Source organism: Rhopalosiphum padi, chromosome 2, assembly GCF_020882245.1.
Source record: "Rhopalosiphum padi isolate XX-2018 chromosome 2, ASM2088224v1, whole genome shotgun sequence".
Lineage (NCBI taxonomy): Eukaryota > Metazoa > Arthropoda > Insecta > Hemiptera > Aphididae > Rhopalosiphum > Rhopalosiphum padi.
In genome coordinates this window covers 89,719,383-89,863,561 of record NC_083598.1, presented here as the reverse complement: position 1 = coordinate 89,863,561, position 144,179 = coordinate 89,719,383, and the positions used below count along the sequence as shown (strand labels likewise).

The 144,179-nt window shown below is 30.7% G+C and overlaps 2 protein-coding genes and 1 long non-coding RNA gene across 4 annotated transcripts; 1 reads left to right on the top strand and 2 right to left on the bottom strand.

Moving 5' to 3' along the window:
- Positions 1-62,822: 62,822 nt before the first annotated feature.
- On the top strand, positions 62,823-120,956 carry LOC132922340 (RNA-binding protein Musashi homolog 2). Of its 2 annotated transcripts, XM_060985814.1 has the most exons (5): positions 62,823-63,624; positions 96,813-96,913; positions 97,067-97,302; positions 118,027-118,579; positions 118,700-120,956. In XM_060985814.1, the coding sequence occupies exons 3-5, from the start codon at positions 97,274-97,276 to the stop codon at positions 119,522-119,524; spliced, it is 1,407 nt and encodes a 468-aa protein (XP_060841797.1). In that variant the 5' UTR covers positions 62,823-63,624; positions 96,813-96,913; positions 97,067-97,273; the 3' UTR covers positions 119,525-120,956. The 2 variants fall into 2 exon arrangements, with proteins under 2 accessions (XP_060841797.1, XP_060841798.1); XM_060985815.1 differs by lacking the exon at positions 97,067-97,302 and having other exon boundaries at positions 62,825-63,624.
- LOC132922342 (uncharacterized) lies at positions 116,719-118,030 on the bottom strand. The gene is made up of 2 exons (XR_009661007.1): positions 117,745-118,030; positions 116,719-117,628 (listed from the first exon to the last, which is right to left on the bottom strand). It is a non-coding gene; the product is annotated as an uncharacterized LOC132922342 (long non-coding RNA).
- Positions 120,957-122,601: 1,645 nt separating the features above from the next.
- Positions 122,602-133,492, bottom strand: LOC132922341 (uncharacterized). The gene is made up of 3 exons (XM_060985816.1): positions 133,255-133,492; positions 132,542-132,736; positions 122,602-123,164 (listed from the first exon to the last, which is right to left on the bottom strand). Exons 1-3 carry the CDS (start codon positions 133,268-133,270, stop codon positions 123,055-123,057), a joined length of 321 nt encoding a protein of 106 aa, XP_060841799.1. The 5' UTR covers positions 133,271-133,492; the 3' UTR covers positions 122,602-123,054.
- Between the last annotated feature and the right edge of the window lie 10,687 nt (positions 133,493-144,179).

Sequence of the window (144,179 nt, the reverse complement as noted above, 5' to 3'; positions counted from 1 at the left end):
TTAACATCGAACTAACATATAAATCGGTTAGTAATGTGTGGCGACTGACGTATATAGAAGATGTGTACGGTTTAAATTTATCACTGAGAGAAGCCGACCTCCCCCCTCCCATCACTATATACAAGCTCAATAATTGATTTTTAAACTACCATACGATATTTGCGATAAGTGTTTTAGTGGTTTAAATTATAGGCACTTAATTTTGGGAGTTAATCATGACATTCGAGTAACTATAATCCTTCTATGCATAACCCTTTCCTAACCAAATTTGAGCTTATGATGTCGATTATAAGATATTTAAAATTATGTATAAATACTATAAATTTCCACGGCTAAATTAAAAAAGATTACTGTCTATAGTATAGTATATTATTATGTTATGTTGTAGAACATGACATCATGTCATACGTAATACCTTATGGTACTTAAATTTATATTTAAAATCATAAAATTCTCACATTTTATCATTAGTAATAATTAATAAACACGTGTCGACAATAACGTGTGGTGCATACTAAAAATAAAAATTACTTGTTTAATATAATATGCATATAGGTGAATTAATATGATAATTTTATCAATACATAAGAAAATTTAATTTAATTAAAACGTCGGAAAGCTTATTACAAATGTACAAACCTAACAAATACTAACATTGGATAATATTATATCATTATAATATTCAAATGAAACTGAATAATTTTCTAAAGGACAATAAATTAAATTATACTAAGACAGCAGTTCAGAATCTGAATTTAAATAATTTATTTTACAGAAAGAAAATCTAACTATAAGTATATATTTAATGCGTAGGGGCCATGAAATGTAATTATGAAAATATTGCATCATATTATTTATAAATAATGCCTACTCAAAAACATCCATAATCAACACTGAAATCTTAAAAGATTTAATTATGAATGTTTACCTACTAAAAATTTGTTTTTATTTCGTATGATTTATGCCGCCTACATCTCAATGAATTCTAACTTTCCATTTTTATTATTTTTAAAACAATCAAAAAAAAAAAATATATTTTATATATTATATTTTTTTTCATTTTTTTTTGGAAGGGGGGGCGTGAACTTTTAAATTTGCAAGCTTAAATAATAGTATAATATTATACATTTTTTAAACACACTTTGAGCATTAAACTCATTTAAAATATATTTATCAAAATGATTTAGTTGTTTTATAAACGAAAGCAATAATTTTATCATTGATATAGTGAAATATATTATATACCTATACTGCAGGAGATTACAAGTTGAAAGTGACCTAATAAATACTCGCAAGCTTACACGTTTCTATTATCAGACACGTTACTAAAATATAATGTACTATTGTCACAATAATAAATATGGTGTGTTTGTCTTATTTATAGAAAAAAATTCAAGTCACTGTTATACTTACAAAACAAAAAAAAAAACAAAATAAAATAAAATCGCCGCTTGGAAAAATAGTGTGTTACATAGGTTTACTGACTTGTAAAACGTCATAAATCAAATTTATCGTCGGTGTGTCTGGGACGGCCAAGTAGAAGAAATGACCAGAACTATAATAGCTCCGACGACTATTGCTCGTATATAAAGCCTATTATATTTAGTACACCGAGTGCGGGCCCGAACACGGTGGCAAACGATTTTTACACTAAATTTCAGATCTCGGCGTTACCTACATAATATTATTATATTTCCGAACACTCTCGAATCCGTTGAATTATTATGGTTGCGGTGAAAAAACTGACCGGCGATTATTGCCGTGTATATACCTACGCGGACGCGTGACAAAACGGTTTTTGTTCGTTTGTGTTTTTATTTATTTATTATTATTATTTTATTTTTTTTTTATCACAACGCTGCAGCGTCCGGCGTGAGACAAATATCATTATGAAATATACGCGCGCGTAAGGGCGCGAGGGAGGTGGAGAGTATGATGGCATGATGCGTCTAAAAACCTGGTCGTATTCGGGTCCTAAATTTGTGCTTTTCCCTCTATCTCCGTGTGTCTCGCGGCAGGAGGATCATTAATAATTAAAAAAATAAATAAAAATTAGACCCTTGTCTGTCCGTCCTCCGAAAAACTATATAATGATATCATCGTAAACATTGTTTTTTATTATTTCGTTTTTTTCGCGTTGTACTATTTTTTTTTTTTTTTTTTTACGAAATTCGTTACACGCAAAAAAGTTGCGGCGGACGGCGTTCAAAACCCAACCAGTGCGAATATATTTGGCTCGACCGCCAACAACTGCACCGCGCAGCCGGCGAATAACGTATGGACACGTATATGCGTAAAATGCAGTGGTCACAGTTTTTGAAACGCTATGCATCCGTCAGATAACGTGTGTGACCACTGTGACATGAATATGCGCAAAACGCAGAGGTCGTCATTGAGGTACATGTTTTGAAATTCTATATCAGTGCGCGTACGTACAGCTAGCCGCAGTTGTATATGACCGCGAAACGCGAATAGTCGAAAATTCCCGAACGATATAGTTAAAACCATGTGCATTATATGATATTATGCGACGTAATGTTATAACTGCAGCGATTTACGACTTTTTGGCATACCTATGAAATTGTAACGAATAATTTCAATGCAACACTATAATACAGCTGCAGCAAACGACACAAACAATAATATTATCATTATTATTAAGAAACATACGTTATAAATTGTATAATGGTATTATTGTGGTTTATCGGTATAGATAAATAATAATGTATACCTAAATCGACTGAAACCAAAGAAAATATTTTAGATGTATAGCTGCAGTTAGCGTATGAAATACTGAACAATAACTTATCCATTTTTTTTTTTTAAGTATGAACATTAGTGCTCTAAGCAAACATTAAATTTAATAAGTTATATTAAATAATACATTATATATAATTTTTAATTTAGGAAATTATTAATTTGACATCTGAAAATGGTGCAATTGATTCTTATTAATTTCTAAACACCCAAATTATTATTAAAGATATACTAAAATAAATATATAATTACCATATATAAATATAATGTAACAAGTAATGACATTACCGATTAAAAAACAAAATGACACAAAAATGAATTATTGTGTTAAATCCTACGGAAACCCATTCAAATCCTTCCGGTCCCTCTATATTTCTTATTAAACCGTTTTTATTCTTATTCGAATATACATGTATATATACATATATATATATATTGCATTGAATTAAGGACATACAAGTTTTACAGTTCAATTGATATTTATTTTGATCATTAAATTATTTGAGGAAGAAACGAAAGTTAAAGATCAGCACACAGTAATGTTCCAGACTGAAAGTTAAAAACGGTATTGCAACTATTGACTATTAGGTTAGCTTTCAGTACGAGGCAGCTGATTTTTCTCAGGCCTTCCGCGCAATTTATCTAGAATTATATTATCGGTAAAACTTTTACAATATACCGTATTGTATTCGTATATAATATAGTTTTTGTACAAATAAGCAAAAGAAAACATATACTTTGTATACCTTTTCAGTATTTCCAAACCTTTTCCTTTATGATTTCACTATAACCTATAATAAATTATAATTTAATTAGAACTTATTTTTATACTTGTACATTATACACGGAGTTTGATAAGTTACTATTTAATTAAATTACTCATTAGCCATAACACTACGACAAAAAATAATTGAATTATTTTTTCATTTCAAATATAAATTCATGTAATAAAATTACGTTTAATTTTTTTTTTTTTTAAATGCAATACTTAACAGGCAGATTACTTTTTTCAACCTTTTATAATATTAATAATTTATTTTTTTTTGGCTATAGTGAATTTAAATATTATGTTTAATATATTTTAACCACGACTATATCTATGTTTAACTCTCTGTGTGCTATATTAGGTTGCTTTTAGCGACAATTTCATCCAAATATATTGTAAATTTAAGTACTCGTTTTCAACGTATTATATAAGTATAGAAAAGCAGATATATGATAAAATAATCTTTAATTTATAAATATCTAAATTTAGCAAAAACAAGACATTAAGACAAATGTTTGATTAAAAACTATTTTCAATTATCATAATCATACATTTTTATATTTATGTTAAAACTTTTGCAATTTTGAAAAAAAAATATATTTTTATTGAGAAAATAAGAAATTAAACTATTTGTATGACCTAAAATGTACATCGGCATTTAATTTGAATATCATACAATAAAATTATTATATAGGGCAGCGGTTTTCAACCGGTGTGCCGTGAGCGCTCTTGAAGTATGCCGCGAAAAATCTGTTTATAGTTTTATTAGTATGTATTTATATGTTTATATATAAAATATGCTTCACATATTATATGGATGGGGTGCCGCGAAAATTTTGTAGGAAATTAAGTGTGTCGCATGGTTAAAAAAGGTTAAAAACTACTGATATAGGATTACTCCCCCTTTTTCTTAAATAATTCAATAAATTAAAATCTGATTATTATTGGAATTTTTAAATATACCTACTTAAAGACCTCATTTTAAAACTGTCGAACATTTTTTGTACTTCTTAAAGAATGTTTTGCGAAGATACAAACTTCTATATTTCAAATAAGAGCATACGTCTTTTTCTACGAATAATTTTTTCTAAAAATTCTGTCATATTATCTATAATTTGAACAAGTATAGTTATTTAATTTAGTACCTATACTAAGATTAATAGATCCACGATAATGAGTTCGAAAAATGTGGAGGCTTTCATAATTTATAAAAATAGTCCATATATGATATATAATAAATACTAAACTCAATATCTATTTTATATTTTTGTAAAACATTTTTAAGGACTATTATATAAATATTTAATTAACCAAGGAACTACTCATTCCAATTTTGAATTAGATTCAAATTCAAAATTAATATTTGAATAAATTGACAATTAGAGAAAAAATGAAGATGATCACGTTATAGTGAACTACCCTGTATTTACTCGTACGTTAAAAAAAATTAAATTGGAATATTCTCTAAAAAGTTTTAATTTAAGTACTCCAGTCATAAAATGTTTGTGAAAAAAATAATTTGTGATATTAACAGCAGCGCAACGTTAGTAATTTCATCTACGACGCCCATATAATAATATAATATGTAACACAATTATTATATTATGTATACGACTGAAAATTCTAACAATATTTATTATTTTTACACAATTGAATGGTGTCTATTAAGATGACTAAAAGCCTGGAGCAATGTAGCTATAGTAACTCAAAACCTATTATTACTATCACGTTACGTGCTATAAAAGTAATTGTATTACTGTAATGATAAGTAATGTACGCACCCAACACTGTGTAATACATAAAATATTTATTGGTACCTTTATACCATAAAAGTAATGATTTTTTAATGCTAATTATAAAAATTACAAAATGTTTAGCTACGTCAAAAGATCATTTTTTTTTCTAATGTACCCACCTATTTCAAGCTACCGTTTTACAAAATATGACAAAATATAATTTCGTGAACAAGTAGGTGTATTAAATATTATTACTCGCGTATTACACACATCGTAATGGACTCAATTCGACACATATTATGTCGAACAATAACGATATTAAATGCGTAAACATACGATGTTTCAAATACTTTATGATTGTCGTGTGCGCATATTTTTAAATTTCAAACTTAAATTCGCATTAAATTAATATGCCCGTGAATTCTCACGACGATGGCTATAAAACGTATAATAATGCTTCCATCACTATACGAAGTATTGTACCATAACACTTTTATCCGTTGATATGTTTAGTTTTAAGTTGAAAGTTGTATGCGTTTCGTACACTGCACTGAAAGGGTGTATTAAGTTCACTTATAACACAACTCGAAGAGAAAACTGAACTTTCATCGGGCAATAATTTGTCGTGTTGAATCAGTGAATAGTTTCAACTATTTTAGATATAACGTAAATGTTAGTCAACAATTAGAACTTAAATGTAATATATACACAAGAATTTTGTAGGGATGGCGTTAGAATCGCTATATTGATTATTTCGCGCTTTTCGCAGCAACGTAAACTTTTATAATTAAGTTTTCACTAAAGAAATCTTTAATTTAAATTTAAAGGAATATTATTGAAAAGCACGATAAAAATTAATTAACATAAATAAATTTTCGTTTGTCTACCGTTGGGTACGTTTCAGGTTTGAACTAAACTTATATTTCTTACATGGCAAACAATTTTATAGTTTCTCGAGGGAAAAATGCGTAGAATAAATAACAGTAAATTTTCGGCAGAACAATAATCGCATGCGTGGCGTGAAGAAACCGTAAAAAGTTATCGAAAGCTGATTGAAGTTGGAAATAAACATATTCGTAAACGGAAATCGTTTTGGTCTTTTGCCAGGAAATTCTTCGATGAATTCAAAATTTGGCACGTGAGAACATCAATTGATTAAAAAATACTTGGGGACATTTTTTATTTTTTTTCTCATTTTATAGTCTTAAACGTATAGAATACCAAAAGAAACGTGCGACAACTTTTCACATTTTTACAAGAGTTATGTCAATTGAAAAACAATAAATTGTTTACGTGTTTGTTCAACATCCAAGCCTTAATTTATTCGGTCGTAATAAATTCGGTCAAAAATTATTACTTATATACATTTGAATGTCTTTTGTTGTGTCAAAAAATCGGTTTTATTACTAAAATCCATTTGCTAGAAATAAGTATATTTTATCAGGACTGTTAGAGATATACCATATGATGGTACTTAACAAAAAATCATTTTTTCTGTTTCACCCTGCAAGTTTTCACACTACGTATACCAGAAAAGATCTATTATTATAAGTGATTTACTAGAGCGTTAATTTTTGAGTCATCGAAAATGTATCCTGACAACATTTCCTTTTTAAAATAACTTTTCGTGCTCTTAAATGTAGATTTTTTTATTGTCTTTTGCACTTTTCTCATACCGACATTTTTTCTTCTTTATTTTTTCGATGTTTATTCAAATTGAAATAAATATAAGTCTTTCTTAAGTACAAAAGTGTAGTAAAAAAACGCGAAATAATATACATTCAAAAACGGAATTATGATTCATGTGATGTTTACCGTATTATTTAAACTGCGCTGTACATTATTATTATAACATGTTTATTTGTAAATATCAAAAACAATAATCAAACACTTAGAATAATATGATACTTATTGAAAAAATTAACCAAAAGCTGTTGCATGCGTGTACTATAAGATTTGTGGTTGATGTAGCGGAACAAGTTCTATTAGAAAAGTGAATGTGTTGTACGTGCAGAGGGAAGTTATAGAAAGTATATAATGTGAATTGCGGATAGTGAGGGCAAGTAGGTCGAAACGCAAATAATATGAATGTAATTTCAAATAGACACGAATGTACATTATACGAGTAATGAAATATGAAATTATAAACGTACGAGAAGTATTTTATTATAAATCAGAAATCCAATTGAAATACGACTGTAAGACACATTCAACGGTCTGTGCACGTTATACATTTTAACCAGCTATATATAATAATATCATAATGTGTATATTACTATATAAATTGACATTTGACGAGTTATGAATAGCGTTGTAAGAAAACAAGTTTTTTACACGGTTATCGGTATTCTTGCTCAGCGGCAGGTAGGTATATTATAATAATGTATAATATTATACGTAGGTTTACTCGATAAAGTATAATATCATGTAATACTACTATAATATATACTGTGCAGCGTATTCCGGTGTTCGTGATTACGGACATTATTGTCGCGGTTTCACGCGTGCTTTTTAAGTATATGTTTTTCCAAAACTGCAGAATACCATCGTCGTTTCTGACCTTTTCTATAATGTTTACTTACAACAATAAACGTTATTAAAAAAAAAACACTCTCAAAATCAAATTCACGTCCGACAACGACTAGTACTGCATATACTGCGTATAATATGGTGTTGCGGTGATAATATATAATAATAATAATAATAATAATATATTATCGTATGCGATAGATTTACATCCACTTCAGCTGCAGCAGCTTCGCCGAACAATACGGCGTGTGATCTCTCGCGTCTTTTACTATACACTTTTTTACGCCCCCATCGAGTTTCCTCTCAGAGGACCACCGCGACACAATAATAATAATAATAATAATATATCTCCGACAATTTAATAACGGCCTCGCGCAGGCGGAGAGGGACTATATATATGTGTGTGTGTGTGTATATGTGCCATTATCGTGGTACGTACAAAAATAATATATCGCATGACACCGTTCCCATTGTTCTTTTCGATCGTAAAAATCTCGAGTCTTTTTATTATTGTTATGGATGGAGTATATATTCTTACACCGCGTATAATTCGATCCGATATAATATTGACGGTCGCGTACAGGAACTGTTTGGCGAAAGATTTCCAGTTCCCGTGTGATTTTTATTCATTAATATACAACAACAGACGTGTGGTTCCCGGGCCGGAAGTTCTAGATAATAATTTTGTTATACACAAAAGTGTAACGCTGTGATGTTGCCGCCAATATATGGACAGGTCGATTCGAATTTCTTGGTAAGCGGTTTTGTAAAAGAATAATTAATATTTTATCAAATTCTTCGTCGTCAACATTTTCAGAATTTTACGCAATTGAAATATTCCATGTTTTTTATACTTAAATATATTTTAATATCATAGTATAACACTTATTCGAATTTCTCGGTAAAACGTTTTTATGTTTACAAATTAACTCGTAGATTTTTTGGAAAACAAAAACGTTTTAAATGTTGATGTACAAACTTTCAACCGTCACGAACTCATAAATAATAATTATTATTTATGATAAGGTACAATTTATTTAACACGATAATTAAAATTTATTATTACTCTTAAAATACTGATATTTTTATATTTTTCGAGACTTCCTTGTATAAATGATATAAATAAATAATGATAATATTGTATATCAACGACGACTTAAGAAGTGCAGTAATGCACCAAAAAATTATGAGCCTTTTATTATATTATTATTGTCTATTTTTGAAATATAGAATTTTGGAGGTAAATCCACCGTAAATATTATATACTGACACTTAAATCGTACAATGTATAAAATAGATTATCGCTTTTAAATGGTGTTTAAACCCGTTTTAATTGAAGATGTTTCCCGGCGACGTCTAAAAAGAATAATGTATATATACATAGAATATATATATATATATATATATATATGCTCCCATACGTTTGGAAAACCTATTATCGCCCTGGTCGTTAAATGTTTTTATCTTTGTCGACTGAATTCGGGAGAATTACCTTCCGGTTTTACGGTATCAGACAACCCGAAAATCATTCGGTACGGAATAATTTACGACAGTAGTAATTTATCGTATTAACACCGCGAACGTGATTTCCTCGTAAATATTTACAATAATATTACAGTCATTACTGGTATTTATGAAATAAAAATGAACGCTACAATGGCTGCAGTATACCTTGTATAATTATAATTTAAGGATAGCTAACGGTCCATTAATTTTCAAAATATGCTTTTGAATTGCATTGAATAAATTATTAATTAATCCTTATAATTATACGTATATTTGTTATTTATTGTTTAAATTCGTTGTCCGCGTTTTAACCACGAGCTAAGAAAAACAGCCACTTATTTAAGTTTTAAAGTCAACGAGACTTCACTATTTACGCTCCCGAATAATTTCATATTTGTGGTTTATAATAACGGTATGTGGACAAGCGGTGCCATCGATGTGTGGAATTGTGGGACACTGCGCGTGTGACCCAGCTGCAGGTAATATCACTGTGGTCTACACAGTTAGTAGTACAGTACACTTTATTACGATGATAATAATATACAATGTATTGTCGAGTGTAAGTAGTTTAAGTTTACACACCGTCGTAATACGTTCCACGTACAATGTATATACCTTCTACCTTATATAGTTGTTTAAATCTCCTGTAATAAACCTCTATTAGGCCTGGACATGGACGGGTTTAAACGGGAAAATTTAAAATGTAAGAACAAAAATTAATTGAGTTAATGTCTTGATTGAATCGATGACTAACTTTTAATTTAATTTTTCTCATATTTTTAATGAACACGAACTTATTATTTTGTAAGCTTATTAATTATTTTATATGTTGCGATAGGAAAATATGATTAAAAGAGTTGAAATCCAATAATTTTTTGTTGTTATAATAACTATAAAAATACTAATTATATTTAAATTTAAACTTTAGCGAGTACAAAATATATTATATTTGATGTAATTTCGTGTAAATATATTGATCAAAGGTTTATATTTCATTTATGTCTACTTAGTAAAGTTATTCATAATAATATATATGTCAATCAATATATTATTTCAGCATAGTATATATTATTTTGTGTTATCGAATGTATTCATATTATGCAGACTCTAATCAATAGTAATATGAACTTATAATTATTATTATTGTTTTAAATAACCACTATGTGGAACGCAAAAAAAAAAATAATAAATTAAAATTTGTTATTTTAACATTGATTGTTAATTAATATTTTTATTTCTTTATTCTCATATCCCATACGAAATGTATATATGTTTTAATATAATTTATATTTTAAACAGTAGGTAAACAATAATTAATAAATAATAAAACAAACCTTAAATAGAACTATAGGAGTTATTTTCAGAGTAAGTCATTATACTTACTGTAAGTGAGTACATCCAATGCACATTTTTTTCGATAAAAATAAAATCGCGTAATGTAGGGGCGCAGGGTTATTAAAAGCGCTGAGGCAAAAAAAAAGTTATTTAATTTCCTGAAAAAAAATTAACTTACGAATTTCTCGTTAATATGGAAAACCTTACATAACATTTAGAGAAAATAAACAATTTATAATGAAGTTGATTCAATTTTATGGTTATGGGCTAATTCATATTTTAAATTAATTTTCCCAGTTCAGCCTGTATACATGCAATATAATACTCTTAAATGATTAGTTACAATATAATATAACGTTTAGCAGTAATAAAAATATAACCTTTGAGAATTTGTTCTCGTGCAGCACACGCCACTGCAGAATTAAGTCGACCTCAATGTTTCGGTCTTATCGCGTTTAGTTATCATTCTAATGTCCGGTTTCGTCGAGAAACGTTCAATGTGAGGTTTCGCACATGACGGCGAGCTTACAATATTATAAGTATTCGTTATCCGCGTTATAATACGCCGACGAAGCCAGGAATGGTTTATTGTATAAGTATACCGGCACGACCGTGATGAAACGATTAAATCGTTATCGAGTGAAATTGTTATTATTATTGTTATTATTGTTAGGTATGCGTTCTAATATTATTGTTATTACTTATTATTATTATATTTTAGCGTTTTATATAGATCGCTTCACTACCCCGTAAAGTACGAAACGCGTGACTTTTAAGTTTTATTATGTACATTTAGTAGGTATTAGTAATGTTATAGGTACCTCCTATAAACTGCGGCTCGTACTCAGGCAGCCGTTTGGAAGGATAATTATTCAGGGCTAAGAAATTGTAACATTCGCATATTCTTAACGCGAACCTTAAAACAATCTAAATAAGATATGAATATATTATACATGCTACCGAAAAGTCAGATATTAAATAAGTGTTTTGCACACTTAAGGTTTTTATTGTTATTTTGTTAATTTAGATTTTCAAGTGCTAGACACTTTAATACAAATTGCAATAATATTTAAAAAAAATAAACAATTTTATTATGGTTGGATTAGAATATTTAAAATTACTCGATGTCCGTTAATTATATTTAAAATTTTGTTTCATTAAAATTTACATTGCTGAATACTGAGCAATTATACTTGCGAGGCTGTTAAAAACGCACATTTTTAGCATTTTTATACGAAAAATCACCTGAACAATGATTTTATGAACCAATCCACCATACTGCAATATGTAGTGTACCATTATTATTGGATCATCGTTGTATGCAACATGCGTTGAAATTATTATTATAATACACGTACATAACATATAAGCACGAGGTTTATGCGATTATTCAGCCAACTTGACGACTTACGTTGACTAAATTATCATTATATTGTCGTCTTCGTGTGAATGATTAATGTGTTATCACACAAGTGACCAAGTTAGGTGTACTTCATCGTCCAAAACCGAACAACTCACATCATTCCTATAGAAATCCACGTGACTTTAACGTCGTCGAGAGGTAAAAACTCAGCGGTACTTCTCTTGTACAGCTGAAAAGTTACTAGCTATTTTTAATTGCTTTTTCTATAAATTATCAAATGTTCTTCTTTGACTCTTTTTTGTTTTACCTCTGGGAGAAGGACACTTTCAACTTTGGATCGTACAGCAGTATAACATTTTCATTTCGCATAAACATAATTTTAATAAATTTTAATTCGACTAAATTGCATTGATTAAATAATACCTAACAGTAATTCAATATACGCAGTAAGCAATAATAAGTATTATAGAGATTTTTTTTAAAAATATTATGTTTTACCCTATGCGGACGGTGGCGGTTACTATATCTTTCTTCGGCGGTCGTACGACGTTTCGGCCAATTTATATTGATCGGCCCACGCGCGTGTTTTCGCTCTAGTTCAAAGCGTTAAAAAAAGTTAAAAAAACCGTCGTCGCCGCCGCCGCCGCGCGTTGGCAACCGAAGGGCACGCGACGATTTTATTTTCGTACTCGGTCTCGGGCTCGAACAAACGGACCGCCAATTTTCAACGTATATAAATCTCCGTATACGTTCGGAAAACCAAGCCAAACCAATCTTACGTTTTATTGAATTACTGCAGCGCCCGATGACGACTGTATAGTATAGAAAAAAATGAAAAATCCGACGCATTCGCTTATTGTTTCTGATTAATTATCGACGTATAGTATGGTGGAGTGGTTCATATGATCATTATTCAGGTGATTTCGTATAAAAATGCTAAAAATGTGCTTTTTTAACAGCTTCGCAAATATAATTGCTCAGTATTCAGCAATGTAAATTTCAAATATAATTAACGGACATCGAGTAATTTCAAATGTTCTAATCAAACCATAATAAAATTGTTTATTTTGTACTATGTTCAATTTTTGCCTCTAAAACTCGTGATGCAGATCGCGTGTACAAAATAGCGTATCATGTATTATGATAACTCATATTATTATTATTATATCACTGGAGTTGATTGAAATGAGCATAATATATATTACCCATCAGTTGCCTTCAAGATTACCTTTTTTCATTCCAATTTTCCCACAAACTATACCTATAGAACAAAATGACCTAGTTACCCTCATCCTAAAATGCCCTGGTTGACCTCAACGTTATATTATATTGTACCTAAACAAGATTAAGGCACCATGCTTGGAATAAAATAACGAAAACAAATATTATGTAAATAAATGAAAATATAAATAATGCATAGGTAGGTATAATAAAAGAATAAATACAATATTCATAATAGTAAGCGGCACAAGACATAATTTTAATCAATTTATGATACATAGATATTAGGTAACCAAGACTTCAAACTGTTTTTTGTAACGCAGTTATAACGGGAAAATATCAACAACAAAAAAATTAACGAAATCAATAAACGAAAAAATGTAAAAACTATTTAACGAAATATAACGACAAATATATTAATTTAAAATTAATAATAATAAACAATAAACGTATATAGAATGGCATTGACGTATCCAGGGCGGGGGGACACAGAGCATATTTAATGTTGTTTATTTTTTTTTTACGCAATGACATATATTATCATCATTTCAACGAAAATTTCAATATATAGTTAATTTTTTTGACCTTTTATGTATAATCAGTTCAAGTCAACTAACTTTTGTTAACAAAAAAGAAATTATGTTTTCGGAAATATTTTAATGTTTTTTTTTTTATTAAATATTAAATATACTTATTATTATATTTCTGTAATTCAACTAATTATAATGTTGATATTCAATTTCGTCGGTGTTTAAAATATTTTGTTTTATTTTTAACATTAAATTTAAAACAAAATATTAAAAATAATTTTTTTTTTTATTCTTGGTACAGCTTATAACTACTAAGCTTACAAAAATATTAAATATTAATGCTACATATACGAATGAATACAGTTGTTTTTCTGTACTGAGTTTTAAATTATATTTAAAAATATAATAACATTTTATAACGTTTAAAATCACTTTAAATACTAAAAAACGTAAAAACCATTAAAACCTTAAAATTTATAAATTCTAAGCTCATCAGCCCTATAGGTAACAATATAAATATCAGTCTTGTCAATTATTATGCGTAGGTATATACAAATAGAAGATACGTCTAATTTATGTATCGATAACGCGGATTCGCAACGACAAACAACCGTAGTTGGCCCAATAATACTTACAGAATAAACAGGTACGTGTATTACTACTATAGGTACTCGTACGCGCGTATATCCGTGTCGGATAAATCTTGTCGTCCTTAATTATTCGTTTGAGGTGACATATCGTGCTACGTATGATCGCGTAATTTGTATTTATCACGTCCCAAATCAAAAATTATTATTACCAAAACAATTCATTTCTCGCAGACATTGCCCCCTCCCCCCCCCCGTCGTCATACGCGTGAGTGTATTACCGTAAGTATCGTATATCATATACAGTGAGTACAGTACCAAATGATGATTGTCGTTTATCAGAATATTATTACGTGTGGTTCGTTCGAGAAAGCAAAGCGGCTGCGCGGACCTACCACTTATTTTGTTACGATGTATTATTATTATTATTATTATTATCGCAGTGGGTCTCGAGTAAAATAAAAATAAATGCATCCGAATGTGAAATATAATGCTTTTATACCGTCACACGGTCGCTATGGTCAAGTCGCGTGTTTGAAAGTACCACGTCTATACAGTATACATTATATAGGCGGAAATTGGAAGTAGTGAACTATTTTTTCTGAGGCGCGTTACTCCATCACTGTCATAACACGAATTTAAATTCCAAAACTATTCAATATTATATGTACTTTGATTTGTTCGATTTTGTACACCCTCGCAGACATGCGAGAGCACAGCCCGAGATGGCGAGATAACGCGGCTTTTTTTTTTTTTTTTTTTTGAAAAAGCGATTACACGTGTAGCTTACTGCTTTGATCCGGTGATAGAATTTGTTGGCAAGAGCGCACTTCAATTTAAAAAATAGTGCACATTCTTCGGACCGATATATTTTCCACAAGTACCTACATCTTATAACCAATAAGATGATTCTATATAAAATAAATAAGATTTATTCTAAATTTAAAACATTTTTTTCTTCACACGGGCCAACAAAATACATAGTGGGTATTCCATGTGTCACGTTTTGCACGGCTCGAGTTTCAAAATACAATTGTAAATTATGATTTCTTGTGGAAACAAATTTTTCCCGTGATATTCTCTTCTATAGCCAAAGTCTACACAACTGATTTTTTTTTCTGACTAAAAACAGAAAAAGTAACTTATTTCGGAGTGGTGCCCCAGTTTTGCGTACACAAATTCAAAAGTTCCAATGGTTGTTTAAGTGGTAGAGAACTTTTTGTTTTTACAACGTATAGCGATGATCGGCATCGTCACCGTACACCGAAAGTTGTGGCTATTCCAATTTCCAACCGCACTGCGGGCTGTTTCGTACATTCACTGTTCGTCTCCTATCGTCTGCGAACTATAATACAAAGTATAACATAATAATACCATAAATATATTACCTATATTAAAATAATAATATATCGTATAGCCGTTCGCGTTTCGACAATCAATACGCTCCTCTACATATAATATACATAAATACTGTCATTAAAAATAACGCGTATAGAGCCCGAAATTAATGAATTCACTACGGACGGGTAGGTCATTATAATTATACACGCGCGTATTATAGTATTATAAGGAGGTACCTGATATGCACACGGTGTACATACACCTACCACGTACATAAAGTGTATATTATAACGCGCACACTATAGGTTATAATAATAATCGCTCAAATCCGTTTAATAATAATACATTGTTTATTATGTTATCATAAAAGAAAATCCCTTAGTAATTAATTAGTCATCTAATTTGATATTTTAAACACAAAACGTCTTTGTAATATTATACTCATTACTTAGCGTAGACATTTTAAATATTTCAGTGACTCGGATGCAGCGTAGACGTTTGTTCATTTTCCCCGCGTATTTTAGTCTTGCGTTTAACTTGCATCACTCCGAGTCATTACTATCTATATAATATAATATGGCTACACATGCCTATGGTGACCAGATTTAAAAATTAGCTCCTTCTCAGTCGTAATTACCCAATGCGTATACTATTCTACCCGTTTTACCCATATTTCCATAGTACATTTCCTTCTATAAAAATTGTTTTTTTTTTTTTCATCTGATCACTCTATTTATTTTATTATTATTATCAATTATAAAAACCAATTATTTGAAATTATAATGTCAACTCATTTAATTTGTCAATGTGTGTCTTTATGATAAAAATACTTTGATATTGAAGAATTTAAAGTAAACTTAAACTAAAGTATAAATTATTTTTTAAAGTTAAAAATACCAAGTGTAAAATTTAAATATATACGATTTAGTATATCTTAAATCGTGCTACTAACCAATAAGAATGCTTTAGATCGAACCATAAAATATAAATTAATAATCAAATTATAAAAACAGTAAAAACACATAAACACGCATTAGCCAAAATAATTTTTAAAAAAAGAGTACAATATCATGTACTTAACACTATTGTTAAGGACATTAGGACCCATGTCAAAAAAGAGTACTGTCCTACGAAAAATAGTACGTCTGGTCACCATACACATACCAGATGACTGCTTAGGGGCATTATCGCTGTCGTGTGGACAATAAGTTTTGAATATTGATTATGTATTAGATCGTCATCGTACATAAATATTTGTTTCCGGTTCCCGAGCTATTGTTTCAATGTTTGCAATAGTTATCTATAGTCTTGACTTTACGTATCCGGTTAAATCCTGCGTTTGATCTTATACACACGGACCCCTTTTTGACCGACTACGCCCATCGTATTATGTAAATACTCAGTGACCAAAGTATTAGTTGTTATGGAAGACCTCGAAAATGTGTATAGAGAGACATACGATTGGAAAATAATTAGCTTTACTAAATAAATTAAATACGCTTATAAAATAATAATAATTAAAGATAAAAAATCAAAAAAAAACTATAACTAGATAGTGTAGCTGATATAAAAGGGATTGATTTAGATTTCGAAAACGTCCAATAAAAATATAAAAGAAAAATACTAGTGGTTACACGGTATAAATTGTACACGAAAAATAAATCTGAGGATGAGCGATATAATGCGAGATACCACGGGGTATAAACATAATATAAACATATTCGATATTATATTTTTACATATGCGCATTATAACAGATTTTCAATAATAATATTCTTATATTCTCATGAGTTTATACACGATTTTCTAATGGTTGTCGGTAAACCTTTTATAATATAATACAGTATATGTATGTACAGTGAATGAATAGGACAAGGCGCGGGCGCAGTTTCTAAAGAACACAATATTTATGAAGGTTGTAGGTAGGCATGTATAGAATATTATGATTGAGTAATAGTTGTCAAGATAATGATGTAGAAAAAATAGATACACGCGCACACACTCGCGATGCACATAATATAATCCTTTACACGTAAGAATATATGGTAAAAAAAAAAAAAAGGAAAAAAAGGTTTTGGACTCTCGAGTGCGAAAAAAAGTTAAAAGTAATTTTACCGAACAAGCGTTATATAATAGTAGAGCTATTATGAAGACTATATACTATACAGAGATAATGGTATGCACAGATTCGCGATGAATTATAAATATTTATATTACCTGTACGGATAGTGTGCGTATAGAGTACAGTGTCGGCGTGATAAACGAGGGAACCCCGAGTTTTAACAGCCGCCCGTGTGAACTTGTGGCAACGAATATACGTCTTAGATATATATATATGTATGTATGTATGACGCAGGTATATGTATATACGTATCGTAACGCTTACACGAATATAAGAGAAATTTTCATTAAAAATAGAAGCAACGCTGCATATATATTATTATGTTGTGTATGAACGCGCGCATGTATGGCCGAAGAAATTATCTCGCGGAGGAGAAGATTAAATGTTGCGAACAAATGTTTTTAAGTTGTATTGTTCGGTGTTTTACGGGTGAAATTAAACAAGTGCCAAGTGGAATTATTCAGACGTGAGATAAAATGCAAATAATAAAAGCGTATACCTATGTACACAATAAATGGGTCAGTGATTGCGTGTCAACAATGTATATCGTTATTGTTTAATATTGTAAACGGCTGGCTATACGCCTCCTATAGGTACGTACGCATCGCCGCAAATTAAAACTGTATCGGCCGCGTGAAAAATGTTACGGAAAAACGGTGCGGCATAATAACGTGAAACAGCGAGCACTCGAAAGATGTAAATAAATCGTACAATACAATGGTATAGGCATACTGTAGCATAAATATTAAATGATAATAATAATTGTAAAACAACGAAACGCGCCGAGTAAGACGGTTAATTTCGTATGGGAATTATTGACAGACAAAACTGCGTGTCCGACGGCCATAATATTATTATTGTCAAAGTTGTCACCGTTGACAGCGTACACATAGCTAGGTGTAATACAGGTAATACTATAGTATTACGCGGTATACGGTTATGCGAGATTCGCCACAATAATATTATTATGATTAATAATCGCGAAACTATGACGAATATTCCCGTTCCCGGGACGGTTTAATTCCGAATTGGTTTCCGGTTAGAATTATTGCTATTTAAACATTTTAAATCTTTTTTTATAAACTATTTGATAACGGTCAAAACTATTGCGACCAAAGACAATTAATTAAAAAAATCAAAACATAATAAATTTATAAACCGATTTTATCGAAACCTTACTTACGTTTAAACCATCAAATATATTTAAAACTATTATCGATATTATTATATTTTATTTATTGTATGATTATTTATTTTTGTTCGTGAAAACTGTATGCGTTTCATCAATGGTATATACTCGAAAATAGGCCCCGAAGTCTATTGTTGTGTACAATTCCCAGTGGAACCCATTCGGACTTCTGTCGCATAAAATACCGGAAACAATTAGAGAGGATGTAGATCTTTTAAGCGCGAATACGTAGCCGCTGAAATGTTGTGGCTAAAACGAGCCAAAAGTTTTCGTGTAAACGTTATTAGATCAATGACAACGATATCATAATCACATTATATAGGATTGAACTTCGAATAGTCTCTCGATCCAATTACTCTAATACACGCGCATTGCGCTTATATTATTATATACGAGTACTATATTATTATTATTGTCGAATGCCAGTGGAAGTACTGGTTTATTCTACGTCATTGAAAAATAAAAAATATTAATTGTTGCTTATGTAACTATGTTTAAAATAATAATTTAATAGTTCAAAACAACAAACATAATTTACTGGTATTTACCAATATTATTATTATTATTATATTGAGTAATATTAGTATAATATTACTTACAGTGAGTGGTATTTACGAACGGCCTCTGAAATGTCCATCAATTGTTATTGGTTTAAGATAAAACGACTATTTTATATCGATAGTCTTGGAAAATGGCCGCTTTAAAAGAATCTGCCGTGCCACGTGTTCAATAGTCTTGGATATTCGTTATTTAATCCTTTTAGGATATTAAAGTTACCTGACTTCTCCCCGTTGTTTTACCATCATATACGCGCCGTCCTCGTTTCCGTTTTTCAGCCTCCGGGTATACGTTTATCAATTAATCAAACATAATATTATCTTATATCATAAAATACAAGGCCTGTAACAATATTATAGAAATTGCAAGACTCTGCCCACCGCAGTAATCACTATAATAAATAACAATATTATAATTTCAAAAACACTAGGACGGCGCACGAATGATATAGGTACTTATAATGTCAGTCGCTGCCGCAGTATAGCTCGTTCGGTGAGTGTATTGATATCCGAACTCGGACAAGGGTGACCGAATTCGCACAAATATCGCATGACTATATACGCGGTTTTAGCTATATTACATTATATCCGGGTTACATGTTGTGCTTTTTAGATCAGTTTCCCCCGGGACGTCATCACTCGCTTAAATTATATATACCTTTCGTTCTCTTGCACCCACGCTCAGTCCCTACTCCTTAATGCATCGTTCAAAAATGACAGTCGAATTTACTCCGGACTACTATTACTCGGTTCGGTATAATTATTATATAGACAGAAAAGTTTTTCACGTTTATACGTATACGCGTATAATATAGCCGCGAGGAAAAGTGAAAAGTTGGATGCGCTATGCCGATGTTCGTGTCATCTGAATCAGCAGTATACCTATTGAATGTTATGAGTTTATGACGACAACAACAATAGTCACGCTATTTCAATAATAAATTTTAATTTGCTGAGAAGTAATTTATTGAAATAATGGAAATGATTAAACAGTTTTGTACGCCCAAATTAGGACATTCTACTATTTCTACTATAAATTATAATACAATAATATATTAATTCGTATCCATATAACGTGTACGTCAGCTCTCACTGTTGTCGCAACTTGCAAATCTCGAAATTCTAAAACAAAATATTTTGTAAAAACAAAAAAAAAATACGTTTAAACTGGACCGTTATTCGTAATATTATAATGATTATAAATACATAAAGCGAACAATAATTAAGTTAATTCTATAATCAAATTTCTTCTCTTGTTTTCGATGTAAAATTAAATATCAAATTACAGATTATCAATTATTATAATAAATAATTCATTCCTTACATAAATCAAAAATCAATAAATCATCAGATTAAAGTTCAATTAATCTGATTAGGTCTGAAAAACGTTTTCCTGAGTTTGTAATGTCTGTTTTACCATACAATCGACCCAAAGATGTGGTCATACTACTCATACTACATAGCTTTAAAACCATTTTCAAATATAGTTTAGTTCGATATTTATTTCGGGATTTTTTATGGCTTAAATTAAAAACATGTTCAGTTTTAACCAAAAAAATGAAGTCAAATAAAATTACATTATGTTTTTGACACAATAATAACGTACATGTTTACAATTTTAGACTTAGAGCATTTAATAATAAGAATAAATGTGGTAAAACAAAAGTAAATAATAAATATTATTATATTATGATATATTATTACGTTACTCTGCCACGTATCGTACTGTGTATCAAACTGCACTATAAAATATTATTTATATATATAGTCAGTCATATGTTACAACGTATGAGATTTTTTTTTTATATACATACGTACTCGACAAAATCTGCGTTCCATTATTTTTCATTATAGTTTTCGAAAAGGGAGAAAGCCGTTTTATTGTTTAATGGAAAATCGTATCAAGCGTATTAACGACTGGAGGAAGGTATCGTCAGGTTACTGGTACAGCATAAAAATTCTTGCGTCATACGTAGTATATGTATAGGGTGATTCTCCAAGTATGTTCACCCCGCTCACCTTTTGCTACGATAAAGCAATTATTCAAAATCTGATTTTTGGAATTTTTTAATATACCAAAAAAACATTTTAATGGAATACCATGTGAAAAATACGAACATCTGTTTTTCAAATCTGAACCATCATTTTCTACTTAGAACTATTTAGAGGATAATTCTTTATTTAACTTTTTGTTCTAAGAATAATTATAGACCATAATAATTAGCTTGGAAGATATTTTGGGGCTATGATAATTTTAAAAATGTTAATAATTAATATTAATTCATCAACCTTTATAATTTATAAAAATTGACCAAGCATAATAATTACTAGATACATATACTACATATTGTAAAAATATTTTTAAGAACTACCATCCTTAATATAAATATTTATTCAATACCCGAGAAAATATTTGTTCCAATTTCATCAATTTTTCAAAAAAATGAATCTTGAAATAATTTGCATTAAAAAATAAGAATTCTCATTTGATAAACAGAAGATTGAATTTTACTATAGTACACTCCATAAGTAATACAAAAAATCTCAAGAATTTGAAAATGTGGTCATTAAGCATATTTTAAAATTTTAAAAATCAAAATTTGAATAAATTTGTTACTATAAAGGAAAATTTATGTTACGCATATTTTGTGAATTATATTGCATAATATAAAGTGTAAAACTGGAGAACTTAACCATCCTGCATTAAATTTAACTTAAATACATCATATCTAACATATCTGCCTGGAACATTCTGTATACATATATATATATATATACAAGTATATCCGTATAATGCGTTTATCTGTACTTGTCGAAGACGTAGTATAAAGAGTTTCTCAAACTGCCGTGACAATTTGTGAACGTGTACATAATTTATAGTCGTTGAATTAATATCCCCGATTCTCTTGGTACTAATATGTTTGAAAATCCTCCCAAAAATATCTTAGGGTAGCTCGGAAAACTTGAAAACGGAAAAAAAAAAGGAAAGAAATGTTTATTGGCGTAATAAAATACCGTATTTCCGCGTTTTCGGAACCACCCGTCGATAATGCAACATATAATGTAGTCGATTTTCCATGCATATACGGACGTTCCACTTCCATTATTTTCTAAAATAATAAATTCGTTCAAATTTATATTTTCGTGATTTTTAAGTATACCGCTATAAGACTGTATGTTTAACCATTTAGGTGTTTTATAACATTAAAATAAAGTTCTGTAATGATCCAGAGTGTACCTAACTAATTTTTTCTCAAATGTAAACCAACCTTTTTACTATAAGTTATTAAGTAAATTATATTTTTGAAAATGTTGATTCAAAATTTGAATGTGGTACTTAACACTCTGTGTTACTAAAAATTATAGTCTGATAAAGTTTTATAATAATCTGTAATAATTGATCTGGTATTTATAATTCTTGAAAAATGTTTACAAATTATAAAATGTTTATGGATTAATATTAATTATTAAAATGTTCAATACATTATGGTCCCAAAACCTTCCAAAACCCATTATCGTATTATGGACCTATATAGGGATATTATCTTTAGTACACGAAGTTAAATAACTCAATACTATTCGTAGTAATATATCCATCCAAATTTTCAAAAAGAATCATCTAATAAACAATTAATAGGGAAAAACTACGATTCTTATAATATGAAAAAATAAATAGTTAATATACGTTTCTTGAAGGAATATTTGAAAATATGTTTCTATATTAAGTATAGATAAACTTAAAAAAAATGTAAAACCTTAGTTTAATTAATGAATTCATTATTAAATAAATATAGTGGGGGTGAGTCACCCTATAAAATACATGCCTACCTATATTATGTGCATGTCCCGTGGATTTCCGATTTAAACTGTTCCCGCGCGCATAATAACAATGCCTCTTTATCCCGCCAATTTCGATACAGTACCGCGATAATTGCGTTCCGGATATATTTCACTGTTGCAAGTCTCCCACGATTGGATTTGGTCCCCGTGACACTTTTTGGCAAGCTCGCAAATTTTGATAACGCCAGTGTAGCGGCCAACACCTCGCGCTAACCTTTAAGAGTCAGAAGGCGAGCGCACGCTTTTAAATCCGGGCGAGTTGCCCGCTTCCAAACGACGGTTATATTATATTATATTTAAATACGATTTTATCGCGTTACACCTACACGCAAGCAACACTGTGGGTTTCACACACACTAAAAACAGTGAAATATGCACTCGTGCACTTGTGTACTACAAAATAGACTAAATAGTGAGTTGTGCATTAATTATTATTGTGTGATAAAGTATTTCAAAATATACGAAATCATCGAAAATGAAATAGGTTCAGTGGTTGAAGAGTATAAATAAATACTATACATACAAAAAATATTAGAAAAAGTAGATAAATTATAATGTATATTAATAGTACCTAAATAAAATTAATAAATAATGATGAATAAATTGTTTGTGGAAAGAAATTATAAAAATAAGTATTTTATGATATATTTTTAAAAATATTCAAAAATAAAAATGTTCCGAATATATTTGAAGTGCCTTTTTATGAGCAATTTTATTTGAATTATTTAATGTAATATTATAAACAAATGTTGAAATTTACCTGACATTTACTAATCATTTTATGAGTCAACTTCATTTTCACCTCGAGTTAGTTAAGTCTGATGAGAGCTATTTTTAGCACTCAAATTTAAACGTTTTCCTATTACTTATTATTGCTGTATTTTAATAAGACTGTAACAATCGTTACAAGACAAAATATGCAATATAAGTAATGAAAAATGAAATAAAGTTAAATAATTTATACATAATTCATATAATTATGCATTATGACCTGACGAAGTGTTTCTTAGAGTACGTGCCTTAAAAATTTGAACCTATAAAAATAATAAACTTATTATTTAAAACAATTATTCAATAAACACATACAAATCATGTAATTAAAATGTAAAATAAATACTGATTAGAAAAAAGCAAATATGTATTTCGATATTCTTTTAGACTGTCTGCTGATTTTATTTTCCCAGATATTAAAGTACTTGTTATTGACAGCTGAAAAGTAAAAAACCTTATCGAAACTCCCACAAAATATACTAAACGCTTGGGCTGGAACTTCTATTAGCCAATTTATTCGTATACTTCTTAGAATCGGAATTGGACAAATACATTAATTTGATTTAAACTATTTTAAATGTAAATATAAATCATTATTATTTAATTCATATATATCGCACTCGACAGTTTTTCAAGACGAAACAAAGTAACGGACAATTTTTTTTTCCAATAAACATTTTAACTCTAATACCCTACAAACTATGGCAGATACGTTTTTATACTGGTACAGTGCGTGAACTACATATACCTAAGTATTTATATACATGTTCTATAGACAATGTCAGAATACGTTTAACTGTGATAAAAAGACTGCAAAAACTTTAAATGTAACGTTTGATACGTACCAAATTCTGATGGAACTTGTAGGGACTGAATGTAAGTTTAAAAGTGATTTTAAAAAACGTCGTTCACTATCGCTTCAAACATATTTTGGAAATCCTGTTGGAAAAATTTTTGACTTAAATAAAACTTTCACAAGTACTTAAAAAAGTTAAAACCTCAAAGAAAAGAACAGTCCATTACGTGGATCAAAAACTTTTGACAAATATCGAAAGTTTCTACTTTTTACTCGTATTATATAATAAGATGTACTTATATTTGTAAGTGTATGTAGCTATAGTTAAACCCTAGGCATTAAAATTTTGAAAAAAAATATTTCAATTTATGATAATATTTGTAATTAAATATTTTTTATATTTTGATTTTGATTATATTTTGTTCTTTTTACGGACTATTCAAAGTATTTTTTTACACGATATATGTAAATACAGTAAACATTAACTTCAAAATAATATAATGCAGTTTAAATATTGTATCAGGTATATGTCAATACTTAATAGTTAATACCTATGGAAATTTAAAAAAAAATCGTTAATCATTATAGGTATAGTACTGTTATAAATTCTAATAATAAAAAGGAAAAATTATATTAATAGTACTTAAAAAACCACTTAGATCCGATTTCGATAGCGGTAATATAAAAACGATGTTTTATCCGTTCTCACGCAGTGCTATATATACGTATACGACGGTCAATAGTCGTAATAGTATTATGTCCATACCAAGAATAATATTATACGAATGACCATATTATGCAGGTCCGACGTGAATATCCCGTCAGTAGAAATATCATTACATCCAATAAAAAAACATCGTCGTTTCTCCTATTCACAACTGGTTTGGTCCGGCTAACGTACTTTCCCACCCCCTGTAGCACCCCCGAGTTCGCATATTTTCCGGTTGGTATTATTACCCTCGACGCAGGGATAGAATCTCACTCGCTGTACCCACGTTGTTTCCCCTAGGCGTGACTATATAATATCATGGATGGTACGCATTACGATATTAGAAAGACGGCAAAAAAAAAAATAGAATATTGTTCGAACGCCACAACGGCGATTGCGAAAACAGCAACTGGCCGGCATCACAACATTTTTTAAATGCTGCAAACGGGTACCGAAACCGGTATCGGTACGCATGTCCTTAAATTTCGTCCGCGCCGGGGTTGATGCGTAGAATTAAAATGTGAAAAAAATTCGAATAGCCCGTTATTATGAAATGTAATTATGCAACGCACCGCTGTCTGCTGTGAATGAGTAAAATTATTAATTTTTTTTTTTTACACGCGTCCGTCGTCTCACGGATGAAATCGATGGCAGTTTACTTACCATACCTACGGGCTACGGCTATACCCGTCAGACCCGAACTGTAAAATCAAACGGGAAGAGTTAAATAGAAGTCGAATTCAGATCGGATCCGTTTGTGTGCGACGAGTATGACTTCGAATAATATTACGACATATTACGCGTTTGTTGTTAACTATTATATATTATAATCAAATCAGCATCGGCTTTTAAGGCGGTGTCTTCGAGGCAATCGAATATACATTTAAACCTGGAAGGTATCATATAATAAATTATTATAAATACGTTTACCCAAAGTGCCTAAAAATAATCAAACCAATGAGTACATGTTAGATTTTTCAGATAAAGATGATGGTTTATATTCTTAAATTCGTAAATATATAGAAAAAAATACTTTATATTATATTAATATATATATATATAAATAAATAAATAAATAATATTTTCTGATACCTATCTATTTACATATTATGAATGTACGATTTTACCCTCTAAACTGAGGGATTACGAGAAGGGGGATGACATTTCTCTATTTTTTATGATTTTAATTTTATTATCCTGCTTACCTTTTTCAAATTATTATACATGTATCCCTCTTATAATTATATAGAATTTATAGATTTATATTTGTGTATTTCATAAAAATGGTATTTTTATTTTAACTATTATTTTTACGTTAGTTTATTAGAAATAAAGTTATGTTTATTATTAAAAATATTATTTTTTAATAAGATACAAGTATTTATTCTTGTTTAAAATTGAACAGATAATGCGTACAGATCAAATAAACTTAATCGTAATTTTTACTGTTTTATGTTGATAATCTAATCTAAATACAATAATTCTAGAGTTTAAAGTTATTTATATAAGTAAGACTAGTAAGAGTTAGTTATTTATAATTTTATCATAAATAAAATTTGTGTGTAAAAAAAGTTTAGTTTTTTCTTTTTTTTTTTTATGCCAGCTGTATAATGATGATATGGTATAATGAATACTAACTGTTAGTATTTATAAATTATAAGTTAACTGTACATTAATGTTCAAAGTATAAACGAGTAAATATTTTTATGTTTTAAAATCAAAATATATTTAGGTATATGTATATGCGAAAGTGGTTAAAAAAAAGACAGTAAAGTAAAAAATAAAAATATATACTATGTATAAAATTGTATTATGAAAAAAAGTATTGCAGGGGTTTAACTCGACTCCACTTCACAAACCCCCACCACGCTCGTGTATATAAGCATTATAAGCCGTTATATATAGGATAAGTATACAAATGTAGGTAAGAAATCCTTTCACTTATTTTGAGCCACTTTTGACCACTGGTTAAACAATGTATTTAAATACCACTATATGAAGTATGAGCTCCTGAAAAATAAAACAAAACGTATTAAATATGTATTGAAAGGGTGTAGCTCTCTGTCACACTTGACGGCTGCTAAAAGATACTGACTTTTATTTTTATCACATATAATAGTCCATTGGCAATATAGTACTTCATTAATAGAAATAATTAAAATTATTAAATCCTAATGGAACCCCATTTATATTATTTATATCTTTGAACATATTTTAATTATATGGACTAAAATAAATGTGTTTGTACTTTATACAATTATTATGCCAATTATTAAGATTATTTTTCCATATTAAATACTGCACCAATTACAAACTATATAAAGTATAAAATAATTATACATAATTACGATCGTGTAGTTTAAAATATAAAATTATGTATAAAAGAATTAATTATTTTAAAAACATAGTGATAACAAAAAAAAAAAAAATACTCATTTTAGACAAACGCGTTGCTAAGTTAGTTCTAACTTCTTAAGGAGAGGAAATATAACAAATTTTATGATGTAATCATGCAAATGCATCTGTACATTAAAATATACTAAATAGTAATTACGAAATGGAATTTTCGATTAAAACTGATAAGAGGTGCAACGTTTAAAAGTTATATTTTAAAGAAGAAATGACAATAAAGATCCAGGGGCGTGTTATAGAAATAATTATCATTTTGAAAATTACACGATTAAATATATTACATAGTGTCCAGTTATCAAAGTAATTAAAAACCAAAGGTTGTGATGATTAAAAAACTTTGATTCATAAGTAAAATAAATGATATTTTAATTATCGAAACAAAATGTCGACATGTAGTTGACAAAAATATTGTTGGATATTGAAATAGTGTAAATATTATTGTCGGCATTGAGCAAAGAAGAAAAACAAGAAAAAAAAATACTTATAAAATGAGAAAAGTCACTAGAAGTTAATATTGTCTGGACTTCCAATAAGTCCAATATAAGAGTTCGGACGATACGTAAGTATAATACTTTTATGTTTATATAAGTTATAATTGGTTATACCTACTTTACAAGAAAACATGAAATTAATTCGTTTCGTAGGATTGCTAGATATAACAGTCCATATGGGTTTAAGGTTTAGGTATATACTAATAATAATCTGTGTGTAAAACGGATTAGCATATTTCCACTGTAAATTCATACAGTCTAGTAGTAGTTTCACTTTAATAATGTTAGAATTAATATTTTACAAAAATATAACGTACTATGAAATGTTCAAAGATTGTATAGAAGTTTATGTAATATGTATACTACACGTATGTAACTAGCGCGCGCTGCATGCAAAATACACAAGGGGTAAAGTTATTCAATGAATTTCAGATAAACATAAAGTCATAAATTAAATAAACAAACACTGAACTATTAATTCAAATAATATTATTCATAATATTAGTGTTATTATCTGATGTACGACCGTTATATATGAGATGTGATGTATAATTCAATGTATAACTTATAATAACTATACGCACAGTACCTATATATCATCACAGTCCACACTCGTGATTTATAATGGTAGGCACTGAACATCTGATTATAAAGTTTTTCTTAAAAATAAAAAACAAATTTCAAACCTTAAACTCTCTAAAAATTTGATTCTTTTTTGAAGACGGGCGTGACAATGAATTTAAGTCCAATTTCTCGTTTACATTAATTTTAAAAAGTTGAAGGCGCATAATGAGTTTAAAAAAAGTCATAAAAAGTATAAATATTTATTTATATTACCTATATATAGACACCTAAGCGCGGGCGTGGTATAACATTTGCATTTTTTATGAGAATTTATGATGCTATTATTAAGAGCATATTGAAAATACATTAACAATCGATTTGAAAATATTTCGTCTTGACTCTGGAAATTAAATAACAAATTAAAAATAAAATCACTTAAGATTTCGATCGTAGAAATAACTTGACTCGTGTTTGTATTATAGGGCACCATGATGGACTATTAAAAGAAATTAGCTTTACATTATGTATACACAATACGCTCGATATGTACAACGCACATATACAATATGATATATAATATTGTTGTGTTATATACCGTTATTCGATTTATTAAATTTTTAATACCGACGAAACGTCAGTTGAGAAAAACGATCCTGAATGAAGTTTCCTTTCTTAAATTACAAAACAGAATAATTTATTATATAAACTGTAAAAAAATTCTTCAAATCGAATGTGTCAAGTAATATACTCTTCCGAACACGATACTCTTACATGGCAGGATTTGATCAAATAAAAAATAAGGTAATTATAAACTATAAAGTTAAACTATATATTGTGTATCCCTATTAACTTTCCAAGTATTATAATACTATATACAACTGTGATATATCTTAATATTAGCACATACACCTACTATATAATGTGTCGAAAACAAAATTGAGTCACTTTTGAAAAATAATTGAAATGGTCTTATTATTGCGAAATCCTAATAATTTGCGTTATAGTCGATTGTTCAATCACACGAATGACTTGCGTATTAAAAACTCATTCAAATAGACGATAGTCGTGTAAATTAGTATATATTTTACGTATATTTTATTAACCACACTATTAAAAGTGTTAACATAAAAAAAAAAAAAATAACAACATCGTCGTTAACCCAATAAATAGCTCATCCGTCGTCTTCCCTCGACCCGTTCAGTATACACCTAAAAGTTAATAGTTAACGGAATAAATGATCACGTTTTTGTTTAAACATCTGGTTAATGGCGCGAAAGATGAATTCGAAAATATTCTACGCGAGTTCTCGATGCTGTTTCCTGATGATAACGTCATCACCGGTATAGCAACAATGCCAGCATCATTTGGATTGTAATATTTTCGTGATCTCTTTGTGGTTGAAATACGTAATAGAGCTCGTGCGCGTAAACGTCGATATTATTACATAATACCATCCAAACAATATATTGAATTCGCCGTATTTATATGGCGGGTAGTATAGCCGTTTTTTGTTTACGTGTTTACACTGATGTTACGAGGGTGGAAAATTTCTGAAAATTATAGTTTTTTTTTTTTTTAAACAAATACGATATGTGCCTACCTACGGCGTGACATGATTATAATACGTACGCGTCATATTTAAATGTAATTTCAATGGAAAGTTGTCGTCGAATCCTTCGGATATACATTATACAGTGTGCGTGTAATATTATAGTATTTCGTAGGTGTTGTGCGCGAATGAAAAACCATTGAAGCACGTGTTCGTCTGCTGCACGAGAGCGTCATCGCGAGGAAGAGAGTATTGTACACGTCATGTACATCATTATAAATCCGATACGAGTTAGGTTGCTGCCCCCTCCGCGTTCGGGACACCACAAATAATAATATTACAGTTGATTTTCTACATAATATTATAATATACCTGTTACACGAAATCATTATACAAATAATAACGCATATACGTGATTATGACAAGTGTATGCGCTTATTTATACGATTATCGTCGGCAGCCGAACGATTTTATCGAATAGATTGTTTTTCTTTTATACTCCGTAAGTTTCTACACATACGATTTAATATAATACATAATATATACGCTTAAATAGTACGCGCCATAGACGACACCTAACCTGACGGGGCGTGGAGATCGTTATAAAAAAAAAAGTATTATTGTAACGAGTGACAATATTATATTTTTGACACTTTCTGGCCATGTGCTTAACGCGGAAATCACTTTATTTAGATTAACAAGTATATACATATATACAAACCGTATTAATTGTTATAGTATACGTATAATACAAGTCGGAGAGTGTTACTCTTGTTATTGTCATAAACTAACGACTCAAAATATTATAATATACCTACTATTATGGTTTTGTTCCATCGACGAAACACAAATCGGTTTTTGTAATCTCGTTTATAGATCGAAGAAGAAACACACTGACTCCTTTGTCGCATACACACGCGATATTATATAATATACGCGTGTATAATGTAATAATAATAATAATATAGTCATTGACGCCTAGGAATATCGTATACGCGTGTTTTGTGTTCTCCGAAAACAATAAGCGTCTATTGATTTTTAGCTCGTCATTGTGTGTTTGCCGTTTGGTCGCGGACATTCACAATGCGGCACATAATATATAATATTATAACGCTACCCGGCGGATTTTGCAAAACGTTCAGGTTTTTTAACACACACCCACCCCCCCCCCCATCTTCTCCCATCGCCGTTTTTATTAGTTATCATAACTATAATAATGCGATTGAGACGTTCGTCGTTACAACGTGATTGGATATTACGATTTATGTCAACAATATAATAATATTATACTGTATATACATAAAATATATCATTAGTGATGTAGTTAGCGGATGCTGCGAATTCGCAAGTTATATTATAATATTATATGTTTAGATTAGCATAAAATTATGATTTTTATGATCCACGCGACAGCCCGACGATATGGTTATAGGTACTTATCTTACTGTTGGTCGCTGTTAAACTGTGTTTATAGGTACACGAGGCTTATTATAATGTATATACGCAGATTAACACTGTACAATGATCTCACAACGATCAAAGTGTTAGACGTGAGAAGGGGCAATGACGTCTACGTTGACTGTGTCGATGCGATTTTAGGCATTATAATATTGTTGATACACACGCTTATTAGAATTTATACCGTACACCGATAGACTCGATAACACTGGTCTGGTGGTGTTTAATAACCGCGAGTAACCACCCGGTGAGCCCTGCATGATATAACACACATCGTGTCGCAGTAACGATATTGTTATAATCAAGCAACAATATACGCGTGTGTATAGTAAAACCAAATTATCCGGAAAACGTTTGATGTATTAAATCGCACGAAAAAAATCAGCACTGTACGATAATATATAATATTGATCACATGCGTGCGAACCATATTATCATAACTTAATACGCTCGAAATCGCGAGTACTTTGGGGATAAAGCGCAGTATTTTGCAAGGTGTAATGAATGCTGTGACCGAATCTTCTTCCTTTTTTTTTGAATGATTACTCCCAGTTGCATAATAATAAGGGACAACTTTAAATTTTACTTAACTGAATAGTATTGTTCGCAAACAACGAATATAATTATATATTATTACACGTTAGCGGAGAATTTAAATAAGGATTTTATAGCGTTAAAATATGTCTAGGTATATGCGATTCAAAAAGAGTAAGGTGTGTAAACGAGTAAAAATTACTAAAAATATTAAATAAATAATTTCGTCAGCTATTTATTTGTTATAATTAATATTGGAGGTAGATGTAAAATATACTTATTAATTAAGTTTAGTAAAATAATAGAACGACTAATTCTCAGTTTAAGATATTAAATTATAATAATAATTATATAATATCATCTATTATAGTAGTAATAATTAAAATGCATTTATAATACCTGGTGGGTATATAACATAACATTTTATACTTTCTATTACTTTCTATCGTAATAATAAGCCATAATTTTACAGAAATTCTTTAAAAAAAATTAAAAATTAATTGTATGTATCGAAAGCTTTTCATCTACTCATAAACTTTAATCCAGTCATTAAGTAGCTGCCATAAAATTAATTATGACTATAATGAGATATTTATTTTTGGAAATATCGGATTTTCAATTCTAATGTTATATATTTATGAACGCCGAATGGTTGATTATGTCAAATTTATTTGTGATATTTATATGTACATTGTATATTGTATAGTTGTTTAACAATTTTATTACCTAATATTTTGTTTTCTGTATATAATTGTTTACTGAAATCATGCATAGATTTGTGATAAATATATTATCTTTAGATAGGTTTTAATTTTTGCAGCTCCTCCCCTGGTGAGAATATTTAAAAATGTTTCTCATATTATAAAAGTTCTATAATTTACGTTATTTTAAACTTAACTCTAATATATAAGAAAGTGTTTAATTAATAATAATGTTATAATATACTTACATATAGTATAATATTTTTTGTAACTAACGACGTTAAAAAAACGTTATTATTAAATTGGTGGACTTTAAATATGATATATTAATATACTAAATTAAAAAACTACGCAAATTATCCAGTGAATGAAAGTAAAATAATATTTTTATGAAATAGAAAAGAAAATATAAATAAAATAACGTATAGTCAATGATGTAGAAATTATTAATATTCAAAAACTCTATAAATATTATAACGTCTACAACCATGTGAAAAATCACAATATATATAAAATTTTCAAAATTATATGTATTTATCATCAACAACAAATTAAAATGTATTATAGTATATTGTTTAAATAATAAAATTATTATCAATGAAAATATAGTATTATGTATTTTAATAAAAAAAAACGTGTAATAGCATAATATTACCTATATATTGTCCGATAAAATCAAATTAAGTGACTTTAAAAAAATTTTGTTTGAAAAATTATATTTGATCGTGTGCGACATATTTCAATGAGATATAGTGAATTAGTGATTCCGAAATTAAAGCCTGCGCTCGCCACCCTCGTTGTCCGCTAGATAACGCATCGTCTATCTTCCCCGTAAAGAATTTTTTAAATTTTAAAACAGTCGTATAGCACAATACGATTATTTAATGCAGTCAACTGCAGGAGACCATAAATTGCACGACCGTTTAAAAATTCCTTTGAAATTTTGTGTTGGCCGCCGCCGCCGCCGCGCGCGCGTTTCAGCGCGACAAAATACCTATAAACTTTTATTAGTGGACTGTTTAATGCGCCATGTGAACGGGCGACTTGTCGTCGGATAGTACACATATTATTATATATTATATATTTAATATTCACAGACCGAACGTTCGCGCAGTTGTAATGCGTGTCGTAAACGTCATTGACAAATTAATCTAATTCATTGTACATGGTGTATATCAGTATAATGTGTACATAATATTATATAGAATGAATTATATTATTATACTATGTTTGCGTCTTTAGATATATTTAAAACCCGACAACCCCACCGCCAGACATTTTTTTGTTTCTGCGGAGACAAATGCGTCTATGTTAATAATATGTTATACGTACTATACTGTTTGAGCGAAATTGACTCATTATACAGTACGCTGAGAAATTATAATACGCAGTCTGACGTCTGCGCAGTAAGAGCTGCAACATTAACATCACAATATCACATCGATTATCATATTATATATTTTATTTTATTTTATACACGAATTTACGACGGTATAATATTTATACACACATATACATCATATACGATATATATACACACAATATAAATGTACACACATTGAATAATAAACGAATGACGTAACACATTGTAAACATTGATTTTTTTTTTATTTTACATAATATCCTTTAATCTTATAGTATACTGTATATATATATAACAGTCTTAACACGATTTAAAATACTGTAATACATTGTGTTTATTTGACATGGCGTATTCTGTAGGTATACATAGGTAGTACAAGATATTTCCTACACGAATATCTAATAAAATCCAAAAATCGCATTGCAAAATATTATATGTGAAACTTGGGTATACAAAACGTTAAGTACCTATATCGTTTGGTTTTTGTTCCACAAAAGTTACATTATCGTATCCCGATAATCCCGATATACGCTGGTCTTGAAAGAGTGAAATATATAAATCAGTAGTTTCCAACCTTTATCATTCTACGGCCCCCTTGAAAATTTACTAAAATCTCATTCCCCCTCCTTAAATAAGAGTTTAGGCGATTTTTTTTTTTTGTGAGCGGTACATATAAACCATACAATATACAACTATTCATTTTTATTATTTTCACAATTTTAAAAATGTATTATAAATCAACTTACGAAGTATCTAATAATATTGAGTATGAGAAAAAATATAAATAATAAAAGTAAATTCAATGAGTAATTTGAAACTTACTAACTTTTCTTACGTTTTTCTAAAACTAATATAGTGATTTCAACTTTACACATTGTAAAATAACATAATTTTTTTCGTAATTCCATCATCACTATATCCCCCCACCCCATGATCAGACTCTTAATTCCCCCTGAGGAGGGGGGAGAATCCCCCGGTTGGGAACCGCTGATATAGATGATATCCTATCAGCATATTATCTGCAGTACCTACCGTGTTTTGTGAATTTTCTTTTAGAAGTCTAAACGTCAGACAACACATTTTGGTCGCCGCCCTTTTATTTATTACAGCAGGTAAGTGCAGACGTGCAGTAAGAAACGCTTACGATTTCATCGTAATATTATTTGGTATACAATTGATTACATATAAATATACGTATACTATATACTATTATAAATATGAAAATATATTATGGTTTGTATCGTATAGCAATAGTCGTACCAAAAACGTAGATATTGAAATTTGAGTGAATAATATTATAATAATGATATATACGTTTTTCACCGTTTCGGCCGAAGGGACGTGCGAATATTATATTATATTACCACAACAATGTGTATATAGTTCAATACGTTGGAATAAAGTAGATACCTCTACAAACCGCCTAACATAAACGTGGTGCAACGGCAGAGCAGAGGTGGCATACGCGTGTAGCGATATTTCTGTACTAAAAATAATAAACCGACGAGGTAAACGCACATCGATGTGCACATCGGGTTATTCACTCACGTGGCACAGTCGTCGTGATAACCATATCATTTGGACGAGAAATAAAAAAAAATTCCATCGCACACGTTCGCGTATAATTTAACAACCTAAATCCTACCCGCGTCACGCGATACTGCAGTGCATGTTATACTGACGGCGCAGCGACGACGACAATCGTGTGTGTTGGTATTATAATAATATTATTATTAATTATTATTATACGCGTACGTGTAAAAAAATTTTTTTTATATGTAAATAACAAGTGTGTGTGTGTGTGTGTGTGTAAATTAAATAATTTAACCTAATCTAAATATATATGTATATACGAGTGCGTATGCGATTAAAATAAAATAAAACGTGAAAAAAACCCTCAGGCGAGAAATTAACGACCTTTTATAATGTTTTTTTGTTACGGGAGGAAATAAATATAACGCGGTACCTCTGCAGCAGCAGTGGCGGCGGCGGCGGCACCGGCAGTATAGTGGCATCGGCAGCGGCGCGGTGGCGGAGGGAGTGTCGCGGTCTCCATGACTACGAGCTCGGAGAGCCATCGATGCACCGAAACCCCTTTTCGGCTTACCCACCCACCTCGCCCATATCAAACACCGACCCACCATCTACGATCGTATGTGTTTACTCGCTTTGTTCGCGTGTATATATAACGCGTTCTGTCCTAAATATGTGTGTGTGTGTGTGTGTGTGTGTGTGTCTGTGTAAACGATCCACAACCAAGACTGGTATACGCATGGTTATGAAATTCGGTGCATAGGTAATCCTATACCCGAGGATGTCGTGCACCTTAAGCCAATTTTTTTAATTTTGTATTCAAAGAGGAGCTCGACAAGGGATTTTTTGGCTCACGAAAAACGAATATTTGTTTGTAAATAGCTATGTCGAGTTTCCATTGGTTTCAAAAACTTTATACTTATTTTGATCATAGCCACATAAATATAAAATGTTGTTCAAAACAAATGTATGTAATTTACAGTTGACGGGGTCCGAGTCAGGGTAAAATCTATACTATATAATATAATCCACTGGCGAATTATATATATTTAATTAGTCACGACGGACAACACCGCATAAGGAACAGCTAATGTTTTTGTATGACATACTGTTGATTGTGATGTGATGGTATTTTACCAGTGGTGTATAAGATATATATTATTTAATATGTATGCACAGTGCTGCGTAGACCGCGATAAAAAAATATATACGACGACTGTATAACGGGACACATTTAAGTGTATAATATTACTATGTTTCGTGCTGCAGGAGATCGTCGGGTCCTAGAAGATCGACGACGTCGCGGTCCTTGTTGCAGGCCGTCGGAGGATGTGAAGGCCGTAAGGGGAAGAACAGCTGGTCGTGCGATACCGCCGTCGGGAGAATATCGCCATTATTGACACTAGCGCAGCCGCCATCGTCATCATAGCACGCGAGAACGGCAAAATACCCGGCTTATTTTTGCGAGGGTACCCAAAATGTTTACTCGGGACCCTGAATTTAACTACCGATATAATATTATCATTACCGTCGTCATTGCCTATACCCAATATCCGCTGCAATAGGTGACGCTTGTGCCACCCAATAACGGCCATTATTATTGTTGTACGACGCGACCCTGCCACCGTGCGACGGCTATAACCCGCTCCCCGAATTTATTATTACACGTCCATCCCCCGTAGTGCGCCTAATAATAGTCCTAATACAATTATTACTACTCACGCGTCTTACGTCGGACGCTGTAATGGTAACCAGACCTTGCCGGTGGCCACTGCTTAAATTCACCGCCGAATACGTTGTTTGGGTTGTAAAAAGAATACACTGTTGCAGAGGAGAAAATATTAAAAAGGACATTTTTCTCCGTACAGTACCAATTACCTATAATAATTATTACACAAGCCGTTAAGGAGTAGTGTTGGAAATAAATTGGATGGTTTTTTTCCATCATCCGAGTGGTTTCTGCGTATTTATTACCGCTTTACCTTTGTAGCCTTTGGGAGAAACATAGTCATGCGACAATTTTGAATTTTCTCCAATATAATATCCGATGGAAAAACGCAATACATTTTATATATTTCGTACAGCAAATCGTTATTTTAAGCCTTTAGTATTTCCTAAAAATGCTCGTTTTATTGATCCGATTACTTAAATTTAATCAAAGTTTGATTAAATATAGATACATCGCATTCAATATTTTGATCAAAATATTCATATACATATTTATACTATATTATATACTATATTATAACTGCATAAGTATAACTACAATTATTATTTTCCAAAACACACATGTATTAAAAAGAAGTATATTGTATTTAAGTTAGGTTTAAACGATTTTCTAGTGTTGTCCTAGATGATTTGGTCTACAGAATTCGTTTGAAACTTTAAGAACATAATAAAAACACGGTAACGTTAAATTGTTAGTTCTACAGTTTTTAGATATTGATACCAAGGATAGCGCCCTCGTAGACATTTGATACACAACATTACGGGTATCAACCGGAAGCCAAACCACCAAACTACTTCCATGACTAAGTGTATTACTTAAAAGAAATATTGAATCGCATTAGAACTTTCCGTTACGTATTTACATCTGTTTATATATATTATATTCTGTAGTATACAAATATTAAAATACATTTCATGTTATTGTAAAAATTATATTTTTGTTTACATTAAAAATTGAATTTTGTGTTTAAAAATTAAAACTTTAATTAGTGTAACAAATTAAAAACTAAATTATTCAGCTTGTAATTAGATAATATTATATAACATTATCCAAACGCATTATAGTATAGTCGAAGAAAATAAAAATGTTTTAATTACTTTGCATTTAATTAAGATCATTGATGTATTGATAAATAATATTATTATCACACATTTCAATACCAAAAAAGTACCAAAGTATTAACGGGGGACTTATAATGGTGGAAAATCACATTCTGAAACATGACTAAAATGAGATTAAACGTTTTCCAGTAAAACCCATTAACGAGATTATTAATTTCAACTTACTATTCTTAGATAATTACACAAATCCCATATTTCAGCATACAAACGTGTAATAGCTCTCGATAAACATTGAAGGGTATTGATTTTACGTCTATTATCGGTTTAAAGCCACGTACATAATATATACACATAAATTCATTGAAATTAGTACACAACGTCACGCAGAGGCGCACCGGTCAGTGGATATATTATGTTTTGATTTTATCTTATCGAAAAGAGTAGATTACTATTATGTGTATAACAGACAATAGTGCTGTAACGCAGTACACAATTAATTGAATATTTGATATCCATTTGTTTGTTTGTATAATTTGATTTCAATTTAAAATCAAAATTAACTCATTAAAATATAATTATGCTACCGACATTTATTTATTATTAATAGAGTATAAAATATATATATTTTAAATATTGTGATAATAATAAATAAATACGGTATACAAGCAACTGTACTCACTAATTCAAAATTATTCAATACACGATGCGGATCATAGTTGTTGTTTAAATCTAAAGATAACGATAGTACAATATTGAAAGCTAAAAGGATAGAAAATAAGGAAGATAGACGTTCTTTACGCAAAGAATAGTAAATGGAAAATCGCGTACACATGTAAAAATACACACCAAAATTTTGGTTTGATAAAATTATCCCTAGAGTCCTCTTTCCTTCGAGTGCCAATGATTGCTAATGGAAATTTCCATGAAAGCCGTAGCTCGTAGGTACTTATTGCCAACACCCAATATTTTTTCAACGACATCTCAACAAATGAGTTTTACGATAAATACGTCTATATTTTGAATTAAAGTGCAGCAATAATAAATGGTGTATTCCGTCAAATCTCAAACACGAATTTCTTTGTATCCTATTATTTAACTTGAAACAATGAAACTTAAACTTTAATAAATACTGGCTGTACAAATATTACAATTTAATAATACAACGTAAAACTAAATATAGTATTATATTATAAGACATTTTAATACAAAAAATACTAAGGTATTGACGGAGACTCTATAGGGAATTTTTTTATCATAAAAAGTATTATTACATTATTTATATCATAAAAAGTACCAATTACAGATATTATATCATTTATATCACAAATTTCTTTTGGGTACATTAATATATCTATTCAACTATATTTTTTCTATTTACTTATAAACACTACTAACTACAACAGAACTTATATATTAGTCAAATAAAAAACAAAATACTATTTATATTAAAATTACAATATTAGTCATCTTTAAAAATGGTTTGGATAAATAATAAATAAATAAACGTAACTAATAAGATACATAAGTATGCATTTTAAATAAATATACTGTCGTTCTAAGATGTTGAATAGGAATGTATATGCCATATTTGGTATTACAATATATAATGTGTTTATTTTACGTAAAACACTTTGTATAAGTAATATAAGTGCTTCAAAAGTTTCATATAGCATATTTATCGATTGAAATTAGGTGCAGATGGTACTTCAGGTCTGTCAGTATTGCAAAGTGCGCAACACTTTTTGAATAAATTGCAAAAACTACGAAAAATAGTGACATATTTTACACATTTATTATGAAATTGTTTTTTTTTTTCGTAATTCTCAAAACTCTCTTTATGGATGTAAAAATATTGTAAAAGTTTTATATGAATTAATTTTCGATTAGAATTTATAGTGTGAGATTGGGACTGTAAATTACAAAATTAAAACATATGCGTTTTGTGAAAAACCTGAGGAAATCCACCAAACCATGTGTAAAATACAGTAAACATGACTGAAAAAATGTATTGCTACAATGTAACAAATATAAAAAAAGTCATTTTAAATTTTTTTCATAAATCCTATCAATTAAACAAAGATTATAATGTACATATTTTTCTATGAAAACATCCGCAGATAGCAGAATCCGTCATCTTCTATTTACAAAAAATTGTATTTTTTAGAATATACGACAATGAATATATAATTTTAGATTTTAAATATATATACACATAGCCCGAGTCCCCGAGTCGAGTAGCTCATTCAAAATAGTTGGAATTGTATAGAATATACATATTGTAGTCTATTTCCAAGAGGAAAAAATATTCAGTTCTATTTAAAAATGAAAATAGATAAGCAGTGACAGAAACAAAAGCTTTTTAACAAATGAACTTCTGCAAGTTTTCAAGCAACCGTCGACTCACTGTTAATGAATGATGAACTACCTGGCCTATACATGTACACACACACATATACATAAAATATACACGGGCGCTATACAAATGAAAATCACCAAATGACACATGATGTTTCTTGACATTTGATTTCACACCATGAGATCATTAATTAGTGTTTGCTAACTATTCTAACATTAAAGTAACTAATATTTTGTACGGATGGTTCCAATCAATAGTACAATAACAAAACCCCGAGTAAGCATTACACAATATGTATACACTAACAACTGTATGTATGTATATACAATCTAACAATGCGATGACAAAATACTTTAAATGCCGTTAAAATTAATATTTAAAATATGTTCAAACGCGTATTGTACACAGTTGTTTTGACAAAGTTGAATTGTTAAATATTAATTCAACGTTGTATAATAGTTATTATTATAGTATAACAAAAAACAAGTTTAAAAAACTACTTAAATAAAAGAGACAATTACAATTATATCAGACATCAGCTAAATACTATATTAGTTGTACTTTAAAAAAAATATTAAGATTTTAAATTCTTATTTTGTGCTGAATATTATTTTAATCGAAATATATAGCTCATATATTTTATGGTATAAAACAAAATTTTAAATTATTTTTTGTATTGAAAAAAAATCCTTGAACACAATAGTAATCATTTAAAGTTATAATTATTTTATTTTTAAAGTAATTATATAATTTGCGTGTACCTTAAAGAGGAAATTAGAGGTTACCTGCTTTGAAGTTTAAAATAGGTTTACAATTTTACCTATATATCTTATAAATATTTAAACTTTTAATTAAAAAAATATAATGCTTATTTTTCTTAGTTAAAAACAAACTTTTACAACATAATATTTTTTTTAAGAATTTGTGGTGATTATCGATAGAGTATGCAAGGTTTCAATTGTTTATGTAACATTTCACTATGATTTATTCATTGATGGTACCGGTATTTTCGTTTTATAAACGTAATGATTCACTATCGATATTAAATGCCAATAAACCCACTAAATTACGTATACTTTATACCTGAAATACCTTTTACTTATGTTTAGATATTTATTCTTTTATTCTTTATATATTTTACCCATCATATTTTTCAACACTAATTTATATTTAGTTACAGCAACGTCGATCAAATTTAAGTACCCATACAATTTTATTTTAAAATTTTTAATTATCGTTTAATTGTTGTCATTTCTTTTTTTTAAATAATTATTTATAATTACTATAGGTATCACAATTAAACCCATTTTAATGCATCTATCATATTTTTAATAAAAAAAAAAATAATAAATGATATGGTCTGACGTAAACGTGTTAAATCACATATAACTCTTAAATAGATATTGTAATGTTGGCGTTTAATAAAATAAAAATTTAATCATAAAGAGAATATAAATATACGGATCGTATATTATATAAACTATGAATATCACTTAATTATAATATACTATGAGTAACTTACTATTATTGTGGTTATAGCCTATATATTGTATAGAACAATTTAAAAATGATTCTCGATAAGCAGATCGGGTGTACCTATTTGTTTACCCGTGATCTGAAGTCTGAACCACAGAATATTATTCTGTGTCTGAACCTCCGAGAAACAAGGAAACGAACCAGCACCTAAACAACCTGCGGTTAAATAGGTTTGATTGCCCGAATTGCGAAACATTTACCGATGTGTTCAAGGGCATTCAAGGGATTCGGCTAAACCGCACGTGTCGTCGTAGGCCTATGGTTATGTGTAAACGATGGTTAAAATAACATCTGATCCGATGACAGTATTTTTAAGTATTTCTCATGTATGCATAAAATAACTACGTCGGTATTGGATTTTAAAATCGATGGCATACAATTTATGGATTGTATATTTATAATTGTTTTAAGTTGAACGCGGTTCACTATTTAATTGAATAATAGATTGAGTAAAAACAAAAACGTAATTTAATTAAATATTTTATTAATATTTAATTATGGAAATATAATATTGTGTTCATTAAAATATGTTTATATTATTTTAAAAGAGTTAATTAAATTGAAGAGCTAATTAAAACTAATCCATTTCTGTAAAATAATATCATTACAAAAAATATATTATTTTATTTATTAATATTATTTGTGAACTATTTATGATGTTCTTTATAGACTCGTACGTGATTTATTTTTAAAATCAAACTCTTATCGATAGATACATTTAAATGTTTAATTATTATTTACATTATAGATTAACTCACTAACTCACTATAAAATTTGAAATTCTAATATTGTGAAATACATTAACTCATTAACAATATTACTTTATATATTATAAACCTACGAATTACAATTTAAAATGATAAAAAATTACGGTCAAGATTTATATAACCATTGACCGCAATTCAATATTTTATAATTTATTATTATAAACTAGAAAGCAATGAAAAATCCTCGTATAAGATAAACAATTTGCACCAATAATAGCAGATTGAATTACTATTATCTATAATTTACCAATAAATTATAATTTAATTGCTACAATATTATTATGAAATTATACACCGTGCACATATACATCGGTATATGTTAATTGAGTCTCATACCGGAAGTTATATTATGATAGGTCCTATATCGTATATCTAATTAATGTCGATACAAAAAACTTACTATTTTATATTACTAAACAAAATTTAAAAAGAAACAGCTTCACTTTTAACTTTTATTTTGATAACGAATTTAAACTTCGCTATTCGTGTATAATAGGTATGTTTTGGATAAATAATAACTGCAAATGATATAAGACTTAATTTTAAAATTCGTCGTGTACCTAATATCTGTTTTCGGTATTCTTTCAAAGAGCACACATCGAATAATTCTTCAGTGTGAACTCGCTATTCAATTGACGTTAATCTTTCGTTAATATTATACGCGTCTTCGAAATAAATCATGCAAGATAATAATGATATATTACTATCGATTGCAAAATCAAACCGCGGCCTCGATGGTTCCCACTGTGGAAAAATCACGAGACGCTCAGGCCGCGAAGATTTTGGAAAGTTCGGAATTCTCGGGTTAAATCGCTAAACCGTATACTTTAGATCGATGCCGAACATACCTACAAATAATAACGTCTAGAGGCGATGGCGATCCGGATGAACCGCGACAGAATCCTGACGCGCCACTCGAATATCGTCTACCATCGCCAATCGTGTTGGCAAATTACGCAGGTCCGCAGATGCGGCGAATGATCGCGATCGTCAACGCTGCTGTGATGGCACCAGCCGCAGAAGCTAAATCGCCGGCTCCTTCGTCGTCGTTGCGGCAGCATCCCGATGACGATACATACGCGCATTATGAAGGCGCGTCAAATTTTGACGGCGTGGTGAGCCCCGTTGAAGTCGCTGGTCTGCCAGTGAAACGATCTGTTTCATTTGCCGAATATTTCGATAAGCGTGACGCCTATCGAAAAAGAAATGCAAATTTTTGACGATTCGTATAACGCGGTACCAATAACTGTTAAAAATAAACGCGGATCTTTTTGGAAACGGACAAAAAGGTTTTTCCGACGTTTGGTTTACTGCTGCGGTTAATATTATACTGCAGCTATATTCAGTGTACTAAAAATTATGTTTGACGTGAATAAAGTTTTTGTTAATTTATTTAATTTTTTATTATTTTATTCTAAAATTAGTTTATGTATGGCTTGTAAAAATTGTGAATAATATATTGTAGATAGATACTTTTGTATTTTTTTTTTGTAACTAATTGATTTAAAACTTAAACTAAAACTAACCTGAGGAAAGACCGTTTTATAAGCACCAGTTATTAAAGCTTATTAAATCACTCTGTTAATCATCAGTATCAAACAGAAAAATGTTCACGTCATCAACAAAAAGTAAAACATTAGAGTTGTTAAAGGAAAAAATGATATCATTAATAAATAAATAAAACAGAAAAGGAGACAGGTGATCACCTTGTGGAACGCCTGAAGTGACTTTAATCTCTTCAAATACATAATGATTTATTAAAACTCACACGTAGAAAAATAAAGAATGAGAACCAATATAATAAAGGATTAAAGAAGCCAATTTTTTTTTAATTTTAAAATTAATAAACTATGATCAATACTATCGAACACCTTTTCAAAGTTAGTAAAAACAGTATCAGTTTCAAGTTTGAGACTTGAGTGTTATGTAAAAATGACTGTAAATGTAAAATAAAATGTTTAAAATTAATAAGATTGTGGTTAATGTTGATTTATTACTTGTATAACAATGTTGTTGCAAAATAAGTAAATTTTCAAAAATACGAGTTAATTTATAATTAATAATTTTAGAGAAAATTTTAGGAATGATTGAAGTGAAAGAAATGTTAACTTATTTATATGGACTTATAGTGCATTTACCTACTAACAAACTTACTGTTGAAACATTATCAGTATCGGTTCGTAGGATTTTTATCATATTTAAATTTTAAAGCAAGATAATAATATGTAATATGAACATAGTTAAATTGTAATATATTAAATATTAATTATTTTGCATGGTCGATATCTAGATATAATATTTATAACAATAATTTATGTTATGTAATGAAATTGAATTAAAAAAAATTAGGCAAGTGGATTAGGTTAGATCTGAGTTGATCATTATTATAGGTGTGTTAAGTTTGAATTCCATGATACATTATTGTATACGAAAAACGAATCTGAGCAGAAACGATCTATCAGCCTATATCACTAAGTAAACAAAATTGTATGCATTTTTAACTACAAAATAGTTGTAATTCGTCAATATTATAACTTCAAATGCATATATAAAAAAAAATATGAATTTATAATTTTAATGTTTTTATACGGATATAAGAATATCTGAATATCTTTTGTGGGATCTTGCATTAAATTGTTAAGAATTTCTACGCATGTAAATAATATTTAATCAACATTTATAAAAAAAAAATTGTAATGTTTTACTCAAAAATAGTTTAAATATTATAATAAATAAAAAACGATAATATAATAAACTTTTAGTGCAATTTTCAAGTAACTGCGGTTATTCGTTTTCAATTAACATCAAAAAACAAAATTGATTTTGTCAAAAATTGAATTTACGTAAATTGTTTGTTTGTTTTTTTCGGTTATAAAAATAAGCATTAGGAATTTTAAAGTACAAACTAGACCCAATTTGGTAACCAAAACCACCCGCATCAGGACCGGATTAAGGTTTTTGGCGCACATAGGCTGAAATAAATTTACCACCTAAAAAAAAAAAAGCTATTTCGTTTCGACCGAATTTGCCTAAACAGCCTAAGTAGTAATACGGCCCTGCGTGTACTCATACACAAAAAAAACACATGACAATATCAATAAATTCACCGCTCAACTCAGAATGTAAAAAAGTAATCTTGAAATCTTAAAATGAAAAATATTGTTTTATTTTATTATAAAATTCGCTATAATAGTATCACACTTATCATTATTAAAAAGCAAATTGTCAAGGTGAATTTTATAATTTTGCACATTATAAGACTGTCCTTAATAAATAATTTATGAAAGTCTTATGCGTTTGTATCATATTTTAAATAATTGTTAGCACTACTATTTAATATTGAAAGTGCAATTTAATTGCAATAAATAGCCTAAAACCATATATTTTTTTTAAATAGGTGTAACCACGCACTTTATAATTGTATAGTAAGTTAATAATAACAGTAACCTTATTTAATAATCATATCAAATAGAATAAATATCACATTTTTTTTTAAAATTATTATTTAGACTTTGTACATAATTAGTGTAAAATATCTTGGCTATTTAAAAAGTTATAATGCGTCATTATATTTTTGATGCGCACGTGTACAGGGTTTTAAAGAATATTTTTAAAAAGTATTTGTATAAGTAATTAAAATATCATTGAAAAAAGTATTTAAAATAATACTTGAATTTTATAATTACCTAATTATCTAATACATTTTTCTATCAATTTTATTTTGTATATCAAAATGGCTATAACATGTTATGTAGCAGAAACTCATGGAAAAAAATTGTTAAACATAATATTTATATTGTACATAAATAAAAAATTCTAATAATTCTAATAAAATAATAAAAGTATTTAAAATACAATATAAATATTCAATACACCATAATAGAAATATTTAAACACTACTTAAAATTCAAATCCAAGAAAAAAAAGGATTTGAATACCAATTTTCATGTACGTACTTTACACTTTTATGCTTCTGTCCATATTGGCAACCACTGCTACTTTTAATAGTGATCATAATATGCATTATTAAATAAACACAAAGCATAAATGTATAACGATAATAATTATACTAATTAATTAGTATTATTATTTTTAAAGTGAATATTTAACAGTGTTTTATATAGCTCTCTAATGAATTCGTATAATAGGTACTTTATAATGCTAGTATATTGATAAAATAGACAGAAATAAATTATGAAATCAATTTAATCATACTTTCAATAAAATAGCAACAAAAAAAATAACCAAACGTACCTAATTAATATTTAAAGACGACAGATCTCGGACGTTATCGCAAGTGATAAATCAAGCAATAGTTAATCAAATTTAAGTGTATTTAAATAGATCGGTACTGTTCACGTGCCGCGAATTCATTCTTAAAACGAATTCAATTTTTTTATGATATAATGCGCGATATACGCAATATACTATTACATCCTGTTATACAACACGATTCAAATCTCAAGGTCATTGTTACTATAAACTAGATAATAAAATTATGATTAACTATCTCTGAATTAATAAAATACTATAACTGATAGACAATTACATAATGGTATATAAAAAATTGGAATTTTTGTAAAATTAACAACAATAACAATACAAAATTAATAGTTGCTTGGAAATGTACAGTTTTCATGATTTCAACTGCTTATTATTAAAAATTCATTAATATTTGTACTTCAATAGCTATAGGTAACTCATATGTTAATCATTGGCAGTTTAATATTTTTGGTACCTGCTTATATTTTATTACATATTTGAAGGGTTAGACTCTAGACTGACACAAGTGTGTTTTTGTAAAATATAATAAGTACTAGAATCCTATTTTATATTGTTTATTGCCTACTCAAAGGACAATTGGTCAAGGACATATTCAATGAAAATCTCGGATCCCCAAGCTGTCGTGTAGACGTAAAGTATGAATAATTTTCTTCATCGAGGATGCGTACTTTGATAAAAGAATTTTGATTTTAAGTACTGCAATACAATGACATTCGAGCAATCAATAATTGTCAAAAAAAAATCTTGTCCATTGTTTCGTCTTTTTTTAATTTTCTATCGTTTTTATATTTATTATTTATTATAGTTTATTACCTATTAAAAATCGTTAAAATATAAATAAAGCTTTTTTAATTATAGGTTATTATACATGTACTTTATCAATGAGTGAATTAGTCGATTTAGACGGTATTGCACGTAATATGTGCGTTATTGTACGATAAAAACATCGTATACATATTTATAAATACATATGATGTAATAAATACGAGTATTATATTTTAAAAGTAAACTCTCTAATTTTCTCAAACAGTATTAATATTAATACAAATATTTATTTTATTAATTTTAAGTAATTATAAAACAACATAAAAAAAAAAATGATTTTTAAAATTGTTATTATCATAATTTTTATAGTTTTATATTAGTTTGAACGACATTATAAGTATATTTTTAGTTAAATATTCCTAAGAAAATTTTCTTAGAATTCTGATACTAAGAAATCAAATTTTGAAAATAAGTTAATAATAGTGAAAAGTGTTTAGTATTTAAAGTTATAATAAGCAAAGTTGAGTACCACCGTCCACCGGAGTACCTACTGTGCATAATGTTAGTCCACTCTTCCCATTAATCATTAATAATCTATACTTTAAAATGTGAAATACTTGTAAAGTTATAACTCATTAACTATACGTTTAAAATGTTTATAAATCAAAATTATAAGTGATATTCTGTTTTAAAATATGAAATTAAAAATGTATGTTGTCATTTTAAAATAAATATATTAAAACTTAAAAAATTGTAACAATAAAAAAGGTAAGGATATATTTTTTTCTCAAAAATGTTGTTATGTTAGGACTTCAAATTATGTAAAAAAAAAAAGCGTTAATACTATTTCTAAAAAATAAGTGTTTGGTATTAAAAGAACCATCTTGTATACTTGGCGGCGCGTTATTTCGAAAACGTTTCAAGATAGATGATCACGATTCGATATCCGCGGAGTGACTTAAAAAATGCGGTCCAATATATAATGAGAGGAGAAAAGTTTGATTAGAAAATACAATCGAAACAGGCGGAAAAAAAATTACAGCTTCACTACTGTGAAGGTAGGACGTTTTATATATAAATCACACAAGCACCCGAATCAGTCAGTTTGAAGTGAGGAACGGTACGAACATGTGTAGAACACGTGCGACGGGCAATTCGTGATGGCAAAGTGATAAGGGGGGGGGGGGGGGGGTACAGGAAACAATAGGTAAGTACATATACAGCATACATGTATTAATAGAACTGACGATATAGTCGTAGAGAATCGATCCGTCTGTGCGGTTTTATCCAATTTTATATAATATTATCCCGAGTATATTACAGTCATTGAAGTGGAGGTAGTAGATTAAAAAGACGCCCGGAGTATAGTTAAGATTGTTTTATTTTTATGTGATGAGATATTTTTGAATTAACCCCGACGAAGATCGAGATGTTATCCATGACAAATAAAAAACAAAAAAAAACAGAAAATTCGCGGTGCTATATAGAAGATTTCAAGTGTACCTCGTCATTGGGTAGATTACTCTAGTTTATGTGTTGAATTTGAATAATTTATTAAGTTATTCCTAATTATTTAAAAAACTAGATATAACTTTTTACCAGAAACCATCCACAAAATTGAAGCATTATTTCTGTCCAAGAAGTATCATCAGACAAAAAAGACTTAATCGTAAAATCATTACATTCGTCGCATAACTTAGAATCTAAATTGTATTGGACGTAGTAATATAATATTATAATTAATTTTGTATAATATAATTTAGGTGTAATAACGGCGATAATCTAAATAGCGTGTTTTACTTATAGTTATTAATTATAAGTATAATAACTAACTATAGAAAAATTATTTAATACTTAAATACATACTTTTCTGAATAAAATAAACTATAATCTTTTTATTTTTTAAACTTTATAGTTTTACATTTTTTTAGTAGGTACCTCACGTATTTCGTTGTACAGTATAAATTAATAATTTTTAAATAATTTCAAACTGATGTAATGACATTTCAAATTAGTATCAGTCAATTTTTGCCAGTATTAAAAAATTAGAAGCACAACTTTACAAGTATACCTAAAAGCTAGCAAGTCAATTGCAGCATTTCAATCTCTTTCCTAAAGCTTCAGTGAGTAGTAAAATTAAACGAAATGACCGTTTGAACCTCGCTTCATCACTTATAACTACTTGCGACAACCCAACCACTAAGCGCCATCAACCACAAAAAAAAACTCTGAATAAATAACAAAATGTCAAGTCGACCTTCGATCTTACTAAAAGTTTTACATTTTATTTTTATATTATATTTATGCTACTAAATTGTTTAAATATTAACATGACAATTTTATCCTTTTATAATACATATTATATAACCATAATATAACATCTTGTACGCCGTTCGCGGCCCATTTGCGCCTCCCATTAACGTTTTTACTGCACTTTAAAAGAATGTGCTTACACGAGGGAAAGGAATGGGGTTTTGTTTTCGTAAATACAAAGGCAGGAAATAGTGAGACCATTTTCGCACTATAGCTATTCGCGTCTCCCGGTGCCTCAGTGAACGAGAGCATTTCGGAAATTGTGTTCGTCCGGGGCATTTGGACACTATACGTTTCCGAGACACGCGATATTGTTTATACTTGGATCCGTCACTACAATATAATATATTATTGTTGTTATTATTATTATTATGGTATGCGAGTATACTATATGCGTTAGGTTACAGCGCAGTGCATAATTATATTTTACTGTATTGTTATTTTGAGAGGGCATTTATAACGTCGTTGTCATAATAACAATGTGAACACATTTTTGAAATAAAAAATTATACCAATATAATGTAATCAAAATTTCAAAATATACTGCTCTTTTATTGAGTTTTATATAATAGTTAAACGCATACATACAATTTATGTTAATATATACTTCCAAAATGTAAAAACTCAAGTAGGTACAATCCGTCGAACAAAAAAAGATGACTTAAACATATTTTTCTAATTTTTGAAATTATTCAGCATCAGTATACTTTATATTTTATGTATACATTCTATATTATACGTATAATAATAAATAATAGTTATATTACGAGCTAACAGTCTGGTGATTATGGTAATTATTTAATTTATTTACAGCAAAAGATGGTTTTTTTTATTTATACTACCTACGTTGATTTTAAGTTTTAAATTACATTAATTAAAGCTTATGGAATTAGAATTATATAGCAAATAATAGAAAAAAAAGAAAATAACGTTTATAAAAATATTAACAAAAGCAAATAAAAATAAATGTAAAAAATATAAAATGTATCCAATAAATATGAATATAGTAAATAATATATATAATAATAATAAGCTTTTTCGGTCTCAATCTCCAAATATTATACATATTATTGGTATTATAAATTATTTTTTCAAACTATGATTTATATTATGTGACATTTAAAAAGTCTATAATAATATATTTTTATGTTATATAATATATTTTTTAGTTTATCTTAGTATATAATATTTTTATTTTTCGTGCACCTGTATTTAAATCTAAAAAGAGCGATAGAAAGGTATTTATTTTATTTGTTTTACATTCTTTGTGATTTTATTTTTGTGATTTGCACGTTTATTAAGAAACGCATTAGAAGTATTCACTAAAAGTTTCATATTATGCGTACTCTCTATACAAATATTTTTAGAACACTAACAGAATCGCTAAACAATAATAATAAAAATAAGATAACGGGGACAATTATTACAATAGTATGACGTATTATGAAATCTTTAACCTTTCGTATTTGTTCAAACTTTTTAGACGGATAAAAGTAATTCAAAACTTTAATGTGGCTCATCATTCGATTGAAAGTTCTTTGTTTGATTAATTATTTAAACGTATATATTCTAACTATAAAAATCAAAATTGGCCATACAATTAGGGACAATTGTTTACATTTCATAAAGTCCAAGACGCCGGTTGAATAATTAAACTTGTATATAATGAATTATGCAGACTGGTAGATTTTAAGAAAGAGGATACAATATTGTTTGAGGCGGTACAGGGATATTTAAAAGCATTGGTTTCATTTACAATTTACAATTTTTTGAATAAAAAATCAGTGGAAAATTCGAACAATTATTTTTAGTAAATATACTAAATGAATATTTTAACCGTTGTTCTATTTTAAATTATTTTAGGTCTATAATATTAATACACGAAAAACACATTAACTATTTAGATTAACAAAACTCCAGTAACAAGTTAGTTAAAAATGAATTTAATAAAGGCATAAAGCACACATAATATTTTTGTAGAATCAATAGGCCTATTGCTTTACTCAGACTTCAATACATATATTAAACATACACAATAATATTCGAGTATATCTATATCACACGGTTCTATTGCGACTATTACAATTAATATTAGTTGCTATTTTCGCACTTAAAGTTATTTATATTTTGTAAACCAATTTCATACGTCAAGGGCTTTATTTGTTCATACACAATTATCACGATTTATAATCCTCAATAATTTATTATCCAAGTAGTTTACGTGAATATGTTAGTGACACCACCCATTATACATTATATTACATTATACCGTAATGTTGTATGGATAAAATTTACAATTTTTATTATTAAATTAAAATAAATATTTTTTATACATACCTATGGCAATATTATACATGCATAATTATGAATTCTGTTAAAATAACAAGATTTTTTTTAAACAATATCAGTTGTTACAGTGTACCTAGAATACAGTGTAAAGCGATATATCAAGCTGCAGTCTCCCCGATTTTCATATTTTGACCATTTCTGACCCTAAACTCATAGTAATTAATTTTTAATTGGATATTTCTCGTGAAAACATGTTATACGAATTATCGTTTATATATATGCATATTGATATTGCATACAAAAAAACCAATCTTAAAACCGTTTCGTGAATTATTCCCAAGTATGAAAAAATTAAGTTATTCATAATTTACTTATGCGTGCCTGAGGGCATGTTTGGTTTTTTGCTATGTATATTATTATACAAGTTGCATATGGATATATGGTAGGGTTGTGTTTTAATAATCAATTTTTTGTGCTTACCATCGTTAACGCTGAACTCATACATTAAAACAAAAAAAAACTCAAAAGAATTAAAAAGATTATTTAGCTTACTTTTTATATTATTAATAAAATAATATTATATTGAAGACGGTAGTAAAATTTCACCCATTCAAAAAATCTTGCCCAGTTATGACCTAAAAATAAAATGACACAATCAAGTTTTTATGGCTTTTCCCAAACGTCAATCACTAACTTCACTTTTTTTAGTTCTGATGTTTTGATATTGTCAATAAACTATACAAAATATCGTGAATAAAAAAATATCTTAAATGAGTATCCAAAAATCTGTGTTCATAAAGAAAACAAATATAAGATTTAGTAATGTTACATTACTTACATTCAACATACTACTTTCATATTATCAGTATAAATTGTTGTTAATTTAATATACTCAATGATGGAATTTTTTCTAAAAAAAAAAACCAAATTTTATATATTTAATTATTCATATATTATAACTATATAACTGCAATCAAATATTTTTACTATTTATTTAATGCGTTATAAGCATTTTAACTTTTAATTTTGAATTTAAATTAATTAAATTATTTTCAATAATTTTGTTGCTTTTAATTAAAACAATTTATTTTATATTAAATGTATAATTTTGGGTTTTAATTTTAACATTTTCAAACTCAAAATAAAATTAAAAAGTTAATATGTAAAATATTTTTTTCTTTTGTTTATTTAATTAATATTAGCCAATATACTTTGGTTTTTAGTATTATATAACAACAATATTATACATACTTATGATTTATAATTGTTATAATATTAAATTTTATAAGAATATATCGGTTTATAAGAGTGAGATGTTTGCTTATAAGCTGTTTAGTTAGTTTTCAAATATATTTAATCGTAACAAAATATTATTTTGATTATAAACGTTAGAAATTTAAATACATAATTTAGAAATTACAATGATTTTTTTTTAGTTTTACTAAAATACAAAAATGTTCTTACCTATATCGATTTAAACATAACTTTTTTTTTATTATTGTATTATCTTTTTCTGTGAAACGTTTTTCGAACAGTTGGAGTACTTTAAAAGTTTCATGTAGCCCCCTCTAGAGATGAGAAATCGAGTCTGGATAGGACTACTCTGTACAGGTCCTTTATCGATTTTCTCAATAGTTTTTATAATCATAAATAAAAACTACCGACAGCAACTAGAAAATCTATAAGAAATATCAGTAGCATTGGCTATGACTGAACTTTACTCAAAATCATTTTTTTCTTATATAACAATAAGTAATAGTTACAACAAACTAAAATACATCATCAAGGCGAGCAAAGCGAGTCGAATGACTGACACAAAAACACCTATAGTACCTTGTCAAATTATATATGTATATTATATTGTATATATGTATTTGACACATATTATGTATATGTACAATTTTTACTATACATGATTTATTTATATCATATTATAAAATATATTACTTTACTTTGGTCAACATAGTTTTTTATTATAATTATTTATTATTTTTATTAATTGCAATAACCATAAATAAAAATAGAAAATTATTAACACATAAAAATTTATTTTGTATGTATATTAAAAGCTCCTTTAAAGAATCACGCTTCGTAAAATTAAACTTTGTAACGGTTAAGAAAATTATGCAAAAATAAATACTTTTGTTTCAAACAATCTTAAACACAAACAGTTTTTTAATACGTTATACATTTTATTATACTTTATTATTTTAATATACCATTAAATAATTATTTTATTTATTTATTTAACAGAAAATTTTTATAATTTTTATAACACACTTATTTGTGCAATACCGCCAATACCTATAGTAATTCATAATCGTTAGCTATTTCCTATATAAAGAATTATGGTATTTATTATGTTGTAACTGATACTATAAAAACTTATAATTTAAAAATAAAATCATTATGTTTTAACTCTTAAAGACATTTTACAAGTCAATGAATACATTTTCATACAAATTATTATGCGCTCGAGTATTTTTTGGCAAAATCAAATTAGTTTTAAGCTCGAGACTCTAAATAATCAAAAATAAATAAATAATGGATTTTTATTGATCTTAGTAATTAATTCAGTTAAAAAATAAATCGTCTTATTTGAAACAACAGTTTCATTTAAAACAAGTATCTACATAACATTAAGGAATATTCTATTATTATTGTTCAAATTAAGATTATATATTTTATACTTACAGAGTTAGAGCTTTAAAATTGACATAAAAATCTCCAATTGTTAAAACAAACTAATACAATAGTATATAATGACGTGTAGTATATTTAATTTCAATATAATATTAGAATATTATGTGGTCGATGATATGCTGGGTATCAGCGCCTATGTGATAATATTGCTATCATGATTGTTACTGGCTTTGCCATATGTATAATAGCATAATATGCAGGGAGGGCCACGAGCAGGCTACCACCACCATCCCCATACATTTAAAACATTTAATAACCTATTTTTTGTTTGTTATTTATGCCATACAAAATAAATAAATAAATAAATGAAAATATAATAAAAGCTAATAAATTAAAACTTTTTAAAATCAATATCAAAAAACATAATTATTATAATAGAGTGCAATAGATACTAAATAAGTCTGAAAGTTAAGTTTAAAATGCAATAAAATCATTAATTAAATTTGTTAGTTAGTTTCTTCATTAATCAACCAACTTATTGGGTTGTTTTTTTTATTTTGTACAAATTAACGTCATCACGTTTTAAAGTTAATTAAATTGCAGATAGTATATATTTTTAATCAATAGTTGTAAAAATAATGAAATATTATTTTACGCTATGTGAATACGTTAAGTTCGTAACTTTTACTTTTACTCCTTAATTAAATTTGCTATAACCATGCTTATATAAATTCGAAACATATAATAAAATCTAAAAATGAATTCATCCAACATAATAATACATACGTTTAACCGTATAGGCAGGTAATAAAAAAAAAAGACTTTCACTATTTTGTTTATTATAATTATGATTTACCAAGCATGCTCACCCTATTTTTTCTTTAACAATGCATTTATTTAAATCTTGTATATTTCAAGAAATCAAGCCCATATTTTCAAATTATAAATATGATCCAAAGTAGATACTTATCTAAAATTTAATAAATCAAAAATTTTTCGTAAAAATTACGATTTATATCTATCAAAATTAAATTAAATCATGAGCTCATCAAATTGTAGTAAAAATTGTGATTTTGCGTTAAGCTTGTATCACCTCAAGAAAAAATAACTAAACCGCATAAAAAATATAGTATATAAAAATATAAAAGTCACTTAATAATATAAAAATCAGAAAATTAAAAAATTATAATAATCAATGAATGATTGATGAATAATAATTATGTACATGTAAGTATATATATATAAACTTTGTACCTATTTAAAAAATATAATTTATTTTTCACAGTTATGTTTATAAATGTATTATAAAAACTTTGGAAACGCAAATAAATACGCACTACAGTTATAATCTGGTCTAATTTTTTATAAGAACTACCTATTATTCTTGTAATTATAATATATATTAATACTTTTACATTATTGAAAAATCATTAATTCAAATATTTATTTAGAGCTATAGTAGTTTCCAGGGCTTCCTGTCATTTTTTTTTTTTTTTTGCTAAGCAACGTGCAACGGTATAGTATTACGGTCACTTCCTGAACAATATTTATTTTAAATGGATAGTACAAATAGTTGGCCTACTATAAATTTTAATTTTTTGCTTACGCATAATACAAATAATGTGTATTAATCTAATTAAAATTATATTAATTTTATTTAAATCGGACTATTTTCAATACATTTAATTTATTGTATTTTCTATATTTTAAAAAATAATTTTCAAATTAAAATTTTTTGTCATGTGAAATAATTAGTTACATATTTTTTAAATTATTTTTTTTTACCGAAGTATGTTCTTAAAGGAAATAAATATTCTTGGGAATAAAACAAATCTTTTTATTGATAATATTATTAACAGCAATTATAAAAATGCACGGTTTTGTAGATCATAGTAGTCAAAATAAAATAACTATACCTACCTACCTATTATTAGTATTGCATCATTATAAATAATAAGACATAATACTGTACTCAGGATTATAATAAAATATATTCAAAATAATATAAACATGTAATAAATTGTTATATTAGTTTTAATTTTAAGTCCCATGGAGTTTTATGAAATCAGGGAGAGTCAACAACCTCCGTTTAGTGGTTTATTTGTGTGATGTTTAATCTTTCGATTTTTTAAGTTTAACAAACAATACACAAAAAAATATTATTATCATTATTTTTCTGGTACATAGCATATTTTGTACTGTTTTTGACAGAAAAAGACATAACGCGAACATTTGGATTTTGGGGTAATTCATATACGACATGACAATATTCAATTTATTCGTTCAATTATGGATTTATGACTTGCACATCCGGTTTTTTTCACCTACGTTTTAATATTATCATAATGCAAATGTAATGTATATTCTCGCCATTTTATGGAACTGGTCATAAAAATTTTAGTCATTATTTATGAGATCGTCTCAAATCATCTCAATATTATTGTATTTTGAAAATAGTCGCGGACAATTTTATCTTCATTCATTATATTATGTAATAAGTACTAATAACCTATTTTCTAATATATATAATATTGAGAATTTAAAATTTATTATAATATACATAATATAGCATATTATACTAATGAGTAAATATAAACGCCAAACGGTTAATAACCGCAATGAGTAATAATTCATACGTGCAAATTTCGAGTGCTTACTCTAATTAGTATAGTAATCTTTAAATAGTAAAAATCATAAGATCATTTTGATAATTTATGCGAAGTAAGGTGGACTATTTGTGATAAAAATAAAATAAATTGAGTAAACCAAGATTGTTATATTAATATAATATTTATTATGCACTTACGCGGTTTATACTAAACATAAATAATGTGTTAAGATTTTTTTTTTAAATTTTAAAATTCTGTTTTGCCTTACTTGTTATTGGGGAATATGGATACTATTTACAATGGTTTGTTCATCACAAATTTTTCTTCTATATCGTAAACAGTACAAAATGCACGCTTCTCTACACACCGATCACTACCATGCTGAAATTTGAAATTATAATTTATTGTGTTTTAGTAAGTTTACCCACCTATTGTTTTTACAATATGAATAGATTTGGAAAATCCAAGGAAATCCTTGACAAAATAACCGCGTAACATATGACAATATTTAGTGTAAACTATTATGTAATATGCTATAAATAAATCAAGTAAACTAAATGGTGCTTTGTCGTTGGTTTTATTCATAAGCATTAATTGGTGTACCTATTGTATTGTAACTTTTACGTTCAATTGTGTCTCATGATGTTATTACAATGATAATTTGGTTAGTGACAAAGCCGATTCGATCGTTGGATGTGGTCAGTATTTTTATGAACATTTTAGTATACGTTTAGCCCATTTAGGTATGATATAGTTTTAAAATGTGTCCGTCACAAAGACACGTGTCACACAAATAATCTGATAACGCACTACATCAAATTGATAATATAATCAATATTTAATAAAAAAAAATACTTATGTTGTTGATTAAACACCGCATTGTCAGTCATACCTCTAGTTTTTGGTTCATCTGTGGTGTCATGCCAGGTACTAAGGATTTTACTGATTTTAGTACTACGAGCCACTTTAATTTGAAACGTATAATTTAATACAATCATAATTATCTAGAAGGGTTATTCCAATAATATTTACTCGAGTATATTATTACTTAAAGAATATATTGTAATCCTTTTAAATTGTATAATTTACATATTCCTTGTACTTAACGTACACTTTACACTGCAGTAAGGCATATTAAACACTAAACACATTCTCTATAATTGGTCAAGATACCTATAGAGTTTTACACTATACATGTTATAATATATAGCTAGAAATGTACAATTATACTTAGTTAAACATATAAAACATACTCGGTGGGTGATTTGCGCTCTAGGGCGTGTCTTCATTATTTACGACATGCATAAAACACATGGATGTTGCTTGTCCATTGCCAAAGGAAACAAGTCGCCCCCGAATAGGTATTATTATACCTATTATACTCGTACGTTTTTTAAGTTGAACAGAGTGTGACTAAAAAATCGATTTTTGTATTTCTGATGTATCTTAATAATGGATTTAAGAAGTTAATAATTATGTATCTATCTACTAACATTTTTGAAATATAATTTGAAAATGTTACTATACCTAATTGATAATAATCAATCAACATTTATAATTTTTAGAATTGAACAAAGCATAATAATTACTAAACACAATATTATATTTAATACTTTTGTAAAATCTTATTAAGGACTAAGGAGTATTATCAGAAGTATAAATATTTTGATAACTTTTGAATTTTGAATTAGTACAAAGTTCAAAAAATTAATCAGCTAAATAATTTAGGCCGGGGCTATTACACGGCGTATTCCGCCGCGGAAAAGTTAAAAAGGTCGTTATTATTCAAAAAACAGAAGGTATATGTAAGAAAAAATGTTTTTATCTTCTTTTCGAAGAGCTTCTGAGCGAACCTGTTTTACTATTTAATTTAAATTTAAAACATATAATTTTAATAGCTATTTACATATTAATTATTATTAATTAACCAAGTTAAAAGGGTCCAATGCCATATACTTTTATATAATATTATAGTGATATGCCCAAACATCCCAAAATAATAAGATGTTTTCCATTTATGAATAATGATCGTTAGAAATATTTTAATTTTTATGCTCTCTATAATAGTTCCGTGTTTAATTATAACGAGGGAAATGTCACGTAATTTTATTTGGTGTAATCGGATTATTTGAGTCTAATAGGTTATATGTATTTTTTAACGGTATACAAACGAATTGTGTGACATTTATGGTCAAATAAATTAGGAGTTACAAAAAAAAAAATACGCTTAAAATCCTCAGTCGATGATTATTAGACGTTTTTGTAAAACGGTGTGTTTCAACAGTTGGGTTGAGCTTTCGATACATATCTAGGGCATTTAAATCGGAATTACCACTTTGAAAATTGAATTACACGTGAGTAAGAAATTTTTTGATTTTTGTAATTATGAATTTGAAATTTGTAATCATAGAAGTTAAGGTCCACAGTAAATATATTAGCTTATTATTTTCCAATGTCTAATTTGCGGCCAATTTAACTATTTATATTGCATCTACTACGGTATACCTATCGAAGCGAGAGGTTTGTAGAGTTATAAATTATAATAACGATGAAATAAAATTTAAAATTGTTGTATTCTAATAAAAGTATACACGTTAAAAATAATAATATTATTTATCATCGTCATGAGAATCACGTGCAAAAATAATCGTAATCGCATGGACTTCACTGCATCCAGCAGCTCTACTTTGACGACCCGAATCACGAATTACCTTCTAAAACTAGCTAGGCTGGTTTGTTTTTTTACTCGAATTATCCACTATACCAATATAACGTATTATTATATATTTATATATTTTTATTAAGACCACTATTAACTTCAGCCGGATCCGAAACAAAAATAAAAAACAACCTAAATTCTTCGAAAAAAAATTCCCGAGAATAGCACACAAAAAGACAAAATAACCTTCAATCAATCAAATAAATAAAAACGTCTATATCTTATCGTATTATCCGATAATCGATATGATTGATATTTTATACATATACATATATAATAGGTACAAAGCATCAGTAGTCGTGACTTGGTGAGTATATAGTGTGAGCACGCTAATTGTAGCACACAATTCTATATACTTTGTAGCGTTAAACATTTATACCGTCGTTATACAATAATACACGCACTGTATATATTATAGTAAACTACTCGAGTGCTAAAAATGTGTAAAACCTATGGACGCTTAGCATAGCGAAAATTATCATTATCTAATTTATTAGGTAATTAAAATATTTTCTATGATTAAAATGAACTTCTAAATTTCAAAACGGCTTAAAACTATGAATTGTGTTAATGTAATAGTAAGAGAAAGCGCACCGTCTCCATCTGATATAATGGCCAATACGAGATAATATACATTATATACAGCACATGATAACTATATATACCTATTGTATAGTATTATGATAATGATGGAGGTATTTTTCGGATATAATAACCATCGATAAGACAATATAATATCGGAGTGGCGAATATGGCGAGCTCCTTTTTATTTGGAAGTACCTGTAGCGTTGGCACGCTATTAAAAAATAGTAGTGACCCAACCAGTGCGGAAAAAACAAAGAATACGATTTCTATTATTAATTATATTTTTGTATAATTAGACCTTTGAAAGATAGACTTATGTGTCGTATTGCGTTAATCAGTCGTCAGTAATAAGGGTAACTATAGGCCGTAATTCGAGTGAATGGAAGGAGTTTAAAAAAACCATTGGAGGCAACCGCTTCGACGACGACGACACCGTCGGACGAGTCGTATTCCGATGCAAACCAATATCGGTGCTATGCAGAGGTTTAGAAAACGTTCAGAGCGGTCGAAAATCACGAGCGGGCCGGACAACGAGATGGTGTTTCGCAGCGGATGCGATGGGAAGAGAAAAATAATAATAAATACATAAGACTCGCACGCCGAAACGAAAACATCGCATCGCCGCGGCCGCCGTTGCACAGGCGCGGCGGCGGTCGGCTCTCTCGCGCTAGCCTCCACCGCCTCCAACGTTACCCTCTCACCACCCCACGTCGTCATTGTAGCAGCCGTCTTCGCCCTTCGACGCGGCCTCACCACCGCCGCCGCCGCCGCCGAGCACAAAAGAATAGAACGCCGGCCACGCACGCACGCACCGTCGCGCCCGTACCACATGTGAACTCGACGGCGGCGGCGACGACGAATCACTGTGGCCGGCAAGAACGAACGAAAACGACGCGGCGCAGTGCATTTCGTACCACCACCGAACGACGGTCGGCACACGCACTCACAAAAACCAGTACACACGACGGCGACGACGGTCCACGCGCGTCGCTCCGCCGTCCTATCTCGCTCTCGCTTCCCGAACTCTCGCTCACCCTTCTCGCTCTCGCTCGCTCCGCCGCCGCCGCCACCGCCACCGCGCGCCGTCGCGACGTACGACTGCTGCTGCTGCTGCAGCTGCTACATACAAAAGACAGAGAGCGCGCGTGCGCACACTCGCACACACACACACGCACACTAGTCACACTGTCGAACGGTTCGCGCGGCCCGTCGCTCGTCGCACAAACCCCTTCAGCGTTCAGTGTCTCACGTGCTCCGCATACGTTCGGTGGTTGTTCGCTCTCATCCGCACATTTCACTACAATTTGTACACCGCATACACCACCATCACCAAACACATTGTACACACATTTTAACGTTATTTCGTTGTATAACTCACCGTAATACGACAATAATATACACCGTTATAATATCGTGTTTATACGTCGGTATATTTTTGTTTTAGTACATATGTACTCGCGCTCGTTTTCGGCTAACACATAAATCCGCTAGGCCGCAGTTGAATGAAATTTTTATAATAATAGTAAAAAAAAAAATTCGTTCGCGCCACACGTCGTACCGCGGATTCCGAGTGTTGCGAGATAATATTGTTATAGCAGTAATATTATCGCTACCGCCATTCCGCCCCCGATCGGCCGACAAGCGTCCATGACCAAGGTCGTCTGCGTTTGCTGCTGAAACCGTTTTCGCGGTTTTTAATTTATTTAGGGTGAGTAAAATACACTCTATAATATACTATATTCATAAACACGTTATTGCTTTAGATGATCTTAAAAACATATTGTCGTCGTCGTTAAGACGTATTTTTACTCTCCGACGAATCGACCACAGAATATTGCACAGGTACAATAACTGTTCAATAACTGCGTCGTGTGTTGTCGCATAGGGTTTTACCTAGTTTACTCGGGTTGTATTTGCCATCCGGCTGTGTGGTGGCCTCCCAGTCGGCTTGTTGTCACGGCGACCGGACGCGCGCGCGAATTGCCGCCACATAGGTATTCCATTACACCGGAGGTTCGATAGGTATTCGAAAATCTAAAAGATTTGTAAGTCCCCCACCACTCTTGATCGCCGAACAACAGTCGGTTGCTCGATAACTTTGTAAAAATCCAAAATAATAAAACTAAACAAAGGCAGCAGCAGTGTATGGGTACAACAACCGTAGCACGACGAACAATAAAACGTTGAGAATATTCCATACACGCGGTCTTTGTCGAAACGCAGGGTTCTTTTTTTCTCACCGACCCTCACCCTCTCGTTGTCGACCCTCGTGGTGAGCAAAACACCCTACAGCGGCGGCTGCACAATACGTACCTATTCGAACATGTTTTATATTATATTTTGTATGCATGGTGTGCGAATTGATCGGCCAAAATCCTAAAATATTATATGTAATGTTATATACGCGTTTCGAAAACAATCTGTAATGAAATCAATCGCTATCAGTTAAAAATTACACGCGAACCGTAATTTTCCATCAATTACAAAAAAAAAATGCAACTATTATATCTTTTACGTCAAAACTATTTAAACTCTCATTGCCTTAATTTTATATGTTTTGTAGTATAATATAATAATTATTATAACTCTGCTTATTTTCATAACAAATCATATTATTATTTATTATTGATGACTAGAAAATTGTTGGTATCTCCAGGTAAACTATTGTATTTTGTAGTTGTTATTTATAAACGGTTATTTATAATTTTCTACTAAATATAATTAATATTTCAGCGTATTAATACTTATAAGTGTGTTTAACAATAGTTATAAATTATAATATTTTTAAACTGCAGCCCATGTAATAACGAGAATGTCAGACCGTACATTTTCCGTCTCTTCTCTGCGCATTTCAACCATTGTAGGATTTCTTATTTTCGTGTATTGTAATATAATATTGTGTATAGATGTCATGTTATTGTGTTCACTAGTCGGAACATTAACATCGCGTTTATACCAAATCTGTTTGTGGTTTTCTTCGAATTATCGTCGTTTCGTCTATCTCGGAATTTACCCGAATCTGGCGAAGGTGAGTCTTGAAATTATATAATGTAAACGAATTGAGTTTGTCCTCTGAAACGCGTGTTGTAAATATTATTGCCGAACCGCCATAACATGCCTGTGAGTATAGTAGACGACATGCGTCGTCGGGCCCTGCGGTCTCGTCGGCCCGGTGGTGTTTATGTGGTTGGTAGTGTTTGGTGGGGGTGGTAGTGGTTGGTTGTGTGATGCCGAACGCAGCAGCCGGCCGGCCGGCTAGCCGCGACAACCGGTCGTCCTTCGCAGTAGTTCACCCAGTCGCGTTCGTTCGGTTCCCTCTGTATACAAAACATATTTTATTGGCTACACTCTGTATGTTGGGTTATAGTGCGTTATAATAAAATGTAATACTATAACAACTATGTGACATAATAATACGCGTACGCCGCCGCTATAGGTAGGTAGGTATACAATAGATGATCGACACACTCACAACGTTTGGGCGGTGGGGAGGGCTACATAACGTGCAGAGTATTTTTCGGGAAGTCTTCTAGATTTAGACGTGGAGGAGCAGAGGGCGTATAGATCGCAGTCGCGTGTGTAACGCAGTAGTACGTACGTTCATATACTACATAATATATACGTATATATATTTAATATAATTTGACTGTGATTTACCGTGCCGTGTAAGCCGCGCGGTGAATATAAAAATGCAAAACAGGGGTTAAAGTGTGTGTATTCGGAAATGGTTGTGTGAAGGGGACGGGTAAGAACGGAGAAGAGAAAAAAATGTTCTGAAAATATCCTCGTGTTGGCTTTTTGCTCCCTCCGCATCATAGCGACGACCGATATACGCACCTATACATTATATACCACCCACGTTCCCACACACCACTTCGTCATCTCGTGTGAGTCGGTGTGGGTTATATATTGTGGCTGAAGCGGGAGCCACTTGGAAATTCCGACGTTGACTTTTACAACCCGAAGTAATTTGAATAGGTCGTTGAACAAAAGCGAACCGCCACGGTTTCCACCGCCAAAGCCACCGTCACACTTTTATAATATCATGTATATAGTATACTTGTGCTCGCGATTTAATCCGAAACGACGACGACTTCGTCGAGGAAGATATACGAGGTGTATATTATAAAGTAATATCGAATGCTGGTTAAACGTGTTGTAACGTGCCGAGATGTTGTTCGATAGGTATATTATATACACGCACAGACGTCTGCAATCTTGAAATGTTAAAATAGGTATTGTTTTTAATTGTATTTACTTTCTGTTAGTATTTATTATTGAAATATAAAATCTCATGACGCTAATAGTATGTCTTACTACCTATTAGACTTGTGCAAAAATTAATTAATTTTAAATTAATATTAGTATTCATATTATTCAGTACACCGTTCAATTTAACATGATATAATTTATTTTCATAGGATGTTGATATAAAAAAAAAATATTAGATATTAAATTATATACCTATTAATTTACATTTTTAATATGTTATAACAATATTAGCGTTAACTTACGTATTTTTTATATAATTATTTCAATGTTTGGTACACTTGAATAATATAATAGGTAATTAAATTAAAATTATAAATATTATAGATCCTCGTGTAGAGCTTATAGAAATTACGAAAACCTACTCTAGTATATAGATTATTTAAGACTTTAATTTGCATTTTATAAATTAATTATTAAAATTGCCCTCACTTTGAAAAGGTCAATGATAATGTAAAATGACATTCGAAATATTATTTGAAAAAGTTTCTCATATATTTTAAAACGTAAATAATTGTGAAGACCTTAAAAATAATAGATATAGTAAAACACGATCTACAACCATATTTATATTTATTTAATTAAATGTACCTATAATATCTTATAATTCAGGAAATATATTCAATAATACATTTATATGTATATGTCTCAAACTCGTAAAAAAATCTGTATTCGTAATAATTAATTTGTTTAATTTACAGTTTTATAGGTACTTACTATTTATACACAAATAATAATATATTATTCTCTGATTCCTTTTTTACATTTATTTATTCGCGGTGATTTTCGCAGTTATTATATAGTTTACATAGTAACTCATTTAACCATTACGTCAAATAGAGTAGCTTGTGTTTAGGGGCACATCATTTTGTCACCGGGCCAGAGAACAGAACATATATATCGTTCATATATATATATATATATAGGTACTTCATTATGCTAATGGTCGTACAAAATAGGCAGCCCAATAATTACATCTCGCCACTGGGTCGGTAAATTGCCAGATAGCCGCACTGCCAAATGCCACTTGAATAAACGTTGCTGCTGTAATCATTACGTAGTGCATTATTGGAGATCATAATATTAATCTATAATGTAGAATAGTGCATATTGTTATTTGCCGTACAGACCGAAAATCGGATCTCTGGTCATATAGGGGGTACGTTGCCCTTTGATATAAACAAGCTTTGTCATTGCGAAAAAAAATGTTAGTGTATAACGTAAATAATATATTATAAAAAAAATATATTATGTGCAGCGTGTGTTGAAACCGGTACTAAACTGCTTTTGAAGACAGACGTCGAGACTGTGACGATTTGAACAAAACATTACGGACAAAACGAAAGGGATACTTTATTTATTTTATATTTTTACTTTCACTCCTAGGTACGTGAAATGAGAGTGAATTACTGTGACTGCGTGAAAAATGTAATTAAGACTCACGTACATATTGAGAGTTTCTATTAAAATTTGAAATACGGGAAATTTAGATCGAGAGAAAAGTATTTTACTTCCTAAAAAAATAGTACCTATATTATTGCCCAAGTAGTTAATTATAATTTTTTTTCGAATTTTTTTTTAACGAAACACGATGCCTGTGAAGCATTATGTTTGTAGTTCTATACTTCTGTTATTTGCGTTCGCCGAAAATGAATGATTTGCTATTTAAATATAAATGTAGCATTATAATAGTGTAGTAATTAGTTGATGAATCCAAAATCATATACCTACTGCAAAATTAAAAATTTAATTGTTAAAACGTCATAATATTTTTTCCTATACCTTTACTTAAGATAATTCTATATAATTTAAATGATATGTTCGTTTAATGATTTATAAAAACTGTTTATTAAAATATATTATTATTATTATATCATAATTCATAATATATATTTTTTGAAGACGTAGTGCCTGCCCGTTAATGTGTTGTCTCCATATTACAAATGTACAACATGGCGAATTCCATTTTGTGATATTAGTTTTAATATTATAGTAGGTATAAGATAGTTATTGCAATAATTCTAACATTATCAAAACGTTAGTACTTTATGAATCCGACTAGCAGCCGGTGTGCCTCGTCCCGGGCGTCGTACGTTATTTTCTTTCGAAAAGCAATTGTTTATAAATTATAAAATATTTATACGTTATACTTTAATTTTTTAATAATAAGTAAATTTGAAGATGTCATTTTTATAATAATAGCTTTTTAATTTATAGTAAGTTATAAACCCAAAAGGCTGAACTCATTTAATTCAGTACACTCGAATAAGTATGGAATGAAAGTAAAATTTCCGGTTTGGCTATAGATGCACATTTCATAATATTTATTGATATTAGAAAATAAAAATATTAAGAAAAAAGTAACTCGACTGTAAATTTCCATATTTTTGGTGTAATGTCGCTTAAGTATTGGTAGTATAATATAAAATATACTTTATTTTATAATAATATACAGTGCCGTATACGAAGTCTACATACTGCGTAGAATTTATAAATGGAAAATTGTAGGTACGTTTGTATTATATAGGTACATTTAATTAATATATTACATAATTTATTTATTGTAGGTCTAAGGTACTTAATTATAATTTATAAGTACTTATATTAATAATTGTGTGAATTATTGACGATATTTTATACGATATCAATATATAACGAGATATATAATTATAAATAGGTTATTAAACATAAAATTAATTGAAAATTAAAAATTATTCACACCATAATTATTATATAGTTAATAATTACTCTTAGAAAGTTAGTCAAAATTTTTGAAGTTAATTGAAGTTTAAAATATAAACATAAATTATTCCATTGGTTATTATTCGCGGTGTGTCAAGTTTTAACTGGATCAAAATCTATTTAACTGGTTTCCTTAGTATAAAAGATATTTTTGGGAAAGCCAACAATATTATAAAACAGATATATTCTAATAAATATCATACAAGATTATATCACACATCAATAAACCACACAATTTTAAATACTTACTGTATTAATTATAAATATGTAAAGATATGTTTAAATCTAAAAGTTTGATCTGGATTTTTTAAGATACTAATGCGTTGCATTTAGTAGTTTGCTGTTTTGTCCAACTTGAGCATAGTTTCATTAACAAATAGATTTACTTTTGATTATTTCCATTGAAATACGATATTTTTAATCAAAACTAATATAATTTATAGATACGCGGATAAATAAAATTTATTTCTGTTACTTAATGAAAAAGCTATTGTTTTTTCTGTGGTGTTAGTTCTGCACTTAAAATTATACGGAAATGCAATGGATCCCAGGACTCCAAGACTGAATGATGAGTGATGACACTGTAATGTTGTTTTGGTATTTATGTGTCGGTGTCTGATCGAGTTATTTTCGACGTACATTTAACGTTCGTTTCAGTGATTCCGTGGTAGATATAAAATAAATAGAAAAAGTGGAGAGAATAATGTAATAACACATTGTTGGATACGGAAACTTCTAGCGGGTTAACCTTATTGAATCGTCACGAGGTTGTGGCATAGTTGAGTGGGGGATCGGAGGGAAAGAGAACAATAACGAGGCCAAGTAAAGCGACTAGTGTTATCCAATGAAAACGGTACGTGTATATTTTTCTCTTTCTTCTTCATCTCCGACTTATCCTATTTTTTTCGTAACAAGGACAACGAAGAGTAGATTTCATTTGGCGCAAAAATTATGGACCCAAAATAAATTATCCATCTTTCAAGCACCGTACCAGATGATAGTCAGTCTACAGCTGCGTTTCATTATACGTTGTCTTATAATTTATAAATATAATATTTATATTATGTACAGATATGAAAAAAAAAACATTATTCCTCAAAACTATCAGTACTAGCACAAATTACTGGATAATGTTTTTTAGTTATCGTTTATATCATTATCTCTCTAGTGAAAACCTAACGTTGTATATAATAAATGATATTAAATTCATTCTATAATAAACTCAAAATATTTACCCTGCCTGGTAGATATCCCGTTAACATTTCTTATAAACGCTGGCAAATAATCTATACAATTTATCTCTAGTTGTGCAATTTTTCTTTGAATAATTAATCTCCACCTTTCGATATAAAGTAATAATATGCAATGCCTGTGAAGATGCTGACAAAATGCAGTGACCTATATTAAAATGAAACAGATGTTTCTGATGCATATTAAAATATTTCCATAGAAATATCGCATTTTAAACTATATTGTACGTTCCATTATCAGTTATTATTTTAACTTTTATAAATTAATTCGAGTATTTGACCCGTTAGCGTTGGATACAATATTAAAAAATTTAATTCGATTTAATTACATAAAATTAATTCATACTGAAGTTTATATTGAGTAATGGGTGTTGTATAATATAAGCTTTTGTTATAAAATATATCTTTCATAATTAAATATTATTTCACCTTTGCAAGTGTCAATAAACAATTCATTATAAATAAAATCAATAAATGTTTTATTTTATGTTACCATATGGTTTCATTCAATTATAATATACCTGAATAAACTATATTCCATGTTATAATGAAAAAAATTTAATTAGTATAAATTCTTAAACCCATTATGCTTTGAATTCGAATTAATTTAATATACATATGTTAAACGAATGGTACCTGCAGTTTGTAGGTAAAATCGATTTCCGGAATGAAATGTGTCTTCGCTTGGGATCCTGCGTATGCGTTTTCGTCCGTTATCCGGACAACATAAATATATGCCAATGGGACAGATGGTTAGCAGACTGCGTGGAAGAGACGCGTGCCCGGTTTCTCTGTCGACCCTCTCTCTTTCTCTTTCTAATTTTTTTGTTTCCTCACCACCTGGCTCCTTTCCACGCAAACCCGAACAGATGTCCCTATAGCACAACGCAGCAGATCTACCAACCCCTGGAATATTCTGCAGCATGAAGTATTAGGTCTATAAATTCTTAATGATTTCACCAACTGCGTGTATCTGTCCCCGGCTGGTACGACTCTAGAATAATAAAACCATAATAATGCAATAATATATTGATCGTTGGTCCAAAGTTCGTATGCGAAAATTATGAATGAAAACACGGTTTAACGGTGCATGCCACTACCATAACAGACTTCTGACGAAAAAACACATTGTATGCAAAATGCCTGCTCCTCCGATCGTTATTTAATAAGGATATTTCAATATTTGTGCGTGTTTGCATATACGTCGTCATATTTATTCTTTTCCAATGCAAAAGCGGAGACGGACAAATATTTACTGATATATTATTGTGTACATTCTATGGGCACATTAAAACCTATATGTGTATCTATTCGATTTTCCACCCTTACAAATCGTTTTTTTTTCGTTTGATAATTAATTATTGCTTGATGGACTCGAGTGTATTATGTATACTTTTTAGCGATCATTATACGTTTCTTTGTGTAAACACATCAGCAATAATTAAGTATTTTTCGGCTTCATTTATCATTTGAAGCGTGATTTATATTTGTAAGTTTATAAATATCCATAATTGTATATTTGTATCATTATATATACGCCATACGTCACTGGTCACACGTATTTATTTTCAAGAAACATACATGCAATGTTAACCGATTGAAGGGTAGTTTCATTCTTTTTTTCTATGCGCTTCATTCACACAATAGTTAAATTACAATACGAATACAAACTATGATGAATCCCATTCAAATATCTAATTGTTATAGATTGGGTAATTAGCTAGTCGAAAATAGTTCAATGACAGTTTAGATATGATAATAAGTGCCTAATAACAATAATACATATGGACATTTTATGATGAAGATGTTCTTTTTACCGTTTACCTGGTTGCATTTAAACATGTCATATATACCTCATTATAATATACGAATAATATTATGTTGTGAGGCACTAAGAAATTTTATTAGTTTGATTCAAGCTGTTTATTTGTTTTTATTTTTTTTATCAATAATATGTTCATATATATATCTCTGACGTTTAAAAAAAGCAATACTCAATAGTTTATAAAGAAACATCAGCGATGGTTTATAGGTACACCGGAGAAAAAAAATTCAAACAAAATGACAGTACTGAAACAACATAAATCGTAAACGTTTGATTTAAAACGTTTTAAACATTTTTAGACCGGCTCAAACGAGTTCCAGATGTTACTCGTAGAAATTGTCTTTTGTTGTCGATCGACATTTTTCAGTGGAATACTGTTTGGTTAATGCATAATATCACGACAAGAATAAATTTGCGTGAAATGTTCGTATATTTTAAAACTTGAAAGGACTTTTCCTTGTTGGGTTAGATTCCTGAATACACACTATATCTAATTATATGTATAATAGTTAAATTATAGTTAAATAGTATTAATTTTAGACATAGACAATCCAATATAATACATTAAATATACTTATAATTACATATATTTCACTTTTTTAATATACTTTATGTTATACAATTATAATAATTTATTAATCACGCCAATCACGGAATAAATTAATGAACGTCAAGAATAGAACGATAATATTGTTCTACTATATTCGTTACTTAAATTGAAATGTTTGAAAATGCGTATTACTTAATTATTTTATTAATAAGGTCCCACTTAAGTGCTTCTGAGCTTATAAACCATTTTCATTATATTTATTTTAAATAACTAAAAAACAAGTAAATATAAAAGTGTGTTTATCAAACCCGACAGCATCTGGTAAATATAATTAGGCGAAAAACACATAATATTATTTTCAGGTCTAAGGATCCTAAATACTAAACGTCTTATACTAAAACGAACGCATTTAGCCTATTGTGGTCGAGAGAGAGGATTCTGTGATAATAAATTTTTAGATTTTCAACGAATCTGTACGACGATTATTGTCTTTGAAAAATTCAGTCATAGGCATCTACTATGGTTATTGTTGTGTTCATTCTGGTCGCTCAATTTTCATTACATTAAAAGAACGCTAATATATAACATTATATGATTTATCGGTCGCGGATTTTTTATTGTTTATTTATTTTACATCGTTGTTTTGTATTACTTATGTCGTCATCGTACGCCACGCAAACTGTAATATGTAGACAGTTGAAACCTATGGCCGAGCTCCAAAAAACATAAAAATTTAATCATAAAGACAGAACGCACGTAAACCCTTTTTCTCTTATTTTTTTTTATCTATCTCGATAAGCATCTCCTCGTACCATCGGCTCGACGCCGCCGCCGGCCGACCGTTCCACTGCGCAAACAGTGCGTGACGCTCGCTACAGCTGAAAACGTTTCCCGTTCGCGCTCCATTTCATCGACCAAACCGTCTTCGTGACTTTTGGCTTGTATCTTGTATGTTATGTTTTTGGAATTGGTTTTTTGGTAAAAAAAAAAAATGAATTACACGTTGCATATTGTAATAGGTAAGGTACATTGTTTCGAATCATAGCCAGACGTCTCGTGGCAAACGTACCCGGCGGCAGTACCATCGGTGATATGAATAAGAAAAAAACAACCCGTTAGAAAGTAGCCAATATATTATTATTATATTTTATTTTATGATATCAATTTATTCATCGAAATCCATTACATTTTGAACATTCACTTTGAATATAATATTGTATTTTTTCTTTTAAATATAACAGTACACTGCGCGTTTTTAATAGTACTTACCTATTAAAAATACTATTTTTTGACACTATAGACAGTATTCTATTAACCGTACTATGTATTATTGCCAAGAATTTAACTGAGAAAGATATTAAGTTTTGTTTTTATTTTATAAACTAGATAATTAATTTATGTAAATAATAGAAAAATGTATTTAGTTCTCTTCTTTCGTAATCTAACTTGATTAAGCTTATATTATACTTTGTGAAACTATTTCTTATTCTATCTATGTCAATAGTCTTTCTATCTTTAATTTAAGTAAATCTTTGTAAATTGATACTTAATATATATATTGTATATGTATACTGTATATATAGCAGTACATTATACACATGTATATTATGTATAGCTACTTACCATTTTTACTTACGTTTTTAAACTATCTTTTTTCGTTTTTAGCTATACTAATTTTTCATGACATTACATTAAATCCTTATCTAGATTTAAAAGCAACATCAAATTTTTAACATTATTTTAAAAGTTTTATGTGAGTATATAGTATCATGTGCGTTAAATTAAGTTCCGTTCTATTATAACATTTAAACAATTCAACAATATATTTTTTTTTAATTATGGTCTACACCTTTGACAATTAGTGACTTATAGACAGAGGTATATGATTTATGATTTCTTTGTATACATATTCATATTAAGTGATCCTTAATTAGGATGTATTCAAATTTAAATATTAATAAAAATTATTTTATGTGATAAAGTAAAATATTACAAAGTAGTTAGGATGCAGATTCTACAATACATAATTTTCACAGTTCTATAAAATGTACTTAATTAGATAGTAGTAATTAACATTAGTTAAGAAAATAACAATATAATAATATTAATAATACCTATATGTTTATTATTATTTACATGTGTCAGCATTTGTAGTGATATTAGAATACGTAGATACTTTATGTATTATAAGGTGAATCCGCAAAAATGTTTCATCCATTTTTTAAAGTTATATTGAGCATATAATATTATGTCTATATAAGCTCAAGGAATCAGACATAAGTAGTGTGTTTTAGTTATAATAGTGTCTCACAAACTGCTTTTCTAAACAAATTGAATATACTCGTGCGCAAATACACACACACACACACACACACACACACACATATATATATATATATATATATATATATATATATATGTATATAAATTCAACCAATCGAACTAAAAAGAACTCGATATACGTGGAGTTCAGTTTGAGTATACAACACATTATTATATTAAATACCTAAACCGATACTGTTTTTAGCGTCAATCGTGTATACTGTAAATCTGAAAGCTCTATAAACGTATAATATAATATCGCCACTAAACCTAAGGGTTTTGTATACAAAATTGAGGGCAATTCGAATGTAAATACAATCGTACTCTGTATTATTAACAATCGTTAATTTATCGTGCTTGCAAAATCTATCTATATATATATACGCAAATGATTCGCTTGGAAATCGGTTAATGGATTTTCACCGACACTGTCCCGCAATTCATGTAACATTGTCCCACTCTTACATTTATATAATACACGCATACAAATATATATACATATAATATGTATAACGTTTTGCACAAATTTCACATGTTTGCGTATTGAACCGGAACTATTGGATTATTTTTTCGAACAGTTGATGAGTTTTGCTGGTTTTTTCGGTTTGTCCGTAATCGATTCGTGATTTAAAAACACATTATTTATATTCGCACACCGACAGTAAAGCAGCTCCGCATACAATAAAAACCGAACTAAACGAATACACTTCACTACAGCAGATTATCCCATTCGCCCAAAAATAGATTCAACATCGTCGAAGTAATGAGATCTTAAAAAAAATGGTCCTAGATTGCTGTCATTTATGAGTGTTTGAAAAGCCGTTAACAATAAAAACGTAAACAAGTACTTATCGAAATTACTCTTTATTTAAACGTATACATATAATATTATAATATTATTCACGTTGAATTTCGGTGTAAGTACACAGTGCATACATCATAGAAAGTCTAAATTAAACCGACTGCAAGAATCATCCTCCGCGATGGATTATTCATTATTTCGGTTCGATTTCTTCCGCACGATAATAGTATTAATAATACTAGAACGCGAGGGCGAGTTTTATCTTCGATTAAAAACTAGTATACGGCGTCGTTTGCGGGAATCGTTCCAAAAAAAAAAGTTAATCTTTTGTGCGGGTACGGTATCGACTGTCCCCGCTGAACTTTAATTACGACAACGGCCAGAAACCACTTTAATATACTGCGTAGGTACTATTAAATAAATGGCAGAAAAAAAGAGACCGACGATTACAACGGAGATAACGGCCGAGTTTTTGTGACGAGCGATAGAGAATATATATATTATGATATTGTTTACCGTTCGAATGGCTTCTACATTATACAATCTCTCTTGTGGGCTCTTCGTCTATTTTGATGACCACCGACCAATCAACATTATATATCTATTGGGACCTTAGTTTTACTGCAACTATATTATTAGCTCATTTTGGCGATTACCATTTTTACAACCAGAAGTGAATCTGACAAGTCGCAATGGGATATCTCAATTTTTTCGCGTTAAGAAGTGCATAATAAGAAGTAGTCTTATGTACGTGCTATATTAATAATACTTAAACTTGTATAAAACAATTTTTATTTTTAATAAAATACGTCTTATGTTTGGATGACCATGTTGACTATTAAAGCTACTACCTAGTTTATGTATTTACACATTTATATGGGTCAAGGAGTGGGGGCGATCCACTGGCTACAACACTGCTTTACTAATACCGCTACAATAAGGCAAATTTGACAACGATGACACCAAATATCTACCTACTATTACTATAATACTAATACCAATACTACCGCTGCTATTATTATTAGCACGACGGCGGTGGAATTGAGATTGGTGATGTTGTGTGCTGTAGAGTGCGAGTTCGTCGTCGCGGAATTAATACGTTCCAGACCATTTAATCCGTGCCGTCCCCACAATGAACTGCTCACTACAGCTAAATATTGGGGGGAGGTGTCTTATCACGACCCATTCCGCGTCGCTGTGCTGATAAGGCGTGCCCGCGTTTCCATCATCGTTTAATATTATTATTTTATGACGATTAATAGTGCCACCGCCGTCACAGATAACGAAATACGCGGACCAAGTTTAACCTCATAATATCTAGTAAGCAAAATGTATGCATGTATGCATTTATATATTTACGTGTTTAGCTGAATGTCGGAAGAAAAAAAAGCGAGGCAACAAGGGCGGCGGGGACTGGAAATCCAGCAGAAAATAAATAACAAAAACTTGGCGCTCAGACGATATTAATTAATATTTTTTTTCTTCTTTCACTTTGGGATTTCAACGTTATACATTCTCGCGTGCGGGTTAGCTAATTAATTATTATCATTATTATTATTTTTCATTTTATACACAACAGCGCCGTCGTGTATTGTGTGTGCATTTTTTTTTAAAAGGCACGCCCCAAAGAATAAATCGCGAAACTAAAACGTCGACAAGGGTCGGATCTGGCGATAGAAGTAATAAAAAAAAAAATACCAGATTTTATAACCAAAAATAATATACCATGTACTATAGTACATACGATATACGTATATAATTTATTTAGGTATAGATCCATTCTATGGCCAGCAGTGCGTGCATAGAACTCACAGAAAACGGTTTGTTGTTGATGTTGTGGGTGAAAGGCAAACGAGAAACACATACACATATACATATAGACTATATATATATATATAAAAGAGGGAGAGATAGAGACCGTACAGCCACCAACTTCCACTACCTATATAATAATAATCATATAACGCGTGTATGTGTATGTCGTGTACGATCGTATATGTTAAATCTGAGACACGACCGCAGAACGAATTGCATTGTACACGAACGCCTTGGACAATATATTATATACGTATTATATGCATTATGATTTGTCGATTTTATGATTTCTCCGTATTTCTCCTTTTTATTATACATATATAATAATGTATATTAATAATATTATGATATAAATCCGAACTCTTGGCGGCAGTGGCCGACATCACGAAAATGGTATTGGTAGGCGGGCCAATGTGGAAAACTGCTGTCGTCATTTGTATATGATATTATTCTAAATGTTTCTTGGCAATGCCATTTTTGCTTGATCACGAAATTGTCTTGGAGCGGACAGCTGGCGGTGGTGCAGGTGTACATACAAGACGTTGACAGAATCCAATTTGTTCGATGTGAAATTTCACGTCATAAGACTCGATGAAAAATTGTTGTTTTATGCTTTCTAAACGTTTAGGTTATTGGTTATAATTTAACATTAAACAAAATAATAATGAAAACGCACGTTAACAAAAATATAATTTTATAAAATAATGTGTGAACAAGTGTGGGAATAAAATCATACAATTTTTGTCGAAAAATAGTGCCACTCAGAATCAGCTGAGACGTTTCGAGACATTAACACTATAAATGGAAGACAGTAAAAAATAGCAGCCGATATAGACGTCAAAAAATATTATGAATATATGTTAACAGAATTATGATTCTCGAGTTAACGAGCTATCAAAAAATACATTTATTCGATGATTAATACTTTGATTTAATATAATTCGTTTTACTAGACGGTTGCCGCAGGGGTGAGCGAAGAAGAAATTTGAATCCGTAAAAGGCTACCCGCTCGTCAAAAAAGTGGGTAATAACTATGAATTATGTCCCAAACTCTGCATATTATTCTGTATACATTGTTTTGACCATTTAAAGTTGTATAAACGTACAATTATTTTTGAAACATGGTTTCCAGTTAATCATAGCGTATTATATATTTACGATACTCGCAAATATAATGAAAATTGTCATAAAGTTCATTCAAACAAACAGTTTTCAAAAGATGTCGCGTACAATTTACAATATACCAACATAATATTATGATTGTTTTAACTTCTGTCTTGCATGTTTACGGAAACATCATATTGATATGTTTTGAGCACCATTATATTAGGTACATATACGACCACTTTGCAAATACTTACCGTGCAGAATATACATATGTCAACAAAACAGAACTCCGTTTTTTTTATAGCTATACACTAGCTGTAAGCTGTTAACTAAATCGAGACAGTAAAACAAAAACAAAAAAAAAACAAGAAGAACAAATGGTCATCGTCATTATTGTAATTTGTCTTCGTTCTCCAAAAAATATAAAAATAGGATACGAGCGTATATATATAAATACGAATGGAAAAAAAGTAAATTTATATACTTGGTCCAGTTACTTCTTGTTATTACGTATCATGGCCATATCGTCGTCGTTCGACATCATTGACCTTGGACACAACTACTTATAAATATATATATATTATATAATACTATTTATAGCAGATGCATAATATGCAGTATGTACAAGTTGTCGCGCGTATTCGTCGTTTTAAAAACGAACGGTTTTCTCCTATTTTGTACTTTTATTAAATTATACTAGCCGAGTTTGTGTGTCATTCACGATACTAGTCATCAACGTGAAACGCGTTTTATACTTTCTTTGCCGTTCGCGGCGGTACATTTTTTAGGGCTCGTGACACGGGTCTCTATTCTCTAAAGTCTAAATAAAGACGACTGAAAGGTTCGGGGCGCGGGTGTGCGACGAGAGAGGGTTATGAACGAGTGCTTTAGAAAATTACTTTAACCGGGTGAGCCACACCCATCACCTGTCAATTCAACCTCTACAAGACTTTTCTTATGGTTTTTTTCTTGTTATTATACTTTCTTATATAGAACTTACGCGTTTCCTGTCAACGAAAATAGCCTATACCTGCGTGTATTTCATTTCTATCATCCCTTCTTCCCTCAGTTAGTTCCACTTCCACATCGGGATGTATAACGGTCGATCCGATCGGTAATCGGATCGGTGTCCGTAAAAATAGACGATAGGTTATGAAAAATGATCTTCTCCGGCTTTACTCGGATTGCGGTGCCTAAAAGAAAAAAAACTTATGGACATGTATGCTCTTGACGACATCGTATTAAATGTCACACCAAGATATACTCAACACAAACGTCTATTTTTAAATAATAACGGTGAAATATTATTCAAATTTAATTTTTATAATATAATAATGTTAACGTCACGAATATTTACTACGTGTTACTATACTTTTACTCTGCTCTTAGAATCGTTCTGAAATTTTGGGTTTAGAAACTATTTTATAATGTTCTCCCATACACATAATGTGAAAAGTCATCACTCTTTAAACTTTAGAGTATGTGTAATATATATAGAACCGTAATTTTGGATTGGCCACCAACGACGAATTATTACAATGAAAAATTACATAATATATCAAATAACAGTATTTGTATATACTATTACACGATACATAAATATTGTGTTTAAAAAAGAAAAATAGGATTTTAAATAACATTTAAATTCTACTAAAGATCAATATTTATCTGATACGTTAGTTTCTTAATTCTTATATGTATATAGAATACCGATGAAACACTCGAAAAGTCGAAACCGTTTTTAATTTTTCTATAGAGATCAACTGTTTTTTGTATACGAATAACGTTTTGGTATAACATAAACCATATTATACAAAATCGTTGAATGCTATGTAAAATAAATTACCTAAAAAAATGCGTTTTTTATGTTCAAATTTTATTACACCACAACACGATAAAATATAACATTTTTTAATGTAATAAAATCTAGATATATTTTTAATTTAAATTTTTCTTTTAATTTTTATTAGGTGTCTAACAATTAGTCATCATATAAAATGTAAACACTTTTCTTTTTGAAATTATGCAGCTAAAGCCTTTCAAATATTGTTCGACGCTTGTTATTTAGGTACACCAACCTTCCTTTTATAGAAATGATTATTATGTAGTCGTAGCAAATGTGTGTGCTCGGCCTAAACCTGTTTCACATTGCTATACCAAGCGTAAAAACGTCACATTCAACCAATTGGAAAATTTTCGATTTTTTTATGACGTATACCTAATATGTATATATATAATACTTATTCCAAGCAAATATAATTGTATTCAGTGTTATTGTATCAAACAAATAAAAATAATTTTTTTTTTTATTTGTTTATATTTATAAATATAATTTTTTTTTATTAGTCTTTTGACGAGAGGAAAATAAAATATGAATACTTGAAGTTCGAGGTCTCTTCGACACATTATAATAGGAATTCCGTCCAAAATGACATGCGCGCGCTGTTGTGCTTTTGAGTTATATCAGGCATCATCATGACAACATGACTGAAAACAGTGATAACAACAATAAAAATAATAATAAGAAAGCCGGGGTCCCTTGACTAAAAGAGGGTTTGTTGTTAGACGGTAGGGTTCCCAAGGGCGGTCGGGCGGAGCTGGAAAAATCAATAGTTTTGTTTCAAATGCAGTAACAGCGCCCCCCCCCTAACCTAGTGGCATATACACAAAGCAGTTGTAAATTATTTTATTTAATTTTTACGCGTCTGTTATACTGCAGTATGTTATCATTTTATCGATCAGAATAATTCATGTAATTTTATAATTTATAATCAAATATCGGCGTCTTATAAATAATTCTCATCGCGGGTAAAAAATAAACCCTAATATTTAAATGTCGATTCTAAAAAACGACATTGGCTATAATATTTACTTACACGCAAAAATGTTGTGTCTGATAATAAACCGAATATGTCGTACGATTGAATTATTAACCATGATTCATCCGTATGTAAAATATTTATTCTTGCAAAATGAACATTTTTTTATTGTGTTTGACTGTTAAATGTTAACGCACATCTAAAATTAATGATTGTTTAGGTACCTAGGTACCTAATATTAGTAAAGTCGTGACAAAGAAATTATACGAAATCCGTTTGGTTGTTTGTTTTATTAACAATATATGTTGTAACGTATCCAATTACATCAGGTTAAATATCTATATGTATGCATATCAGTTGAATAAATGATTCCAGAAGCTGCTTATTGATCGAATATTGACCGAAATGTCATATATTTGTTTAAAAAACAAAACGATAGAACCTATTTTACGAGTATTTTTCTGATATATAATATTACACACTTAGATTTCAAAGTGACCGAAAAGGATTTTCCGTGTAAACCCTTGGATTTTACCAACCGAAATTTTACGTTTAACTAACAGCTAGCTTGTACTACGTTCATTTCTGGTGCGCTAGAAGACCAAGTCAAATTTGTTTTTGTAAATATTCCTAGATACCTAGTCTCTAGCTAGTCCATAGTTGCTATGAAATAACTTATTATTTTTTCGATTTACAGTATAATAGTGAGACTATAATAATTTCCTATCGAAATTAATTTATAAACATTGAATATATTATTATTGTATTTTGTTTACTCGTTATAGAACATTTCATAATATGATTTATCAGTAATCCAGTATCGTATACATTGGTAAATGTATTAAAAAAATTGCACTCAATATTGTTTTATTTTTTCATATTATACCCCATAAAAAGGTTTCTTAATTTTTATCTAGAATAATATATTAGAATTTATGCTGAGTAATCATATTTTTCGACTAACGTTCTCATGTTACGTACTCGACGATTCTGTATATATAATGTGTATATTACACATTACACTGTGGTATATACACGTTGATCGATTGGCAAAATAGTTTTTACGTAAAAAAAAAAACGCACAGTAAGCGCCTATAGCTGTGTAACCCTCTGAAAAAATAGCTTTTTTTTGTGGTATTTTCCCTGCAGTATCTTCTATAGATAATAAATTATAAAAAAAAATATATCACGTTAGTATTATACATATACAGCTGTAGTTTATAATATCCGAAATTGATACTAAAATAAACACGTTTAAGTGAAAAAACCTCTTTTGACGTTGCTAATGAATCACCGGATCATCGGATCTCGGTTTTAAAGATAAATATTTGTTTGGTCGAACAAAGTAAAAATCGCAACGCCGTTCTTTTCTCATAAAACATTTATAATTTACCGATTCGTACAGCCCATATACGTAAACCGCAGACTCGCACTCTTGTACGCATATAATAATTATATTATATATTTTATATATTTTAGTCATGTAGATATACACACGATAGTCGTTCGCCGCACAAACGGCGTCGGCGGCGGCGGGTCGTACGAAAACGTCGAAAATCGTTACTTTTCAAGGTCTCTCACGATAATCCCCTCGTCTTTCACACACACACACACACGTTGTGCAATATTCGACTATATTTCGATGTATATTATACTATACTCGAATCTAATCTGCAATTTGATTTCGAATATTATCGTATATATAATATATGTATGTCTATGTTTTATCCCGTTCCTTTTCATCCGTCGATAATAAATTAATAATAACGCAATCACTGGTGATGACCGTATTCGATTATGTGAGGACTTGGGACCAAAGGGCGAATCAAGGAATAGTAAACGGGGAAAGACTAAACTGTATAAAATATCACATGTATAAATATATAATATTTAACATCAGTATATAGTTTTAAATTTGGATTTACCATAAACATATTAGAATAAAATATTTTTGCACATAAGTAGGTACTGTTAAAGATAGCTTTTAAAGTACTATATTATATTTAAAAAAATTAACAAATAAACTAAAAAGAAATTTTTAAATATTATTTAAGTTGTGTATACATATATAGACGTTTATAAATAAAAAAATGAGTTACTGAAATCTCCTGTAATATTTGATAAAATAAGTTAGGGGTAGGCGCTATTTTCACTCTTCTCTTCAATGTATTGAACCATGGAAATTAAAATTAAAATTACTAGTTTATTACTTAGCACATTTATGAAAAAGGCAACAATTCATAACTATTAAAGTTTATTGTATTCTGCGTTTCTGTTTCACTTTCAGTATTATTTTATATTACGTATTTATAATTTGTTATCACTTAAGATAAAATATAATACAGTATCTATCACAAAAATAAAGTATATTATAATAATGTTTTGTATTTTATTATCAACATTGGCTTTATTTTCTAAATAAACAGTAGTTATAGTTGACGAGGAATTGATTTTTAGAAGGGTGCCCCGCTGGATTAAATTTAATAAAATAATTTGTGCTGAGAATTTATGATTTATTAATTTTGCGTGTCTCGTTTGGTATTTGTTAATTCAAAGCCTAATCCAATAAGTCTAAAGATACGCAAATTTGTGTAAATTGTTGAATTTTAGCACTGCGCAGTACCATATATTGTTTTAAACGTCTGCGTCAATATTCCTTAAAATATTATAATCCATTTACGATGTACGTCGTATATATATTTATCAGCTATACTTTATTATAATGAACCCGCGTATATAAATAGCATATGCTTAAGACAAATTTGTTATTTTACGCATTCGGAGCACGCTAGCCGTGAAAGCACTTCCACACTCACATACGCCTTAAAAACCGTAGTTAACGTAGGTATATACCTACTATACCGACGAAATATCTATATAATATTATACGGAAAACACAGCGTATGAAAACAACGTTGTGCACGCGTGCATATATGGTTTATTATTATATTGTGATTTACTCTTTCGCTCAAACGTGTAATAAATAATAATAATGTTTTAATGTATCGATCAAATCAATCGTTACGGTAATATTATACAATATTATCTGTAGGTACACAATAATAATATTATAAGTATTTTATAAGACAGTTAGATTATAACGCCGTCTTCTCACACGGTGGATTTCGATTTTTCCATATTATAATATCAACACGGATTGATACCGCCCTTACTATTGCCATATTACGGTGATTATTTATTTGATTTGATAATGTGTAGGTATAAAAGCGTATGTAAATTATGTTTTATTGCTGTTTTATATATATATATAAGAATTTATATTTTATGCGACGTCTTTGCGGTCGTCACACGTACGAACATAATAATATATATAATGTGCTCAGGTATCTACAGAGTACGGAATTTAATTGCACGTGAAAGTATTATATCGTAAATATAAAATTAACTATTATACGTATATTTTTCTTTCTTTATTTTGTGTCGCCGTCACCATGAAATCGCTTTTTCATGTAAAAACTTTTAAATTTCCCAAGCGTAATGTAACACCTATATATTCTATGAGATTTTTTTTTTATGGTTTTACACTTGTTTTTTGATTAAATATTAAACACAATTTTCCGTAACATTTTATTTTATGTATAATGTAACATATATAAGTGTATTGTGTGTAGGTTGAAATCGACTTTTTATATAATTTTTATCCGTAGAAGCGCAATTATTTCTAACGTCTCATTATAGTATACTTATGTTTATTTATATATATATATATATGCGCGACGCTATTAAACAAATTTAACTTTTGCTAGTCTGATTAGCAAAAGTTTTGGGTCCATGTATCATGATTTTTTAATCATTTTTGTTCGATAACCGTCGTGAATATAATTGAGCTCATCTCGTATTATAATGCACTGTAATATTAATGGCGTAGATATGAGTATTATGCGTGGGATAGGTGTATGTACGTGCGTATAACCAAACTTATCAAAAACAGGGGAAGAGGGATAAATATTATTAAAAAAAGCTCGTAAAATTAACATTTCACAGTATATGTGTGCGAGTATAAACGTGTTGTAATTTATAATGTAGGTATACAGAAACGCCGAATTCTCTGCCGCCTGTTGAAATGTGATATTTTAAAATTCGCGTAATTAGTATTCGTGTACACGGAATGTATATCACATTTCTAGAGGTAGTTTGAAAGCGAGCAAACAAAGCTGCGGTAGAAAATGTATGAGGTTTTCGTTTTTAAATACCCAAGTGGATCGCCCGTTTTATTATTACTATTATCGCGATCATCATGCTATTACTATAAACCTTCACTTTATCCATTTCTCATTTCACCGTGGCAAAACACTTATTATATCATATATATACATACGGTATATAGGTGAAGGAACTCTCGCCGGAATATTTGCTGCGTTAAAAAATATTAAAAATCGATTCTAAGTGCAAAACGATTTATGTAAAAAAAAAAGCAGGTACACATTATAGGTACAGTAGGTAATTACTATATGGTATTTACTATACATTTGTAAACATTAAACTATACATATTCTACGTGTTTGCTAACAATTATAATGTAATAATTTAATATCATTAATATTAATATTAGTATTCAAAGGTACTGTAGCTAGTTAATATTTTGGAAAATATTGTAAATCACATTTTTTTCAACGTTAAAAATTAATAATAGATTGTCGTAAAATGACCATTGGTACTTTATTAAAATTTTTATTAAAATTGAATATGTTATGAAAAAAATACGAGTTTAAATTAGCATTTAAAGTTTAAATGTCCATAAATAACTTTAACAAAAGTAATAATTGTACTTATTGTTATTCGTAAGGTAAATAATAATAAATAAACATCTACAAATTTTTCATGCAAATATATTGTACGAATACGAATATATTTGCTTAAACTTTCTTCGTGGCTTTATTTAGACGAGACCTAATTTCACCGTTTAAAAATTAATGCGGTTTTTTTCACGCATATCTTAGATTGTCATTATTATGGCTAGTATATTAAAATATCTGTGGCGCCTAGTTTCTGCAGCGTATTTACCTACATATATTATGTCTTGTATAACAAACTGTGAAATATTTAAATTACTGAGTATTTGCCGTCTAAATGCATATAGAAATCGAAAAGTCTAGTTGAATATCATATTTGTGACGAAAGACTGGGTCCACAGCCAGAGCAGCTGTCGAGTGAATAGACGACAGAGACTAATGCGCGATGATTTTAAAAATAAATTTTCGAACAATCGCCGTGTGTTCTCATTCAACCACCTCTATATATGTTTTTTGCTCGTTATTTTTATCTCCGGGGGCGGAGGGGAACTGGAAAATTACCAAGTGATTTTCGCGGAAAGGGAGGGGGAGCAGCCTTTTTGGCAAACAGTGAACCCCGTTATTATTATTATTATTATAATATTTTATTTATTTTTTGCGTACACGCTCTGCCGGGTTTCAATTAAAAACTACAGCCGCTACCGTAATCGGGTTAGCGAAACGAGTTTACGTGCAATCTGCCTTGAAAACCCGTAGGTACCTATGTGTTTATGTACATAGTTATATTATATTAAACACTTCGGATGTAGGTATGTGTTCGCATTCGCCTAGTTTTTACAGACGCCTGAGGATATATATTATATACTATATTGTGTAGAATACACGTGACGAATTATTTAAGGACATCGTAGACTAGACTCAACGCTAATGAAAATGCACATTTGTACACTCACTGTCTGCAGTGGCATTATAATAATACAATACTTCTCTATATTCATGCAGTTACTGCATCCTGACATGCACGGTTGCTGCAGCCTGCAGTGTAAGGGAGGGTTTATAATGTAACAATACATTATCAAGCTATAATTACTCTTGTATATAATATAATATATAATATGTTTATGAATATCATTTTTTTTTTCAAACAATATTAGCATAAGCCTCTTTTATTAGCGTAATTTTTACAACGTAGCGGTATTTGTTTAACGAGTTGGACTTTGAAGAATAAGACGGAATGCGCCTTCTTTCTCTCATCTTGTTCTTTTTAGTTTAAAAACATCAGGTAATACGCATTTGTTGAAATTAATCGCTTATAAACATGATGATGATGTATTTGCGTATAAAAACGATTAGTCCCCCAGTAGACAGAAAAAAAAGGTTACTTATAACCCTAGTTACATTAAACTAATTAAACTTCAGTGTTTAATAATAAAAAATATAATGACCCTTCTTAAGTTTTCGCGATCGAATTAAGTTTGCCGTCCCATTGAGAAAAACATATTTTACTCTTCTCGTTTTTCCAATTATTGTATCGAATTTTTCAGACGACCGAAAATGATTTACGATTTTGGAAACTGGTTGTGAACAATATTATTATTATTATAGATATACCTACCTACTATGTTATAATAATCACTTTTGGTGTTACGCAACGACGGAAACCGAAACAGTTATATTCTGTGTTTTACGCGGTTGCGGTGTATTCAACTACTGACTAAAAGCTGTAATACCGCCGACAATAAGACATAACATTTTAAATCGTAATAAGATTATATAACGTGATGATTATTGTTCGTAACCGAAAATTATTGTAGTGATGTAAAAAAAATCTATCACACGAATAACGAAGTCGAAGTATTATTTGTAACACTTTACCCCGCGCCTCATTGTCGAGCACAATAAACTTCGTTGTGGATTCGTGATAACTGATATGTATACATGAGAATACATCATAATATACTAAACCTGTGTGATGGAAAATCGTAGGAAATCTCAATAATTATTGTTGTAACAGGAAATGTAGACGACACTAAACCATTTATAGTATATATATATATATAATTGTATGTCACTGAAAAACAATACGAATTTCGATTTGCTATTTTTGTTTATCGCGGTTTGGGCGTCATTCAAACGAACGTGCAATTTTCACGATCCCAATGAACTGCAATAATGCACTTTTATTGCGAGGTGGTCCGCGCACACACAAATAACACATGTATAATAATATACAAAACTTCTTTACAGTATATATATTATAATATATATAAATATACATCACGTGTATATTTATAAGACAATGGGCTCTTGCGCAACCTTCGCGGTAGGTAAACTCGCGTATAATTTTTTAAACTATTATGTTAATACTTATTACATATCGGTGTACTATATACATAATATGGACTGCACAGAATTCTACTCTCGCGTATATACGTGAAATATATCAATAAGGACATCGTAAACGACGTGTAACGCGTGCGCGGGTTTAAAGTTTTAAACGTGATATACCGCGAAATTTGTTTCGCTATTTGTTTTCAGAGACGTCTTATCGCACCGCAAAATAGATTCGAGTAAATGACTTATTATATCACTCGATATTTCCGTACCTAAGTTATGTTGTGCTGCAAAGTTATGGTCACCATCGTATTATTTACGAATGTAGTTCAATGTCGTCGTCTTACCTCGTCATATGTATAGCAGCTGACAACGACGATACGCAGTACACACAAGTTTGTAATTGGCATACCTACCTATAATTTATGTACTCGAACGATCTACACACACACACACACACACACACAAGTGGCGGACACTGTTCGCACTTCACATCAGATTATCACTTTACCGTAGCGGGTGTTCGTCATAACACACTCGTACCATATTATATTATATGTACAAGCGCGCGGGACGTTGACCTCGGCGAAAAACTCATCTTCGTCCTTCCATCAGCGTCGTCGTCGGTTCCGCTCCAGCGCGATAGCCAACGCCGCCGCGCACTGTTTCTTTACAGGTATATACTACAACGACGTGCGTGTATTAATGCGAGCGCGTGTCCCTGAAAGTTTCAATGGCGACGCAAGCGGCCCGGAGACAGTGGCATTCGCGTGTTTCGAAATGCTGACGGCAAAAAATTCCATTACTAGGTGTACTCGAACTATATAATATTATTACGGGACGCCGTATGGCGTTGATTTAACGCGCACACACTTACGTTCCGGCGTTTGACCACAACATAATGAAATGTGTTTAATTATATTATCGTGTACGCTCCGCACTGAAAACGTACCATCGCGCTGCTATACATTAATAAACTCTATGTTTAGGTATATAGTGCTAGAACTGGAAGGTCCCCTTGTTTAAAAAAAAAAAAAATTTAGCGTAATCCTATAACTATATTTTAATCGATAAAAAATTTAAATCTACAGGTGCAAGTTTGTACGCATACCCTTTGTATTTTTCTTCCAATTCAAGCGCTCTGTTTACATTTATTGTCATACAGTTGTTATGACGAAATAAATCCTATAAATTTGCATGCGAATTTGTTGGCCCATCTGATCCATTATAAATTATGGTTATTCTCCAAAAGCACGTTTCACTTCGGTATATTTAGATATATTATAATTTTACAACCGCGCACTTTTGTTTGACGCCGGATTCACAACTACTACGTTATCGCGTGTTGTTTAGTGTACAGCGTATTTTATTGCATTCCGATTAGCCGTTGTAATCATGGTATAGTTATTATATATATATTCACTTTAACCATCATGATCTACAAGGTTGTGCCGAACTCGACTTTTCGACACGACACACTATTGATGATGTAGCTGTGAACCTGCAAAGGCTTGATCCGCGTTTCTACCTCTACATATAGATGGTTGCATCTATTTTTATTTTTTATTTTTTTTATCTACGTTTGATGACAGCAGTTTAAAAAAAATCATAATATATATTAAGAGTATTATTTATTATACCAAATGCCTTTACAATATTATGGTATGCATCTTGCACACGCTATAAGACCATTCCAGCAGTATACTGCAGTGCCACAGTGACGTGTAATATAGTAAAGGTATTATTATAAACATGTCGCGCTGCAGTGTATGTGCGGATTTCGCAGCCGCGCCGAGTTTTTCGCGTCTTTTTGGCAACGCGTCATCGATCGGCGACGCCGCCGTCGAATTCACCGAAGGGACCTACGGCGTAAACGGTTGTCGCTGCCACCGGAAAATGCTCGTCGTTGTCGTCTGTATATCATTTGTACGTCAAATAAAAGTCTCGCGAAATAAAAAATGTAATAATAACGCTTTATTGCGCACGGCGGTAACGATAATATTATATCATCATTATTATTTAATAATTTGTAAAAGCACGACCCGCCTACACCCGTGGAATCTCTGCCGCGCGCTTATACAACGTAAAATATGTATAACAATAATAATAGTAATGCCGAACACGACGTGTGGGCACGGGGAACGGGAAAAACTACTATTTTGACCGTCAATCGTCCGGCGGCGGCGGCGGCTATGTGCGGGGATGGTTGTGTACGCCGCTCGCGTGATATAGCGGCGCAGTGGCGTGCGGCGGCCGCAGTTGATGGCGGTGGAGACGGTCGGTGGTGGTGGCGGCGGCGTCGGCGGCGGCGTGCCGCGGGGGTCGAGTATTGATTGGGCACCCCTTTTCGCCCCCACCACTGCCTGTCATGCCACCGCCGCTTTATCACTGTACGAGTGTTTGTCTGGGTCCCCCTCCTCACCCCGTCGGCCCGTAGACTATACCTACCTATATAATATATCTGCCCGCCCTCCCTACACCGCCGCCGTCGCCCCGACATCGAGCGCAAGGATTAAGTTGCACCTTTTAACCGCGTGGCAGGCCAGTCGGGGTACGTTATTATAAGTCCTAGGTCGGGAATCATCGGTTTATTCAATAATAGAATAATAATAATAATAATAAAACGACAACAGTGTAGACGACGAAAAAACCGTCATCATTGTCGTCGGATTTACAGCGATCGTGTCGTCACGTAAATCTCCGAGTTTATAACCTATATAATAGTATTATGCCTACCGGAGTGTTGTTTTCACGTATGGACCATAATATGGTTATTTGGTAAATCATCAAACACGACCATTCTAGCTATTTATTTTTACACTATACTTTTATTGAAATTCTTATTATTATAATTTTTAAGTGTTTGGAATGTCCTACAGTGATATAATCTTTCTTTTCGAAAGAGGTCTACCGTTTTTTTTTACTATTAATTGAAGGCAAATAATTTATTGTTTTGGAAATGTTGATAGATTATCCATAGATAAATTATTGTTGAAAATTCGAACGAGTAGTTTTGGAGTAATTCAATTTTTAATTTTTTAATTAATAAAAATATTATATATACCATTCAATAATATAATATTATTTTTAAAGTTTATACTTTTAACTTGAACATTAAACAAAGTTATTAATTTACCATACGACAAAAGGTATGCTATTAGGCTATTTTTATTTTACCCTTTTATTATAACTATATAAAACGAATTTAGTGTAGGTGAAAAATAAAAATCCGGCAGCTGATTAGTTGAAAGTAATTTTATAGTTGTTTGAGTAGTTGGAAATAGCACTCTACTTGTAACGACGCTAATATACAGTTGCACACGATTTTTTCTTGGAGCAATACAAACAGCTTACTGATTTTTGGCTGTAATAGTGTTTAGCGAGAGCGATACTACATTTTTTCTATTGTAAATAGTACATATTTTATTACTTTTTTTCGCAGATTTAAACTTTTTATATAGGTACCTATTTGTTTAAACATAGTAGGTACCTACAGGTAAAGGTAACTTAATAGCTTAAAACAATACATTGATACCTATCCAAATCTTAGTATTGTATTTAAAAATATTTAGTCTTTAAGTATAAGTATATATTTAAAAATTACAAACACTAGAATTTAAATAAAATCATTAAACAGCTATAATAAAGGGGGTGTGTAAAGTTAGTTAGGTCACCTAACTTAGGTGAATCACTATATGTATTGTTTTATAATACGAGTATACCACGTTAAGATATTATATACGTCTATTCAAATTCACCACGATTAAATCACGGTTACATATATATAATACCGCATCACTGCGGTAGAAATGTATGCCTGTATAATATATATACAAACTTAAGTATAGGTTATAACTAGTATTATGTATTATTATATTGTTTTATTATTATGGTTACACTTTTACTGTTTCAATGTAACAGTTTCATAATACGCGATCGCTTCTACAATGCGTATTATAATATTATTACATAGACATAATAATTTTATTAAAACAACCGCCAAAGTAACTATGATAAATAGGTATTTATGGTTAAATCATGTTGCTAATTATTTTTCTATTATATACCTATAAGATCTTTTTTTAATTGACGGGTTATTAGACGGTTATTGTCTATATGATTATTTATATATCTAATCGTAGTGCTGCAGTCTTCAGTGCACATTTAGGTTGTGATGATATTATTCGAACGTTGTTCAACAGCAGCTATTTACGCAATTTCGTTTGGATTTTGCCCTCTGTAGTTCATTATTATATAGACGGTATAATAATATGTAAAACTTCTGATGTACCTAATAAAAATGACAAAATTGATATGAGTATCATGATAATTAATTCCTTCTTTTTTTCGATGGAATAGGAAATTAACGTACATTTGGTATTGGTAGTGCGGCATTAAAATATTAATTACGCTAGTTTCTGCAACGTGATAAAAAAGTTAAACGACTTTTTTCGTCTCATATTGTATTCTACATTAAGAGCATTAGGTACTTTAAAATGTGATGTTTTTTTTCTACTGAGATTTTTCAACGTTGCTATCACAGAATAAATTATGCACTGAACTTTTTTTTAAATAAACCTAGTAAAACGCGACGGTTAAAAATCGCGTTATCTCAAACAAATTAATAACACGTTTGTAAGTCACGCACGCAAAGCACACGGCTTTAATCCAAAAATACTATGTACCTACCTCCTAGTGCCTACACGTGTTTTTTTTGTCTATTGTACATTTAAATACCACTTTCATTTAATTTTATTATTCCAAAGCGTATACTGTTTCCATTCATTTTCCGACCATTTAGTACTTACGCCGCCCTGTGTCCGGAAACAGCTAAATAGACGACAGTCCCAGGGGTAATTTTTCTATTCAGTCACCTTATAAGAGAACGTGTTGTGTCGCGCGGTAGGACGAGTCGTATCTATATAGATAGAACAAACCGCTCACCGGCGCAGCAGCAGTTCTCGCGGCCGAGAGGGTTGGTTGAAAAATTAACCTGCTGCCCCACCGTGAAGGTGTGACAGTGACGTGTGACCAAATTACATTAGAGCGTTTCGTACTCGCGTACACATATTATATGTATATATAGAGAAACAGAAGCTGCATGTGTCGACGACAGCAGTGGTCGCATCCGCGTTTCGAATATACAACACTTCCGATCAATCTCCCGTTCACACCCTACCGTCACGATTAATGGCCTAGAAAACGTCAAAAACTTACGAAAATGCCCCAACGATTTCGCCCCATCGGCGTTAAAGCTTCATTTCGGCTCGTTTGTCACCACGGCCGCCGCAAATGCGCGATACCGAGATACGGGTGATGGCGAGAAGGGTAGGTATAACTACCATGTGCCGGTGTACCTTTACAACGTCGCGCGCCTGCAGCAGCAACGTGCGTTTGCCAATAAAAACGCCGTCGTTGTGTGAGGCATATAAATCACCGGCAGATTTTTGTCTTGCAAAAATTACTATTATAATACGAGTCGCGGCCGCTGTAGCTGCAGTAGGTATATACGCGAACATAATAATATATCATTATAACATTAACTTTATACGCTTTCAATTCGCATTCGCTGGCCGATAGTTCGTGTTCGTGTTGTTTTATCGCCACCGCGTAGTTCGGGGCCAAAAACACGACGTATGTGCGTAATATATTTTAACGAAACAAAGAGGCATGCATTATATATTTAATATATATATATATGTGTGTGTGTGTGTGTATAACGTGTATCATGCCAGTACCTATGTATATGTAATCGACTTAACAAAAGTTATACTCCTGCGCAGCTAGCTGGTCAATATAAATTATACACCACTTGATACGTGTATTTATATGATATATTATATCGTATAATGCATAGGATGTATTATTAAGATAATTTACGGAAAAGTCGACTAGAACAGAGAGTGAGCGCGATGTGATGGATGGATCTGCGGGGACGTGTAGCGCAGAGTGACGTCGTGATGGTCCCCATTATTTATAGACGCGCGTATAGTGCGTGTAACGGCTATTTGGATGGCTAACAACGCCGCCACAGTCACATTACCGCGGCCGGTGAATAAAAATAAATTTCTGAAGAAATAGTAAGAAAAAAAAAAAAATTAAAAAAAAACTAGTCCAAAAGTAAACATATGTCCGGTGGCCCTGTATATGCAGTAGGTACCTATTCACACGCGGCGTTTGTTGCTTTTGCCAGACAACCGTGTGCCGACACCAATCACGTGTCAACGTTTCGGCAACGTGTTTTAATTAGATGCCATAGCGTCGGTCGGTATTAAGTCGTGGCGGCTACGACGAAGTACTCCTTTTGAAAAAGTTTTCCTATCGACTACATGATAACAACCTGATGTCAAAGTTGCTTTTCGCACGAAGCAAACTTTTCAGTACATTATATATAATATATATATACATTATGTATATCATGTATAAATTCATACGGCAAACATTTAACACCTAAGAGTTAGGTAGTTTAATAAATAACATCGAATGTAATCGATTTTATATCATTTATTTTCCATGCATATTCAATAATTTATATTTTGACCGAAAAGTTTCCAATTTGCTGTTCACACGTCCAAATTATATGTGATATTATGTCTTCAAAAATAAATTGTATCTTATAAAACCAAACACATACGAAAAAACTATAAAAAACATTATTTAATACAAATACATTGTCTAAAATCGTACTCGTTGTCTATATTTTATGCTCTTGTGCGTGTGTCGCTTTTTCCTATTGCGTATATACATTATACTATAACACTAGTAGCATCACATTGCATAGATGATGGTATTTAAACAATTATATTAAACGTCAATATAATATATTACGATGGCCAATTTCTCACTAAATATAAATCGAATGGTATTTCATTTAATCGTCGCTGTTGATATCTCAGTAAAATTCTCCAGAGTCTTGTTCTATTGTATCGCATGATTTGACGTTTATATGAGAACAATCATTTAGCTGTATATGGTTGTACTGAACACGTATATATTATATATTAGGGTATCATTGTATAATTACTAATTATTAATTACTATGCATTAAATGCAGACAATATAAAACGAATCAGAATATTCCAGGTACCAAAATTTAATGCAATTGTAATAATTGAGATATTTGTATGTCTCCAAAAGGGGGGTTCTATTCTTTTAAATATTAACTTTCGTACATACTCTCAAATTCCTATGTTTTTTTGTATATTAAAAGTAATTGGGTTTACAGTTTTAACATCATACTTCTTGGTTCTTCATAATGAACTCTGAACGATTGAGTGAGTTATAATATGAATATAATATAAAGTTTTATAACAATTTTGTCATTCACATAAAAACCTTATTATTATATTTTTTGTAAACAAACTTTTCAGTCAACTTTAAGTAATGGAATATATTAAGATATAACGTTAGTACACGTTAATGTTCTGTAAGTCAACTAGACTGGAAAAACATCATTAATGTTATTAATGTACTTGAACCGAAATGGAATTAGTTTGCAGATTATAGACGGTTGTAAACAAATTCCACTCGAAACTGTATATAATAGTATACACGCTGTCGTCCTGTCCATACGTATACCTATAGTGCTTTGCGTTATTTTTATGTTTCATGCAGTATCATATATTATTTACTTCATTACAAATCAAAATTATTCTCTATCACACATACAATAATAATACTTACATATTTCGCCATGTATTTAATATTTGTATTATTGTATCATAATATTTATTTTATATTATATTATTAAATTGCATATAGTTTAAATTTACTATGCATTTTGCCTATATTATGGATACATATTAATTACCTATTATTTTTTCAATCGTTTTGATTTATTAATGGATATAATAAATAATAACACGTTAATATTATAATATTCGCATTTGACAAGAATCGACTCTTACTTTATCATAATATAATAGACCTGATTAGTCGGTTACTGGACGGTATAACCTCGTGGACGAATAAACGACCATACAACAAACACGAGGATTAGACATTATTATTGTAAAAACTCGACAAAAAGTCTCTTTGTATAAACATTGAGTATAATCCCTTTCGGGGTGGTCGTTCGCACGAGATAAATGGTTTTGTTTACTCTGCAGCCTGCTGGCGATTATAATATATATTATACGTCTCGAGTTCTGAGCTTTTTTCTCGCAGCGTCCCGTTTTTGTCACAAACCGTAATTTACCTAGCGTACCACATGCACATCATATAACACATATATATATAAATAATGTAAGAACCGCGGCTCGTATACTTGTCCCTTAATTAATTTGTTTTTTTTATGTCTATCCACAGATTCCAAGGGATCACTTCAACGAGGGTTACTGAAAAGGTTTAAAACTGGCTATCGCTACTTCCAAACTGTATTCCCAGGCTCCTTTACGAGTGTCAACGAGGTAAGAGAATAAAACGTTTATGCACATAGCGTTTAAAAATGACTTTATTTTAGCTAAACTTAAAATTAATTAATAATCAACAAAACTTATATATTGCATATATATATAAATATACACACACATGTATTCTCATATGTATCGTGGTTCTGTTAGGCTATACTTATGAGCGTCCTTGACCGAACCGTGTTCAAAGTTGAACACGAATTATTATAATGCCGGATTTAACGTTTTCGTGTCGTTGATGTGGTTGGATAGAATTTTCCGACCTCAGAGGCCCGAAGGAGGACGGGAATACTATTCCTCCTACTTACATGAACACACCCGACATTCGCGTCCGTTCGGCCGTGTTCATACCTGTTCATGACAGACCCTCTATTTTTCAGCCTTAAGTAAGTCACATGGGTAGTCAGAGGAGTCTATTGTTGTAAAAAAAAAAAAAATAACTTCGTAGATGTGTAGACGTATGAGTAGAAGTTTGCGGTTGATATTATGATAGTGTCCGTTGAAAACATTTTATTTTAATTGTTTTATTTGATTTATTATATTGTTTTTTGTATATTTCTTAAAATAACTTGACAAAAACGGCTTGATCAAAGTTGGTACATAATATTATATACATATATAGATTTGTGCAGTACATCAATATTCTAGAATCATTAAAAAAAAATTCACTAATCCACTAATGCAGCGTTCAAACAGCTGAAATGTGCACATGGCTTTCAATATATTATTATAATTATAATTAATACTGACATTTATCGATTGACGGACGCTAATTTTCTCTTGCATTAACACATATATTAATGTATATATTAAATATATATTTTGTTCTCTTCAGCTTAGACTATTTATATACATATATATATATATCTTCATTCTTTTATTATTATTTTGTTACTTACCGTGTTTAAATATATAGTTTTTAGTGTGTTTAGAATTAAAAATAACACAAAAGGCTGATATGTTTTTATTTGATTTAATTTTTATGTATATACATTTGAAGTCTCTAGATTGGTTAATAGTCGTCCCATATGGTATTTCTTGCATGGTTATCAAATTTGATTGTGGACAATATTTTACTCTGATGGATATTTTGTTTCCTGCATCATATTATATCAAGTCAAATTAATAGATATTACAGCAAAACAATCGTGTTAAAAATAAAAATAAATAAATAAATATTATTCCAATATGATGTGTTTATTATTACGAGTATTATGTATCTAAAAATCTATATATATAAAATATTTTAATATTTTTAATCAATATTCTATGATTTAGTGTAACGTCATCGAGTGTTGTACTTGTCGTTACGAATACTATGTTTTAATTATATATATAATATAGTCGTTTTAAACTTTTGCATTATTCAAAAACGTTTAATACATGTACGCATTCAGCCTTTTGGCAAAAGCAATTTTTCTCTGTACATATTTAATGTATATCGTAAAAGGTCACTATGACTAAAGCTATATAGGTTTTTATTTCGTACGTACGGGACAAAAGAGAGACCACTTGAAATTGAGCCTTTACTTTCATATACATATAGGTACGGACTCGTTTACATTAAGGACTAGCTATAGTCATTAAAAAATGTTACCAATAAATATGAGCTTCATTTACAAAATACCACTCCCTTTTTTATAAGTGCATATGACGCTATTAATTATTTATCAGTCTAGTCTACACATACTTTTCTCATACAAAAATGCAATCTCTTACATATTATTTTCACTGTTTGATCAACGAATCCTGTATTTTACTATGAATAAAGGTGGTTTTTTTCTTGGTGTTATGGCTCAATGGAGCGGTAAATTAATGTTCATCTTGGTCGAACTAAAGGGTCTTCAGATAAACAATTTGCGAAAAAACCGCAAAGGAATGGTTGATATGTAATAAATAAATAAATAAAAACCCCATAAACCGAAATTGATACCGTTTTATAATAGCCTGGATTAGATACACACGCACACACTTTTACCCATGTACTATACAACGATAGGTATAAGTATAAAAAAAAAACAATATGAAATAATGTAACGCATAATACCTACGGAAATGCTATACATATATTATGTCAGTCGAGTGTTCTATACATTTCTAAATTTCAAGTGTTGTATAGTCGCATACTTCACGTTTATTTTAAATATTTAAGATATACAATTTATGGTGGATATTGAAATGGAGTTAACCCTGCAACCGTGTGCTATAAAGTCAACTATAATATGTTTTTTAGTAGAGTTAACAAACTTTATCTCAAATTCTTAAGTAAGATATAAAATGTCGAAAAGAAACGTATATAAAATGGCTTTAAGAATAAAAAAAATCAATTAAAAACAGAGTTATATATTAATAGAAATAAAATAACTATGTCACAACCTCACAACGTGAAGTGCAGTCCGCGAGTATACCTTGTATGGTTATTTCGTATTTTTTATGCATCAGTATAAATGCATGTGCAGTGCATAGGTTATTATTACCTATTACAATATTCATTTAAAAATTATTTTCAAGCTGTATTATCACACACTCACACAGACATTATATAATAACGATAATTTATTATTATAACATAGGTCTACGTATATAAATAATTCTGATGTTTTTTATTATTATTGTGGGTCACAAAAATTATTATAATATTAATTTTTTGAAAAGGCCACAAACACAGCCTCTATATCCTTAATATATACCTATAGTGTATTTGTGCGTATTATTCATGTTATTTTTATTATTTTATATACAACTGGTGCAGTATTGTGTGCGCCGCACCGCACAAAATTTATGTCTCGGTGTATTTCCCGTTGGAACAGAACAACATTGTGCGATGGAGGGCGGTTGTCGAAGTAGTGGTTTGTGTATTCCAACAAACGACTGACAATATACATATTATATACGTATATATAGATAAATTAATGTATATATATGTACACAATATACATCCGTGGGCCTTGGCTGTCCGTTGGGCCGTTAATCAATTCGCAACTTTTAACCCGCTACAGATTTATTACACCCGCCCAATTCATTCGCTGCCGCGCGTTAAATGGATACTCCACCGCTGTTGTGTGCTCTGCGCCATCACAAACACCCCCTCCCTCTAGGGGGTCAAGTATTATTTGATTTCGACGAGCTTGACGTTAACTCTGGTTAATCTCCGGACGTGTAACCTTTCCTCGGGCACATTCAAAGGACGGAGGTGGATCCTCGTCCTTTTGGTTTCAACGGGTGTGGACAATATATAGGATCGCGGGGTGTAAAGGCGTTTTTGATAAATCTCTTATTTTATTAATATTACGTATTTCAAACCACCAATTAAAATCAAGCGGGATCAATAATAACTGTAGGTGAACTGCGTGTTTAAACTAATCTCAGTGATGACTAAGCTAACTGGGTAAAAGACAAGAAGATGCGAAATAAGACACGTATTCTACGATTTTTATTTTTGATAATATTTTATAATTTTTGCCATTATACCAGGGCACTGAAATAATATCGAGATCAATGCACTCGCGGTGGCGATGGCTTTTATACATCACCGCCCGTCAACGGTATTTTCCTCTCTCGTGGCCTCCGCGACCATAGTCATCGTTTGTGAATACAATATGATATATATATATATATATATATGTATAAGAGTGAGCGCCGTTTAGTGTTTTTATTATTATTACTTTTTTTTTTTTTTTAATAGCCCACCATTGCCGCGGGTTTCGTCGTAAACAGCAGAGTTCTATTTTTACAAAACGACCGGTACGCACGTCGTAGACCGCGAACGTGAATATATAGGTTACCTAATAAAGGTTTTCGATAAACGTCACCAAAAAATGGTCCCACCTCCACGCGTCTGTCGCCGTCGAACCCCACCCTACTACTATCATTAAAAAACGGTAATCGTGTGTGGTAAATCAACAACACACACGATTATGTTTGACCGTGCGCGATGACTGTGTATACTATACTACTACGTATATAATATTTATTATAATATATATATATATATACGCCGTTTGTGCGTTTGGTAGTTGTTGTTTCGGACAGGAAATAACGCCGAACCACTCCGTTCAATATAATATATTATATTTTATGTGTACGTGTATATTATACGATTTCGGGGTCTGTCTGCAATATATAGCCTCCTTTCCCCTTTTTATGGTGACGAAGTAGTAGTATATATAAAGTGTATACCTAATATATTATAATACGTAATTTACGTAGACGTAATATATATAAATATATATATATATGCATAACCATCTCTCGCCCTATCCCACCCTTCGGCCATCGTCACCATAGCTTTAGTATAGTTAAATTCGGTACGGCATGGTACTCAAATATACTCATAAATGCAATACATTTTAGAGTTACATTACCTACTACAATTGGTTTGGATTGCTATATTTCTGTTCGTGTCATGATGCTCGTCGCAATAACCGAGTTATTATATACCTAAGCAATTGGGCACACGATCGCTGTACTCGTATGTTGAACTTCGTTTCGCAGGGTGCGTAATACGTATTCAGTTTATTATCCGTCATTATTATTACTGATTTTATAACAGATCATCTATAGGCGTATTTATAAAAATCTATTTAGTTAAAAAATATTGTAAATAAAAGCAAGGTTCTTGCCATCGTCACAATATTGATTTTTTTTGCACAATCATTGGAACGTGTAATACAAAATTAAATAATTACTATAGTATGTATTATGTTTATTTAAACGTATACATGGACACGTGTCTCATAATAATTGATAATTAATTTCTTAACGATTCTCAGAAATATTTCCGCATTGATTCAAGTCTTGTACCTTGAAGTACTCGTATCTACCGTTGTTTATTAGTGTAATAATATTTTTTAATCGACAGTAAAAAAAAATAAAAAAATGACTGACATCATTGGTTAGTTTTGTCACGATTGACTGGATCCCATGACACTATATCAATGTAATATTTTATAATATTAAGTATACAAGTCTAATAATATACGAGGCATGTATTCAGTTAATAAACATTAAATGTATTTTTTGTAAACATATCGTACAGTAATAACTTTATTAATAACAAGCTATATTATTATAATATGTGAATTTTATAAGTTATATTTTTAATAAAATCTATACATATTAAAACTTTAATAAAAAGTTTTTAAAAAACGCGTTATCCTGTTAAATCAGTTTTTAAATATATTTTTTAAATCGATTTATTTTATGTAAGTCTTAAGTATTTTCATTTAGTAAACTTTCCAAGCTACTCTAAAGCACGTTCTGTTAGTTCGCGCCAAGTATTTACGTTTTGATTTTAACTCGCCAATAAAGTTTTACTGGTGTACAAAAAGAAAAGAACAGAAACATTATAATCGTCATTGTATAACATAAACAATACTGAAATTACCTCGAACAACTATAAAAGCATGTGTTACCACCATTAAAAACTAAAATGTATGATACAATTCTATGCAGATGGCAGATGCCGTGTACATAATGGTTATCACCGTTTAGAATTATTGACAATTAAAATTATAAAACAGTCAATAGGTAATAAATATAGCGTAGCTTCCCTTATTTTTTATTACTACTTGGTTTTAAAAAAAAATATCTTAAAATCTTTCATTTCCAAATATAAATGTGTAGACTCGTCGCGCGTATTCTATTTCTGCGTTATATTAAAAAAAAAAAACTAAGTAAAACCATAATCATTATACAAATTAAGAGAAATCTACATAATTATTAAACTATCAGTTGGTTAAAAATGACGAATTTCATTACATTGGAACTCGGGAAAGGAATTTCGTCTTAACCTCACATGCACCTGTTAGAGATTGTATTTGAAACTATTATCGCGGTTATCATTAATCAGAATAAGTACCCATTTATAATAATTTAATTTTTCCTATGAGACATAGCTGTGCTCAACCTCGGCAAACTATTTGTGTGTAACTTTATGATAATATTACGCATCTAAAACTGATTACGTGATCATTTCTGTATCGTGCGCCAGTCGTGTTCAATCTCTGCTGAGATCGCTCTCGGAGGCGGTTGCCCGTGCCAATATAAGGGTCTATCTACCGTTCAAGTACTTATATATATATATATATATATATATATTATAGTTGTATACGATAATAACGTTTCTGAAGAATCTCCTCGGCATTCAACGGAGCAACTTGCAGAGTATATTCATTATCTCCTATACAGGCACTCGACTCAATAATATATACTCGCAAAATTTTGTGCGTGCCGCTCGACTGCCATGTATATATACTTGTATCATTATTAGTATGATTATATAAGACGTATCGCGTTACACTCCGATTCCTTTGGCAAGTTGTGGCTTGGAGGGTGGTAGCTAACGATATATAGGATATTCAGGTAGGTGGAAAATTTAGTGGAAATCGAGGGGTTGAGGAAGACTAGCTGCTGCAGTGAGTGCGCATAATCTCTTGGCAAATTCACCAAGCTATATACGTCCCAGTGGAATATAATGACGCAAAATTGCTGCGGTTGCATTTTATACGCGCACAATGCATCGCGCGAATATTATTTTATGAACAGGGACGGAAAAAAATGATACGATGGGCGACACGGGGATGTAGTGGGGTCAAGTCTCGACTTGCATGTATATATAAATTATATAGAATGAAAACTTTCTGGTTGGATGCCCCTGCCCTCGGTCGGTACTCGGTACATATTCAAGTATATATTATACATACATTCTAATCCTTCGCCAACATCAGTGTGCATCGAATAATATTATGCGTGTGCGCGTATATATAATATATAAAAGCGCTTTTATTAATCCTTTTCCGCAACGAGAAACCGGAGCCAAAAAATGTGCCTGTCTAGTTTTATATGATATAACCAACCAGCTGTACTCGTTGATTGTATATATATACTTGTTGTTATAGTATATGTGCAGGGGTACCTGCAATGCACCAAAACGCTTTTCCATTCAGACGCGAACGATCGGTCGCCCCACATTTTTCGTCCGAAGCCGTATTCCGACTTACACGTAATATGTAGCATTTCCGATGGCGCACGTGTGTCTATTTAACAACGGTTTTGTACGATTTCCTAGACGTCGGAAGCCTTTCCGGACATCCTACGGGTTTCTCGGGCGGGTCGAAGTAATATATATATATTATGGCGTTGATGTACGGTGGGTCGGAACGGGGACGGATAATCCACTTTAGCGATAGATTTTCGACGATATACGAGTAATAATATATGTACCTGGATATATTTATATATACTAGCGTAATGCGAGGATACACAAACCGTATAACATATATATTGAAAACACTACGACAAACACACTACTGCACAGATGACTACAACGACAACGCGCAAAGTATCAGGACCGGAAGGAATACCTGCAGTGGATAGGCTGATAAAAACCGTTCTGTGGTCTCTCGTGGGTAATACTGTACATGGGGATTCCGGGGCTTGTCACGCATTGCATCATTAATATATATAAATATATTTATGCGTGTACGTGTATATATATACATCTAAAAGCTAAAGCCCAAATATATACAACGTTTGACAAGATTTTGTGCACCACGTACCTATATATAGGTATATATACAGTTTTGAACTGTAACCCGTAGGTACATTTTAGGAAGTTGCTATCTCGTGCCGAGTGTATATAGGTACATCTATTTCGAATGATGAAAACAAAATAAATAATCATTTTAATATTCTATAAAATGCAACCGACCGACTATCATATTCTATACGTTGCACCTATATTATTTACTTTCACGCGCAGAGTTATTTTTTATTAGTCGGGCGTGAATAATTTAGGGTTGTCAATACATATAATGTATATATTATATATATACATAGAGGTAGTTAAAATATAAATGGAAAAATACGCATTACATAATATACATTTAGGTAAAATACATTTAGAATATCCACACATAACGCGTAGATCTGTTGACAGTAAGCTCGGTATGTGACTGAATTTATGAGGGTTAAACGTGGTTAATGGTACTTCGTCAATCTCCCTTTATAACGGTCCGCGCCATATTTTATACCGATATTGACAAACAAACTTAACTCTCAAACTAAATCAATTATAATAAATAAATAAAAAGTGAATAAATTCATTCAAACAAATCGTGTACAAGTATATAATAAAATATCAGACTCTTGTAATTTAAATACATCCAGTTATTCAGAAATATTTATTGTAGTATAAACTTATTTAATTTTATAATAAAGGTATACCTATTATTATCTTTTCTTCTGAAGTACCTATATAGATTAATCTTTTTCTTATATATAATTAATCATATAGTTAAACACGACAAGCAATAATACACATAAATGATTATTATTTAATCTTGCTGTTATATTATGTGGAGCTTGATAAACTTATTTGGAGGGGCTGAGCCCCGGCTCTATTTTTTCATAAGCTTTATTATTTACATAGATTTATAACATAAATGAAAAAATTGGAATTAACTAGTTTAATTATTATGAAATATTATAAATATATTACAAGTATCCAAAAAAAATAGGTACAAAATGATTGTCAGTGGATGGCAGGCTAATTGTATGTTTGGGAGAGCTTATCTTCTGTCAATGAATATTATGATTTACACTGTGTATACAATGTATATCTTATTATTGAATTGTAAATTAAAATAAATATATATTTTTTCATAAAAATATAAAATAACTTTTAATAAATTAATTTTTATAATATTAAATTTATAATTTGTATACGGACATTGAGTTGTCTACTGAAAAACTGTAAGCTAATGAGCAAAATGTTAAATTTTATTTCAATTAAAATTACGAAATAATACATAATATTGTATAAACGGCAAACAGTAATAATAATTAATAATATACGTATATGTATTATATCAGGTTCATCAACATTCAAAATGATTATATTATAATATTTTTATTTTACGATAATTAAATTAAATACCTTTCACGTCTTTGACTTTAACATACTGGTTAATTTGATATATATTGTATTAAATATAAACGTTATAAGTATCAAAAAAGTAATTATTACTTAATATCAAGCCAGTATTAAATATCTTTTGAAAATTAAAACATTACTCTTTGCACGCTTGGTAAATGAGGTTATTCAAGCTAGTATTAAATAAAAGATTAAAATATTATGATTTATTACTCGATACGGGCTAAAAGTACTGCTTAAAGTATTATTACACTTTTAAATTTATGTGTTGAGTACAAAAATTATAGTCATAAATTATATCAAATTATTTTAAATGATAATATTGATATAAAAAATAACTAATATAAAATTTTTTAATAACACATAACTTGAAATTATTTTAACTTGTGCGTAAAGACATTATATACAGATAAATTTATTATAGTATTTACAGAAATATATTTATATATACTTAAAAAAAGTATTCGTCGACAATAATCCCTTATAAATGTAAGAAATCAATAGTAAATATAAAAATTTAAATTTTAAAGTGTGATATTTTGTAATTGATTTTCCAGTTGAGTTACGTTAAATTAAGTTTCAGAACCTTAACTTCATTTCCAGCATTTTCGTTTCCTCATTCACTAGGTATTCATTCGGTTTACTTGCAGGCCAATGTTGTCGGAAAAAGAGTATTTGCTAATTTTATATTTCATCCATGCGTTAAAATCGGAAATAGCCATTGTTTTATCTCGTTAATTTTAGAGATTATCTTGAGAATGCGCAATGTACTACAATAACGTGATCAGAATTTCATATCAGAAAAAATAGTGCGGATTACATTAAGATAATCTTAAGCAATCTTTCGGCCTAGCTTTACGAAATACAGTTTTAGATTAAACTGTGTGCAAATACACAAAAGGTTCAAAATAAAAAATATTGTACGAATCATACATTTTTTTCCTATTCAAATTTAGCGTAATCTTCTGAGTATTTTAAGCTCGGAGGATACTGCTCATAATGCACATTCGGACACCGTAGGATTAAATTTTGTGCATATATATTATATAGCAGATACCTATATATAATATATTCGTAATCCGTTTACGTCACAGACTGGTTATTTTTATTTTTTCGGCAACTTTTCGTTTTACCCTAGAAAATTACGACATTTTATATTTAACCAACAGTTTCCCCATATTTTTGACGAAATGCTTGAAAATATTACATAGCAATGATAATAGTAATAAAAGCTTTATATAATAGCTATTCCGCGCATCCACCACAAATGAATTGCAGTAAATCGATACTAAATGTACGCGGCAAAGGTTCGACGTTTAGGTTTAATATAGTTATATAGACTAGTATACCTACATTGATATTATATAGTTAGTCGAGACCGCATATATAGTTATAGTTAGACGGGGGTATAGTTTTTCGTTTTTTATTTCTCGGTTCGATAAGCGTTGATTCCAAACTTGTTATGTAGGTACCTTATATTAATAATATTATACAACGGTTAATCGATTTATGTAATAATATATCGGACTACGGGTATGTTGGTTTAATAATATATATCACACTTTATATATACTGCAATAGCAGTAATACAGCGGGGTAGTTTGACGCAAATCTTTACACGATGTATAATTATAACACTTGCATCGCAATCAATCGCTATACAATCGTATCATAACATCTTTTATTTAATTTTTAATTTATTTATTATAGTATGTATAATATTTTTTTACACACTCGGTTTTCAAGTGCCATCAACCCCTATTCGTATTATATTATCGTGTATCGATCGACTGGCTGGGGTTGCCGTCTACGTAACGTATACACGGTGGATATATAATACCTACGCACGCCGCGAGCTACGCAGTAGTAATAATAATATCATAATAATCGTCATTTCAGCCGTACGGTGTGCGCCCGCGATGAGTTCAACCGAGAAACACGTGTACGGCGGCGACGCGATTGTGCGTATAGTGTTAGTGTGTGCAATGTGCGTGGTGCGTCGCATGTAGACACGAACACGGGCAAACAATACGCACTTCTGATTTATATTTTTATCTATACATAATATTATATGCATTTTTAGGTATATTATTGGTTTAATGCCATCGACGGCTGTTCTGTTTCCGTAGTATACATAATATTATAAGACGTTCGTACGGGCGGCGGCTTCGCGGCGGTGAGTTGTGCCATTCAAACTCGAATAGAAGGCAGACTTGGGCTGGTCGGTTATACCTGCAGACTTGTAGTAGATCACATCACAATAATTCATTTTTGACACGTGAAATTATGTATACTGCGTTATTGTGTAATGCGAATGCCCGCGACCATCTATCAGCGGCGTATCTAACACATTTTTTTTTTTTTTCTATTGCGATTGACCTTTATTTTTTTAGATATCGGTCAGTCGACTGATCGAGTGGGAGTAAACCGCCAGCACATAGTTTACGATTCAAATTGTATAAAAAGTTATTATCGCTCGTTATTTATTATTAATTGTAAATGACGCGGTTATACGCGGTAACGAATAAATAACAATTCATTTGTGGACCGTTCATGTAACGGAAAATTGGCCGGCTAAACATGTTTGCTGCGCCTGACATGAAACCTAACGCATGCCTAGGTTATATAATATAAATAAATATATATATTATGTGCATTGCCGTAATTTTATTGCTATAATAGTATATTCATGTATAGTGTACTGCTACTGCTGCCGGCGTGTTACGCATTGATAAAATTCGCCTGTGCACGCTATAAATTTGACCCTATATAGATTTCGTGCCAGACCCCACGCGTCACGGGCATCATGTTGTTATATCATTATTATCATTGTTGTTGTTATTATTATTATTGAATGTTTTCCGTACACTGCGAGTAGTGCGAGTGTATAAGAACAATAAGTCCAGATTACGACGTCTGTGATTTGTTTTGTTTGATTTTATTCTGTATCGATAAAACTGTCTGTAAAAAAACGATAAAAATTAAAACCGCGCAGTTTTTCCGTTGTCCTTATTATACATTATAACATTTAAGTACGTGAATATCAACAGTGCACAAATAAAGCTGTGTCGTACATATATGCACATATAGATTATCAACATAGTAGGCACTTCAACAAAGTCTATTATTACTGAATAGTAGGTAGGTACTCATACTTGTCATATTCTATAATGTACACAGAATTTTTTCCGTTTTGTTAAGTGTTCTATAATACATATCAGCATAATATATCTTCCCAATATCCTTTTAACATATTATCTACTCTCTGACAGTTTTTGTCGCTTCCACAAAATCTAAACGTCTGCACCTATGTAAATCATAATACCAACTAGGTACTTACAGTAGGTATATATTTATTTACTAAATGTTCAATAATTCGTAGTTACTTAAATAAAATAAATTCCCAGAAGGTATTAACTATTAAGTCCATCGATTATTAAATTTATGTTTAGCCTATAGAATATAATTTTTCGATATACATTTATTTGTTTTCACGCTAAATACAAAAATAATTTATTAAATTAAAAAAAAAAAAACTGTAAATTATAAATTGTCATTTGGTAGGTAAAAGCTATGATTATTTCTATATAATTACAAAAAAGTAATAAACATTCTATTCAAAGTATCCTCGTTAAGAACTATACTGTTTGTTCGTATCCGAGTAGGTATCCTATATTTTTGCCACAAGGATGGTACGTGGTTCTATGGTGCTGCTTCGTTCAGATCACCCAAAAATTGTAATACGGGGCTGTTAAATCCTGATAAAAAAAAATATGTACTTAAGTGAACAACAAAATCTCCGTTTAAATAATAATAATATAGCGTTATAAATTATTGTATAATAATATGCAATTAAATCAATCGCCTCTATTTTGGTTTGATCGTATACGCGAGTAATTCGATTGCCGCGTACAATAATAATAATATGTGTGTGTGTGTGTGTGTGAAGTGTGGTTGGCGCTTCGCGTTTTTCTGGTTAATCTTTGCGGCTATATATACATGTACATATATATGTGTGTGTGTGTGTGTGTGTGTTAGACGTTCAAAACGCCGCAAATATAATTAAGTGTATACACTGTATACCGCATAAAATCCACGCCAGTTCTAGTAATCCTCTCGCCGGAAAAACCGTTCGAAATCTCCCTCCTATCCCTCGCCGTGTTACAGCAGCCAAGAACAACGCAATAAGTTACTGTAATATACTGATACGTATATATATATATATATACATGGGTTCGTCGAAATCCTCTGAAATAAATCGAAACCGTTGTACCGCAATACCGCGATATTTTTTTGGCCTCGCCGTTCGGATAAATAATTCTTAACGCGCCTACGGGGAATTTCGCATCTGAAAAAATAAAAAAAACGTAAATAGGATCTAAAGGCAATTTACTTAATGGGACGCGGCGGCCACCGATATCTAAAACTAAAAATATATAAATATTACAATAATCGAGTGTGGTGTAATGCGATTTTTATGTCGACGGCCGGAGCTGCCGCAGTAGTAAAACACACACACACACACACACACAAGCCCGGCCCGACCGCGTTCGGTTTTTCCCGCCACAACGGCGGCTCCTCTCGCCAAAGAGGTTCGGTTCTGCGTGCGTCGCGGGTCCATCGTCTGCCGCCCGTCCATCGTAGCAGTTGTTGTCATCGTCGTCTTCAACAGTGTCCGTCGTCCCGTCCACCGCCACCAGCGGAGCCCCGCGACTTGCGCAGTGCGCACCGACCGTTCGACGATAATTAATAGTGTTTAAAATATTGTTTTGACGTTTTCGTCGTTTCCTCTCTCTCCAATAATAATTATTATCGCAACGCGAACGTCGACGGTTTCTTTTCGGACGATCGTCTCTCTGTATAACTACCCTTAGTCGTTACGGACTTGATTGATTATTTACCGTTCGGCGATGTTCGAAAAACTGTGAGTATCTTTTATACGATGTAATCATACACGACTAATAAATAACGACATAATCGTGACGTTAATCACTGAACATATTATTAATGTTTTTATATTATGGTAATACACACATTACGATAGAGCGAAAATAGAGCGTTTAACTTTTGTACGAATTTTGTGTCGTACCGTTTTTTTTATTATAATAATAATAATAATAATAATATTTTAGCGTCGCGCGCTGCCCTCGCCTAGCCGGTGTTATATCGCGTGTATATTATTATGATCGCTTTTCGTTTTCTTCGCATATTCTGCAAACACGGTCGGTGCGACGTTCTCGGCACGTTTTCAATTAATGTAAAGTAGGTATATCATCGTACAAATATCGTATTCGCCGAGACTATATAAATATAATACGGGTTAGGTGCGAAAAATCAGATTGCGCAAAATATATTACAAAAAAATAACAAACTACTGTTTGAACAATTTGCAATTTCATCGGGCACTCGGTATAAATTTATATTTTAGGTGTGTATACCGAGAGCGTTAAGCTAATAATGCCGTGCGTGGTATATGTATAATATTGTGAACGCGTGTTCTAAACTTGCATAATATACAATCAGTTCTATTATCGTTTATCAACAAGACGATTTTTCGTTTACTAGTTTTTAATGTTTTTATAGTGCTGTTGGGTCGTAATTGTAACAGGGCGTTAAAAAATGTAATTATACCTACGTTTAGGGATAGGTATTAAACGATTACACCCATATTTATAACAGAATATTATGTACTTTCAAATTTTTATCTCGTGAAACGCCGCTCGTACAACACGCGTATAATTTTGTTAAATAACGCAAACTGAAACGATTAGTAAGCCGTGCGTGTTGTTGGCAATTTTAAACGGCAAAGTACATAATATTATTATTGTGGCCGTCGTCCCGACTACCCGGTATTAATTTTTATTCCAGTGATGACCCAGCAGCAGTCTACTATAATTATACCTGATAGTAGGTAGCCAAGTTCTTTTTTTTATTTTGTACACGGGCGTTTTGTCTCATTTTACGACCGTGGTGGAATTATAGTAGTGACGAGAGGCACACGAAGGGACTATGTAAGAAAAAAACCATAATAATATACAACGCGTTATTGTCCGTTTTTCTTATCTGGGTTTTTCGTTTTTATACCCGCGCCACAATTTATTATGTACAACTGCAACAACAATACTAATATGTGTCGTCTTCTGTCCGCGACTCGATCGTCGGGGGATCTCCTGAAAATTATAAACCTTCATTTTGCTCTTTGTTTACTCCACGGTTTCTAAAACCGTAACTGGCGCACGCACTTGAGCCTCTTTAATTCTTAGTGCATACGATAATATCCACTCGTACACGTCGTCTACAACCGTTGTTAAGTATTATTATATTATTTCACGAAGACGCGATCAGAAGAGAGTTGCCGATAATAACTCTGATCGTCGTCGACGGGCTTTTTACCGAAGACGATAAGATGGCCTGAAGCACTCATGACTACGTCAGCAACTATTTTTCAATGGGCCTTGTTTTATTCGTGCCCCATTCTCTTCAATGACGACAGTAGTTCTCCTCATCGCCCGTTGTTCTAAAGCTGCCGAGTACACTTTTTTCGAACATTTTTCCACGCCATCCCCGTTTTTCGCGACCCGAGTCCATGCCGCCTCGACATGGACGAGAGTGAGGTGGCACGCGTATCTCGCATATACCTAATAGTATAACCTCCACTCAACGTTTTTAATAAAATAAAAGCACAGTCGAGTGTTTCAAAAAACAAAAATTACTTACTTTTCACAGCCGTGTGTTTTGCGTATTCTCTAATAAGTTGGTACCTACATCGTAGCAAATATCGGTACATTTTTATATTGTTATTATTATTTATTATGTACGATGATGATATAATATTGGTAAACACAGTAAACTGACGAATAAATGTGCACATTTGATCGCCTTGTGTTAGTTCGCAAGCTCCGCCCGTAACCCTTATTCGCACAACGGTATCTACCCGACCCTTCCAAACCACGGCGGACAAGGGTGGAATCGCGCAATTGAACACTGCCGTCACTGCGGAATACGACGCGGCACGCCACCAATCAACTGGGGAGACGTAGACGTCCCCGTGATTGTGGCGTGGGTTGAGCACGTGCCACTGACGTCGATACTGGACAAATTTCCTAAAACATTATTACGTCGCTGCAAGTGGTCTTTGGCTTTGATAACGTTTGTACCTAACCACCTGATCCGTCGTTATAGTTGGTAGAGTAGGATTATCCACTGGAGAACCATTATCAATATTTGGCATATACATTACACGTCTTTTTATACGACGAATCTCGAGTCCTAATCTGTGTTTGAACTGCAATTATATATCTATACATTTATATGCACTACGACAAAACGATATTAATGCCAACACGTAAAAACTTGTAATATTGTATTTTAACTGTCTCCAGAATCGATAAAGATCGATCAAATGTGCGACGTATAACTTCGCTTATTACGCAACTTTTACATCAGTTGTAAATTATGATTGACGCACATGGATAATAGTTTATGGGATTTTCGGTATATAAGTATTATTGTAAGGTATTATAACTAGTAGTTACAGCGAAATTATTATTTTGAAAGGCTATATTGTAGTTAGCAAATATACAAATACTTTTGTTTTCTTGTGTTAAAAATAAATTATTCATGAAATAGAATCTGCGTCACTTTTAACTGTAAACACTATACTATATGCTTGGCCAAGTATTCCTGACATTTGAAGGTTAAAAACAGTTTTACCTTTTCAATTTAACTTGAAAGGGATACTTCATAAATATAATTTTAAATTGTATTATATACTTTTGTAGGGATACATACACTTTAGCAGTCATCGTAGCTTTGGATTCCGCCATTTCGTGATAAAATATTATTTTCTTCTGTTCATATAGCTATAATATACAACCGTTAAATAAAACTTAATGGGTTCAAAAACATTTTATAAATATTACTACATCTTGCAACAATGACAAAATTAAAACATTTTTCAAACACTCATCCCCTTTTAGAATATTAAAAAATTCTATTTTCATTTAAATTTCATACCAACTTTTGACGTTCACCTTTAATATTTTATTTATAATTATGTATATTTTAATGTGCGAAGTATTCTTCGTAACTATAATATATAATAAATTGTAACTATTATAATAAATATATCAATTCACCAAACATACATTTTAACAAATCGATTTGAAAATTGCTGTATTGGGTTTTTCAATAAGAAACACTTTTTTTGCGATAATAGTTATTTTAATTTTTTAATTTCTGCCTTGACTAAAACATTTATAAATATATATGTATATAAAGTATATTATACTAATATCATATTATATGTAACAAATATCAAGACTTATGGCAATTTTAGGAGTGTAACAGTTATAATAAGAAATAATAATATATTATTATTATTATATTTATAAAAACTAAACAATGAATTTTACTCAATAGAAATATGATAAATCGTCGTATTTTGATTTGAAAAAAAAACACTGACCAGTCTAAAACTGGTTCGTATATCTATCATTCTTCTGCTTGTATATAGCCAGTTTGGATTTTTTCTTCGATGTGCGTACTATCTTGAATACAGAATGCATCACTCGCTCCTCCCTCCCCCTAACACACTGTCGGCTCTGCATACTGAATAACATTTATCGATTTTAAAGTGTAAAAAATAAAATGTTCATTTTTTTTTTTTTTTATCTTGGTTTCGTTTGATTTAAACGCAATCATTGACGTCTTGGGTTTGTTGGAACGTATTGAAGTATTAATAATTTTGAACTATATTTCCTTTTCAACGTCAAAATGCGTTTGCCATTTCCGTTTCTTTTTCTTGGTCAAAGTGTTTTTATTTTTATTTTGTTGTCGATTAAATTAAATTTTTTTAGCCTTTATAAAAATGGCTGTGTAGAATTTTTTTTCCCATTCATTGCTTTACGTGACGAGTGACGACTAAGTTAATTGAAAAACGGTACAGTTTGAACGTGACGAAAAGATAAGCAATAATTTTGTATTATATTTTATATATATATTATATAAAATAATTATGAAATACGTTTTTGTAATAATTTATTAAATATGACCTGGTGATAAACTTAAAAAAGGTTTGAATGGTCTGATCTGACGTGTCATCATGAAGTTATTGATTTTTTTTTACCCTCAAGTTGTATCATTGTAATCGTGATAGGTAATTAATTCGTGAAGCACAATAGTATACTAGTCTATTAAGTTTAACATTGACTGACGGATGATTAATACATTTTTGCTTTATTGCAAAGTTGTTTATAGGTGCTTTGGCCAAGTTCTGAATAGATGGATGCTAGGGGAAAGGGACATTTAAGTAATAAATATAATATATCAAAATGATTAATGTACACCAAAAAAAGAGTGTCTTCAACTAAATGTTATCAATTTATGTTCTGTGTTTAAACGTGTAAAAGATAATAAACGATATCGTGTATCCGCTCAACTCGTGTTGTAATAGCGTCGTATAAGACATTTAAAAATAAAATCTCGCGTCATATAGTTATAAATACAATACAAACATTAACTCAGTCATTTACGTATGATCAACTAGAGTAATAATTTTTTTTACATAAGCTATGTGCAAAAAAATAAATATATTTCTATTGGCTATAATAGATATTCTAATCACATAATAAAATTTACTAAGTATTTAGAATGATTCATTGTTTAAATTAAATTTTAATTGTTTGCATTAAATTTAATCTTTGTATTTTATTTGACTTGCCAACGTAAATGACTTATTATTATTGTACTTTACTTCTATGTGTATGGTTCAGATATATGTTATAGTTATAGTACTATTACTTAACAGTTCTATTATTACTAGTCGTAAATACGTTCAGATACACATTTTCGCTACATTATTGTTCAACTTACGCTAATTCATTACTTATACAGTTCTACGGTAGGTTTACAGTTATGCACATTTTATTAGAACATTTAATTGACCGACAATATTAAAAGTAAATTATTGTATGTGTTTTGTACCGTCATGTCATGTGATGTTCATTCACGCACCACAATGCCATATAAATATTAAAAAAAACTGTTTAAATTGTATTTTCTAATATTTTACTGTTGGCAAATTATACACGGAATGTATAAAAGTATTAACTTTGATTTAACACTTATTTTATCATTCCATAAAAAATAACGTAAATGACTATGAAAACTTCGTACAAATTAATGATTTCTAACTAACATAATTAATTATACACTAATTAAAATTATTTTATGATTGCTCATTTAATTACAAAGTATACTTTGTCTTAATATACTTTCATAATTCAAGTGATCTTAAAAAGTAACATTTAGATTATAAGTATATAATCCTGTACGTAGATTCGTAAAATGCATTATTTTGTATACCTACATCTTAAATAAATAGATAATATTCTATTTAATCAATATTCATTACAACTTTTTGTAGGTACTACATAATGTTAAGATGCAACTATATTATACATTTACAATATGAATGCCTATCTACAATTGTTTAAATATTTATATAGCTATTTACGAATTGACAAGTTATGCATATTTGTGCTGTTATTAAAACTCAAAATACTTAAAACTACTTCATACTATTCCTTATTAATACTTTTATACTAGAAAACTCATATTTTCAAATCACAATGCATAAAGTTACTTAATCCTTAAAAAATGATACATTATTGAGTAAAAGTCAACTACACAACTATTTTATTGTAACAAATAACAAATAAGTACAAGTTTTTAAATGTTCATTCCAAAGCTATTGCCAAATGTTTTGTTACATTTGAGTTGAAACTTTAAGCATTTAATAATTAATCATATCATATAATTATTATTATATCTACACACAAAAAAAAATTAATTATCAAAATATAAATACATATTTTCACAATTATTTTTATTTCTTCAAAATTATATAGTTACAGTATACAAACCCTCATGAGTGCTTAGCTACCTCACTACTTAAATTAAAGCATACAAATTATAGTTATGACAAATTTATTTTTAGTACAAATCCTCATAAAATTTATATATTATGTAAATTATTAATCTAATTCATAATCATTTATAAACCGAAAATAATCGTGAGGTATGAAATCCGTCATTGTTTAATAATCGAAATATCTATATAATATGTATAATATATGTCGTACATGCTTTAATATGTTTAGAAGCTCGAAAGCCAAACAAAAATTTGAGTGATACGTGATAACATTGGGATCAGGTGTTTTCAAAAATATATTGTACTTAATTTATATAAATACTTAAACGTATTAATATATACTTAAACAAAGATATGTTTGTACTTTGTATATCATGTAGGTATAGTAAAACTTCATTTTAATATAAAAAATATCATTTCATCAAAACATGATACAAATTACAAATATTATACACATTAATAATAAGTACTACAATACTTCGATGGCACGCATACTTAATAAGATCCATTTATTTGGTTTTCATGACGATTTCAATAATAATAAAGAAATTTTAAAAAAAATGATTATTATTTATTTTCTTCTACTGAATTCCGTTGTTGCGATTATTATGGTATTGTTCGTTGTTGTTGGTATGCGTTATTGAGAGATGAATGTTGCTCACTCGGATGACAGCTCCGAAAATGTCCCGCGACAGCAGTACGATTCAAATACGTGACATTACTGCTGTGACAGGACAATATCGGAGTGTTATCCATTAAACGTTGTCGTCGTAAAAAGTATTTCGTTGTTGGGTGTCTCTTCGAGGCGTGCTGCTTCGTGTATATTTTGTAGTCTGCAAAAACCCTGCGAAACACATACGTGATATTATGTCATTTTTATAAACAATTTTTAGCTGGTTTTTTTTATTATAAATACATTATTATTATTTACGTATTAGAGCAAAGTTTGTGTAGACTTACCATTTATGTTGTTATTGTTGTTGTGACGTAGCTGTTGTTGGTAATGATTGTATGTCGCCGTAATATTGCTGTTTATCATCGCGTACATCTTACGTTGATAATTAATATTATGATCGAAATTCTTCACCTGTAGACCTACATAAAAAAAAAATATACATATTATTAATAATAATTATAGACGCAAAATAAAGAAGAATATAATTCGCGCGTAACGGCCTAACGCTATACAATTTTTGTATATCAAACACAACGTTTTAACATTATTTTTTTCCGTGTATATAGTTTGGGAGTGGATCAAATGGCTACGTTGGCCGAACACGCGGCTGACTTCAGCGGCATGTTGGCCGCGAGTGGCATGGGCATGCCGCAGCCGATGACCGCCGCACCTGTGCCGCTTGCCATGCACCCGCACCACCAGTCGGTGCGCGGCCCTCTGCCGGGCCTTGTAAAAATCGCTCAGCCTCAACCGACGGCGGTGTCGGCGGCCAACAAGGCGGGTTCGCCACTACAAAACGGCAACCAATCGGCTCAAGACGTCGCGGCCGTAGTAGCCGCACAACAGCAACAGCAACAACAACAGCAACAGCAACAGCAACTACAGCAACAGGCCATCATCGGCGGTGGTAAACAAAACGGCGCCGTGGCGGTCGAACAGATGGTTTCGGCACCATCGCCCAGCGGCCGGTCCACACCAAACAGCAGTACCGAAGGCACGTCGGCCAAACTGTTCGTCGGTGGTCTCAGTTGGCAGACGTCAGCCGACAAGCTCAAACAATACTTTGGCATGTTTGGTGACGTGACCAACGTACTCATCATGAAAGACCCAATCACGCAGGTAAGGATTTCGACCGACGGGGGAGGATTTTGTGTTGTAAATTTGTCCCACGAAATACAACGAAAATAATATATTATTGTGTTTTTGGTTATTTATTTATTTATTTTTTGTTTTTCGCAGAGGAGTCGCGGATTTGGATTCATCACGTTCTCGGATGCGGAAACTGTGGAGAAAGTGTTGGCCGTGCCCATACACACGTTGGACGGCAAGAAGATCGACCCGAAACACGCGACGCCCAAGAACCGCCCAAAGGCCGGCAGCAAGACCAAAAAGATATTCGTAGGCGGTGTCAGCCAGGACACCACCGCAGACGAGGTAAAAGCGTACTTCAGCCAGTTTGGCAAGGTGGAGGAGACGGTGATGCTGATGGACCAACACACCAAGCGTCATCGCGGCTTCGGGTTCGTCACGTTCGAGAACGATGACATTGTGGACACGATATGCGAGATTCACTTCCACACGATCAAGAACAAGAAGGTGGAGTGCAAGAAGGCACAGCCCAAGGAACTAGTGCAGCCAACGGCCGCGGCCGCCGCGGGTCTGTTGCTGGGCAAGCGCCCCGTGTTGGTCGGTGGACCGCTCGGCGTCCGTGTAGCTGCCGCTCCAGTGACACAGGCCAGCCACCAACTGGCGGCCGTGCAACAAGCCCAGGCACAGGCCCAGGCCCAGGCTCAAGCCGCCGCGGCCGCGGTGGCCGCACACAACTACAACAAGCTGTTCGCCACGTACCCAGGACTGGCCAGCTACCGTTATGCCCCGTATCCAGTGCCGGTGTCCGCAGCAGCGGCCCCGCAGCCAGCAGCCGCCGCCCCGCAACCAGTGCCCACAGCCGCTGCGGCCACGCAGGCCGCGTATCCGGCCTACAGCCTGTCCGGCATCGACATGAGTGGCTTCCAAGGCATCGACTGGTCGTCCATGTATGGCATGGGTGGCATGTACGTTTAGGCCCGTTTCAACCCTTATTGCGCGCGTCCTGTGCTGTTTGTATGTTATGTGTTGGTCAGGTCAATTTTTTTTCGCGTAAATGAGAAAACCGAACAAAAAAATAAAACGAAAAACATTCTCTTGTTGCTCAGATACATTCTATCATTGAAATTATTTTTTTAATATTCAACCAAAAAAAAAATCTAAAAAAAATCCCCATCTGAACCCTCCTCACCCCAACCCACACCCAACCGCGTTTCATTATCTATTATGTTTTTTTTTTTTTTTTATTATTCAAAATCGACGAGGCTGACAGCCAGATCTTCGGAAATCAATCCGCGCGTGTGCCATACCACTGCCTCATTGTCGTGAGTTATTTTTTCATCGGATAAAAACTAACGATTTCTAGTCAGAGTTATCATTAATATTAATTAATTATTATTATTTTTTTTTTTTATGTATTATTATTACTATCAATAATTATTATTAATTTTTAATATTTCTCAACTTTCTAATAGTAGTGTGGTTAGTGTCTAAATAACGTGTAATTAATTAATTAGTTAATGTATTATTTTGCTCTTTAATAAAAAAAATTCCAATGATCAGTAGAGAAAATACATTCCATTAAGGACCAAAGCTCACAAGCATACATCATGACAATTTTTTTTAAATACCATTTCATAAATTATATTCTCTTTTCTCTATATATTTCATTCTCTCTCTCTCTCTCTCTCTCTCTCTTTATGCATGTATACGTATATTTAAATGTTGTATATATGTGTATACATGCATATACATGATAATTATAAATCTTTCGCTTCTTATATCAAATGCTTCTTTAAAATCAGATTTACTAACTCGCTCTAGTATTATTGTAGTTTAACTTAGAGAAAACATAAAGTACGAAAATGTATAACAAAAAACAATAATTCTTATAATATGTATATATTTTTTTGTTTATTTTCTCACTACTTATTGTATACTTAAATCAGTAGAATACAAGACATTGGAGTTGTTCAACAATTTAATTTTAGCAGTCCGCCTTAGTGATCAATCGTACATTGTTTTTTTTGTTGTTTTTTTTTTATTATTGTCTAAGTAATGAAAATCTCACGAGTTCAATATTTAGTTAGACACTAAAAGAGTTAAAACGTATAATATTATCTACTACGAATACAATAATTTAATTTTTCTGCGCGTTTTAGTTTTTAGTTTGTTAGAATTAAACAAGTAAAAGTTACGAAAAGCACTGATTCGACTGGACAATACTAATTAGAACATTATTATATGTATGTAAAGCAATAATACTTAAATGGTTATTGATCTCTTTGTTTATTTATATATATTTTTTTTTTAAATCTTTTTTTAGTATAGTTTTACTCTAGTGGTAAGCCCTCTATTTTTGTAATATTTTGAGAGTTAATAAAAAGGAAGACAAAGCAATTATACGAAAGAGGGTTAGCGATGCTTTTACATACTCCGGTTTTGTGTCGTATCCTAGACCTAGACTTTTTAGTACATTTAAAAACCTATTCTAGGTGTATATTTTTAATGTCGAAGTCATTTAGACTTGGTGTGTATTTTAACAGTATTTTTTAGTTTAGTACTTTTTTTTGTAGAGTAATATTATTAACTACTATTTATTATTAAAAAAAAAATATCTAGCTGTAAGAGTATTTAAGTGTACACTTTTTGACATTTTTTTTTTATTATTATTATTATTATTATTATTAATTTATTTAGTTTCTGTGTAGACGTTCTCTACTATATATTCGTGTGTAGTCCTACATATAGAAAAAAAATCGTAAAAAAATATTATTAACAGTAGTTTTAGATACCTCTATATACATGGATCCTTCGTTTCTTTTATTATTTACAATTATTATCATTATTATTATTATTATTTTTTATTAACAATTTAGTTCTTTACGCACTCTAGTAGTTAAATGTTTAAAAATGCTGTGTTGTTTACATTATAAAACGGAAATAAATAAAAGTAGTATTTGTCAGTAGAAAATCCGACCGATCCGCTTTTGGTTATTTAATTTAATTTTAGATTTGTTTTTTTTTTTAGATCATTATTATTTAATCCATATACATATATGTGTATATAAATATATATTTATATACACATTTATGTATTCGAGTAAAGGAAATAATCGTATATGAAAAAAAAAACAATCTTACTCTCATCCTAACACCACACTACCGTAATGTTGTTATAATACCAATATCTATCTATATATATATATATATATATACATACTATTACCTACCTATATACTAATACTAAAATATATAATATATATTATCATTATAGTAAAATATAATAATATATTGCATGCGTATGACCGTGCGAGTGATATGTAGGTATATATCACCGCGTATGGTCCGTCCGCGTTCCACATGGGGTGAGACTCATCTCTCTCCCTCCCCCTCGCCCGCTCCTAATTCCAGTATCAATTGAGTGTGTGTGTGTGTGTGTGTATGTTACACACAATACATAATATACAATATTATTCTGTTATATTATTGAAACCGTCTGTTGTACACACCGACTATATATAATATTATTATTTAGACAGTAGAGTGATATTATATATATATTATTATCATTATTAACCCTATAACCGTTGTTGTTGCTGTTGTTATTGTTGTTTTTGTTGTTGTTGTTGTTGTTGTTTGAAGTAGTTAAAAATATTACTAACCCATTAGAAGAATACAATATACGTATATAAGTACACCTAACATGTATATCATATATATATATATATATAAGTATAATACGTAAACGGCTGCTCAGTATAATGATATATGTACTTATACATATTTGCGTCGTAATATTAAAAAATAGTATATAATAATTACGTGCCGCTGAAATTAACCCCGGACTTATATGCACACACGTACATAACACCATATTAATACGTAGTCGTATTATCGTTGTGGCTGGTTTTTATTATTACCGATAATACAACAGTATACTCTTATGTATTACTTTTCGTAATCCAATTGCAGCATACCATTACTGTGTATTATATATATATATATATGTAATGTGCTGCGAGCAAACGAAAAAAAAAAATGAAAACGACAAATTGGTTTTGACAGAACGTGTTTAACGAAATAGTTTAATTTTTTTCACGTATATACAACAATATTATCATCATGTAATAATAATAATTATTCAATAATTTATACACATTTGTATACCTTCACCTATTTTCGACAGTGTGAGAACGACCAAAAAAAAATATATATATATATTATTATATAGGTACACACGCGTTTAATAATATAATATAATATAATACAATATTAATGATTATATTATTAAGTACTTTTTCGGCTGGTACGTTATTAGAAATTTTTTTTTAAATTTGTTTTTACTCACTATATATAACTGTTGCGTTTGCGGTAACGGGTTCTTCTGGTGTGTGGCGTAGAAATTAATAAATACACTGTTGTGTCGTCGCCTTAAATTTTAAACGGCCCGCTCGACTGCAGGTAATAACAATATAATAATAACGGTTCGTAATATTTTATCATTACTAATCGTCGTTATTCGTATTATTATTGCTTATGATTTCCGCGTGGAACACACGACCGGCGGTGTCCGAACGGCTCTCCGGAGATACGACATCGGCGGCCACCGTTTCACCTGTAGAACAGAAAAAATAACATTAACAACGTTTGCAGTACATAATTATATATACATACATATTATTATTATTATCATTAGTCGGCGCTTTGTGTAGACTCGTATCACAATAATATTATAATATATATTATCTGCTACGTATAATACATTATATTAGAAGCGTATTATATTATACTGCGAATTTGGCAAAATACGAAAAACAGAAAAAAATTAGCTACCGAATTGTTGTTATTAAATTTAGTGTGTATGATGGGTGTGTGTGTGTGTGTGTTCGATTTTGTGTTTAGTTCTACGACGACAACTACGAAGACAACTTCGACTGCGACAGCAGCTGCCGCCGACTTTGGTCCCTCCGCGACAGACATTATACGTTTATAACCGTGTATGCCATAGGTAAGTATGGTATAAACAATTTTTTTTCCTTACAGACCAACAGGACCGGACAGCGCAATAATTGCTATGCTACCGTAATATAATATAGTTTATATATGGAGAGGTATTTAACATAACGCATTACGATGATCGTCTTTGAAACCGATGAGAACTTAACTCTGTTCAAGAAATTCGTTGGCAAGGCGGTACATCGCTTGTATATAATTATAAATACATTTTAAAAAAAGTGAAAAGTGACGAGCACTGTTAATCAAAAAAAAAAAAAAAATTGAAAAATTTTAGAAACTTTTTTTTTCAAAACCGGCCTAATATATATTTCTATATTATACTAAACTATCCGTAGCTCGTAAAAAATCGTAGTTGATGCCGATTGCATGTGTTTCCACCGTTGTTGGAAGTAGTATTTAAGTAGACATGACATTATTACCTATATATATTATAAACTAACACCAAAATAATAATTATTTATGTTAATATAGTCTAACAACGGGTCTTGTATTTATACATTTATCATTTTAATATATATATAATATATATATATGTATATTACATTTAGTTCTGTGCCAGTTTTATTTTCACATACTTTTCTGTGCGCTTTTAGTATTATGAATTTTATTCAATTTCACTCGTGTATACTGCAATATTTCTGGGGAAAATCGATATTCACTATTCACGTCCTTTCCCATAATAAGTAATAACTGAGAAAAAAATGGATAAAATTATGTTATATTATATTATATTATTATTATTATTATTATTATTATTATTATTATTATTATCATTATAATTATTATATTATATATTGCTCAAATAGTTTAGCGTGTAATTAATTAATATTTAGGTGTACTATTTTTTTTTATATATATTATATATTCATACAAAAAAAAAAATATATATATATATATATATGTATGTATAAACACTTAGTTATAAACGCCAAACTAGTGGCATAGCGTACAAAAACCTATTTAGTTTAAAATATTAATTTATTATATTTACGTACCTATAATATATATATATATATTTATATATAATGTAATGGACGGAAGTAATATTTTAGAATTTTTTCTCGTTCAACGTGTATTTTTTATAGTGAAATTTAGGCATATTTATAATACGTATAATATATATATCGTTTACAGCAATAATATACGAATTGTAAAATATTTATAACGTACTCATATATATATATATATTATACATATTATTATATATATATATAACATTTTTTTTACTATTATTATTATTATTATTAATACGATCTTTGAAATATGTAAAATTTGTGATATTTGAACCTTGTACTAGTCGTTTTTTGATCTAGTCTTATTTTTAATCAGTATATATATTTTACTAATTATTTACGGATTTAATTAATATATCAGATGTGACATATTATTCAAACTTAATATTCGTCGTTTGTAAGTCTTCCTTTGTAATAATAAATTAATACGAAACATCATTAGTGAGTATACGAGTAGCACCTAAACCATGACTGTCTAAACAATGTAAATCGATATGTTATTTTTTATATAACAAGATATATTTAGACGTGTATTTAATCGATATAACTTGTGTAAATTTTGTACAACAATTTTTTTAGGCTAGGTCTAGTCATGTTTGGTTAGTCGCCTAGAATCAATAAATATATATAATATATATATTCGTATTTGTGGTTAGTTTAGGCGTAGATGATGTGATTAGCATTTGTATTTATTATTATTATTATTATTATTACTATTTTTTTCTGTTAGTTCGAAAAAGTTACTTTAAAATACATTTTTTACCCCATAAAAAATAAACATAAACGTGGTTTTTTTATTGCAATTATAATATTGTGTGCTACTTCATACCTTATATTTTTAGATTATTAGCTAACACTTCAAAGAACGTACCCATCTATATGTATTAATGTTTCCTACACAATATATAGGTATCTGTTATACGTTTTTTTAATCATATTATATTTTATTTAATATGATAATGTGATGTACGGTGTACCTAAACAAGTTTTATGTACTTCTCGTATGTATAACATCCAATAACAAATTCATAAACAATATGAATGGTAAGTTCAAGAAAACGTTATTTACCGAATTCGTTTTACCTTGCAGACCAACATAACGAATATAATATCAACGAGTTGTTATAAAAGTGTGAATAATGAAAATACATTTTATAATAGAATGATCTCTATTCCAGAAGGATTGCGTTCAATCGACGAGAGATTAGTTTATTAATTCATACGTACCTATAATAATGATTATTAACCATATTATTATACTAATGCTGTTATAACTTAATATTTTATATTGTACATAATTGTATTATTGTGCATTTCTTTTTTTATGGATTTTTCAGGGTCTTACACGTATACATAATAGTTGTCGCCGCCGAATCCAAAGAAACGAAGAAAACGGTCTCGCATATACTACTTTCGATATATGTCATGTTTTTTTAAAATAAATTGATCATTTAAAATACTAAATATATACTAAAACGCATTTCGCCTGTTTATACTTTTGATAGAAAACGTACAAAACGCCTAATGATATTATATTATATTAAGTTACAAATCCTAGTACATAATATTATTGTTCGGGCTACTTGTGTAAACTTGAAACGAAACGTTTTGTATTAACTGTAATCTTAATAATTATGTTATCTCTTACGACAGTGTACCTACTTACCGAACTGAAATCATTCAGTCGATTAACCAGTTCATATAGCAAATGTATGCATCGTCTTGGGCGTAAAATCTCGTTATCGCCGCAGACAAATACTTCAAACGAACGACAAATTAAATTGCACACAGACAACAGACCTAAGCAATTCGCAATTGTCATCTCTAAAGTCTAAATTCGCAAAATATAATATTAATACGAATGAACATGGGTAGTTTCGCCTATTTTAAGAGATATGCTACCGAGTGAGATTGTTTAATAACTTTACGGCGATTACGGTTGGATAGTTCGCGCTGTAAAAAGCTATAGTATACGTGCCTCACCCACAGTAGGCATGTTTAAAAACTCGATACAATATGTATTTATTTATAATTAGATTAAAATTTGACGATTGATAGTATTAACTAATTTTGTTGATAACCGCAGTCCTCTGAACATAATAATTATAAAGAATTCGAAATAATAGACACATAAAGTCCATCTACCCAACAATAGTTTTAATACTTAGTTAACTTTTGACATGCGATCTAGTCGTTTATAATTTTTAACGAAATTCCCAAAACGATAATATTATTATTCTTTGTAATAACTGTTTTTTTTTTCAAAAGACCAATTTCAAAGAGATTAATTAAATTCAAACGTTGAAAACACAGCTGTAAAAAACGAAAAAGGTATTTCCCAGTGGTATATAAAATATGTATACGTATGTGCACCATTTCCATCTACCTGATACGTGGTCACACGCGATGCGTCCTAAATGTGTTTAGGCTTAAACGGTCTACGCTCATTACGAGGTCAAGTCCTGCAGAGTTACTCAGAGATATTAGGATTAATTTTACCAAGAAAAACTTTTAATAAACCTTTCGATAATATCAGACCGATAAAATACATTGATTATATACGTATCAGCTCCAAACTATAGCTGATATACCTGTGGAAGGCATCGCGTGTATATCGTCGTTTCTGGGATTGTGAAAAATTATTGTCTATTACTGCGATATATTGAATTATTATATAGGTAGATTACTCTACTGTCTAAAATGAAATGTTTATTTTCGGAAGCAACGTTAAGTCTTAACCGACATTTGAGTATAACATGATATCCCTTTTAAGGTCGGTTTATGGACGAATTAGCATATTATATAATATTATATCGTAGGCGAGTGGATATTTAAAATTACTTCTGTGTGTTGCGGGCAGAGAATTTCCAATGTGTTTGTCAAAATACAAACGAAAACGACGAAATGGATTGAGTGCGAAGAAAACGTAAATTTAAGCTGCTGTTCGAGTTATTTGTTCGCTCGTTCCGTCATTAAACCCGTGTATAAAAATAAATGAATAATATATTTCTATTTGTATTGTAAACAGGAGTAGGTACCTTTCTGAACACGACGGTGAAGTGGCTACACATAGCGAGACTTAAAGCGCGTAGGTACCTATACAGATATAGTACAAGTCACACGAGTGTATAGATATACAACGTTGCAAATGTGCAATTTAAGCTGCGTTTGTGTAAGTCAACGTGACGAATTATGAGAGTACGTAATATATATAGCGCAGGATTTTAATTGACATCGGTACGCCTGCACACGACGACAAGCATAAGAAACGACAAACGTACCTAATAATGTAAAAAACTCAAACCTTAACCATCTATAGAGAGCAAAAAAAAGATATAACTAGTTTGCTCTGACCTGTATAGAAATATAGAACATTAAATATTTTATACGACACCTGTGCCAGAATCCGGACGTTTCCTCTCGAACATCACTGCATCTGTTTCGCGCTAAATGTGTCGACGTGTTAGAAATTGCATCGCCGCGGCGTCGACATAATTAAAAACATAATATTATAAACCGTGTGCTGTGTAAACTATTATCGATTATTGACGTCGTCCGCATAAAGGATTGCCGGAAAAAAAAATACTGTTTTAATAATACCGTATATGCACTCCGGCGTGCGGACACGACAAGACTTTGGGTTTTGTGAACGGTTAGACTCTAAGGGTGAAAATAAAAATACGAATTTGAACAGCCCCGGTGCACGCGATCTCCGCCGGCGCCTACTGCTGCGTCCGACGCGGTGGCATTGACCCAAACTACAGTATTATACCTAACGGACATCAGTCGACGAATTGGAGTGCATATACCTACGACCTATCTACGTATCACGATAATGTGGAATACGCATTATCGTGGCGACGGTTTATTATTTTATGTCCAACTACGATATTTTCATCACTTTAGGCGAACTCTGTGTGGTGGTCGGTTAATATAATAAGTAAAATAACATTTGATCATATATAAGAACGACAGTGCATGTATACCGCGATAACGTGGTTAGGAAATTACTAATAGATATATATTGTACTCATCAAAACATATTCGCACGTCCGTTTTAAATTTGATTTGGTCACTGTAAGAAAATCGATTTTTATTAATATGTATATAGAACGTGATGCCTCATTTAGACTTTTTGGTTGGTATAATATAATATTATATATATATAGTGCACAAACTATAATCGTGTACAATTATAACTATGCTGTTATATAATAAGGAACGTAAATCGAAATAATATAATTCTAAACTCAGCAGATTTATGATGTTTTGATATTTTCGCAAATTAACGTACTTATATTCCTATGATGTACCTGCAGGTATAATATATAATTGCAATATCTAAGAATTCATAATATGTTATATAAAATCAATATATACAGTGTTGTGCGGTGTCGTGAAAAACCTTAGGTATTATTTAGGTATATATGTGAGTAATACTATAATGTAAATGTATATTAAACACCGACCATCACATACCAGCTATCTATATCAGTGGTTCTCAATCTTTTTAGTACCGCGGCCCAAATTTACCCTGAAAAATCTTTCGCGACCCACATGGTTTGACTTTTCAAAAAGTAGTTATAAAAAACAAAATTTGTATTATATAAATATGTATAAATTTGTAATATATATTTAGTATTTTATAGGTTTATAACCAATTTATTTTTATAAATGTACTTTTAATAATGAGGTGTATGCTAAATATGTGCTTGTTTTCTGTTATGGTTAATAACAGCATTGACATCATAATTCAAAAAATTGTTTACGACCCACTAAAAATTGACTGACGACCCACACTTTGAGAAACGCTGATCTATATAATAATGTCGGTGTTGATCGGTTGCGTGCTATAATAAATTGGCTTTTTTGACAAAAATCCCTAAAGACCAAAACGGGTGGATGGATATAGGTGGGTACCGGGCAACGGATTTAGTGCGATAAAATGTTTTTGATAATGATATTCATACTATTGAGTCAAAAAAAAAAATGTATTAAATAATATTATAAACAGATCAAACGCTGCGGGTGGTTAAACCTCATGTATAGTTTTACCTCAGGTCGGAAAATTGTTCAGCACGCCTACTGCTGGTGTTGATCATCACAACCGAAACCGAACTTTGGCCACCACCACCGTCACGACGTGCGTTATATGTTATATACATATACTATGTAATGCTAAGTACACGGTTTTTGCGCGGCTACGTAGCGATCGGGTCTACAGAGGGTACGCTACAGTATATTATCATACAATGCGCGCGCGCAAGCGTCTACATCGGTCGTCACGACAACGCCGCCGGTAACTCTCGTCGTCGCGGTCCCTATTCCGTCACAAATGGATTTCCCTGCGACGTAACGCCACCGAATACGGACGTGTACTACATATACCTACAGGGTGATTCACTAAGCACGCTCGCCCCGTTTTTCCCCGTCGACAACGCAGTCGTTCGAATTCTTGAGATGATTCACACTACTATAATTGAGGAGTGTTCTATATATAGAGATATATTATATAAACTTAACTGATCTTCAAATGAGAACCCCTACTTTCTACTACTGTGCCTTAACCATTTAGTGGATCGTTTTCCTGAATATTTCAAGCTATCAAAGTCAATTCGAAACAATTATTCACTAAATAATTTGCAGTAAAAAAAGAGGGTTCTGTTTTTTTTTTAAGTTTTTATCGCCACAGGACACGCTTTATAAGTATAGTACAAAAATCTCTGGAATTTGAATAAATTTATTGTAAACCGGAAAAATGAGGATGATGGTCACGCTCGGTGAATCACCCTGTAGGTGTATATGGCTAGATGTTTCGAAGACGGCGGAGATCAACCTCAACCATCCTGCTGTATATGCATACGTATTCCGGTATATTACGCGTATGTGTAGCAGCTCTGACGTTGAAAATCGTGTGTTAACCCTGCGAACTAACCGCTCAAATCGTCGACTTTTTCTCCCACCCATCCGTCCCCGTGGCGGCTATATCGCACCCCTATATCGTCCACAAACCACGGCTAAACGCCACTTCGAATCCTGCTGCGAGGTCGTTAGCCTTAGTCTGCGAATAAGGGTTCACGGAGGCGGACGACGCACTATTATTAATATTATCGTTATTTTATATTAAATTGTACGTTGTATGATGGGTGTTATGCGTTCGCGGAAAAAGAAAAATTAAATTATAAAAAGAATTCCTCGACGCCAGCTAAGAAGTCGGCAGTCCTTATACGTCGGCGCATAAAAGCCGACCCGTTTCACGTGCTACAATATCATGATTTCGAAAAACTAATATTTTAAATAAGCCCCGTAATACGAATGAAAATAGTTATTTTTTTTTATCATTCTCAAGAATTACACTTGTAGTCTAATATTTTTTAAATAGGGATTTGAGTTGTAACATTTAACAATAATGATAAAATTAAAACATGTTGCGGTAGTGCACTGTAATTGAAATTAGAATTTGTCTTGAAATTTTGTTATGAAAGGTATAATAACTAAATTGGTGTTGATGAACAAATTTTTAGATGTATTACGTATATTAAGTAACCTACTTAAAAAAAATCGTATAAAAATAATTAAATAATCCAGTAAAACAAATGTTGGTGAGCGTTGGACGGATTATCCAGCTGTATAAACGCTCATTAAATATTAAACAATAGATATCGCGTATACTGCGGCGTAGGTATTAACGGTATAATGACGTTTTACTCGTCAAAGTACAGCCCGATAGGCAAAAAAAATCTCGGCGAACGTGATTTCTACGCAATCGGTAATCGGCATCTACCTACGAGTTTTCAACTATATATGACTGCTGAGACACAGAGTATTAAAGTATATCTATATTGTACGAAGCATTATGAGAAAAAGTACCACGCAAATCATCGTATCGTTTCGTTTAACCTCTAGCGAAAGTAAGTCAACTTCAAAATTCCCGAATACACATATATGAACAAACTCGTAATAGTTAAATAGGTTTCTATTTCAATCTGTTCAAAGAAACCACCGTAATTCCCGTACAAATGACGGGGTCAGCAGTGGAAGTGCAGCATTACAGTTTTAAGTCTACTCTCGTGTAAAACTACGCTCGGAAAAGCAATGAAATACCGGTTTATTGATCAAAAACAAAGCCCTGACGATGATGATGATGATGATGATGAAAATAAAAGTACTCCGTTGTGTTCTCTCTTGAGTTTATTATTAATAGTCATTCACCCTGTGCACCCACGTCATATACTAAACGAACCGTGGTAATGGTTTAAACGTAAAGCACTATGTCGTGTGCGGTCAATTTTATTAATTTAAAAAAAAGTAAAGGCGTAAATTGCGTGCAAAACGATTTCCTGCGCGAACCAAAGAGTTATGGATTTTCCGGGTGTTTTAATTGCGCGATCAGATTAATTTTGAAAATAAAAAAAAGTCACCGGTGGAAAGCACTCTATTGATATAAATATAAGTGTATAACCTCCAATGACCTCTTTCGGGGGACTGCGGTACAATATAGTGAAACGGCTTTTAACACGTCCGCTCAACCGACGCCCGTCGTGAGTTTTACGAGTGTGAAACAGAAAATAAATAATAAATAATATGACGAAAAGGGTGTGACCTGGTCGGTCACACCAAAAAACAAGGTTTTTTCCATTACCCTAATTCGTCGAATTTATATAAATACCTATACATGCTATATACTTATACATATCATCATATATATGAAACGATAAGTATAATAAACGATATGAGGAATGCGGGGAAATAATATTATATTATAGAAAACAGGTGGCCGGAAGAGAACGTGCGTCGGAAAAGTTCGCGGTCGCCGGTACAGTCGCAAGTCGACCCCCTCCCGCTCCAACATGTACCCCTCACACCGTCAAGCGTCTTATTTATCGCAATTTCCGTCAGAGAATTTCCAAGCTGTAAAAATGCAAGGTGACCCTTTGTATATTTTTTCGTAAATCGTTTTTACCTTCCACCTCAGGTTTTCCAGCGAACACGGTGTGTACTGTCGGCTCGATGATGGAACGCGCGGACGAGATACCAGCTATATATCGCGTGCTCTGCCGTTGAATTCTGCTATTGCACTTCGTGTTAAGTCTCTGTGCCGGTTCGTGATGTATTTGGATCGTGAAACGCAAGTACGTCCGATACGTGTCAATAGTTCCTGAAATGAAATTTCTCACGCTGTACAATTTTGTATACGTATAGGAATTATTAGCCATCGCAGTCGTCTGGCACTGGCCGCGCGACTTCTCATCACGACTAATCATATAATTTAATAATAAGTATATCGAGTATAATAATATTTTATGTGACGACTGTTGCGGATATTACACGAGTCACACCGCGAGTAAATATTGTATATATTATATAGTGGTGTTTGTACGGCAACACGTCGTCATCGGTCTGAGGTGGCCGAGAAGTTTTCGTCGTATGTATAATTGTATCACATTATAATAGTATTATTACGTCGTTTTGGCGTGATTTATTAGAGCTACGGCGAGATATTATAATAATAATATACGTCTTCGCGGCTTCGGGTGCGGCACACGCGCCATATACAAACACAATAGGAAATAACGAGGGCTCCCAAAATGTATACTTACTTCGATCATATATCGCAGTGAGGCGTTTTCGACATACATCTCTATACACACATCATTTATAATAATTTATACGTACGTGATCTGGCGTGCATGAATATATCGACGATGTGATGTCGTTTCGGTCGTCGTGTCTAACTATTGCGACACGACTCCAACAGTCCGCCGCCGTCCCTGCATCCGCGGCCGTCGTTCGAATCGCACTGAAAACGTTTGCAAAACGCAACTCGCGGGCCGACGTGAGTATGTGTGTGTGTGTGTGTACGTGTGTTGGTTCACCGCGGATGAGATGTCGTGCCCGGTCGCCGTCGCTCGTCGTTCGCGCCCTTCGGAGCGGGCGCGGCGGATGTATGTGCGAGGGCCGCCGCCGCCGTTGCAACGCACAATTCGCACACCGCTTTCCGCCACCACCACCGCCTCAGCAACGCCGCTGCAGGTGGAATCAATAGCCGAACTTGAAGGGGTGGAAATGCGGCGGCGGCGACGTCGGTGGCGGTGGTACTTTTCCCTTTTATTTCCCCGCCGCCGAGCGACGACGGCGGCGGGCGGCGAGAGGGAGGGTTAGCCGTAGTAGATGGGGCGGCCACACCCTTCGGACACACGCGACCCTCGTACACGCGCACCCCGTCGCCACCCACCCCTCCGCGAATAAACCCACCCCTCGGCAGTAGCCGACGAGTCTCTCGCTCCACTGTTGCGGGCAGTCGGCGTGAATGAAAATATTATGACTGTACGCGGGCACTTTGCGTCGTCGTCGTCGTCGTCGTCGTCGTCGGCGATGGCAACGGCGGTGTTGGGGGCCGTCCCTTCCATTATTCATAATTAATTTTTCCGACGCGGCGAGAGGGGAGGGAGAGATTTCGTCGGGCGATATTTCGCCGTCGGAATCCCTGCGGGGTACTGCTGCAAGCTCAGGCCCCTCTCTTATATATATATATACATCGCACGACGGGCATTGTGTACTGCACGCGTATATATTATAATGCACACTACTCAATATATACCTACTCGTGTATATTGTGCTGAGCTTGCAACATTATATCATTTTAAATTGTACGTAATATATAAGATATAACGTCAGATAGTATATATATTATTATTATGTCAGGTTAGGTCGAGTAACCCGTAGTCGTATATATATATAATATTGTATATTTTTATATGTATAATTACTTAATATATATTTTTTACTGAATTTTAGAACGACATGCCGTCTATATAAAAGGAAATAATATGAGTAAAAATGTTTATATTTTTATCAGTACTTCGCCGATAAAAGGATAAGATCCTTCCTTGGCGGCGATTCGGGCCATTACACATTTAATATATCGTACACATCATTATATTATTAATGTGAATATCTAAATGGCCAATAAATTATTATTATAATATGATCTACGTATATAGTACGAAGTAATAGTTCATTATTAATTAAGTAGTTGTAGGTGAGATAGTAATTTGTGGTAGCGATACCAATATTGGTATATATAGTGTCATATATAGTGGTATAGTTGATATGATATATGATATTACAGATTATATATTGTTATAGACATTGAAGTGTAACCAGATTGATCGACAATATACGGACCGACGTTTGCGGGTTACACGATATGCGAAGTTATATACATATGATATTAAATATCATCGGTTTTTCTACTTCTACGCCGAAAACGATTCATATATAGGCCCATATCAAGAACATTTAGGTGAAATAATATTGATAACTCTATATCATAGCCTTTGCCATAGAATCGGTAGGAAGGAAAAAAGTCGCTTGTTGTGTAGTGAAGCCCGTTTTAATAGCGTTTCATTACAATTCATTCGATTATTTTTGACTTGACTTATTAATATTTAAAAAAGATAATATTGTGCACCTTAGGACTGATTGTTAATAAATTGAAAAATAAATTTATATTTTACGTATTTAATCTCTATATTTAATAATAAAGTAATTATATTTTATACTTCCGACAGAATGATTTTAAGTACAAAACTCCACAATAATCAATGTACTATCTTTATAAGAATATCAATAATATAATTATTACTATTTTTTTTTCTACGAAAATTCATTGCGACGATCAATCGGTTAGAGTACTTTCCGTGTGATTATATATTTTATAGTTTCTGGGTGTGAAAAATCTGTATACGTGTCTGTCCCTCTCCTTCGCGTCAATATAATATACGAGAAACTCCCAGCGCTGAGAAAACTGTGCGATATTCACTTTCTCTCTACTGCACAGTATCAACATTTACCGGACGTTTTGTCGTACTATACTCACCGTGGTGGTATATATGTATGTGTAACACGTCCATGTAACATCTAATAATAATATGTGTACCGTGACGTTATATCCGGTCTTACGTGTTCCTTTGACAATTTATAGTTTTTGAACCGGTCAATTTAAAAAAACTCATGTACGTACCTTAATATATAAAATCATATGCACGGTGTACACATTGGCAGACCAAGCTCTTCCTTCATGGTACGTTTCCTCTAAGACGAATGAAAAATGTGAAAAAAACATTATATGGGGACTTAAAAGTTAACAGCAATATGTATATACTGTATGGTATAGGATTTATGTTATTATAATTATTAAATACTAATAATACATTTTTGAAAAATCATGTTTTCGAAAAAAAACTAAATCAAACTACCGTAATAATTATAGTTAAATAAATTACTTTAATAACTACATGTCCATACATACATTAATAAACATATCGATATATCAATAATACTCAGTAATAAAAGCCGATGACGGGCCGTCACCGCTCAGAATCGTTATTCGTATATAATGATAAATCATTAAATTCAATTCGACAAGTGTCAAGTAAAAAATAAAATACAATTATTGAATAATTGTTATAACTTATAAGTATAACCTATAATGTTAACGTCATTACATTATCCAGTCAACTGTAAGATACTGTAATCGAAAAAATAATTTAGTATACGACCGATGCTGTACATTTTTAATGTGTTACTAATGAGTAAAATGGCTATTGAATTAAATGTAATGGTTTTATTTTTAAAATTAAATTATTGATACCGATGCTTTGATATTAGCACTGTTTCATATCTACCAGAGTTCGTGCAGATTGCCGATAATTTTGAATAAAAGTTGATTTTAGAAGAATTATTATAGCATAGATATATGTTTAGCAAAATCCAAGTGTATACTGCAATCCCATGCAAATATTTTTATTTGAATATATGCTAATCCAAATACGTAACCAATGATTCTATAAATGAGTAAAATATGAACTAAATAAAAAAATATATATAAAAGCGTTAATACAATACATTAGTATTAGTGCATAATAATAAATAAAATACATGTTAAATTATCAATGATTTAATTATTTAATATATATATATATAGAATATTAAAGTGGACTCGCTTTCGTTTGTGTATTTGATAGTAAAATAAAAATTTATATAATATCTACTTGGAATTTTTTAATAACAAGTTAAGAATATTTTTATTCCAAACTATTGTATTAATAATACTTTCAAAAACGTCAATATTTCTCGTCTGTCGATACAAATAATTATTTAATTGGTATTTAATATAAATACATCATGTAAGCGATATTAAGCTGACAGTGTTGTGTAATTTTCCTCACCACCTTTATTGTTAGACGACATACAAATATATCATCCGTGTTGTTTATGAGGTATTACACGAGGCGCGTTTTTTTTTATTGTGGTGTCCCCAGTAGGCCTAATCCACATCGTAAGCGAGAACGAGCGAACGCCGACCGACTATAATAGGTAGGTAGTTGATTAAGATAGCGAGATTAGTAACTGCACTTTCTCGTGTAAAAATGCATCTTATACACCAATATAAGTAATACACAATATATATATAGGTACTTAATATGAACAAATAATAATATCGAATTATACATTTAATCAGAAGGTGTTAATTGATTTAAATTTATAGTTTTAATTTTGTCGTAGCACGGCATTCGTCCATTTCCAGCTTACTATAGTGTTGAATTTAAATGCGTGTCTTAGATTCTAAAGAAATAAGTGAGGTTGCAGGTGCTGGAGGTTTATTGGTCACACCGTATTATAAGTTCAGGGAGTCAAAACGGGTTAATTTTTTTTTTTTTTTTTGGGTTGGGGGGGGGTTGTATTATCGGGTTTTGTATTAAAAACCGGGTAAAATGTTGTGGGTAATGGGTTTTGTGTTTAAAATCGGGTGCAATTGTTTATGTATTTCGTGTCTGAAATCGGGTATAATTGTTTGTGGGCTAGGGGTGATGTGAGGTATAAAAGTGGGACAAATTTTTTAGGGCTACGGGTTTTGCGTTCAAAACCGGGTAATAAATATAGTGGTATATGGGTTTTGATGGTTTTGCATTCAAAACCGGGTGCAATAATTGTTTGTGGGTTTCGTTTGTGAAACCGGATACAATTGTTTGCGGGTTACAAGTATGGGATATAAAAGGGATCAAATTGTTTTAGGGTTATGAGTTTTGCATTCAAAACCGGGTAAAATTGTTTGTGAGTTTCTTGTGTGTAACTGGGTAAAATGTGTGAGTTTTATGTGTGAAACTGGGTAAAATTGTTTAGTAGTGTGGATAAGGTGCTGTGTAAGTGGGTTTCAGGTGTGGGAATAGGGAAATATTTTTTGCGGGTTATCCATTTTTACTCCCTGAATTAATAATGTGATGGAACTGGAATATAGGAATTATGAATTATACATCTTGATATAATAATAATAGTTATTAAAATGTAAAAATGTTCGATTATAAATTAGCATAATAAAAAAGTAATTACGTAATATAAAAGATGATAGTTATAGAAGATGATTACTATTATTTAAATTCAACACTTTTCTAATTCTAAAACTATACTTAATATATAAATATATGTTATTTAATAATAGGTTAGATTAGGTCTATGATATAATAATATTAAATTATAAATGTTTAGATTATATAGAGATCTGAACTATTAAAATTAGACTACTCTAAGGTTTTCTTAATAGGTATATAATAGTACAACAATTGAAATAAATAAATATTACTCACAAAGTCACAAAATGATGTATAAATATTTTACGGAGCGCAGACTGGTCAGCTGATCCTCCTGATGCTATTTATCACTATAAATAATATTTAAAAAAAACTAACACACAAAATAATAAAGTATAAACATATTAAAATAATTATTTTGCAAATACAAAGGTTAATAATAATAATTGGGTACACCGTATACGGCGTACACCTTATAAAAATGCAATCAATTCCGTGGCGTTTTGCACACATAATATGAATGCGTTAAAATCTTCAACACTATATTGTTGATAAAATATTGAAAAAAACGGATTATGTGTATGTGTGTGTGTTGCCGGCCGGCGATAGTCGATGTGTTGGATGATTAAAAGTGTTGAGTGGTGACGCGTAAGGGGACAACAATAAAATAAAATAATAATGATAATATTATAGGTCAGCGATACAAATAATATACATACGGAATAATATGCGCCGCGAACAATTTTTATTCCGATCTACTAAATCGCCGAAATCCTCTGTCCGTATAAATGTATTAAATAAGTTTAAAACAATTAAAACACCTATATATTATAAAATATATTACAAAATAAAATAAAATAAAATAAAAAAATAAAATAAAATAAAATAAAAAAATAAAATAAAATAAAATAAAATAAAAAAATAAAAAAAAAATAAAATAAAATATTAAATATTTTATTTTAAATAAAATTATCTTACTTGGACTAGGTACCTAGGTACCAGTAGTTTAACTTAACTGCGTTGACCAAGACTCGTAGCCGGATTGGACACAAATTCGACCCGCCGAGTTTTAATATCAATAGCCTGCTACATGCAATAACCACGTACATACGCAAGTCTAACATTTAGTCACCATTTCTTCAACTTATAACTCTTTTAAAACATTTTCGGTCATCGAGCTCCTCGTGACTTGAACTGTCCAAAATTCTCACGGACCATCGAGTCTTACCCGGTAACTTGCCGAGATAATATGGCCCTGTTAAGACTTACATAATAGTAATTATACTTACCATCACGTGGACTCGCAATAATTTTTCTATAGTGTACGTTAACCGTTATGTAACATTGGAGGAAGTACATAACACACTATTCCGGATCTGTGTTCTGAAGAATAGCAACCGTCGTTAATTTAAAATTACATTCATCCTTGTTGTGTGCATCTATGAAGCTAAAACGGTTAAATGAATGTGTAATGATTTATATTTAAAGTAAAAAAGAACAAAATATCATTAAACTTGAACAAAAAGAAACGCGGATATTTAAAAAGAGTTGCGGAAAACTTTAAGAAATTACAAATAAGAACGGTAATCGAAGAAACAAAAATATTATTTATGAAAATAAAAACTGGTGTGTATCATTGAAGTGTTTCTGAACGACTAACAATTAATAGGCATAGAGTTTATTAGTTTCTCATGTACTCGTTAAAAGCAAATTAATAACAAACATTATTCAGCCAACATATTATTATATTACCATTTATTATAATATAAAATATAAATAAATAGTTTACGTTTTATATTATGTTTGCAGCCAGCACACGATAATAATAAATAATACTATTACTATTAGTTATTAAAGTGCCAATAAGTAGCTTAAGGACCAATGGTGCACGACGAATACAAATTCGTGAAACCTAAAATTGTAGATTAATTTTGTTTGTGTATCGAATGTATTCCAATTGTTATTTTATTATTTAAATACCTACGTAAAAAATGTGAAATTATTATCATACTCGAATACTTCACTGCATGTTTACTACCAATTTTAATTTTCTTTTAAGTTTTCTTAAATCATAATACTATTTTTAGAATCTGAGTGGGAACGATGAATGTATTGATTTTATCATTATGTGTGTGTGTGTGTGTGTGTGTGTGTACAATAAGTTGAGGATAAAATGCTTTGATGTTAAAAAATGGTGATGGTTTTGGAGAGATCAAACTTATTTATTCTCAGTACTTATTTTTATATTTGTAAAAAACAGACAAAAATATTTATATATAAATAATATTAAAAAATGTAAATTATCATGATAAGTATAATAAGTTTTATATACATATAATCAGTCATAATATTTTCTTATAAAGTTTAAACAACCAAGTTAGAATTTTGTCAAAATCGGAAAAATATCAAACTAATTTATATTTAGAAATGCATAGAAACTTTTCTTTTTATATCTAAGTTTTAAAAATTAAATACAAAATTCTTCATAAGTAATTCATAACGAAACCATAAAATCTAAAAACTGTACAACGTCAATTATTTTTTATAGACATTTTAAGTTTAAATTCAGATAATTTTATTTATTAAAAGATAAATAACGATGTTATTATTTTGTTATAATTAAATAACATTATTCGTGGGAACATAAAACTGTTACGTATTTATTATTATGAATTTTACTATACGCAATAACATTTTTGACTTGTTTTAAAATATCTATTTATAGACACCAAGAATTTATTTTTTACTGTTTTACGGTATTTACAGAAATATGTTATTAATTATTTGTGTTATATAAGTTGATATAATATTGTATAATTTTATAAATATATTATGTCATTTGTCATTGTAATAATTAAATATTAAATATTATAATAATATAATAATTGGAATATTTTTGCATAAAATTATACCAAGTTTTGTATTACCAACCAACCTATTATAATACTTAAAGTATAACTTACTAAATAAATGACTTTAATAGCTATTTATAACTAACAAATAATTGAATTAAAATGTAACATTAAATTTAAATCTATAATAGTTACCCTTTTGAAGTGGTGTCACTGGACGCCTCCTTCTCTCAAGCCTTCATGTTCTTTTTTGTTTTTTTTTTTTTTCGTTTAAGTTTTTTTTTCTCAAATTTACTTATTGTATTATATGTATACAGATTGTAAATATTCATTTAATAAAAAAAAAAAAAAAAAATAGTTACCCACATTTAATTTACAGCAGAACCGTACTTACTTATCTACCTTTTCTACATTTTTTTTTAAATTTTCAGTATTTATTTAGAAGAAACTAGATACAAATATTTCTATAACATAGTACATGATGTCTAAACATTAATTATTGATGTTGCGCCGATTTGCCATTCAAAAAATCTTAAACTTCTTTAATGAATTATGTACATTTACATGTGTGCAGGTAACAACTAACAAACAATAATCAAAAATAAGCAAATCAAACAATAATAATATCACTATGGTCACACGGCGTATTGTACAGGCAATTCAGCTACACCACTGAAGTGAAATGAATTCTTACAATATCATCCTAATGTAAAAATTGTTAGCAAAATGCATATTTAACGTTTGCAATTTATTTATGGTGTTTTCGATTCAAAAATGAAATTTTAATATATGCATGATACACTATGATACGTCAATACATATACATATAAGTTTTTATTTGATTAGATAGGTAACAATAAAAGTATAGTTATTTAAATAATATATTAAAATATTTTTTAATCCATTTTGGACTGTAAGACGTAAGTATAATCAATTGTATAATATAATATATATACACTGAGGTTATAGACAAAGTCATTTATTATTTATTATATTATTACCATATAGGTATGCGTACACATTGTGTAGTACTGTAGTTTACATTACTCTTTATAAAAGTTCTGTTGAACGTCAGTATTAAATATTACTTGAAGAATACTTGTATTATTTAGCCATCACAGTGTATGTATATAGCCGATCAACTATCGCCTTAACTCAACAACTCGTCTAAAAACTATTAGCTAAAAACAATCTAACATTGTCGGTATGTTTTTAATTTGACCTGCAATGATTGTTTATAATGTTGATGTTTATTCATCTGGGTAAATGTAATTTACTGGAGCTGTATAAATGTAACTATTTAACTACCTCAAAAAACAATTAACCTTTGAATAGTTTCAATTTACTTAAATTTATCGATATATGATGATATACTCTTCATTGAATTACATGTTTAGAGTACTTCATCGTCGACAAACACTTCTGTGTCGCCGAGCACAACCTGAGGAAACATTAATCTAATGGTGTTAAGGTTGGGCTACCCCAAGGATAAGACAATATAAACAAAACTATATACCTAATGCAATTTATTGAAACAAAAACAGTAATTTAACCATATTGTGTATAGTACGCATGAGTAAATCAACACTGCGCGAAGAGACGAACGCCAATACTCTACGACGACTGACCATAAACCTGCAACACAAAATATGATAATATGTTAACCGATATAGCTTACACATTAGATTTTTAAAGAAATACACGCCGTCGCAGCCTTTGATATCCACAAAAATATAATCTGCACTGTCGGCAGTCTGGAACGACAGTGTACGACTACTATGAAAAATTTTTTTTCGACGCGGATTGACGTACACAAGGCCCACAACACGTACAGAGATAATAACATACATCATATACTGTGCGATTTAAACAAAATCATTTATATAATATCGAGTATACTAGATATACATACATTAAAATCAGCACTATTAGATTCTGAACGGAGTGATGAATTATTGATTTTACAATGATGTGTTTTTTATTTTTTATTTTTGTGTCTGTCATCACTTTTTGGAGTAGTAATAATTATGCTTTGATTTTTGACTTAAGCCCCTCTTTGAAAAGGAAAATTCATCTAGTTGGTACTTTGGGGTGGTCAAAAGTAAAAAATGTCCAATAGTTTTCAAAAGCGTCGGTAAAAACCATGAAAAAATTACGGAAAACGGGAATTTTCACGCATAACCACTTTTTGACAAAATCGGTTTTTTGATTTTGCTTTAACTCAAAAACGAATCATTGTAAATACTTGAAATTTTCACCAAATGTTTATATTAGCGTTATCTATTTACGATTAAGTTTTCAAAATATTTAGAATTTTTTTAAGCTACTTATAGACAATTGAAATTTTTGACTTTTTTAAGTTTTTTTCTTAAAATGCCGATAAAAAAAATTTGGCTATCCAAAAAATCTTTAAAATTTAATACAAGGTATATTATAAGTTGAACTTATCGTAGTAAAAAAAATCAAAAATCGTTAGTCACAATTTTTGTTTATAAGCGTTTAAAGTTCAAATATTTACGAAATATATCAAAATCGCGAAAATTTGAAAGGAATTTTGAAGTTGAAAATTCATAAAATTTTTGTGATTTATACTTAAGGTTCTAAAATCTAATACAAGGTTATCCATAAATTTTCCTACAAGTAACTGTAAAAAAAAATTCCAGCGTCAATATAGAAAACATTTTATGAGCGTTGAAATTTAATTTTTTACAAAATCGCGTAAAATGACGATAATATATTACAATTTAAATATAAGTAATAATAATATAATACATCCAACTAATAATCATTGACTGACAAATCATCTCCGTTCAGAATCGTTTTTCGTATACAATGATACCAGTCATTGCATTCAAAATTAACACATCCACACGACCAGTGACCTACTCTCCATCTCTACTATACAGCAGAGTGATTATACCCACTTGCCCACTTTTCTTTTTAATAATTTTGCTGTAATACTGATTATGTTATGTAATATGTTATTTTTATTTTGAAATTATAGCTTCAGAATTAACCATTACTATTTTATCGTTTCATAGTTTAATTGTTGAATTTTTAAATAATATCTAACAAAATTTATTTTTAAGAATCTCTTGTAAACAAAAAGTCGGGTTCTCTTACTAGATAGCCTCCCTCCCCATGTACATATTATATCATTGCTATTCTTTCTCCTTGATTTGTTTATCATTATGCCTCGAAGTATAAATAATAAATATTTTTTTAATAATAATAATTATAATAAAATTTCTTTGATAGATATGTAAAAACAAATAAATGCTATATGAATAAATCCATTTAAAAAAAATGCTATAATGGGTACCACCGTATACCGGTATTATGTATGAAAATTGGATACTTGTTTGCTACATTTGCA

Bases quoted from the DNA above. Each gene is read 5' to 3' on its own strand.
- LOC132922341 (XM_060985816.1), bottom strand. The intron at 123,165-132,541 runs GTAAAAACGATT...TCTGTTCTACAG, and splicing joins TGGAAAACCTGAGGTGGAAG to GTGAAACGGTGGCCGCCGAT.
- LOC132922340 (XM_060985814.1), top strand. From the start codon at position 97,274: ATGACAGACCCTCTATTTTTCAGCCTTAA. The intron at 97,303-118,026 runs GTAAGTCACATG...CCGTGTATATAG, and splicing joins CCTCTATTTTTCAGCCTTAA to TTTGGGAGTGGATCAAATGG. The intron at 118,580-118,699 runs GTAAGGATTTCG...TGTTTTTCGCAG, and splicing joins TGAAAGACCCAATCACGCAG to AGGAGTCGCGGATTTGGATT.